The following is a 116,253-nucleotide window of genomic DNA, read 5'->3' as shown; positions in this document are numbered from 1 at the left end:
TTATTTTCTTTAAACTAAAATAATAATATTAATAAAAGTAAATTAGTATATATGGTATGTAATAGTTTCCATCGGCTAGACGATCGGACCTCTGTAATAGGCTTGCCTAATTTTAATGTTATTTGATTCTTACCATGCAACTAAAAGCTACTCGTAATAATCAAGCAATTTCCATCGGTTCATAAAGGTATACTAAGAGGGTTGGCAACTCACCTTTCATCATTTTTCTCACCACTCACTTCTAACCAATCACAGCATGTCATCTCAACTCCACCACTCACTCACCACTCATTCAAATTTCATTGGCATCCGACCACTCACTCACCACTCATTCTACAATTTTTAGTTTATTTAAACATTAAATTTCATTAAACTAAAAATATTCAAATACATAAACAATACATAATAATTCTTGGAATTAAAACAAATAAAAAAAACATACTAGAAATACTTAAAAGATATAACATAAATAATAGAAATACGACTACTCGTCATCATCGTTCGGCTGGAGGTGTGGTAAGTTTAGACCCGCTAGATGCTTTGTCAGATCATACCGGAGACGGAAATGTGTCTCCTCGTCCTGTATCTCCGGTAAGGCGTCCCGATGATGTTGTGCAGAATCACACAACTGGATCTCCTATATGAACTGGGCAAATCGCACGACCACTATCCTGAATGATCATGTTGTGCAGAATCACACACGCATACACCAAGTTCCTTATTGTACCTAGTGACCGTTGTCGAAACGGTCGATCAATGATATGCCATTTTCCTTTGAGAACACCAAATGCCCGTTCAATATCTTTGCGAGCCGCCTCTTGTGCCGTTTTGAACATTTTTTCTTTCTCGTTTGTCGGGTATTCGTACGCTTTAACAAACGTAGACCATGTAAGATATATGCCATCGACTAGATAGTAGCCACATCTATAAGTACGCCCATTTACACTGAATGGAACGTAAGGAGCAGTGCCCATACGCTCGGGGAGGAACAAGGGAGATTGTTGCAGCACATTGATGTTGTTTAAAGCACCCGGAGGACCAAAAAAGGCGTGCCAAATCCATAAATCTTGAGACGCCGTTGCTTCCAACATAATAGTGGGGTATTCATGATCACCCCTTTTGTATTGCCCCCTCCACTCCATTGGACACATCTTCCAAACAAGATGTGTACAATCCAGACTACCGATCATTCCAGGCAAGTGATGCCTTTCTTCGTGTGCTTCAAACAAACGATCGAGATCATGTGTTGTTGCTTTACGCAGATATTCGGTCTTGTAAGTGTCAACAATAGCATCACAAAAATTTTGAAGACATTCACGTGATGTTCTCCCAGCCATCTCTAAATACTCGTCGTACTCATCATACGAGTCCTGAAAATACGCGTATCTCGACTCAAGATCATGCACGATCTTTAGAAAGAGTCTTTTGTGATCACATTCGGTTATCTACCCACGAATTTCGAATCGGTTCGTGCGAACCGGAATCAGGTTCGAACGCGATCCCAATCGCCTTTGGTTCGCAAATTCAAGGTTGAAAATGACGATTTGAGAGAAGCGATTTTAACGAACCCAAAAGGGCTGGTTCGTCGAATTTCATTGGTCCAATTCGCGATCGAATAAGTGTTGATTCAGCCTGTGATTTAACTAGGGTTGTATCATCTTTTATTTGAGTTATTTAACAAACACCCCCTAAACTTGCATCCTTTAAGCTTTGATAAAAACAACACTTTACTTTATACACAGGTATCTTGTTAAGTAAATTTAAATAAATATACTTTTATATCTTTTAAGAATTAACATTATTATATATATATATATATATGTATGTATGTGTTTTTAATTTTAAAATAATTGAAGTTTTGAATATACTTTGAGATTTTTCATATTTTTTCTGTAATATGTATATATATTTTAAATTAAATTCTTTGAAGTATTAAATATACTTAGAAAATTTGGAGTATTCTATATTTGAATTTAATGTTGTATTTTAAATTTTGGTTCACCGAATCGGATCGAACCGAAGCGAACCAAAATGAGCCTACCCCTCATCGAACCGAATTCTAGGTACCTAGCGAATTGCGAACCCAAAACGCGAACCAGTTGGAACCACGAATCATGTGACTATGAACCAATGTATTATTTTTGGAGACATTCCAATCTAATTCTTTCTTTTCTCATAATCTTTTTCCATGTTAGGCATGATAAAGAACTCCAATTAGTGATCCGTTGTTAGTAGATGCTGGAATTTTCGCCGCAACAAAATAGTTGATCAATTTAAAGAGACTAACATTCCGGCTGCACACACTCATTGCACTTGGGTGAAAGACTCTCGGTATAACTGAGTATTCCGGCTTTGTAAACTGCTCCTTGCTTGCAGAGATCTTGCTTCTTGGTTTCCTTATTCCTTCATTTTATTTTTAACTCATCCTTCTTGTTCTATTGGGTCGACTGTTGATAGTATGGCAGCCTACCTTTGGTGTTAACATTTTCTGTTAAATCCTTTTATCTTGAAGTACATGCCGCTAAGATTGTAGGGGGTGTTGAGAAATGAGTTGTTATACAATCTTGGCTTTGTATGCATATGGAGCTAATCAGCTAATGATGAAGTTGCAACCGATGGTGTTTATGTGGGCCAGTTGAAAGCTTGATGGGCCAATGAATCTCATGGGTCAAAACTAATATATGGGCCTAAGGTTTATAGAAAAAAGGACGGCAACGGCTATTTCTCTCGGTTTTATATACACACTAAAATGCTGCCAAAAAAGAGGGACAGTAACATCATGTAGCCGTTTTGTGTGCATCCTCCTCAGTTTCTTATTTCTTCACATTATGAGCTTTATGTTTCTGTTTAATTTAGGATTCATGCCACTTTTAGGTATTGAATCATGTCTTGTCTATAATTCTTCTTTATTATTAATCTTAATCTCCATCTGATTGTTTAGTTGTTGTTTGGTATCTTTTGTATCTCCTTCTATAACTATTATCTATGTCTCATTTTTCATATTTTATCAAGGAGAATACGCAAGCACAAGTCGCAGTAGTATTGATGTCGTCTTGAATAACTAATACATCATCATTAAACGAGCCACTCGTATTCCTTGTGGACTATGAATTTCTATTTCTATATATACTATCTATATATACTAAACACCAACTTTGCTTTGGAAGTAAAGATGCACATAATACGATATTAATACACATATCACTTAAATTTATTTCTTTACTTCTCATAATTTTGATACATGTCTTTGAACATGAAGTACAACTTAACTTGCCATAAAAAAAATACAATGGTTAACATCTTTGTTTCTGGAGACACGGGCCAAAGGTTCTATCACCATGTCTTGTAAGGCCGGAAGGTCATTTTTTATTTTACCTAGAAACTGGAACCAACCTATCCACTTAATTTGGGTGTCATTGTCTGCCTCTCAATCTCCCTAGCTCATACATTGTGGTTGTATTCAAACTCAAAACCCGTAAAAGACGGCATTAGATGTTTGCCAACTAGATAAGTAACCGTAGATAAGTATTAGTTATATCATATATACTTTGTTAGTAATAGTTGTTTTGTAATACAGCTGGTATTAGGGTTAGTATGGTTCGATTTGAGTCGGTTTTTGACTAAAACCGAACCGCTATAATTCGGTTTTTGAAATCTAAAACCATTGGTTTTCGGCTTTTTCGACTTTTCCGGTTTTTAACCATTTGTGGGTTTGAGCCAACTTGAGCTAAAAAAGTTTAAAGTTTATATCTTATGATTATGATACAACATCGATAATTTATCCAAACAATATCTGTAACAAAAACAATACAACAATGACGTTAAATCCATTATAATAAGTTGAACAAACTTTCAATATTTATTTCAATTAACCTTCTTATATAAGTATTTATATATTTCACGTGTTGTTTCAATATGCAATTAATTGAATCGAAACGATCTTGTTGTATAGTTTCACATAGAACATATAATTAATATCGTTTAGTATACTAACAAAATCAAATATATTAACATATTTAGTGAGAATGAGTATAAAATGATATAAATTAAATACTAAACAATATATATTTTTGGTTCGGTTCAGTTTTTATGGTTCGGTTTTTCATATGAAACCAAAACCAAACCATAACATTCGGTTTTTAAAAAATCAAAACTGAAAACCATTGGTTTTTTTCGGTATTTTCAGTTTTTTGCTCACCCGTAGCTGGTATGCAAGAAAAGAAGTAGATATTGTAATTATCATTTCAAGGACGCGCAACTAGTATGCAAGAAAAGAATTAGATAACGCAATTATCATTTAAGGGACAGACATAAGCTCATATGCTGGTCTAGAGACCAATTGTAGCCGGTTTGCAATGTATTTGGTGTTCAACAACTCTGTGCGAAGGGCTATTCGATCTTGCGGTTTCTTAACCAAAAATCATATACTAAACCACCTAATTTAGATTTTTGCAACTTATTAGCATATGGCTAGCGTGAGTGAATGTTAAACAACCGATGTATGTACTCATTCCATCCTCCAAGTCTTTCAGGACTGTCATTGGCAGTGTTATCTATACTTCTATACTACTATATAAAAAGTAAACCTATATGTTGAAAGTTTGCATAAATGGAACATGCGAATCGACCAAAATATCATTAATGAATTAAATCACCATCAACCCTTAATATTAAATTACACCATTAGTCCATTATATTAGAAAATATCTCTACTAACCTCTTTAAATCAAATACTTTTACCTACACCAATAGATGTCGCCACCACCATCATCACCGGCTCACCGGTGCATTGCGCGGGTACCATGCTCGTGTTTATAAGTAATTAAGGCCAGGTGCAAACCGACCAGGGCCCAAACAGTTAGTGGGCACCCAAATATCTTTAACTCTTTGTTTATATATATGTTGGCCCAATTGTTTTTTGAAGCCCATATGTTAGAGATGCCACTTGGAGCTAGAGGTGCAAGAAAAAACCGATTAACCGAACCGAATCGATTTGTAACCGGTAACCAAAATCGGTTAATAACCGGAATAGTAAAAACCGATTATAGGTTACCAGAAACCGTAAGTTACTAACCGATTACTCTTTTCAAAACCAAAACCGATTATTAATCGGTTAACCTATAACCGGTTAATTATTCCAAATAATAACCGGTTAACCGGTTAATCACATATTATATACATATTATTAATTAAATCTATATATATATATATATATCAATATCAATCATACTATATACATACACTTATATATAATCAGAAAGATCCCACTATCAAATTATTTCATTTGCTTTCAATATATCTATACTATATATAGATTAATGCTTATTTCATCTGATTCAACATCAATTTTGGTTGTTTTTGAGATTTGGGATAACGAAATTTGTTGTGCTTAGAAAATGATGTTTATTTGGAATATAAGTTTTTTTGGAATATGGGTTTGTCGCTTAGGCTTATCGGAAATGATTGTTTTTTCACATTGTTCACCACTTTCTCAATATTATAATGGGCGGTTAAAAAAACGGTTAACCGGTTATTATTAATCAAAATCGGTTAGATAGGTTCCAGTTTTAAAACCTAGAATTATTAACCGGTACAAGTTAACCATGATCGATTAATACTGTTTCAAAAAATAACCGAAACCGATTATTAAAATTAATAACCGAAATCGGTTAACCGCTTCTTACACCTCTACTTGGAGCCATTTCTTTAAGCTGGTGATAATTTCGTCATTTAGCTTAATTTACCTATATTTGTTTTTCTTTTTTCTTCTTTTTGAACAGAATTTATTTATATATTTTAGTTTGTTTGTATTAGCTTATCATATTATATAATCTTTTTTTTATGCATAAAGGGCCCAAAATATATATTATCGGATTTGTCGCGAATGGCATTTAAAGGTTAGACACTTTTTATGTTGATATACTTTGTAATGGATGAAGCCTGAAGGGAGGATACTCAACAACATTGAAAATTTTTCTAGGTTCGGTTAGAATGCGGATAAAAATATAAGTATTAGGGTATAAAGTTAAAATTATACTCGTACATATATATGATAATGGAATTCAATTTTGTTATGAGACGCCCAATATGTCAAGGAGGCCAATATAGTTCTTTGTAATGCTTATATGGGTTCCATGGATAAATGGATACCTTATATAGTTCTCTTAATTCGAAATTATATGGGCAATGACCTAAAACCAGCGGGTAAGATACTTAGTATATATATATATATTAACAAAAAAAAAAAACATAGAGTAGTATGCGTTTGATAGTAGGTAAAAAAATTTTGATGAATGAAAAAGATTAAATTAAATGGATAAAATTAAGTAAATAAACTAGTTGAATATGAAGTTTGGAAATAAAACTAAGCAAAATCATACAAATGTGTAGAGTTTTATGCCTTTGGTTGTTTATTTGATCATTATGGGCGATGTAGTGTCGGGTTCTCTTGATTATATTGGTGTGTTTGATACATTGTTAGGGAACGGTTTTTGGGATCATAAAGAAAGTACTTATTTTGGTTGTGGTGATTCTTTTTCTTGCTCCAAGACCAAGATGTGTATTGGACAAGATTAATTCTTTGAGTTTAACTTCAGCTGGTTTAGTAGCTAGCTCTTGCACTTGCAGTTGTGTTTATTGTTGTTGCTTCGGTTGTGGCGTTTATCAAGCTAGTTATAAATAGTCTTGGTGATAATGTTATATTCTCGTAATGGTTTATTTTTGTCTCGCAGGATAGCAATTGATACATGCTTCAGAGGACAAAAGAGAGTTGATCGATGAATGTAAAATGTTCTACTATTACTTGCTGTTAAATGTTCTTAGCTTGTAATTGATTGTTCAATATCTCAGTATTGATTTTTCATCCAAACAAAAGCATTATATAACTTTAACTACATTTATAAGTTTAACGCCTGGTATCCCGACCATTATTTTGGTAACCCGACCAGATTATTAATGATAGGGAACCCGCTTTTTACTCTATCATATATACTATTATAGACATGGGGCTCATACTTTTTGATTAGGATACCAAAAAATGTGGTTGGGATACTAATATAACCTTGGCTTAGGTCACTTCATTTACCGATGATCCAACCCAATTCAAATAGTATCATGCTTGTCAAACCTATCCAACTGAAAAAAAATTGAGATTGTCACATATCACTTTTCTTTTTTCTTGGATTTTGTTTTTTCAGCTTTTGCAGCAACTCCTTTGGTTTCCAATACAAACTGACCTTTTTAACTATTAAATGTCTCACCCTTAATCATTTTCAAGGTTAAACAGTATATTCTCCAAGTTTTATGAAATTATTATATTACTGTAAATGTTAGTGTTACTTTTGAATATAAAACATTTTTAGTACAAGTTGTAATGAACTGGTATAATTTTTTTCCCCACAACCTGAGAAATCGTTTTGTGAGTAGACTAATTCGAAACTGTATTGTTTTGTGAGTTTGGGGTCACATGGCCATTCGGATGCTTATGTCATGATAGAACTCGAGGATTTATATTGAGAGGCACAATCTTTATCAATGGACTTTCATCCTTGTGATTAAAGTTTAATAATAACTGAGAACATAAAGAATCGAACACAAGATCTCTTGTTTGAAGGAATGGGGCTTTTACCCGCTATTTTTTTTTAATGAAGAGGTAGTTCTTAACATTTATAAAATTATATCTTTTTAATGTTATAAAGAATCTAAATAACGTTTTTAATTGATGATAGAATTAGGCGATGTTGTCGTTGTTCTTGATAAAATAATATAGTTTTTATTTAATGTATCATGCTAATAATCTTTACATAAGAAGAAAATAACTTTTATAGAGGATAAATCATGAGCGATTAATACTGGAGGCTTGGTTTGACACTGAAATGGTGGAATGCAAGAAACATAGTATAAGTTTATATAATGTACATCACTTCGTGCAATTATATCTGCACATCTTGAAATGTTCTTTTGAAATAAAAACCTTACAAATTTTTGGCACTAAAACTTTTACACATACATATCAAATTGTGAATTCATCGTCAACATACATACCGGGTAATAATCTTCATCACAAATTATTTTTCGTTGACATAATAACGACCTAAATTGTCATGTATATCCCACCTCAAAAAAACTAGCACTGCAAGTTATAACCGGCGGGATATATAGCAAAATATGCAAAATTGATTCTGCATTGCTTTAAAACTACTCGTACAAATTTCAGTGACAATGTACAAATCTATATAGCAAAATTGTTAGCTCTCAATTCACTTACATAACATGAACCTTTCAACCTACCAAAAGACTTATTGGCCCTACAAACTACATCTATGAGCCTCATGTCCTAGATATCTATCAATTTACAAATGGTAAAGTTGTCTAATTAACCATACCTTGCAATCATAATACCAGTCAACCTTCATGCTCCCATGAAAATGTGATCTGAGTCTGCAAATGTCAACAAGCAAGTGAGAATCCAATTACCTTATTCATGAATAGCTTGAATGCATGTAAATTGTTGTATTGATGGAAATTTGTGTGGGTACTAGAGAAAGAGATTGGGAGCTTACAATGTTAAAATACCTATAGCTTTATAAATTTGGTAATAGCTCTTCGACCTCAATCCTTGCAGAAATTGAGTTTCTCTTGATTTTGCAGCGGTTGATAGACTCAACCTCTGCTATGAATATACTATATACGGGTCTATGATCAGAGAATCGAGACTCCCCACGAACATAAGACATTTGATGGAGGCCTCTACCATACCACAATATACGGTCACACCTTCATAAGAAATATCTATAGTCAATACGATTTAAATTTTAACAAAACAAAAGATCACCACAGAAAAATTTTGAACCATCATAGTTGGCTTTTGGTTGCTATGTACAAAATATTTTAGCAAAAAATGGATAGATAACACAAAATATGTTGAATGCTATTAAGTAAATGCAAAAGAACCAGACACTTCTTGTCCCAAATCGCTCATTCTTGTTATTTTGCTGCAAAGTGTAGCATTATTTTTTTTCCCGTTCACAAATGAACAAAAGTATAAATGTCAATTATCAACTTCACGGCCATATAGCCACATGCATAATCTGAAAACGAATTCTAGTGTTTTGTATTATAGAAAGTAAATATAAACTTTTGGTGATTTTAAATGCATCCATTAATAAAATTTGTTTGGTGAACACTGGAAAAACAGGTTTTACCATGCTGGAGTTCTTTTCTTTTCTTTTGGGTGCAGATCGTCGCATGCATATCTATCCGAATTATTTGAGTATTTATACGTGGGAGGGAAATATATCCTCCCTTCATTCCATCCTTCGAATACACGTCCACTTCTTTGCTCAATTCGGAGCTACAGAACAGATGGGGAAAAAAAAGATTTATCATTCATGATAATGCTACTAAAATTTAAAAAAAAACATAAGATATGTTATGCAGACATAAAACACCAAGTGTCTATAAGAGTGATTTTACCTGGTCATTTTCCAATAAAGCTCTCCAGTTGTGTGCCTCAACTAGAGCCTTTGCAGATCGGTAAGACAAGGCAATCCGGTAATTTAAGTCACCAAGCCATATTATTCGACTGCATTCAATCAAATGGAAAACTTTAGCATCAAATGTTGTATGCATTATTATTTGAACAAAAAAGTAAGACTTGGCCTTACTCATGCTCGAGAATAGTTTGAGGAGATCTCTCATCTCTCATTCCTTGGACCCTTGGAAACCACGTTTTTCTCAGGATTTCCATCACATCGGCATTTCTTCTCAGCTCATCACCTTCCTTTTGGCCAGAATTCAAGTGACTACATATGAAGCAAAAACTTGTTTGGTGCAATGACATGCTAATTGAGATCGAACCCTGAAATTGTTCGAGAATATTACCTATCATTTTAGGTACCATGATATCGACAACAAGGGTTCAAACTGATGCTTTTATAAAAATACATAATTTGGGTATAAGCAAATGTTCGAACGTGAATTTAGTTTGAAATGAATAAAACCACCCACCCCAACAAAATACTAAAGTAAAGAATTTAGCTGCACTACTGGCAGAAAATGGTTTTACCTTGTTTCCAAGATAACCCATCAATCCTCTGCCAACGCACGAGACTTTCATGTCCCGAACATCGTCTCTAAGCTCACTCTTTACCCATATAGTGAGATAAATCCCGACCATCTGCTTGCTCGCAACCAAACAGTACCGCGAGTTCTTGCGTTGTTTACCACTCAAAGATCCACAAAATGGTGTTTCTGGTTCATATATACTATCAGGTAAATTTTCTGGCCCATCGTCTTCATCTGAATACCCAAGATTCTGCTCATAATCATTGGCCTGGTTCCAGAACACCATCCGGTCTGAGGTGCTATATCTGCGCTCGAGTTTTGGCTGAGTCAACACTCTGTCACTCTTTGAAATCCTCATGCTACGACTCAACGACTGAAAAGATTGTCGGTTCATAAAAGCTGTGCTTTTTCCTGTTTTTAACTCTTCACAATTGGAATTTAATGCCAAATTAGAATCACCGCTTGACCCCGGAAGACTGTTTAGTGTTCTTCGAATGAGTGCTAACCACTTTTTAGCTGGGCCATTGTCTTCTGTACCCAGCACATTTCCAGCATTTAAAGGGACAATTTCTTGAAACCTGTTTTTTTTTAAAAGGTGTCCAATTTAGCATAACTTCTAGGATCAAGATTAATATCAGTCTTAGATAAACTCACCCAAGAACATATATATCGGCAGGAGGCGAAGCATGCAACCAATTTTCAAGATTTAAAGAACTTGTTGGTGACTTTCCAGCCACATTCCATGTAGCTACAAAGATCCTATTGCAACATTATCAGAGTAAAAAAATTCAATTAAAATTACATCAATTATCTAGTTTAGTCGACTTTTAGGCTTATATTTTATTTCATATTATTTGTAAATCTCATTAAATTCGGGGCTTCGTTCGCCCGTCTATTAAGCCAGGATGGCATTATTTGAGTTTTTATTTTTTTATCTTTTTTTTTTGCCGAACTAGTAGAAAAAGCATTAAGACTCATTTTATGCCAAGAAGATTTATTCAAAACTAAGTTTCCTCTTTAAAACTTGTAATTTACTATCTATAAGTTCTACATCCTATAAGTAACAATTACAATAATAAATTTGTAATGGAAGTGAAGTACATGTACCATTATTAGGAAAGTAAGTAAGTTTTGAAACAAACCTATAATCATTAACATCTCTCACTTGGGCAACATATTTCTTGCCTGATCTCTCTGTACACAGCAAACAGAATGGGTAAAGATTTATGGCAGATCAAGAAAGCACTAAAAGTTGCATAAAAAAGGGTAAAATTTTGTTTTTTTTTCAACCAAAAAATGTGAAAATTAAGTAGGGTCTAAGTTGAAATGTGGTCCTAAAAAAGGTCTGAAATGGCACATCTTCTTGATGATGCACACTTCTCTTTCATAGAAATCATTATCTGAAAAGGGGTAAATTCTTTAAAGCTGTATAATTTCCACCATCAAGATTTAAGCCCACAAATAATCCAACAAAAATGTTGTGGGCCATTCTCCCTAAAAGTGGAATTTAGTTAAAAATTAAGTAAAACAAGAATAAACTATTCAAGATCACTACACAAAGATGAAAACAAATACAGTAACAAATTTGGAGCTATAACAACACTACACCGCTAGAGAAAGATACCGAGAGGTAGGATGTAGACAGTCATATCTCTACCCCATATCTCTACCCGGGGTTGTCGGGGAGAGAGACTGCTTCCAAATACCTCGTCAAACATATCTTGAGCTAATGGGCTCCAATTATCCAATAATAAAGTAATAGCAACTCAATCATGTTCCCAAAAGACAATCCAAATATTATTTTAAAAAGAAATCCCAAAATTAAGAACCCTAAAAGTGCCAAAATATAGATACCAACTAAGAACATATAAAGAAATCAAGAAATAACCTTTATAGCTGAAATCATCTGCATGGAATTCTTCAGCTTTGTTCTTGACATTAAACCATTTCTTGAGTGATTTTGACCATGAAACCTTCACAATTCATCACCATTAAACAAAAAGTTCAAAACTTTAAGCAAACTAAGAGACACGAAGAGAAAAAAAAAAGTACATTTTAAAAAAAAAGAATTGTGACTCAAACCTTGTTTTTCTTGAAGTTTTCATCTCTCATTGTTCCAAAACGTTGATATATTATAAATCCCCAAAATTAAAGGTGTATGATTATATAATGAAGGATTAAAAGGAATTGGGTCATAAAGTTTGAAACTTTTTTGATGAATGGAGACTAATGTGTATGAAATTGAGATATGTGTACACAAGAAACATAATGTAGGTACAAACAAAGGGGAAAAGAAATCTCAAGAAAATATCCAGATAAAAAATATATTGGTAGAGATAGATATATGTGTGTATATATATACACACAACAAGACAATGATGAGAGAAAAGTGTTGGTGTCAAAGTGAGGTGGGTGTTGAACAAAAAAGACCTTGTTAATGGGCATAAGAAAGAATCAAAATTTGGAGAGAATAAAGTATAGGAAAGATTTGTGTGTGTGTGTTAATGGGGGCTTGTTGTTTACTTCAAGTGTTGAAGAATTGAAATTATGTAAGAAAGTTTGACTATATAATATAATCAAAGGAAGGATGATGGCAGTCAATTATCTGATAGTATAAAGAAGACGACGATGACTAGGAGCATTTACTTGTTTGATAGATCGGTGAGTTTGCTTGTGGGTTTCCTCGAAAATTTAATTATTTATATCTGAATTAATAATAAAATCATTTATTATCTTACAAAATTATCCCCCACACATGTATTTACACCTGGACAAATAATAAGTACGAGTACTAGCTACTAGTCTTCTTTTTCTCGCAAAATTTTCAAGATCGAACATTATTGGTAAAAAAAAATTTGAAAATAGTCAAGGCGACACCTTTGTTAAATCGTATGCATCAAATTAAAGTATTTGTTTTTAGGTGACTTGAATGAAAAAAAAAAAACTAATTGTTTTACCTATTTTGTTTATCGAGATACTAATATACAAAACCAATGTTTACGATCCACAATTCCAGACCAAGGGTTATCATAGAGTCGCGAGGAAAAACGTCAAGCCATGTTAGCATAACATTAATCGAGGTAACTACATTTGTTTCCATAAAGTAGGATAGGCAAAAGTGAAATCAAAATGAGTACAAAGTACTTGTTAATACATTAGTTCGGTCAATATCAATAATAATGATCTGATATTTACTGATCAAGGATATCAATGTATTCATTCACTAATCAATTCTTAGTTACATTTAAAATACCAATATATATTTACTCTCGTATGGTCATATAGGCTCGTTATAAGTCATTATCATCACAATATATAGTTTTTTTTATATGTCTATAATAAGTTTTGAACTTATAAACTTTATTATTTTTATATGAGTCAATGTGATCACATGATGACAATACTAATGAGATGGAAATTATATTATTATATTAAATCTGTATATGTTTAGATGTTTATATAGTCTTTTAAAGAGTATTTGGTTGATGTAACGTACAAATGAGTTGTTTGATATAAAAATCATTAGAAAGAAGATAATTATTGTTGAAGTATCATGTATTACTATAACTAAAATAATTGGTTAATTATTACAAGTTTTTGAATTTTAAAAATTTTAAACTTGCACTTCAATAAATTATAAACCACAGTTTAGGCTAAAAGGAGTGAGACATATTTAAAAGTGAGGGGATATTCGTCATGTGGCGCTATGTAAGCAAGAGGATTTTTGTGGGAAAAATGGGGAGTGAAGCATAGGGGTGGAGGGGATAATGGACATGTGGCATCCATGTTTCTCCCACCAACTTTATTTTTTTTTTTACTTTTTATTTCTTTCTTTTACCTTTTTTACTCTAGAACTAATATATATAGAGAGAGAGAAAGGAGAGATTATTTGAGAACTCCTAAAAAAAAGAACTCAAGAATTCATCTACACCCTTGGATCAAAGAAAATGGATTGACAAGATTAAAAATAAAAAAACTCCTCTCAACACTAGAGGGTTATTTTCGTCAGCTCTTTTTTTTTTTCTCTCTTACTTTAATATAATTCTATCTAATTCACTAAAATACTTTTATCTCACAAACCGTAAATCGTTAGACGAAAAGAAAAGCATGGGTAGTCTTAGAATTTCATCCTCTTTCATTAGAGATACGATTCGATATCCTTTTGACGACTTTTTAAATTTCGTTTTTTTTTCCTATCACGTTCATCTTACACATGTGTAAGTTGTACTTACACATGGACAAGTTGTCACCCCTAATACATCTCGCTCTATGGTTTAGGGTTTGAAGGTCGAGGGTTAGCCGTAACCCTCGGGCTTCAAACCCTAGAGTGTGAACCCTCATCCTTTTTAGGTTTTTAGGGTTTAGATTTTCCAGGGTTTTTAGAATGTAGCGTCCCCCTCGGATTAGCAATTAAGCTTTAGGGTTTATGGTTTGAAGTTGTAGGCTAACCCTACAACTTCAAACCCTAAACCCTAAAGCGTACCATGTACCCGCTCTAGGGTTTAGGGTTTGAAGGTCCAGGGTTAGCCGACCCTCGGGCTTTAAACCCTAAACCCTAGAGTGGGAACCCTTATTCGTTTTAGGTTTTTAGGGTTTAACATTTAAGGTTTAGATTTTCCAGGGTTTTTAGAAAGTAGTTTCCCCCTCGAATTAGAAATTAAGCTTTAGGGTTTTACAATGCGTCATCATCTTTTTTGAACTTTATAAGTAACTTACCCATGTGTAGGTTGTACTTACCCATGAGCAGGTTGTATTTACGCATGGGCAGGTTATACAGCTCACTACTTCTAGGTCTTTCCTACACATGTGTAGGTTGTACTTACACATGTGTAGGATGAACGTGATGGGGGAAAAAAATGAAATTTAAAAAGTCATCAAAAGTATATCGAATCGCATCTCTAATGAAAGAGGACAAAATTTCAAGACCACCCATGCTTTTTTTTCCGTGATGTACGGTTTGTGAGATAAAAGTTTTTTAATGATTTAGATATTTTTTGATTTAATAAGAGGAGAGAGAAAGAGAGTGTTAGACAACTTTTTTAATAATGACAAACATCCCCTTCCTGATCTTGATGAATGGAGGGCTGAGATTGGTTCTCGCGTTCTTTTTTTTTTTAATGGTTCTCAAAATAATTCACCCCTATATATATATATATGTGTGTGTGTGTGTTTGTGTATTACATAAAACACATCCAAATTAAACATAATAAAACACATAAAAAAAATCCCACAAAATATAAATAAAGTCCATTACATAATTTAAACGATTCCGCCCCATACCGTTTAGTCTTTAAGACCACAAAAAAGTTAAAAAGGCATTGTGCACAAGCATGAAGCCAAATGGATTCGATTGGGCTTGGAACCATAAATCTCAAATTTTGTTCGGACCATTTCATCGATCTTTGCATATTTAGACAATAGTTTTGATAAACGATAAATGACGACATCACTTTTATTTAAGTTTCGATCTTTTCTTCTATCACAAAAATTTGTATATAAAACATTTTATCCCTTTTTTTTTTTATTAATTAATTTTTTAACTTCTAGAGTTTATAGCTGGACTTTGTGGTTGTATATTTATATCTACTAGCCAAAACTAGCTACTAATCGAACTTTTTGTTTGTATGAAAATGTTTGGAAGAAAAAATGAGGGTTGAGCCGATACATAATATAATGTTAAACAAATAAAATTCAAAATGTTAAGAAAACTATTTTTAATATATATATATATATGTAATATACTTTTTCATAAACTCTATGTTAGAACTTTTTTTTTTCTCTTCAATAGCCTCTAGACTTTGTGTTCGTTAAACAAGCTTATATGTTTGCGCTTATGAAAACCAAATTTTACAAGATCAGACTAATAAAAACTCATTTAAATTTGACGTCTAACTTTTTAAATATCATCGTAACAATATTATGATCACATATACAAATGGATTTTAGTTGCACTAAATGGCCGGGTTACTTATTTGCTAGTTCATATACGTAAATATATTTACTTTACACTTATCCATAAAATAATTTCTGACTTAATCCAGCTACATTTATGACTTATATATCAACTTATAGTTTCAAGGTTTCAGAACCTCAAACGAAATCACGACGTTGAGAAAGTTATCTAACGTGCACATATAGTTAATGTGTCCAACAAATTTGACAAAACATATTGAAACATATATATTGATCAAAATGATCTTGACGAAATTGTACAATCATTGAGAGCGCTATAAAAGGAATACGAATGTAGACAAAAGTTATACAAGACCAAACCAATTATTGACATGAGAAGTAAAGAAATTCTACTTTCGAATAAAATCAAAAGTACAACTATTTGAAATAGGAGACCTCTTTAACTTGCAATCAAATGAACGTGAGTACGTGACACATCGGCTAATAGGAAATAGCAATATAGGGCCTATACCTTTTGAAGTCTCCTATAGGCAAGCCCAAAGTAAGATACAAAACACTCAGGCGGGATCGAGTTTATACAAGCCCAAATGGTTTACAACCTTGTTTCACAAAAGTTAATATAATAAGCCCATATGTTTTATAACTTTTTTTTCTCAAAAGTTTATATAGCATTCCAAATATTTTTAACGCCTATAACGTATGAAAAACTAAAAAATTAAAAATCTTAAAAATTAAAAGTTAGGAAAAAATGAAACTCAAGCATAAATATTTTATATGTAACTAAAATACATGTAGCAGTCAAATCTTTAAAAAAACCTTTCATCACGATCAATCATATATTAATTTCCAATCTAGTTAATTAATTAAACAATTAAAAACTATTCGTGATCGTGATACACAATAAAGTTAGAGATCTTCATAAAATAAAAAGAAGCAAAGGTACAAACATTAAAGAGTGCACGTATTCTAAGTTCCACTTTATTTTATTAATAATAAAAAAAATAAAATCATTTATCCATTATCTTTCTTTTGCAGTTTGCTTTCATTTCAATTCTTTTGCCGCTCGCTCGCTTGGCATTGTCCCCTCCGTCCTTGACAACTTTACACTTCCGTTTCATATACTTAATTACTTTTACAAAAGTATAATCAAATGAAATGCTCAGTCAAAATATTAGTAAATATATGTACGTACATATATGCACACCACCTTCTTCTTATTAACATATACAGTAGTGTACATTTCTGTAAATATAATCTTTATTAATTGTATGCTAACGTACACATTTTTCTTTCCTTTTTAATGGCAACTCGATGCGTATTTTGAATTGATCCGTTTTCAATACCAGGTACTACCTCATTTTATTTTAGTCTGCATTTATACATATTCGTGATATATCGTAAACTTAATTGATTCTTACTTCTCGTTATGTTGTATATATAATGTTGGCTTGCTATGTGAATTATAGTGATCACAATGTTAGGGTACATGTATATTTATAATTTGTTTATCCGTGAACACATGAACAAAGTGTTGATATATGAATTGAAAGTTTGATACAAAAAATATATATACAATAGCAACACAAGACAAGACAAAATTGATGTATTTATTATTTGAGAGTGTAATTGTTTTTAAAGTGAAATGTTTTTGATGTTGTTGAAAAGCATTTGTTGGGAAAGGATGAATGAGAAGGCTAGTTTACTTACCTCTTTGATTGGATGTTTGGTTGGTGTTGATAAAGATTCTATAACAACAAAAGGGTCATTTTCCATTAGAAGTTGTCATTTATTGCAAGTAGGATGTCACCAAAAACCACTCTTAAGTTCCCATATAGCATTTGCTCCACTTTGAATTTATGCAAACAGTTTTGAAAGTACCACATTACTTATAAGTTATAACTTTCAAAATTATATATATATTTATGCATTATACAGACATGACTAGTTTCATAGTCTGTTGTATAATAGCTATACCGTCTGTAAATGCAATTAGTTAATATCATATATTGTATGATGATTTTGACACTTTTGATGCATCTTTGTTGTAGTGGTTGTTAGTCAGGCTTGAAGTTCCTTGGAAGAAGGCCGGAAGTTTGAGATAGTTGGAGTTCTGTATTTATGGAGAACTATGAAGTATTAGAGCAGATTGGGAAAGGCTCATTTGCTTCTGCTCTGCTCGTGAAGCATAAACGCGAAAAGAAAAGGTGAAGATTTATTGTCTGTTAATTGTTTAATTCGTCTTTTTTTTTTCACTTGCGTATGATGCAGTCCAAGTTTTTGAATATGACATGCAAAATGCTTTGTATATTGTGATATTGAGTTGATTTGATTGATGATAATTTTCCCTTATTTCAGGTATGTTTTGAAGAAAATACGACTTGCCCGACAGTCTGATAGGACCCGCAGATCTGCTGTACAGGAGGTTTCTATTCTCCCTCTAGTATTACATAATAGGATAAACCTAATTATAGTAATTAGATGTTGTCCTGATGAGCAAGTTAAGAGAAATAGTATAGTGATAGAAACTCTGCTAGCTTTAATAGACGATACTTATCTGGTAAAGACGTAAAGTGAAATATTGGATTATGGTAAAGATCTAACATCTCACTTCAAATCAAGTATGGAAACTTATCTGGTTCTCTTTGTGCAGATGGAGCTTATTTCCAAAGTGCAAAATCCTTTTATAGTAGAATACAAAGATTCATGGGTTGAAAAGGTCTGTGTGCCCTGCCTTAAAATATGATTTAGAGAAGTGTTTGTCTATTTCTCTAATATCTAAAACACACCAATGAAAGTAGAATCTTGTGAACCTAAAAAAAATATCATCAACTGTAACATTTAAATGTACAATATGCAAAGGCTGCAGCTTTCACAAGACATGTAACATATCTTAGTTCGCTTTCATGGCCTATAGGTTGCTATGTACAATCTAGAATGTTGAACTTATTCTTTCTTTCTTTCTTTCAGGGTTGCTATGTGTGTATTATTATAGCTCATTGTGAAGGAGGAGACATGTAAGCTATATTCTTCATCAGTTTAGCACCTTCCTTTTATGTTTGTGTCGATATTTTCAAGTATTTGCTTGTGTAGGGCTGAAGCAATTAAAAGAGCCGCTGGAGTTCATTTTCAAGAAGAGGTAAAACTCCTGTGATACTATCTTTTCAGGATCGATAGTCACACACACTAAAAACGCAATTACAGTTGCAAGAAACAATACATGACACTTATGGTGTTTATGTCGATGATATATGCTTAGTGAATTCTGCTTAATGCCATCTTGTTTCAATGTGCAGCAACTCTGCAAATGGCTTGTTCAGCTCTTGTCAGCCCTTGATTACTTGCATGTTAACCATATTCTCCATCGAGACGTTAAGGTTAACATTCTCGAGATAAAGTCTCAAAATAATAATGTCATTTCTGATGATTTATCTAAAATTTTATGTAACTTATTTTTTCTGTTTTCACTTCAGTGCTCGAATATATTCCTAACAAGAGATCAAGAAATTCGACTAGGTAATGATTGTCTGTACGTCTTCTACTTAAAAGCATGAAATTATGAAAGGTTTCAAGGCATGTGCACCTTATATAGCTTTATATTGACCTAAGTTTCAATGGCCACTGTCAGGTGATTTTGGTCTTGCTAAAATGTTGACTTCAGATGATCTTGCATCCTCTGTAAGTAGATTGCCTCATCAGTTGATCTGAAGGATGTTTTAAACAAGTCAAGCTTTCTGCTTACAAGTCTTTCAATATCAGGTTGTGGGAACTCCTAGTTACATGTGTCCAGAGCTTCTTGCAGATATACCTTACGGTTCTAAGTCAGATATTTGGTCTTTAGGTAAGTTCCTGATGTTTCATCTGAAGTCTGTTGTTGCTACAGGACCGAACCCCATTTAAAATCTCTCAAACCAATATCCCCTTTTAACTCTAGAACTAAGAACCATACTTAACATACCTGGTCACCAGTACCAGATAGGTCTCTATCATGTTTTGTTGGTTGGCAGTCAGGACCGACCCTGTGTTTAGTTTTTAGTTGGTTTAGTGGTTAGCTAACGCATTTGCTACACCTACTTTTCCAGGATGCTGTATATATGAAATGATGGCTTTCAAGCCTGCGTTCAGAGCATTTGTAAGTTTATCTATTGCTTGTATGATTATCTCCTCTATCTATACCAAGAACTTGCACTGCGCAACTAGCACAAAGTCTTGAGCTGTGACCTAGGAGTTTTAATAACAACACTAGTTATTTCTGGAGTTTATGTTATATCTTATGAGTTTCATAGGTGCATTGAAATCATCAGTCTTTCATTAATATAACTGACAATTTGCTATTATAATCTCGTCTTTGAGTAGGATATGCAAGCTTTAATCAACAAGATCAATAAATCTATAGTCGCTCCACTTCCAACCATGTACTCTGGTGCATTGTGAGTGTTCTAATACTTTTAGGCCTCTAACAACCCAAGACTTGGCGAATTGTGACAATATCTTCTATCGATCTGATTTACCATTTTCTTGTTCTTTTCTAGCCGTGGGCTTGTTAAGAGCATGCTGCGGAAAAACCCAGAGACAAGACCAAGTGTATGCAAAACTGACCTTTCTTTTCTTATTTTTTCATTTTTCTAACTAAACCTTAGACTTGAAGATGTTGCATTTCTTTTTTGTTTAATTCTAGGCTGCAGATTTACTAAGACATTCACATCTTCAGCCATACGTACAAAATCTTCACTTAACTTTAAACAACCCAAGACGCCATACATATCCGGTCTACAAAAAGAAAACAAGATTTGTCGAACCTGAACCTCGAATGGTTCATTCTCACAGAAATCAGCAGCAATCTTTTAGCAGTGACCGGGCCTTAAATCCTAGTATATCTGAACATGATCAAGTTTCTTTGTGCTCGGAGAATGTAGACTATCTGTCAAGATCCTTGACTAGTAAACTATCCACTGTCAGTTTGGATGAAGAGACACCAGTAGCTTCAAAGACACCGGTTGCTAGTAGAACACCAAGATTCACTCCAACAAAAACTTCTACTCCCAGAAGACAAACTATTTCACCAAAGATAACCGGACAGGGTTCAAATCATGATTTGGTATTCACTACATCATTTCACTCTCTAGTTGCATAAACAATATATCATTTGACTTTTAAAGTGAACCCGAGACAAGTTCTAATAAGAGAAGGGCAAATTGGATAAAAAGGTAACAAACTTTGGTTACCCAATATAAAATTTTGATCAAAGTTTAGTTACCTTTTTTTTTATAACAACTACCCGTAAGAAAACCACAGTTTTGATGCATATTTCTCTCATAACAATTGGGGTATATACCAGTTTTCTTTTCTAGAATAGGCTATACACGAATATTCCTGTTTTTTGACTCTTTGATTCTCACCGAGGCATGTATGATTTGTTATCAGCTCCCAGCATCTCAAACTCCAGCTGGAAGACCTTCACATACTGTCCGTAGAATCTCTGTACCAAAATCCAACACGGGTCATTCTCGTATCACCTCTCCAGATGTATCGGTCAATGCTCCACTTATCGACAAGATGACAGAGATCCCATTAGCCTCTACAGAAGAACGGTTAATCCTACCTGTCCCTAAAAGTTCACCAATATCAACCCAATATCGCTCTTCTGACACATACCCAAACAGCAGAGACCAATCAATTACAATGGACCATTGCACCATGGTCAAGATCATTGACCACACCCACAAAAGAGCAACCAGTGGTACAGTTAAAAGAACAACCGAGTGCACCACAACCGGGGTTACTTCAAGCCACCCGTTCGCAGGTTCACCAGGACAGAACCGTAAGTTTGACACATCATCCTTCCAGCAACGGGCTGAGGCCTTAGAAGGGCTGTTGGAATTCAGTGCACAGTTAATGCAGCAAGAACGGATCGAAGAATTAGCAGTTTTATTAAAACCATTTGGGCCTGAGAAGGTGTCTCCAAGAGAAACTGCCATTTGGTTGTCTAAAAGTTTCAAGGGAATTGGTGGAGATGCTCAGAATTTTTAATGATTTGCAGTTTGATTGTTTGAAAAGTGCAACTGTAAGTATCTATGAGTTGCTTGCTCATATAGGATATAAGTGGAAGGTTTTCTTTCAAGCCTGACATGATCTTGCGAATTTCAATATAATTTTGGTTTGCGAATCACATAAAAAGTTTTTTTTGTGTGTCAAACTGTCAATATGTGAAGTTTAATGTTAAAACTGTGGTTCACAGTCATACTATTTGTTGGATCCGTAGTCACATACGTGCATTCTTAAAGTACGAAAACGGAAATGGAACATCATATTAATGTGATTACGAGAAAGCTAAATTTACTTATATTTACGTTGTTGCTTGAGAAAGATTTGGGCAACAGTTTGGATAAGTTCCATCATTATAAACATGTCAATAGAGTTTTATTACTTCATAAGACATGATGAGTTACTTAAAACTTTTAGGCGTATATAAAGTAAAACTTTAAAAATATTGTGCAGATAAAAAAGCACAACAGAGGGTCTATATTGTCTTAGTCGGGTTCCCAGAACCCTCTCACCCAATAAATAGTACTATAGTAGGAAGAAAAACCTTTAGTCCGTCTAAAGACACGACAACATATTTGAAAAAAACTTTGCCCAACTTGGGTATCCCTAAATCCAAGTGTGTAACTTTCTTACCAAAAGTAAATTGTTTGTAACCTTATCATTTTTGTAGATACATAATACAAAAATAATCAAAGCATACAAGTTGAATTTTACCAAACTTACCCGCCAAAAAAATGGAAGAATTTGAAACCCTAGAATTATATGAGCTCCACTATTCTGATCTCGTTGCATTATCTTTTTTGTCTCCTTTGGATGACCAATCTTCTCCATCTTCCGAAAACATGGAATATTTGGAATCAGTAATGTATAAGATCATGAAAAACCTCGGTCCCTCCGGCCCGGGCCTACTTGCTATTAACGGAGTCCCCAATGCTTCCGAACTGCGCCAAATACTGCTTCCAATGGCTCGGAAGCTGGCCCTCCTTAACAACGAAGATCGTAAACGTGTACTCAAGGTAACGTATCTGGTAATTAGAAATTAAATGTTGCATATAATGTGTTTGATGAAATGCCTGAACCAATTATCCCTGATCATAATCACTTTATGCTAGTTAAATTTATGATATTTATAAATAAAATTGCTTTCATCACTTTAAAAATGCATATCTAAACGGACCCATTAAGGACTTTATCGGTGTCACATTTGCAGGATCATGGGTTAGGAAGTGACGTTCCGCTTAAGAACGTTGATAGAACAGTCTCCCCTTTCGCTATGCAATTAAAATACAACCGGGATTTGGATGTTGGCAGTCTTTGTAATGCAAACAGGTCAGGGATTGAAGGTTGTAGTTCGGAAATTGAGAATCTTGGGAACGTATTTAAAGAGTTGGGACATTGCATGATTGAGGTAGGTCTTCGACTGGCAAGGGTGTGTGACAAAATCATTGGTGGACATGAGTTAGAACAAAGCTTATTGGAATCATGCTCGGCTAAAGGGCGTCTTATACACTACCATTCGCTTTTAGATAACGTTATTCTGCAAGCCTTAAAGGATACGCGGTCCAAAAGCAGGACTAGTAAAAATTCTAGTGAAAAGTGCTCCGATCTGTGGCAGCAGTGGCATTATGATTATGGTGTTTTCACTGTTTTGACAGCACCGATGTTCATGTTTGCTCCTGTAATTAATGGCTGTTCCCAATCATGTGATGGGAAGGAGTGCTCTTCCCCTAGTGGACATACATATTTGCAAATATTTGATCCGAATAAGAACAGTGTTGTAATGGTAAAGGCATCTTCGGATAGTTTTATTGTTCAGGTAGGGGAATCAGGTGATATATTGTCAAAAGGGAAACTCCGTGCAACTCTTCATTCCGTTTCTAGACCTAAAAATTTGGAAAATTTGAGCAGGGAAACATTCGTTGTGTTCTTGCAGCCTGCGTGGAGCAAGACACTTACGCTCTATGATTTTGCAGTGGAAAATACGAGTTTAAATGGTGAGCATGCAAGAGTATGTAATGAGGAGAACCGGTCTCAAAAACCAAGTTCAGATATTGGTAAATTAGTCCCACCACTTTGTGATCGCTTAAAAGATGGTATGACATTTGCAGAATTTTCAAGAGAAACAACAAGACAATATTATGGAAGCACTGGGTTGCAGTCAAAGAGATAAATGATTGATAGATGGTTGCTTCAATATGTTGATTACAATGGGGTGAATTATTGTCCTTCATCCAAGTATATTTATGTTGTTGCTCACCCAAAAAAACAATATGAAATTATGAACCAGTAAAATTATGAAGATGATTCGGTTCCTGTTTAATACTTGCACATGAGAGTTTCAATTAATGGTATCAACTTCGCTTCTGGTAATCATACAAAAGGGGGTGATAAATCAAGAATCTTCTGCAGAGTTTATATCCATGTGAGTGATCTCCAAAGATTCTATGATCTCTTTGTCATGAGGATTTACTGCTTGTATTGAATGGTTAGCAGTCACAGTTCACACAACTAATGTAGTTAATGTCAGTTGAAAGTCGTATTGTTATCATGGAGTCGTTTACATGTTGTCATTGTGTGTTGTAAACAGAAACTCGGTATCAAAAAAATAGTTTGTGACTGGAATAAACGTTGCATAATGAGCCAAAAGGGGTCGGGTCAAATGGGTAATTTTTGTTATGACATGTTGACCATTTAGAAAGTCGTAACTTGTGAGCATTTGACGACATTTTGTGTACTGATGACATGTTGACCCATTTGACCTCAATTTTGCATTTGTATACATGTTGTGTGCTTAGACCGAGCGGAGTGGACGGATAAACCCCCAACCCTCGCCCTCCCTCGGCGACCGTCGCCCCCACACCACCCCCGTCGACCGACTACCCGTTCGCCCGTCTTCTCCCTCTCGCCTTTTCTTCCTCTGACCCTCACGTTGACCGAGGTGGAGTTATTGCATACCGGCTAGTTTGACCAAATTATAAAAAAAAAAAAAAATTCCCCTTTTTTTTTAAAACAAATCCTTTCCATTCCATTTCCCTTTCACATATCCCTTTCTTATTCCTTTTTTACTTTCATCTTCTTCATCTTTAACCAAAAATGTTTCCAAACAACAACCCTTTTACCCCGGGTAATCGTAGTCAACGTCCAAATAACCCAAATCAACAACCCAATATGTTAAACGACCTTAATTTACTCAATAACCCACAACTTTTTCAATTGATTCAACATATGTCTACTAATCAACAAATGGGTATGGGTACGGGTATGGGTTCGCTTATGGGTATGGGTCCGGATATGGGTATGGGTATGGGTATGGGTGGTTCGAGCCAACATGAAACTTTTGGTGGGTCGTCTAGCCAACAAAACACTCCCGGTTCATTTTTTGATCGTCAAAGGCTAGTTGAGACTCCACCACTAGATTCTCAAGATGATGATGTTGTTCAAGAGACACAACCACCCCCTCAACCATCAAAACCAAGGCGGCATAGGAAAAAAGTGGCCGGCGAAGACGAACCACGACCAAGAAATGTCATACAAACGTGGTTACCGTCGGAAGAAATGATTCTAGCTACGGCTTGGCTATCGGTGACCGAAGACCCGGAATATGGTATTTTTCTTTTTACGCATACTATTTTTTTTTATATATAAATATGCCCATTTTTTAAATAAAAAAAAATTGTTTCGGTTTTTTTTTTTAAAAAAAAAATTTGTTTCGTTTTTTTTTTTAATCTGTTTCGTTTTTTTTTTATAAAATAAAAAACTGTTTTAGTTTTATTTTTTTAAATATATTTCGGATTTTTTTAAAAAGAGAAACAGTTTTTAATTTTTTTTTTTAAAAAAACAGCCGACTTTTTTTCAAAAAAACAAACAGATTTTTATATTAAAAAAAAGTTTTTTTTTTAAAAAAAAAAAGCCGAGTTTTTTTATTATATAAAACAGTTTTTTTTTTTTTTAAAAAAAAACATACGAGTATTTTAATTAAAAAAAACAGTTTTTTTTATTTGAAATATTATTTGTGTTTTGTTTTTTGTTGTAGCAAATTATCAAAAAAATAGGGTATTTTGGTCACGAATAACCGAGACTTTGGCGACATTAGAAGAAAAGCCGATAGATTATCGTGACCCTGAAGTTGTGAGTGCAAAATGGAGGAAGATACGTCCAATTATTCAAAACTTCAACCAAATCTATACTCGAATCGGTCATGTAAGTGGGGAAAACGATTTAGATCGTGTTAGAAAGGCCAACGAAGAGTATGAAGGAACTTATCGCAAGCCATTTCCGTATTCATCAATTTGGGGCAAAATTCGGTAAATATTTTACTTTTTATTAAGTCTAATTATGTTTAATATATATATATGTATATATATATATATGTACATTTCATTTTATTATGTTTTATTATGTCTAGTATATATATGTATATATATATATTTACATTTCATTTTATTATGTTTTATTATGTCTAATATATATATGTACATTTCATTTTATTATGTTTAATTATGTCTAATCTATATATGTACATATATTACTTTTTATTATGTGTAATTATGTCTAATCTATATATGTACATATATTACTTTTTATTATGTGTAATTATGTTTTATATATATTTATATAGGTACAGTTCGAAGTTTTATCTCGTGGACAAAAGCGCTATGAGGACCAATCTCGGTGAACCCACGGCCAAAAGGTCAAAGACTTCATCATCCACCGACCCAGTGGCCAGTCAAGGGTCAGATGCTAGGGTCAACTTTGACCTTAACTCGTTTGAAGAGTTGGGTGATAATGATAATGAGTTGGGGCTTCAAGAACGGCCCATTGGTAGGGACGCATCAAAGAAAGCATCGAGAGGGGAAGCCGGGTCGAGCTCGAGAGGCAAGGGGAAAGGAAAGGGTAAGTATATGGAGACGTTTGAAGGAATTGCGAAAAAGTTGGATAAGTTGTTTGATATGAGCTCGAAGAAAATTGAGTTGAAGGAAAAGAAAGTTAAGATCATGGAAGAAGACCGCGATTGGAAGTTATTGGGTACCGACTATTCCCACCTTGAAGAGCCGGAGCGAAGCATCATGGAACGCAAAAAACAAGCGCTTCGTGAAAAATATTTGTCTTGATTAGTTTTTATATTTAATAACTTTGTTATTTTTATGAACTTTTTTATTTTTCGAACTTTGTTATTTTTCGAACTTTGTTATTTTTATGATTAACTAGTAGTAATTTTAATTATGTTTAATAAATTTGTTTATGTTTAAAATATATATATATTTCCTTTTTATTATAACAAAGTTTACAAAAAAATCAAAAATAAAATTAAATCAATTATTACCACATGCTACATGGCACAAGTCGCCCACCCCTTAAAAACCCGTCCATTTTCACCTTTTTTGAGGGGCAACTCTTTTTATTCCACATGCCACATGGCACAAGTCGCCCTCTTCTTCCCCCTCCTTCCCCCGACACCACTCCTCTTAGTCTTATGACATGTTGACCTGCAATTCTAATGACATTTTGAAAGTTTTACTGTACTTGCTTGTTTGGCTCTAAGGTAGCAAGTAAATGAACAGAAATGACTGACAAAGCAAGTTCGGGGAGAAACAACTAAACAATATGCTCTATTACATATCTAAGACACAAAATGCCACAAAGCTTTTACTTGGTGCAAAATAAATAAGAAAAAGTACCACAAAGTAAGAAAACTAAAGAACTGTTGAATATAGTATAAGGGAAACTGATCTGTACTACAGACTTTATTTAAGCTAGGTACTGCCATATTAAAAAAAGTTACATACTAAACCTTTGAATTTAATAAACATACATAACTCCTTGAATTTTACATAAACTCCCCCTGAATTTTACATAATCACCCCCTGTTTTACCTAAGATAGGTACTACATGTTTTACCTAACTTTTCCCCATAGTATAAATAAGTTATAAGTTGTTAATCAATATGCTCTATTACATATTCATGTGACCCATAAATAGTGGGACGATCATTAGCAAAGCTATGAACTAATCAATATAAATCAAATCAAAATATGTGATAAATGGCAAAAGTATTAGATCACATTAAATATCGTTGATTTGATAGATCATACCAAGGATATGCTTAACATCATTACCGAAGGGATCGAGTATTGAATGGAATCCATGAATCGACATAAGTGCGTAGCATATCCCATTATATGTGAATATCATCAAATGTCACATGAATAATTCTTGATAAAACCTACTAGAAAAGGACCATAGTTATTGCACAATGACCCCCATTGAGGTTGAGATTTGGAAGAAATGACATTTGCACATCAACACCAGTGGTTGTGGTCCTTGTAGAGGAAACAATGGAAATCCACACATCTTGTTGGCCTCTTAGCCCAAAATTAAGAATCAAGTTAGTTGCGTATGTTATCTAGTTTTCTTCTTCTTTTTTTTTTTCAAATCACAATCTTATGTTATAAGACTAGAACACTACCTATACGATGCGCGACACTAGATGGTTTCCAGAATTTTGAAATTCAAGTTAAAATCAAAATCTTATCAAAATTTCAGTCAAGATAGAGGTGACAGAGGTCGGCTTCATCTACTACCATCTTAGGACTAAGATCAGCAATGGTGGCGTAATATATGAATCTCATCGTGTTGGCTCTCCGACTAAATACTTTTGCTGTTCTAAAGGTTTTGAAAATCAAAAGAATGGTCGAATGCTGAATAAATAATTAAAGACATTTCATGTAATTTTAAAAATCCAATTAACAATAATTACCAAGTTTTTGTTTCATTTTATTACTTTTGTGGTTCTCTTGACTTCCAAGCATAAATTCAACAGTTTGTATGTAATAGATAGAAATGATTGAAAAATTAATTTCCATTATCTAAAGTTGAAATATCCAAGACCATTTACTAAATGATTTATAAGATAACATAATTTAAAGAAGGGAAAATGATTTATGATGTTAACATCATCTTTGTTGGATGATGTTGCTCTCACAAACTCACTTAAATCAAACTCTACGCATGTCAAAAAGCCCCCCATGATTTTAATAGTTTGTGAGAACAACATCATCCAACCAAAATAATGTTAACATCATCCAAGTTATCTCCTTTAAAGAAAGTATAATTTATTATAGGGGTGCTTGACATATATACATGTGAAGTTATTTAACAATTCTTAACTTAAACTAGATACTTTTCTAACTAAACTAGCACGGTATCCGCACAACGCGGCGTGGTTGTGGTGGCTACTGTTCGTGGTGGGACGGCATCAAGTAGTGTAGATAATTGATGAAAGGTGATTGATATAAAAGGTTAATGGATAAATGACTGATATTGTAATTTAATCATTAATGGTATTTTAGATAATTGTTTCATAACTTTTAAAGAGAAGGTTTTTTATTTATTAAATAGTATAAGGAAATTAGGATTAAGAAATAAAGGTATTTTTGATTAAAAAAAAAAAAGTATGTTGGATTTACTAAAATAGGAGATATCAATATGCTTTATAAAAGGGTTATAGATAGAAGTTGCAACAGTCTGCAAATGCAAACATCCCATCTAATATGGCTTGAAATGCTTAAGCACAAGAAGAGCCAGAAGGGATAACGTGGTCACCATTTTTAATGCAGTTTCACACGCATTCAAATGACTCAAGACTAAAGATTAACTAAAAGACAGAAAATCATTGACAAAACGTCAATTTCTTATAAATTCAAAATTTTCAACTGAATTTTACATTAACCAAAATCCTTATTTATACTAATCTTAATACCTTTTATATGAGAAACAAATCAATCCATACTTATCATAATAAATAAAAAGATAACTTATAAAATTAAAATATGACTTATTAAAATAAAAGATGATTAAATTAATCGCATTATAGGTTGGATCTGGTCACGAATCTCCTGCATCAATTTCACAAGTGACAGGTAATACACATCTAATCTAAGCCACTCCTAAATGGGGTCTTTGACAACTTGCTACTTATGATACAGATGTACACCTCTTTTTAGATCATTATTTTTTTTTTTTTCGACATTTAGTTTGTTTCTTAAGTAGGATCAAGAAGCAAAAGTTTTCTATTCATTGTATAGGAACATAAGCAAGGAAGCTTGTTAAAAAAATATATATATATATTTTACAAAAATGACTAGTTGGGCCTTATTAGGACATGTTTAGCTTAGAATAGTGAAATCGGTAATGTAATCCATCCTTATTTACTCATATACCAATCAACCAAACACCCCCTTAATTTTTTGGGACAATTTATCCGCCAACCACCCTTATCCTTGTATTATTAAGCCACATATTCCAAAATATTGATTTGCTATGAGTTACTCAACTGGGCACCACCACGACATCTACCTATGGCCACCGCCAATGCCAAATGAATCAACAATTGGACATAAATATAAATGCCATACACAAATATAAAAACGTGTTGTAGAGCTTGCAAAGATGAAAAATATAGCTCCAATTCTATATTTGTGTATTGTAACATTCGTTAACAGATTGCTAAAATCATATACATGCACTAACACCTATGTCTACAGTCTAAAATTCACTACTAGCTAGTTGTTTTTCTCAACCAATCAACTATCTCTTTTTTTTGGCATAGCTTTTTTATTTTTATTTTATTATTATTATTTTTTAAAGTTCTCTCCTAGCTAAAGCACTTGCGAGTTGCGAAGTCTCTATTTGTGAATTGTACTATCTTTTCCAATCTATCTATAAAGATAGATACGTAATTAAGACCAAAATCGAGATTTGTAAATCCCAATATAGTTTTACTTTTATAGAGTGAAAACAAAACCATAAATAAAGAAGCAAGTGATCGATCCACAAAAACCCAAAACTTATGCCTGAATTTGACCAAACACTTTAAAATTCCAAACCAAATTAAGGGTCAAAACACAAAGGGAATAAAGATAAGTACACTTTTTTTTTTTTGTATCTTTACTCTTTAGATCGTCGGAAGTCATGGTCCACCCTCGATCACTTTTGATTCATTCATTTTTATAGAAAACGGTGAAAGCTGATACAACAACAACAACAAAAAAATGTTCCTTTTATTCTTTTGTTTGCATTAGAAATAGAAATAAAATGACATGTAACAAAGACATCAGAGACTTTAATTTTAATCAAGTGATTTTGCATGTTAAAATGTTTTGGACTCATCATGGTACAAAAAGTAAATTTTAAGGGAGACATGATCAGAATGTCGTAGCAGCAGAGATCGGAATGATTGGTCGGCCGGTGATGTTGATAACACCAGTAGTACTGTTTAGTTTTTCTGCCACCGTGAGAATCTCATTCTCCGACCGTCGTTCCCCATTGCTGTTTGTTGCATCGTTTTCATATATGAATAAAAGAAGGGACCATTTGTAAAAGCAGCCAGTGGTGGTAATGATTTCTCTTATACATACATTTGTCATATACATGCTTCACCGAATTCTACTCACTGCAATAATCTAAACTGTACAATTTGGAGCCACTTGGAGAATAGAATAGTTTCCGAAGCATTTATTTAATTTTAACAGAAACTGTGATCGATCCATAAGAAATAGAAATATTTATTAAAGTAGTAGTATATTAATTAGCTAATGAAGTTGACTCACTTAACACATTCATCCCCGGTTTTTTTTTTTTACGGGTCTTCGAGTTTGATGTTTTAGAGTGATAAATATGTAGGTTTTTTCTTGAATTTCAATAAGACAATATTAAGTTATTAACTCCTAAAACTTTAGTAGACCTGAGTCTTATACTGGTACGGTCCATTATATAACCCAATGTTTCTGGAAATCGATTCTTGATTAACGGTTAAAATTTTTATTTTTTTTGAACGACATAAATATATATGAATCAACAATTGCTAGCAAGGTGCTAGTCGCAAAAGGTACAACTATAACTGCAAAAGAAACTAGCGTTGTACCCGCGCGATGCAGCGGGGAATAAGAAAAACACGCCGGTGGTTTGATGGTGGTTTGTGGGGCGGCGGCGATGAAAAAGAAAAAAAAATAAGCCGACGGCAGTGGATGGTGGTTTTTGGGGCGGTGGTGGATGGTGTTTATGGGGGATAGCGTACATAGAAGGTGGATTGCGGCGGTGGATGGTGGTATTTGGGGCGGTGGTGGATGGTGTTTATGGGAGGAGAAAATCAGAGAAGGGGGGAGAGAGAGAAAATCAGAAATCGGATTAACGTATGTGTGTGTAATGAGCGTGATGGAGAAAAAATATGGTAGTGTAAATTAGGAGGGCATAAAAGACATTTTAAAGGTAGAGATGTTAAAAGGGGGTGGGTAGTTTGCTTATTAATGGAGTATAGATAGACGCAAGTAAATGCTATTCTAGATATACAAGTAACACAAAGTAGAACCATTTCGGGACTTTAACTGCTAATACTCAAAAGGAATGAAAAAACGCATACCAATTACACTAAACAAGACATGAGAAAAATCCTCGTCGACAGAGGCCAAGCCACCGATTCTCACTTTGTGACGTTTTTTATGTAATCCCAAACAACCTCGAGGAGACCAACCATCATAACCATAACGATTTCAAAAACCATGTCATCATGAGTCGCACAACAAACAAAAAGGAACCGAACTTGGATCATCCAACAAATAGGGGATTCACGATTCAATCACTCTAGCAGTAACTATGCTTCCTGTCGCAGTTAGTAATCCAAAGAAAAAAAAGAAGAGAAACAATAGAATTAAAGGTATCGGAATAGCTAGCATGAGATCCATTATGGAGACCATTGTTCCTTTTCTTTCTAAATATGCCACCACCAAATGAAGCTTACGAATTCTAGAATATCTCGTTGGTAGTTAGAGATTTGGAGATCCTTGTACCAATTCACCATGTCCTTTGACGGTTAAAAATGTTATACGAGTACTTATTAACTTATATTTATTTGGTTTTGCTAATATAGAAGAATATATGCTTTTTTTAGAGTTAGAATTATACAAGTATATAGTGAAATGCAAAATATTATGTCTTGATCCGGAATATATTAATAATAAAAACTTAAATAGTTAGTTCAACTTGGTAACGGGAATACAACTTCCTTTTGGCATGATATTTGGTTTGGTCAGTCTCCTTTTCAATCTCGATACCCACGCCTATATAGTTTGGATATGTGTAAAGCTTGTATGATATCAGATCGTTTGAAAGATGGACAATGGAGAAGACATGCTAGGGGAGGAGCAATGGAAAGTGAATGGATGTCTCTTAAGTAGAGATGTGCGTGGTCCAGTTTGGTCGGTTTTTGTTAAAAATTTCAACCAAACCAATGTAAACGGTTTGACGATTTTTAAAACCAACTCGTCCAAATTGTTATGTCAAACCAAACCGACCAAAACCAATTAACCGGTTTGGTCTGGTCTGGATAAACGGTTATCATACTTTTGACATTCAATATATAAAAGTTTTTAAAAATACCAAATTGCAAATGTTTCACAAATACTTGAAACACAAAGTATTTTAAAAATAATAATTGGAAATAAATAACTGAAAATAAAATGTGTATTTTCAAACATCAACAAACTTTTGAATCTTTCTTATTAACATCAATCTTTCACAGAGTATCTTTGAAAAAGTTAAGATTAGCATTTGAATTTTTTCAAGTTAACTAATAATATATTAATTATAATTAATAATATTTAATATATATATACATATATATATATAGGGAAAAGGGAATATAAGGTTGTCCGGCACCGAAGCTTAGGTGTGGAACCCTCACATACTAATATTTTATTATTTCTTGTTTAATGAATAAATGCATGGGTCCTCATGATTTTTATGGATTAAAAAAACAATATGTGAGTGTTCCACACCTAAGCTTAGATACCCGACAGCCTTATATTCTCATCCCCCATATATATATATATATATATTAAACATACTATTAATATAATTAAATGGTTCGGCTTGGTTAAATCGGTTCGATAAAAGTCTAAAACCACTAACCAAACCATAATGGCAGTTTATGAAAAAGGCAAACCAATGGTCTAAGTTTTTGATTTTTAACCCGACCAATCCGTCCAATTATTTCGGTTTAAACGGTTTAGTCGGTTTAAACTAAACCGTGCACATCCCTACTCTTAAGGGGTGTTTGGTATGATGAAATGGAAAAAGGGAGAAAGGGAATGGGAAAGACTTTCCTTGTTTGTTTGCGAAAAAGAAAGGGAATGAGAAAGGGGAATCAATTTCATTCTCTCCATTAGAGAATAGGTGAGAATGGAAAAAAAAAAAAAAAATTTGAAGATGTTTATATGTAATAAATTGATTATTATTTAAAATTTTATTTTTTTATATATATTCATTTTCTGTGGGTACCAAACAACGGAATCCATTATCTTTCCAAATACTCATTCTCTTTCTCACTATTTTCATTCTCTATAATTCTCTCCTACCAAACACCCCCTTACAGTATTTCAAATCTTAATAATATAGTACTAAATGAAAATGATGATCGACTAGCATTGTACCCGCGCGATGCAGCGGCGGTTTGGTGGTGACGACGACGGGTGGTAGTGACAGTGGTCGTGGTGGTGACGAACTGATGGTGGTGGTGGGTGTAAGTAATTGATTTAATGCAATTGATATAAAGGGTTGTGGAGATATTTTATAAGATAATGATTAATGAATTGATGATGTAAATTAATTTATTAAGAGTAAAATTGTAATTTTACATCTAACATTTTTATGAGAGAAAAAATGATAATTATTATAATATAGTATAGATATAGATAGATATGGAACTTATTTGACTCTTCTGATTTTTATGTTAAGGAAGTTCGATCTCATATTGATGAACATTTATTACTTGTTGATCCATCCATCAATCGTTGGAATTGCCTAGTCCCGAAAAAGGTGAACATTCTCATTTCGAGAGTTTTATTAGATCGTATTATGACTCGGATAAATCTCTAGAGTAAGAGTATTGATATTCTTTCGGTTTTATGTCCTTTATGCTCGACTGCGGTTGAGACTTTTCATCATTTTTTTGCGGGTTCTAAAATTGCTGACAAACTTTGGAGATTAGTTTTTACATGACTTGGTATTCTTTATCCTATATCTACGAGTTTGGAGGATGCTTTCCAAGTTATTGATGATATGCACATAATTTCTACTAAAAAGATGTGCATTGAACGCATTATGTTTTGTACGATTTAGGTCATTTGGAAACATCGTAATGAACAAGTATTCTCACCGATACAGATCCGTTCATACTTTTTGTTTGATTTCATCGTAGCTCAATCACACATGTGGTGTACGAGTAGATGTAAAAGGATATTTGTCTCACGTGATGAGTCATTTCAAAACCTTCATAATTTCTTGTGAGCCTTTTATTGTCTCATACCATTAAGTAATTTGCTTGATGACGTTTGTTATTTAATAATATTTTGTCATTAAAAAATAAAACACTACTTCAGCATTTGTTTAAGGGTCATTTTGTGTAATAATATAATTAAGGTTAAAAAGAATCTCTTTTCCAAAGGAATTGCTCATCATAGGGTCATGTTAGTTATTAAGAAAATGAAGGATATTCACCAATGTTTAATTTACAAAACAAGAATTATAATCAGTGTTGGTAATTTACGACACTCGCCTATTAGCACAATACAACACAATCTAGTCTTAACAAGTTTTATGTTTCTGTTTCGTGTCCTAACATGTTCGGATTCATTTAGACACAAAAAAACCTATTAAATATATATATATATATATGGAAAAGAATATGAGGTTGTTAGGCACTCAAATTTGGTGCATAACAACATCATGCTCACTTTTCCATATATATATATATAGAGAGAGAGAGAGAGAAAAAAAGTGAGAAAAGTGAGTATGGAGTTGTTATGCACCTAACTTGAGTGAAAATTTCTTCACATACGAATATTTTAATATTTTGAATAAATGTGTTAACCCTCCATGATATTTATGGTTTAAAAAAAGGTATGTGAGAGATTTTTCACCCAAATTAGGTGCCTAACAACCTCATATATTAGTTATGCACCCCATATATATATATATATATGGGGGAATGGAATATGAGATTGTTAGATACCTAAGTTAGGTGAAAAACCCCTCACATATCTTTTTTTTAAACCATAAAAATCATGGGGGCCAAACATTTATTCAAAATATTAAAATATTGATATGTGAGGGGTTTTTCACCAAAGACTAGTGAACTTATAAAACTAACATTTGCATTTGTATGTTTTGACTTTTGATCTTTCTTATTACTCTTTTAGTTTATATTAAGGATTTTCTAATGACAGCCCACTAGGCTATTTTTAAGCACTAATTACATTCCTAAAATAATGCATAATTAATTTAGATTCCCTCCAATTAGTTTTTTTTGTCGTCCCTCCATTTCTTTTGCTAAAGTCAAATAAAAATAATTTTAATTGAATATTTATTCCTAATTTATCTCAAACATCTAACTATTATTTAGATCTTTATTTATCAAAACAAAAACCTATACAAACTTTACAATTCTTCCGGCTCTCCTCCGGTCATTATATATATCTTAAACTTTTGATATTTTTGCTTTTCAGTTAGTGTTTGATTATGATATACACTGATTCGTTATTTATATATTTTTGTTGATTGATTATTGAATATCTATAGCTTTGCATACATTTGATGGACTATATATTTTTGAGTTTTAAGTTCCTTGTTGATCTACTCAAGTTACGAATTAGATATATATGATTTGTTAATTGTAAATGTACACCACTATTATTTAGTATTGGTAGGTCGTTGATATATATTTACTATTATTCTGTTAATTGTTTCTAATAATATTGTTGCACATTTAGGAATTATGTTTGATTTGAACAATCTTCCAGACGATGAATACGATGAAAATATTATTGATGAAACATTGAATAATGAGCCTTTTATTGGTCAAACTTTTAGCACTTTTCAAGAGGCATTTGTTTTCTATGAAAATTATGGATTTACAGTTCGCAAAGATCGGTCTCATAAAAGAAATGATACGACAGTTAGACGTGATATTTGTTGTCATCGTGAAGGAAAGAAGCGATCAAAACTAGTTGATCTTTCTAAGAATCAACGAAATAGGGGCTCAATAAAATGTGAGTGCAATGCTCATATGCGTGTTACTTTGAAAAGAAGTTGTGATATATTTCCAGAAGAATGGCATGTTACAACTTTTGTAAAGGATCACAATCATGAATTATTGTCACCCGATGAAATGCGTTATCTTCCTGCTAACCGCATTATCACTCTAGAGGATGAACGATAAATTTTACTATATAAAGAGGTCGGGCTCAATGTTCGACAGATTATAAATGTAATGGAACTCCAAAAACAAGTGAAACATGGTGATCTTTCTTTTCAAGAAAAAGATGTTCATAATTTGTTTGCTAGAGTGAGAAGAGCACTTGAAGATAATGATGCAATGGAACTTATAAATTATATGGAGGCTTCAAAAGAAAAAAATAATAAGTTTCATTATGAATACACCGTTGATGAAGATATGAGGCTATAAAATATATTCTGGTGTCATCCTTAAAGCTTCGATTGGTATGAAAAATTTGGGGATGTAATTGTATTTGATACCACTTACAAGGTCAATGCGTATGACATGCCATGTGCACTTTTCGTTGGCATTAATAATCATGGAAAAACTGTTCTGTTTGCAAGTGCACTTCTTCGTAATGAGACTGTCAAAACATTTACGTGGTTGATGAAGGTATGTCTTTTAAAATATCTAACTTATTTATTTATTTATTTATTTATTTGTAGTATATGATTCATATTCATTTTCTTGAATTGTTATGCAGACTTTTGTGGCCATCATGAAAAAACCATCAAAAACAATCATCACTGATCAAGATCCATGGATGACTGAAGCAATTGCAACTGAAATGCCAACTACAAAACACAGCTTTTGTATATGGCATATCACTACTAAATTTAGTTGTTGGTTTGCAGCTCTTCTCCGTACTCAGTACCAAAATTGGTGTGGTGATTTCTATACACTTTATAAGATGACTTCTATAGAATAATTCGAGCATAGTTGGCCATTAATTATTTCAAAGTATAACTTGCAAAAAAACAATCATGTGCAAGGTTTATACAAGATTAGGAAGTCATGGGCTCCTGCCTATCTTCGAAATTATTTTTTTTGTGGAATGAAATCAACTAGCAGATCAGAGAGCATAAATGCTTTTATTAAACGATTTGTTTTCTCTCGCACAAGTTTGAGAGAGTTTGTTAAGCAGGTAATACCTTACAAAATACCATACTTCTTATAATTTTTATACCTTTATAAAATACTCTATTTAAGCCGCATAACTTTTTTTCTTATTTATTATTTTTAGGTTGATTTAGCCGTTGAAGAAATTGAAATTCGCGAGGCGAAAGACAAAATGTCAACTACACTTACACATGTTCCTTTAAAGACAAAATCTCCGTTGGAAGAACAGGCTTATGGAATTCTTACACCATTTGCTTTTAATAAGTTTCAAGTTGAATTTCAAAGAGCGAACCAGTATTCGATTGTACGCGTTGAAGGTAACGACTTTATTATACGATACTTTGATGGTGAAAATCATAAAAATCATCAGGTATTTTGGGATGGGCACATTGCTTTGTGTAGTTGCAAGAATTTTGAGTTTTGGGGAATACTTTGTCGTCATATAATCGGGCACTTCTTCACAAGGATTGTTTTAAGATACCACCTATATACTTCCCTTTGCGTTGGAGTCTAGATTCTTTTCAGAGTGGCAGTGCAAGGCAACCTTTATCACCAAATGTGTCATTGACTCAAACAAGTATTGCTCAAGGAATTGATTTAGAAAAAAGGTATAACGTTTAAGAGTGTTATCGGTATATTAGGTAGAGATGTTTAAATTAGTGAATATAAAAGAAAGGTAATTTAACTAGTTTAAATCATTTTTTAAGATTTAAAAAAAAGGATAAAATGCTTTATAAAATAGTATAGATATTGATATGTAGATAGTGCAATTTACGGGGCCCATCGCAATAACCAATGAAAACGAATTACGGAAAGCGAAACCCCATTTTCCAAACGGGAAAAATAGTTGACCGGGTTTAGAACCAAAAGGTACTTGACCCAACTACCCAACCGTATCCAATCCATTCCGACCCGTTTATGTCCGTACAACACACATCTTCTATAAAATGCCAAAAAATAAGACCACAAAATCCCCCCACAAACCATATATTAACAAAAAAAAAAAAAAAAAAAGGAAAAAAATCAGACACAAACCTCTTGTCTTTTACTAAAAATATATCCGAAAATGGAAACTTTACGGCAAGAACAAAGTCACGGCGGCGGTTGTGGGTTTCAGCTGCCGGAAAGTCCACGTAAGCCAATGGAGTTTCTATCAAGATCATGGAGTGCTGCCGCACTTCAAGTTTCAAAAACATTACATCCTCCGTTATCTCCATTGGTCCCAAAATTAGCTGGTGGTGATATTGGTGAAAACTCTGGTTCCGCCGTGCCGGAGAACAAGAATCGTTATTCCGGCGTGGAGACGGCGGCGGAGGAAAGTAGTAATGTGTTACTTTCCGGAAATACTTTTTCGTTTGCGTCTTCAGCTACTTCACAACTTGTACTTGAACGGATCATGTCTCAGTCCGTAAGTTACAAAAATAAATAAAATTAATTTTTTAACTTAATTTGAATGTGTGTATAGATTTAATAAAGATATTTACGAATTACATGTATGTATATGTATATAGGATATATCGCCGTTGGCATCAGGAAGGCTGTCACATAGTAGTGGACCATTAAATGGAACAACACTCACCGAAGAAACCGACACTCCGCCTATCTCTTCTCCTTCTGATGACTACGACGACGTCGTTAAGGTATATTTTTTTTCTTCTTTTGGATTATATACTTTCTTATTTTATTTTATCATCATTGGCTTAATTTATGAAATTTAGTATGGAACAGTAAAAAAAAGAAGTTAAAAGTAGTGTGAGTGAGGACACTTACTAGTTAATTAATTCAACCAAACACAACCTTTGTCTTTTAGTCTAAAAAAAATTAGATTAGATATAACTATCCTTTAATCCCAAGTATTATTTTGGGAAATTTCATTCGTAAAAGACAAACACTTGTAAAACACTTCCATCCGCCCAATTAATATCCGCAGATAGATGCTAATTCGAGATTTCGAGCCCGTTGCATGCCCGTATGTATCTCTTGGCAAATTAAAGACCCAAGTTCATATATATTACATGCATGCATGGGTCGGGCTTATGTAGTTAAAACTTTAATCATTTTTTATTTTACTAACATTTTTTAATTATTAATCGGTTTCTTTTCACGAAAGTTATCAATTCATAAGGTCACTGTAAATATAAAAAAGTATGTCGCGTTATCTAATATACGAGTATATAACATCCAATTTATAAAATTACATTTACAATAGTCAATAGATATGAATTAACTATTATTTTATATTTTTATGGGACCAAATGACTGAATGAGTATAGTGGTAATGGAGAAGAAGAAATTGAAATAATTGCCATCTGATCAAGCCTATTGTAGAAAACTCATTTGATAGAGTGGCGCCGCATGACGTCAGCACCCTCATCTGTATATATATATGCATAGGCACCTCCAATAGCCGGCAATAACTTTTTACCCCCCTTTTTTTTGGTCATCGTTTTCAACTTAGACATCCCACATTAATTTTATTTTTGAGTTTGAACTTTGTAAACAGTAAAAAAAAAAAACAACTTTATAGAACCAGAAAAGACAAAATAATACTAGAAACTAAATTTCTTAAGCTGAAACAACGCTAAGAAGAAGATTAAAATACATGACAAAATTGAAAGTAAAAAATGAAAAATTATGTTTACACACATTATTTAAATTTTACAATGGGGTAAATTACAAAGTAAAAGTTACCTCCCTAACTTGAAGTTAGAGATCTTGACCCTTTGATTAAAATCAAAGGCTATGATTCAATTCTTGTCCATTGATTATAATCCAAAGGCTACGATTTTTCAAACTTGACCCCTCAAGTTGAAAAAATCTCCATCCAGCATTTAAAGTGGGCGAGTTATAATTAGACATGTTAAAGTTACCCTAGACTCATTACACAATGTATTACTCCGTATAAATTATTTGTGCTTATTGCATATGAAAAAACTTTTGTTGTTTAGGCTAGGAGAGAGCGAGATAGAGATGGTATTAGTGTATTAATTTGTATTTAAAATGGGGAAAATGATAAATCTTTTAAAAATTAGCCTAAAAATCAACCTAAAATTATAAAAAAGTGACATATGTTATCTACTAAATCTCCTTCCTATTTTTGCCTTTTGATTTTTTCACATCTCATCATCTAATATCTAATAATTACATAGATTTTTAAGTTATTTTGTTAGGAGGGATAATTATTTCCCTTAAAATGGTGATAAGATAAAGATTATATTTCTAACTTTAAAAAAGTAACATAAAGATGAGTTGTTTAATTTTAAGGAGGAGATTGGAGAAGGAGCATCTAGTCTATAGGGATTGGTGAAAGTGTGATATATCCTTGTGTAGTTTTTTTTTCCATGTAAAAGAAAGAAAGTGGCATAAGTTCCCTTAAAGAAGCAAAGAATCTGTTGTACTTTTTCTTTCAAGGCTTTAGACCCTTCCCAAATTGAATTTGACATATCTTTGGTATCAAATCCAATGCACAACTTACAAGTCAGTTTTAATCCAGTAAAGTAACAAATGATCCGTCATACATTACTTCTGCCTTTGCCCTTTCACATTTGAAAAAAAATATCCCCTAGACAATGTACAATTGTTAATACATAATTGCAAGACATGTTGTATCCAATAACATAAAATAAGCCTTCTTTTATGACTAAATTTTATCAATGCTATCAACAAGTTTGTCATTTTTCAAAGATAAACAGTGTAGATTTTTGAATAAACCCTATGTGCCGGTTTCTTAATAATGAGGTGATAAAGGATGCAACAAATTTTGGCTGTCCAAAACATGCTTACACTATTTCGATTTGTCTTGTTTCCTTACAAGAGGTTATAGGTTCAATCTCTCTAGGTAAACTAGAGATATTGTTGTGTTTATATTGGAATATCGCCTTTAAATCCTTTCTAAATAGTACCTCTTCCGTCCTAATTTATGTATCCACTTGACAAAAACACAAAGTTCAAAGAAAATAGTAACACTATAGGTTATTTTTTGCAAAATGACTATTTCATCCTTTCTCATGTATATTTATACCCATTAGTAATATCAACAAGTAATTCACTGAAGGGATAAATGTTAGGTAACTTGTAAACCATGCACTGAAATTTGCATCTGGATCTAAATATCTATGCCATCTGGAAAAAGGCATAATAACTTCTTTTAATGACAAATAAAAAGAGAAGAAATAAATGAAGATTTTGAGAATCTTGATTAATAAAGTCTAGAAAAGACATCAGTAGTGCTTGGACAACTGTATGAGTCAAGTTTGGACTATAGAGTGTTTTTGGTCTTTCCTTCCATTTTTTTTTCTAGTTTTTTTTCTTCCTATGCAATGATAAATTCAAGTACACTTCTACTTAAAGACTCTTAATTGACTTGTATGATGACAAATATTTGTCAAAATTTAACTGCCAGATGGAGATAACATGTTTGTTCATCAGATTGTATAATATAAACTATTTCAATTATTTAATTAATAAGAGTTTGCTAATGGTACCTTTCATGACTATGTTTTAGCCTTCTATAGTCTATAGATGAATAAAACCATAAAAGGATAATCAATGAACATGAAACTTTTCTTGTTATTTAAATGGAAAGTTTTTTGTTCATAAATGGAAACCTCGACTGTAGAGAGTAAAAAAATATCTTGCAAATTACTTGACATTGTTGAAGATAGAAGTCATAGCAATTTCCATGAGAAAAAATCCATTTTGAATCCAATGTACTTCTTAATAGCTTGAAGTGAAAATCTTTTTTCATTTTTTGTTCCTGACTCATTTGCAAATAAATGGAACTAGTGTACAACTTTTAACATGTGATCTTCAGTTTTTTTTCCATAAGATGGGAGTATATAGTTTTCTGTTTTGTGAATTTTACATGCATTGAAAAAGTATTTTAACATTTTTACTTACTTTTCTTTTGGGATATGGTGTGTCTTGTTCTATTAAGATTTGTCAGCCTCTAGCCATGTTCTTACAGTAACTCTGTTGTTAATGTACACTGTGGGTGGTTTTTTCACTGTCTGTCACAGTTGGCTCTTGTCCTCTGTCTGTTCAACAGTTCTGTAACTTATTGATGGGGTCCTTCACAGTTACAAGCTACACTCCAAAATGTGTTTTCAATGTCAAATTAAATTTCATCCTTTGCAAAATAAATAAATAGTAACAAATATGCATTATATGAACCAATCATCCAAAGTTGTTCAAGGGACCAAAGTGTTTAGACATATAAAACATCATTAGTTATTAGATTACTTTAAAATTAGATTCATCATTCAATAGTCTAATACAAGTTTTACTTGAAAATTTTGGAATAAAGTGTTGGTGGGTCTAACTTAATTGATACAGACTCGTATTAACTTGCGTTTAAATTTTTTCAGGAAAAGCACACTTGTATGATTACCAAACATCTTTGTGTTTAAGATATCCATCTCAATATCAATTATCAACACGGCCGTCCCATCTTTGGCCACCTTATAATACTAGAATAAATAACCATAAAAGAAAGAAACTGCTTAATAATATATCATCCTTTATGTTTATGATAGATATTGAAACATATGTTTGAGTTGAGAAGAGATATATAAACAACCCAGAAAAGGCATTCTTACGTTTATTTAGTTTACAATAACTTCATTAAAAAGGTTTTGGCTTTCAAGATAGTATTTATATATATGTATAATGCAATATCTTATTGTTCATTGTATTTATTGGACTATTGGTCATTTATTAGGTTGACTTTCAAAAGTCAAATGTTAACTTTTATGTGAAACAAGATATAATTGATAAAGTTTACATTGTGTTGCAGTATCTTCGAGCAAACAACACCCTGCAACCCCTATTTGCCAATATGCGTAGTGGTTATGGTGCAGGGGGTAGCAGCACCCCTGCTGGAAAAACAGTTGGAAGGTGGCTAAAAGAGAGAAGAGAGAAGAAGAAAGAAGAGACCAGAGCCCACAACGCCCAACTCCACGCTGCGGTTTCTGTTGCTGGTGTGGCAGCTGCTGTGGCCACTATCGCCGCCGCCACTGCATCAGCATCTGCGTCCGGAAAAGACGAGCAAATGGCCAAAACAGACATGGCGGTAGCTTCTGCCGCCACTTTGGTTGCTGCCCAATGTGTGGAAGCTGCAGAAGCCATGGGAGCTGAACGTGAACATCTTATTGCTGCCGTCAATTCTGCTGTTAATGTCAAGTCCCATGGAGATATACTAACTCTCACAGCTGCAGCTGCCACAGGTAAAACTTCTAGACTTTCTAAATAAAAATTTCTTAAGAGGTATGATGACAACAGTTTTACATCAACAACACAAGTTTTTAAGTGAATGGTTCAAAAGTTAAAAGGGGTTATGTAAGACTATGGGCAACTTTTAAGTTTTAACCCATTTATCTTTCCCAGTTTTTCAGTTAGACCCATTTGAGATAAAACACAGCCCAATTCAACCTGTTCACTAGTAAATAGATCAAAATTGCCACATTTATTAGAAACACTTACAATCTGTGTTTGTATAGTATATTCTGCTAATGTATCAAACTTGTGCTTTTATAGCTTTACGTGGAGCAGCGACTTTGAAGGCACGGGCATTGAAGGAAGTATGGAATATAGCAGCAGTGATACCAGTTGATAGAGGAGTTAAAGTAAACAAAAACCATGGAAAGAGTAGTGGTTACTGTGAGGAGCTTCTCCCCGAAGAAAACTTTCTTGGAGTTTGTAATCAAGAACTTCTTGCTCGAGGTAGTGAGCTTCTCAAACGCACCCGTAATGGTAAAAAATCTAACCTCACTTCTCATTCAACACTTTTTACTCACAAATAGATCTCATCATTAGTCAAGAATATAATCATTGGGACATAATAATGTAGGTGATCTTCACTGGAAAATTGTATCTGTTTATATCCACCGGAGTGGTGAAGTGATGTTAAAGATGAAAAGCAAACATGTTGGCTCTACAATCACAAAAAAGAAGAAAAGTAAGTCATCTTAACTAATTAGATTATATATTAATGAATCGGTTTAGATCACACTTGCTAACGATTTGAATATTTCAGATGTGGTTTTGGAGGTTTGCAAGAATATCCCAGCTTGGCCAGGGCGACACTTGTTTGATGGCGGTGAGCAACGGAGGTACTTTGGGCTGAGGACAACTATTCGAGGAATGGTGGAGTTTGAGTGTAGGAACCAAAGAGAATATGATATGTGGACTCAAGGTGTGTCAAGACTTTTGTCAATTGTAGCTGAAAAGAAGCTTGCTCGGCTACCATAAGATAAGAGCAACTAGTTATGATTTTGGGTTAGCGAGTAATGTAAAGGACTGCAGGTGGTCGGATTTAGAATGATCCCGGGTTTAGAAAGGATATGATTATAGTTATAGGTTTGTGTTATGAAATTCTAGAATATAAGTATGGTTGGATTTTAGTAGTGATTGTGAATTGTTAAATATCATAAGCTATTTACGGTTTTAATATTATCCTCCTCCTACATCTCTTTAGATTTGTGGACATTGGAATTACATCAATTGTGGGCTTCCTTAGTGTCTACCCTTCATCTACTGAAAACAAAAAAGTAATGTGGTGTCGACGTGTAGCTATAATTGAAGTTATTTTATTGCAATAGCCATTGCTCAATGGACATGATTCAGATACCCAATTCCCATTGGATTTACCACATTGGTTGATGACAATGTTTTCCGACCCAGAAACCCGACATTTCCTGCTTTCATTTTGCAGCCAACCTAGACAAAGCAAAGATACATCAACTGTACTTCAAGTTTATTTTTGTGTTTCACAGATCAACATGACACACAATCCTGGACTTCATACCAATAAACAAGACTCGATCCTATACAAATATTAACTCGCTGAGATCTGTATTTATCTTTACACAAGCCCTTTGATGGACAGTAGTCTTCCGGTGCTGTCCGAGTGGAAATTTAATAACGTGGGATATGGCCCAAGTTGAAACAAAAGTCAAGCTATGAAACCAGTCATTTTGAACATACCTCTCATAGATCATAGTCACTTACCATTTCAGTAATTAACCCAAAATCTATAAATAATTGTTTGACAGTTTGGTGTCATGTTGACAATACAAAGTCAACTGCCGGCCACTGTCACCCCTAAATGGCTAAATACCTAATCACATGTACTAATCAACATTTATGAAGTTTATTTTTAAATTTAATTCAAACTATTTTTTTTTTCTTTTTGAAAAATCATACATCGCCACACATTGTGGTGGTACAATTTACCTCTTGCAAAAGTGCTAACTGGTGTTTTCACAAAAGACATGAACTGGGTCGCAACATTTCAATAAGCATACATAGAGAGTAAGAAAACACCTAGAAGAATATGCCATATTCTAAGGTTACAAGCATTTAAGCCTATTCTAATGTATTTAACGTGTGCACACCAAATTTTCTTGATAACATACAATATGTGCATGTGTGAATGGATTACAACAGCTATTTTCGCTTTTATCTGTCAGCGATTCTCAATAGAGTAAGCAAAGTAGTGAAAAGATTGATGATATCCAAGTATAGAGCCACAGCAGCCCAGATGTATTCGTCATATGTGTATCGCTTGATCAGATTATCAGTATCATACACAATATAGCCACAGAAGACGATAGCAGCAAGGCCAGCATATATCATCACTGAAATCTTACCCAGAGGAAAGAATATCTGCAGAATGTAAAGCGAAAAAATTAGAACACAAGGTAATATTAAAGGCAGTAAATGGTTGGGTCGGGCTGGTTAATCGCTCAAAGAGGTCATATTGGTGATGCTCATGTTGAGTTGACCCAAAACACTTCTTTGTTTAATCTGATTTACTATTTTTAAAATGAATGAGTTTCATATATAATTATAAACATCACATTATGTCTCTCTTTGTTTTTTTTTTACCAAGCATACTGTATCTCATTATGTCCCAAGTATGTATCAACAAACATATTAAGGGGAGGTAAACGAACCTGTATGATAGAGAAGACCATAAGCACCATAATGGCACCGAACAAGAAAGGACCCAGAAAATCAAAATCATAACCTCTCCTTGCAGCCCAAAAGGTGAATAGAGTGAGACTCACAACCACCACTGCCGTTAGAATAACAGCTTCCAATACGACCTTCCCTGCAAAAGGTATAGATTGTTGAGTTTTAGAATTAATGGTGTTTGGAACGGGAGTTGTCTGCGTTATAAATGGGGCCTCTACTTATTTGCAAGAAGTTGTAATCAAATCATTTCAATGTCTAATCCTGGTTAATAGAATATAAGAGTTTTGAACTTTGCAACTAGTTACATATATTGAACTTTGTTGTCCTTTGTGACATACCGTGATAACTAGATGCGAATAATAGCAATTAGCTTGTATTATATTACCGTTGCTGAGACAATTATAAGGGTTTAAGCCTTTTTTAAGTAATTATCAAACTTCCGAGCAGATGAGAAATTGGATAAAAGTTGTCTAATGTTACACATAAATGACACACTAGCTAGTGTTTGGCTACCAGTTACAAATGCATGTCCGATATCCATATAAGGTTTGGTACAAATAAAAACAGTAGACAAGCAGCCCTTTGATCATAGAAAAGTACAAGTACGGATGATGCAACACTTGTTAGCTGCTTATACAGATTATAAGCCTAACCAAGTAAAAAATCGCCAATTCCCTACTATCAGATCTCGGACCTCTGTGCATCAACGAACAAGTAACTAACTATGACCTAGCAACCAAAATAGCTAACCCCTCAAAATAAGGTGAAAAATCTTAGTATCCCATTCCTGCTATAACAAACAACAGAACCATCTCTTTATCACCAATCTACAAAATTTGAACTCCTCAAGAGGATTCAAACTTTGGACCTCTCTTGTGAAGGTTCTATTTTCTTATATTGACTATCCTATAATGTATCTCCAATAACTTGAGATTAAAACTAAAAGTTCTTGTTTCATCCACACAGCAAATACTCGAAACAAAAGGCACACACGGTCTACACGGGGTGCCTCAATCCTGTTCATTATATCAGATTTACCCTATACGTTGCTTAGGTTCTAAGTGTGATTGTAAACCCTAACTTCAAAATGTAAAGCAAGTCTCTCTAAAAACCCATAGCACGTGTGTATATATTTTCTGCTGAGTTCTATTTTCGCACAAATATTATTCGCACGCTTCACAGCAATCAGTAGTCAGAGTTTAATCCCTCAATTTCCTAACACCGATTATATATTTGTAGATACAAACTAATCAAATATAAAAAATCAAATTTCAACATACCACTAGTGAAAGCACATGACAAACCAATAGCCAAAGCAAGCGCTATCGTAAATATCCCAAGCAACACATAATTCACCGGATGCCTCTGATAATAACACGATAACGGACACAACACTGCACAGCAAACAAATACACACGAAATTAAAATTATAAAAAAAAAAAAAAAAAAAAAAACTGAAAATCTTCAAAATAAAAAATTAGATATGTAATAATTAAAATAAAAACGAAATTGATTACGTACTGATGAAAGGAGTAAAAATTATTAGAATATAGCAAGCGAAACCGCCTCTAGTAGTAGTTAAAAAGGTAACAATCGGATGATAAGAAACAACGACGGCGCCGACAGCGGCGGTGAGGAGCAGCTGAACGGCGACGATAGTGTATATTTTACGAATAAATGACCACCGGAGATCCGGTGACTCGATCATTGTCGGATATAGCAGTTCGGTTGAACCGGATTCCAAGTCGGATTTCGTTGAGAAGGTTCGATTCCACATGTTTGACATGATGAATTTGGATTGAAATGAGGGAAATCAATTGGAATGTGTTTTAAAAGGAAAATATTAACAATACTCAAGATCGTTGTGCTTAATAACTTAAGGAGGAAGATAATAAGAAGGGGTTTGGGGTTAGGTAGATATTGAGATGAAAGGAGCAGTTTTGAGATGGCGCGGGAAGTTTCTTCATCGCCCACCCTATTAAATTTCATTTTCTTTTTCTTCTACTCATTTTTTAATTTGGATTTCACATGTGTTTCGAAAGAAGGTATTACTCTACGGGCTTTAGTTCAATGGTCATTATAAACGGTTTCGCTGTGAGTGATTCTAACAGCATTTCAAAAATAAAAAAACTTTATTTATTTAAAATTAATTATTCAATTTTTATCATTTTACCTGATTTTAATAAGTAAAAACTTCATTTATCAAACGTGTATAATTTTTGTTTTATATGGCGGTAAATGATTTTTCGAAAGACATTTGGTAGATAATTATTATGGGGTGAAAAGCGTATATAAATTACAAATAAGTTTAAATATTATAAAATAAACATTTTAGTGTGAGAAAAAATCATTTAAAATATGATCATCTATATACATCTGAGCTAAATATTTATTCTACAATATTCTTTAACATAATAAAAAATGATATTATCTATTTAAATAAACCACTATTAAAATATCCTAATGGTTACAAATGTCTTAAATCATCACTTATTTTGGTTAAACCCAAACTCATTGTTTTGATAGATTGGACAATCAAAAAATCGTATCTATGTGACAGTTTATACATATTATCTATGTATATATTTGTGAGATATTTATAATATAACTAAAAGAGGGGGTTGGGGGTACACTTGGCACCCCTAATCCACTTCCTTGAGTCTAATCCTCCTTTCTTATATTTTATTTAACTAAAGTTGAAAAAAAAAAAGGTAAACTGAAATCAATATTTATATGGAGTTAATTTTCGTATGTTTCTTCGTTGGGCGGATAATTTTTGGAGTATTTTGACCGATGGAGTGACTATTCAGCTAGCAAATTTTCAAGTTGATTTCGGTATATCTATTTAATATATTTAAAATCTAATTTTCTAGCTTTGATTAATATATTTTGAAACTACCCGTCCATTGGACGGGCCTGACCACTAGTAATATTATTTAATGGGGTAGAAAAATAATTTCCATGGACCAATAGTGTCTTTATTCGTGTGCATCTTACATTTATTTTTTTGAACGGCATATTTTATCATGATTTTAAACAAACTTTTATCCTTTTTTTTCGGGTTTGAATATATATATCATTTTTCTTGTTGATATATCTGATGATTTATTTATTAAAAATTATGAGTTAGCTTTTGACTATTGGTAAATAACTAACCATGACATTAAGATAAATACTCCTAACCCTCATTCATCATTAAAAGGTGAAAAGGAGATAATGATTTTTTAAAAATGTTTTAACTTTCTAATAAAACCAAAAATATTTTGACTTTAAATTAAAATCAGAATCAAAATCTAAAAATTGCTTTTAAATTATAACTTTTAATTTTAATTCAAGGTTGAAAATCTTTAAATAAAATAAAATTGTGCATAATTTTTGCTGAACTCAATCAATAAAAAAGTACGACAATGGACATCCTTTTTGGTTTACATGGTGGCTAAATTGTCCGTAGTGCAAAGTTGAAAGTCCCAAAGACTCAAACGAGCCAAAAACACTTCTCCAGTCCACATCCACGAAATTACGAAAATAAATACTCATAATACTCCGTATATACCATCTCTCTTTGACTTTCAGAATCAAAGACCTCCAACAACCATCATGACGTCGGAGGAGCCATCGCTATCCGCCACGTCATTGCTAGATAAGCCTCTTCACCACCTAACCGAACAAGACTTTTCTCAAATCACTCGCGAACAATGCCGCCAGTACCTCAAACAAAAAGGTGTGTGTGTGTGTATTTTATAGGTGTTTTTACTGCGTGTTTGTTTTTATGTAGATTAAATTATTACTGTATCTGATTATTCTGTCGGTGCAGGTATGAGACGGCCATCGTGGAATAAATCTCAGGCGATCCAACAAGTTATTATGCTCAAAGCGTTACTTGAACCGTCGCCGGAATCCGACGCTTTTCACCGCAAATGTCACATCACTCACCGGCTACCGGAAACCGCAGCCACACGTCTAGGTCGTTATTTAAATTGTTGTTTATGCTTTTTGTATATGTATATGCATATATATACATTATTGATTATTAATATTTGATTTGGGAGTAGTTTAGTGATGATTTATTTTGGTTAAAATATAAAATGTAGGTTCAGAAAGGAAAAAGTATTGATACGGAAGCGGAAGTATTTTGATATCAATCAATTGAATCTCTTCGGTGATAATAATCCGGTTCCGTTGCGGTAACTTCATCAAGTTGTTTTGCGCCATCGCCAATGTTGTAATAAACGGTGTAGTAATGAATATCAATGAAGAATCTATTTTGTTGTTACACTTCAAATCCGTTCACTTGTATTTCCAGTGTGTCATTTTTTTCTCATTTCATAAGTTGATTTGAAGTTTTAGAGATTTAAGATGCTACCACCAGATATATTCTCCAAGAAGTGTTGGAGAGTTACAGTTCCCTGTTTTGGACAACATACTAGTCATCCAAACAATTCCATGAAACGTCCCTTCTTCCTTCGAATACTAACTGATCATGCACGCGTCATTTGTGCCGAAGACTTCACGAATGAAGCCTTCTGCATCACAAAATTAAAATGATAACATGACAATAAAAGACATTGAGTGTCATATATTATTGTTACAAGGGGCTTAAAACGATTTACCAATAACAAACATGAGTGCCGACTTTTTCCCGGTTCAAAACATCAAACATAATCCAACCCATCTTACAATTAAGTCATCACATGTACACACTTAAGTTGACTTATAAAAAAATTTTGCAAGAATATTATGACTTTACCAGCAACATTCTACACTACCTACTTTCCTTGAGCTAAGCATCAAAATCTTTTCAAAGGTGGCTTTGTATCTTGAGATTGACATCAAAATGATGACAGAATGGTAAAGGTATGCATGATTACTTTTCAGACTGAATGTTGCGTTTCCTTTTAGTATCTATAAATTTCTTTCAATGAGTACATGTATGGTTGGTTGTACACACGCTAAGACACTTATCTAGTAAATACAAACTATTAACGTTTGAAAATGTGTTCACCAACTCAACCCCTAAGGTTGTGAATCTGCCCTGTCAATTAATTTGTGGGCAAATCTCACGCCCACAGAGCACACCCTCATGGCCTCAACTGTGCAAGCTTGAAACTTTGAACCTGACCAATGACCACCACTCCATTTAAACTTTCAAGGATGTTCAACAAACCAAATATACTTTACCTTACAAGCATAACCTGCATCGATACATGTACTACTTGTAGGAGTTGTAGGCACAAGGCGGCAAGAAGATTGTTATAGACATGCACGCTTTCTTTAAAAGATGTTTTGTATTCTTGTGACTTCAGTATGTCAGAACCATCTGCAGATGCAGTTGTACCTCTCTTCAAGAAATAGTAGTTCCTAGTGAACATGTAAGATTACCAATGACTTCAGAACTGACATCCTAAATTAATTAATAGAAATAGTAGAAAAAAACGAGTACTCAGATCAAGAGGCTGGCTTTGTGGTCATAGAAAGGGATAATAATAATAATCAAAGAAACCAAATGCGAACTGCCAAAGTATAAGAAGATGATAGGAAACTAAAAACTCACATATAGGGTGATTGAGGACAGAAAAGAGCATCCTCCTTCAACTATCAATCAGCACTTTTGAGACCATTAGAGGGATCAAATTCTTGAAATCAGCATCAGTATATGTCTCATTTCCATTGATGTATCTGGTCATTGAACCTTAACTCCCAGAAATTTATCCATAACGTTCTTAAATACCTGGGCAATTTATATAATAGCTTGTTACACTATGTTTAAAAAATTAATAGTAGCTTTTTCACTATAGTTTAAACAAAAAGGAGAATCAGAAAACTTCTTAAGTCAAAGAAAGATTCAGGAAACCCATTTTAGCATATGCAACGGACTCCTGATTAAGACTAAAAAGTATATTTTGAGCCCATATTTCTGTGATGGGGAAAAACATCTAAAAATTCTGCCTCTCTTCAAACATCAAGGTGAGCAAGCAATACTAATTATGGATTTCGAATTAATGGGTTCATTTAGAGTTCAGGTGATGTATAGCGTGTGTTTCTGTGATAACTGCTTGTTTAGTAACTAGAAAGATAAAAAAAAAAAAAAAAAAAGTCAAAGCACCACGAGGCAGAAAAGAAAAAATCAAGTAAACGAAAATTAACAAGCTAAAGAGGCCCGTATAATCAAGTTTATGTTGTACCTGACATGAAAATGACTCCTTTCCGTTAAGAAGTGTATCCATTACAGCAAACTGGTCATCAAATACACTATAAAATAATCTGTAGAATTCGTTCCTGGGAGTAACAGAATCAAAATATAGTCCAAGCCCCCGTCAATAATTATTTACTAGCGTAATTGAATAATTTATTTATTGAGAGGGAGTGAGGGCGGGGAAACAAACTCTGAATGATCCAGATATATTTACCTGTCATCTTCATTATTTAGTTGATCCATCTCATCAAATTTCTGAGTAAGGACTTCGGCTCCTACTGGTGAAACCAAGTGCAGTACTAAACCCTCCAAAGTTCTTGGGAAGTGATGCTAGAAAGCACACAAGTTGAAGATAGTTAAATAGATGTGAAAGTGCAACGTATTGACCTATCGGCTATCAGTACTGGGAAAAGCCGTAATTGGCAAGGAAATGTTGACATATAGTAGATGTGATAAAATGGGCAGGTTGGGTAATAAGTTGACAGGCAAAACAGGTAATCTTAAAATTTCCTGTTGGAAAAAAATCAACAATAGGTAATTTATATGTGAGTTTAAACAAGAAGTGTTTCACGTTGGGCCGACCCACAATACTTTGAACCCAATATTTAAGAATTTTACAAACAGGGTGCCATACTATCATAATATCAATCTAACTTTATCAATAAGTTTATTTGGAGGTTTTATGTATTTCAATACATTTCAGATGACTTTTAACCTACCCATTTGCTAAATGAGTCAAAATTGCAACCTCTAACAGATAGGACGAGAATCTGGGCTCACCACCATGGCAAGAAACATTTTCTGAAGATCAAGTGGTTCAAGAATCCAGAAAATATGAGCAACTAGATCATCCTCCAGGTTATACAATTCTGAGACCACAGTTTTCTTGGACCCTGTTTTCTCCATGTCATAACTCAAATCAGTAGCATTGACACGGTCATGGACTAGAGAAACAAGTTTATGAAGAGATTCGAGAACAGAAGGCTTTAGATCTTGTAGCATGTTCCCATCATTCAACTTATCCCCGCCAGAAACCTTGATACTATGCTCATCTATGAAATAAATCATTAAGGCAATTGATTATCATCATCCGTGAAATACTTAATCAATAAGCCTTATAGATTAGCATATGTATCATGTACTAAATCAATAAGCCTTATAGATTAGCACATGTATCATGTATTACGGAATTAAATAAATTACAGATTTGTATTTTACAACTAACCTGATTGTTCATAAGGTTTGTTATGCACACTAGGAGAAGTCTTACACAGCATCTGATTCTGTCCAAATTATGAAAGTGATAAAAAACACTAGTAAGATTTCTGACACAAAGGATAGCAAATATCATACACACTTGTTCAGTGACATGATACACTCCACTGTGAGCTTATACTTGGAGGCTAATAGTAACTAGTGTAATTTTGTATAGCTCCAATTAGATTACAAAAGCTGTGTAAAGTAAAAAGCCAATAATCATCCACAGCATGCAAAATACGTAAGAGTTGAAAGAAGTATTTACCATTTCTTTGTCAGTCAGTCTTGAAGTTTTACCAGTTTGATGTAGACATGAAACAGTGGATGCATGATCAGTATCAGCCTCTGTATAATGTTCTAAACCGGCAGAAACACAAGTACAAAAGGGAATACCTTTTCAATATCCTGCGCAGATAGTATGAATCCATGTGTTCCAACATGCCAGACATCATTTCAGACCGCCACCAAAAGTTAACAGCAACAGTCAAATTTTCACTGTCAACTTGATGGAACCTGGTTAAGAGATATAACATGAGAAACAAGAAATTAATTGTAGATAAGTGGCTAAGTAAAGAATGATTAGGTGGTACATGTTCTACATAAAGTTCGCGCAAAATCGTAGGTGCTAGGTAGGTAAAGCCTGAATTATCTCATCCAAACATTTTTATATATATCAAAAACATTCCCATCACAAATAATAGTTGTCAACAAGCACTTGAGATTCATGGTCATTCATTCTTGTATTGGAAAATCCACATTTCATAAAAAATCTGAGTAACCAGAAATGAGGCAGTCACTAAAAGGTTCCTAAGCCGCTTTGTAACACAACACATTGTTATTCATCTATAAGGATACCGTTCCTTGTGTTACTCTTTTCATAATAATCAAATTAGATCTCAACTACGAGGTTTAGAATAGGAATGCATGGAAATACAAATCTTACCACCCTTCAGGAATGAAAAGTGCGTCTCCTGCATGAAGAATCACCCTTTGAGAATGCTTTTTTGAGTGTTCTGCTCTTGGATGAAGAGAAAAATCTGGTTCGTCTATGGAAATAGAGCTGGTAGAACCCAAATATATAGAATGAATACCATGACAGTTTTACTAGAAAGTGCTTTTACTTCCTAATGTAGGGGTAGAGGTGTTCATCGAATGGAACCGGATCTGATCGCACCAAACCAGGACTAAATCAGAGCCGGAACTGGAACATTGATAGTAATGAAAATGAGATACAGGCCGATCTAAACTGCTTCAGTACTGGTTTAAACCTATTTGGTCCCAAACTGAACTCTAAACTGAATAAAAATTAGATTTTTCATAACTTAACATACATACATAAAATGAGGCCATTTGAAATTCGGTACTAATTTAGTTCCAATTCCGGTCCAAGCAAAACCAAGAACTGACGTTTTACAAACTGAGAAAAAAAAAACCAAATATAACAGGTACTAGTTCAGTTCATTCCTGGTTCCGTTCTTTGGTTTTCTTCAGATGCACTTATTTTTACCTGTCCTATTTAGAGAAGTATAAGAGAATGTATACCTGTGGTTTGATGCCTCACCATACAAAGGCATCGGATATAAGAAAGGACATGATGAAGGGGGCCACAGATCAACTGAACGACATAGTTTTAGCAGACAAGAAACAGAAAAAAAAATAAAAAGTTAGTGTATCATCTATGCTTCACACTCTTACACATGTTTAGGCAAAAGAAGTTGCAAATCACTATTTTTTAAAATAAAGATCTATGACCACAGTGAAAGAAATACATGTGCCTAAGCATCAAAAAGTACATCATCTAGTTTACTGATACAGTGAAAATAATTTTCCCAGTGATGTAAGAGCTGAAGATCCCCCGTGAAAATCTAATTGTTTGGCACACATTTGCATATACACTTTTTGGCATTAATATTTAACAAATGTACACCTTGTTTGCTGCCAGAAACCACGCATAGAAGGTTATGGTGCGGGTCATAGTGAGTGCTTGATCTTGTTTGAGCACCATTCATCCATAGATTGATAGAAGCCAAGGTCTTTGTCTCCAGAAATGGGGGCTACACGTATTGAATAAGTGTAGCAAGAAAGTCAAAAAAAGAGAGGAGATATATAGTAGCAAGATTGCAAGGGAAATAAGAGAAGATGATCTTGCAACCATTGTGCACATACCGTCTGAATGTCTTCTATAAGACTTCCTAATTGAACCTTCTCTTCTTTCTCGTTATTCATAATTGGTACCTGTATCAGTGCACACATTCTGAATATTATGTAGATACACAAACACTACCGAGTTAATTAGTACAAGGAGGTCCAACATCTTCACTTAGATGGTATCAATACATTTTTGAGATTGCTAGATGTACAAAAAGAGGTTAGTCGGGCGTGTTGACTAATGAATCAAAGGGGGTTCGGGTCACATCATTAATTTGATATGGGTTGTGTCCATCACAACACTTTCTTGCCCAAACTTATAGGACTTTTAACATATGATGACAGGTATGCCTCTCCGTTTACCCTGTTTGACAAAGTATTATGGGTGCTTGGTTGGAGATTTTAAGGTATAAGGAATGGCAATGGTAATGATTAACTATGCTTGTTATCCTACTATGCAATGCTCCATTACCCATTAGTGGCTAATTCTCCATTTCCCAATAAATTGGGGGTAATCAAAATTCAACTTCCTATGTAGGCAAATTATGTTTATTTCTTCTTACGTAATTAATATTATTAATTAATTATTGGTATTACATATTTATTAATATTATATGTTTTATATATGTGTAAATACATACAACTTACATTACATAGTATTACAAACCATGCAACATTAATATAAAGGAATACTTTGATCACATTACTTAGTAAGTTAGTTAGTATTCCCATTATGTTTCCCATTTCCATTACTATATTAAACCAAGTATCCCCTTAGTCTTATCTCATTAGCAGAAATACTTTGAAAATGAAATATCAACCTGTGCTAAATAAATTTGTTCAAGCGTATTCCCAGCTAATAGATCATCTTGTTCGGTATAAGTGCTAGGTGGCAAAAGCTTCTCTGTACTTGAGCAAGAAGCGTGACTTTCTTTGCTCTGCAAAGAATTGCAATATCCAATAAAGGCAGAAAAGGGTAACTGGACCTAGTGAAGGAAAGATATGACTGCAGTAAGTGGCCTCCAATGCATAACTTTCATATAAAACAACACGTAAAACTGATCAAGAAAAATACCATCTCATGGTTTCTGATATCACCGTAAAAGACTGGAGCAGATTTGGACAACATAACTTCCACCGTTGACGACCCTGCAAGTTCCTGTGTATCGGTTCACATATAAAGAGAAATGGTAAATATGAACTGATATTCAATCACATGTTAATGTGATAAATAGAATAAGCATGTCAAATACTGATTTGGAATATGAATGATAGATGCAGAACTGTAATAAAAGCTATCAACGTCCACTTTTCTACATAAGGTGCTGTTGTAGAAAGAGACAAGACATAGTTGAGGATATTATATATGGCGAAATAAAAGTAGAGACTTGCTAAGCACTTTGATACAGATTGATGTGTATCATGTGGTTCAATGATGGTTTCATGTAATGTTACATCGTCAACCCACATCCAATTAACAACGGACTGCACATGTCAACACTCAGCAGGAATTGTCGTATTACAGATCATCCATATTTGGTCCTTCCCACACCCATAGTGTGGCCACCATTAAGCATTAACCAAAAATATTCTTGCTACATATGGAATAGTAGTATAGTACTATAGTCAACCACATTTTTTCAAGACCAAAAATACATATGTTCAAATGAATAAGACCAATTGTTGTAATATCATAGCGAGCTCTTTGACCTGATATTGAGTGGGTAATTGCAATAATATTCAAGATATCAAGTAAAAGCAACTTGGTTGGATCAGTGGTAAACACCCTGGCATCTGGAGACAGAGGTCAAGGGTTCGATCCTCATCCCATGTAAAGGTTGTAGGGCCTTTTCTACCATTTAGGTAGAAAATGGAAGCAGCCTCTCTACTAAGGTAGAGGTAAGGTCTGTCTACATCTTAACCTCCCCATACACCATCGAGGTATTGGGGCTCAAAACCCGTGGAAGGCGGCACTGAGCAATTTCTTTCTTTCTTTATTCAAGCTATCAAGTGACAAGTACCATCCACAAATATGCATGGATTTTGTGGCTTCACAGTGGATCCTATCTATATCTATAGATTATAATTAAACCCTGGTTAAACTTAAACCCTAAATACCTACGGTGAAGTATTCAATTAGATTATAATTTGATAATTGATAAATAAATAATTACTTGAATGAAACAGAAACTAGAGAGATGAAAATGGACCTGTAAGTAATCGAGACCGCCAGTTGACGGATTCCACTTACTGAAAGCCTTCCAATCATTAACGCATTTATGAAATACCTGCAGGTAATTAACATTAACCAAAATCAATGAGAAATACAAATTGAGTTTGGTGAATTAAAATTAGATTAGTATGTGTAGCTACAGCAGGAACGTTTTTAGGTTCAATTTGTGAAGTGAATTCTTTGGCTGATGGAATTGCGTCCATTTTGGTAACTCGAAGACCATCTTGTTCTTCCATCGTTTGCTTACGTGGAAAACGGGAGGTTTTGTATTTTGGCTTAAATAGAAGTCGGATGTGTTTTAACGACAACCGCGGCTTAAAGCTTTATTGTTGTTGGTTGTGGAAGACAGAAATTTTGAGTTTTTGACTGGTGCTGCCTGGTGGTAGGGGTAAAAAAACATTATATATATATATATATATATTTTATTATTGCGTTGATTTATGGTGGTATGTTCTTGAGTTTTGTTTTAAAAGGAAAGAAAAAGATTGTAAAGGATTTTAAAAATATCTGGGTTCTTGAGTTTTATTTAAAGGAAGAAGAGAAAATAAGGGAAAAGATTTGGAAGGAGAATTCTATAGAATTTGTTAAAGATATTTTCCTCCCACTTTTGAGATGATTTGGAAGGAAGGAAACTCCACCCCTTCTCTTCTATTCATCCCTCTTCTCTTCTTTCCCTTTCCTTTACATATAAACTCGATAACATATGAGGCTCGATCCATGCTAAAAGGCTCGATCATATGAGGAAAACTCTTAACAGTCAACTCAAAGGCAAAATAACGTATTAGGAGAAAAACTTGCACTTTAAAAGTTGAACCCGAGTCCCCAAATCTAAGCCTCATGGGGAGACTTTCATACATATTTGTTATCAATCAAAACTATGATAAGGCATGTGATCAATGACAAAACCCAAATATTCAGGGTATGCCAAATATCTTATTAAATAATAACAAGTGTCAAAATATTAAATATTATACTAAAATATGAAACTCTTCCAATAGGAAATTTCATTTCAGTTGCACATAACGGTTTGACAAATCATTAGAATAATCAAAGACTGTGTCAAAACTAATAATGTTAACAATATCACCCTCAATATAAATAATCAATCTATCAGCAAGAAAGTTGTCACCTATTTTATTAGGTTATCGGTTCTTTACCATCTTCATAACTGAAAATGCGCGCTCAATAGATGCAGTAGAACTAAAATACTTAAAAGAAGACGAACCAGGCTCTCAACAAGATGATTGAGAGATTTTTTCTTGTGTCTACCAAACCCATAAGATTCACAATGCTTCAATTGAAATTCCAACATATCAAATTCTTGTTGAGTAAAATCAAGAGAATAATATTTTTTTTTGCAAACTTGCAAATAGAATCTAGATTAAAAGATATATACTATTATCTTGGATTCAAAGCACAACTAAGTTTCAAAAGGTCCACAATTTTTTCATTAAACCAGAAGTCGATCTCTTGTGATTTATATTCAACTATTTCATTGAAGATGTCAAAATGGTAATGATGATTAAAAGTAACGTGAACCATCATAGTGCTTCTCCCTTCACAATTAGGTTCATTGAAATATGAAATATTAACATCACGTTTCTTAACATGGTTAAGAAAAAAGTTCCATTGGTTATTTCTAAGGGTTTTAACCAGCTTTCTTGCATGAGAGACCATTTCGATTACATTTACAATGTCTTGATATTTTTGTTGAAAAGCTTAACATAAAACATTAGTGAAGCCAAAAATTTATTTTTTCATATGTAAAATGAATACAAACTAAAAAAATGTCAATTTTTTCAATCCACTACTAGTCCCATCTCTTGTTTTATAGTTGGAACCTTTTTATTTATTTTTTATGTTTTCCAACACGGGAGCTTCAACTTGTGTTTCTAGCATGTTTTAAATTACCAATGATAAAAGTTTGATGTAAACGGTTTTACTTCCATTAAATAAAAAACGTAAAAACCGTTTAATAGAGTATAACCCGAATAGAATAAAATAATATATCGTTAACAATAAAATAAGAATATGTAATTTTTTCCCTCTTTTTATAAATTCAAAGGACCATTTATGTAACTTACTTCAACTAAGAGAAAAAAGAAAAGTTTATACAGAATTAGGACGAGAAACAAGGCGGGGAATTGCCGTCCGAAAATATTCGTAATTTAGAATTAGAATAGAAAGTTATTAGGGCACCGAAACACAAACAAATAAAATTAAAATGAAATAAATCTAAAAAGATTTATATACACAGTACATATAAGATGTATCAAAATTTTTGAGAAAATTAAGGCCATTTTGATTCAGTGATTTATTTCCGGGGAAATAAATTTGTAATCAGCACAAATTTGAATTGAAATATCATCATTATCATATTGATTCTATTATCATCCTCATCTGATCGATCACTTCACTTCAATATACATATATTTATATCTATATATTTAGATATACTGGATATAAGATAGAATGACATGAGGGAGGCAGGGGGTTAATATGTGCGGGGAATGAGAGGGTGTGATTGATGAATTATTAATAAATTAATAGAAAAGAGGGGGAGGATGAAATGGATAAGATTGCTTAAAGACTTGAAAGAGAAGGTAGGATTATCAGCAGCATCACCACCTCCTGCAACATCTGCAGCTGCTACTGCCACTTCTGCTTTCTTGTCGTTATCGACATCATCGTCGTCTTACGTCGACAAAAATAGTTACAATGCTACTTCTTCTTCTACGTATAACGACCCGTCGTCTAGGTTAGTTATTATTACTATCATTCACATTCATCAGCACTTCTTTATCATGTTGTTAGGTGTATCGGTGTATGAATGATCACTTTAATAGCTTATTTGCGTTGCGATATCTGGCCTAGCTTATTTACAGGCTTTGAAGTGTTTGGCCTAGCTTATATGTAGTATAATAAAGCTTAAGTCACAACTTTGGATCTTATTGATAAGACATAGGGCAAGTTTGGAAAGAGCTTTTTGGGAGCTTTAGCTTTTAATTTTGAGCAATATTATTGGGTTAAAAGCTTTGTTTGATGCAACTAGCTTTAGCTTTTATATGAAAGAAAAAGCTTTAAATGAAATGCTACTTGAAGGAGCGTTTCAGGAGCTTTTAGTTTGGATGAAGCTTTTAATTTTTAAAGATTACACAAATACCTCTTGAAGTTGCCGCTACAACTACTATACCAAACATCTCTATAAAATAAAGCTCTAGCTAACAACTTTACTTAAAAGCTACAGCTTGTAACTCCAACTAAAAGCTACAGCTACTTTTGCCAAACATACCCATAAGCTTAGGTTTTTTTCTATAAGTTTGACCGAAAACACCCTAAAGAATTGGGTGTGCTTCCCCATTACAATTAAACTTATAATTTTATCTAAATTGTAGTAACATTAATAATAATTATTGTAAACGGCCAGCATATCCATGCTTCACCTTTTACCCTCATTTTTTATGGTTTATTTACCTGGTTGAAAGCAGAGAAAAATATGAACTGGAATTGGACTTTAAGAGATCTTGGGAAGAGTTTCGAATATCGACTGCAGAAAAGGTCAGCAAATGTTACAAGCGTAATTGATTTTGTTAGTTATTTCTAAGTTGCTTCCTGATTATAGTTGCTGGTTTCTGTTTATCTGAGCAGGAAAAGGAAAAAGCCTTGAATTCTACTATTGATGTTTTCTGCAGATTAGTAAAGCAGCATTCTAATGTAGCACAATTAATTTCCATGTATGAAATCAACTACCCTTGTTGTCTTATAATGCACTCATATTACTTATCCTCTTTACATATTTCATTTTATAATCATTGATTTTGTTCATAATAAGTTATATTGTTCAAGCCGGCACGTGTATATGCCTAAGTTGTCAATTTTGCAATGATAAAACTTTAACTTGTGACGGGAATATTGTAAAGATACCTATAGTTGAGGATTGTGCTATTGTTCAAAATATCTTCTAAAATGGGTGACCGGTGTGACTTTATAGTAACTTTCATCATGTCCTCTGAATAAACCTCTAAGCAAAATTAGTTGGGAACTTAGTATGCTGAACCTTATTTACTTGATGAAAAAGTAAGAACAGGGAAGTGATCTAATCTGAAAGTAATTTTACTGATATTTCTTAATTTCCTATGCAATATATATTATAAAAGATTGTAAGACCTAAGCTGCTATCATTTGACACACTTATATGTTGTGGCACTCACTTCAAATGAAGCGTGTTAAACTCGATCTTATAGCTTAAATATACATTGATTATTTATAAGGACATTACTATGAGAGTGTTCATCGTATTTGAGTCTTTGAAGCTATTATATTGTTCTTTGAGCAAAAGTTAACCTTGGCAAGTTTGATCCACAGGCTAGTAGAGACGCACATATTTTCTTTTGTTGTGGGTAGAGCATTTGTCACAGATATCAAAAAGTTAAAAGGTAGCAGCAAAACAAGATCTTTGGAGATTGAAACTGTGATCGGTTTTTTCTCTGAGGTTACAGAGGTTTACTTCTTTTTCTTTCATTTCTTTGGACTTGGTTTTTACATGTACACGCATTTATATTCATACCTTCACAGGATGGGGTTCAAGTTGGCTCAAATTTACTACAGGCAGTTTCATTCCTTGTTTCTGGGGTACTTCTTTAAGTTTTAAAATAAGATAATTTTGAGTTATTTTCTTTTGGTTCCCAAGTGGCAAATATGCGGCTAATCATTTTATATGGGAAGTGATATTCGTACCACCATTTTTTATACATGTACCACAATGTACAAGTTGTATAGATGACTGTACAAACTAATGATGCACAGTTGTGGTACATCCATCAAAAGAAGTGGTACGAATATCACTTCCCATTTATATTCCCACATGGACTAAGTTAAGTTGTTTTGTTATCTTTACCTTAATATTGAATATTTATACATTGTTTGTAGGCTGTTGATAAACAATCTCTCCTTGATTCCGGGATCATGTCTTGTCTCGTTCATATTCTTAATGCTCTTTTGGTTTCTGATGGAAAAAATATGAAGCAGAACATCATCACTGTTGAAGAGGAACCCGAAGTAACAGAGAATGTAGCTCCAAATCGGCGGCTTGAGGTACGAACCAGAAGTTCTTTGTATTTTCGTATGGCAACCATAGTTTATATTTAGTTCCTGTAGAGTGCTAATAAGGATCGTAGGAAATAACAATAATCTTTGTAGAGCAATCACAAAGAAAGATAATGCAGTAGAATAGAAGGATGTAAGAAATTAAGTATTGTAAAAGAACTTGATTTTAAATTTACTTTCTTATTTGTTGTTAAATAAATGCTATGATTTGAATCTAATGTCTTTTTAAGTAAAACAAATAGATGAGGGGTTATAGGATATATTCGTAATATTGCTTTTTCCTTGAAGGTAGAGGGCATCATTCTTCATATAATGAAAGCATTGGCAAGCCATCCTGCAGCTGCACAGAGTTTGATTGAAGACAATTCTCTCGAGCTACTCTTTGAGATGGTTGCCAATGGGTCTTTGGTCTTATTTTCAAGGTACAAGGAAGGTCTTGTCCCCTTGCACACCATTCAGCTTCATAGGCATGCAATGCAGGTGATGTTTGAACCTCTAAATGAATGTCGCTGCTTCCAACTCAGCATTTAAGCATACTCATCATCATAATAAATTTACTATATTATTAAACTAATATATTTTTGGTGCCCTTTACTTATCCAGGTACTAGGTCTTCTTCTTGGTAATGACAATGGGAGCACTGCCGATTACATAAGAAAACACCAGCTGGTGATCATCACTTTCTGCCATTTCTATTGAATTGGGTTATCGGTTATAAAAGTTTTTTGAATTGGGTTATTCAACATATCTGAACAAATACCAATGGGTTTTTGGTTTTAATGTTTGATAGTTCTGTTGGTCACGTGCAGATAAAAGTGCTGTTAATGGCTGTTAAGGGCTTTGATTCTGAATCTGGAGACTCTGTGTATACTGTGGGAATTGTGGACTTGTTGCTTGAATGTGTTGAATTGTCATATAAACCTGGTAAGTAGTTTATTAATGTCCTTTTGGCTTGACCACTGATTGTTGCAAGTAGGAAATCCAGATGGTGCTGGGTCTGCTGACAGCTAGTTGTGGCAAGATGGGTGGGTCAGAGAGACTGGTTGAGGGGTCAAAATGGGTCTGGTTATTACAAGTATTTATAAAGTATGGTTGAAACAGTCTGTGTTAGGTTGACTTGCAAACACTTTTTTTTTATCCACTTTATGTTTTTTCTCTATAAATAGTTGGGGATCTAATAATTACTAGAAAAGCAATATAATTACTAGAAAAGCAATATTGTTCAATAATAATCTAGAGCTATGAAAAAAACAATTTGGGATGTATGCATTAAAATTAGACGTTGTGTAATTGTTAACCCTCTTGACCGTTTAGCTATTTCATCAACCTGTTTGAGATCAAAATACAACCCTGATTAACCTCTTTGTATTAAATTTTCATTATTCTGAGATTATTGTGAGGCTAACTGAACCATACTGCTGAGTTGTAGAGGCTGGTGGTATCAGACTCCGGGAAGACATTCATAATGCTCACGGATACCAATATCTCATTCAGTTCACATTAGTTCTTTCCGAACAAAATTCTGAATCAGAACTGTCAAAGTCAACTAATGAAGGGGACACACAGGCTGAAAAAGGATCCCTATCACCCACACTTTTTAGATTGCTTGATGTTCTTGTTAATTTATCTCAAGCGGGTTCTACAAATGCAACAGGATCCCCTGGATCAAAGGGTTCAAGAAATCACGTAAATCCGGCTAGCAGGCCATGTGACCGGTTTGGTAACTATGCTTGGGAGAATGACACTCACAAAGTTAAGGACCTAGAAGCTGTCCAAATGCTGCAAGACATCTTTTTAAAAACAGATAGCAGAGAGCTGCAAAGTGAAGTCCTCAATAGATTATTCAAGATATTCTCAAGTCATCTTGAAAATTATTTGCTGTGTCAGCAGTTGCGAATTGTTCCATTATTGATCCTCAATATGGGTGGCTTCCCGACTTCTTTGCAAGAGATTATTCTTAAGATCCTTGAGTATGCTGTGACTGTTGTAAATTGTATACCTGAACAAGAGTTGCTTTCACTTTGCTGTTTGTTGCAACAATCAATAACATCTGAGTTGAAATGCACTATCCTGACATTTTTTGTAAAGTTGGTGTCGTTTGATCTACAGTACAAAAAGTTCTTAAGAGAAGTTGGTGTACTGGAGGTTTTATTGGATGATCTCAAGCATCATAAGTTTCTTGTGGGCCCAGAGCAGCATGAAGGTAAGAGAGGTGAGGTGGAAAGAAAGGGTAGCCCGAATGGTTTCCAGAAACATCTGGACAGTGGAGATGTGATCCTATCATCTCCTAAACTCTTGGAGTCTGGCCCTGGAAAGTTCCCTCTTTTTGACAATGACAGGACAATTCCAGTTGCTTGGGACTGTTTGGTTTCGTTATTGAGAAAAGCAGAATTTAATCAAGTGACATTCCGTCTGGCTGATGGAGTAAGTACTACTCTTCCTTATTTGGCGTCTGATGTTCACCGCCCTGGCGCCCTCCGTGTATTATCTTGCTTAATCATTGAGGATTCTGCACAGGTAATATATACCATATACATACATATATACACACATACATATAGATAGAGGAGCGATCAATCTTAAAATTATAAGTCAACACTTTTATCTTATATCACACTCAAGTATCACCATTTGTGTTCAATAACAGTGTGAAGCATCGAAGTCCAAGACATGACACTGTAATAAATGCATCTGCAATAAATCAATGCATCTACTTTTTCTTTACAAATATAAAAATCTTCGTTCATGCATCCTGGTTTATGTGCATCTTTGGGATAAGAAATATGTCAGTTTTGTGAACTTGTTGGTTTACATGATTGATATTTAAAGTTTTGAGTGTTCTTGCCATTCTTATTTTAAGGAGTGTTTTTATAGGAATACTATGCTGTACACACACACAACATTGCTCTTTCTTGCAGTTTGCCTTAAGTTTTAAATTAAGCACCATATGTTTGTTTTTGTGTTGGTTGTGTTTCAAAGCAGCATTATCCCTTCATATATGTTCGATTATGGATTAGTATTAGTACTGTTCATAGTGGGTTTGGATTTGGTGTACTCAACTCCGTCCATAGGCTATGAACTTTCATGTCTAAAGTTTGCGTAATTTTTATAAGTGACCAAATTTGAAATCTTTATTAGGCTCATCCAGATGAGTTGGGTTTGCTAATTGAAGTTTCAAAGAGTGGAATGGTGCTAAGCACTTTAGGATCTCTATACAAGCTTCCAGATGATGCAAAATGTGATATTTTTGGAGCCATTTGGCGCATTTTAGGAGCCAGCAGTTCTGCTCAGAGAGTGTTCGGTGAAGCCACTGGGTTTTCCCTTATCCTAACAACACTCCAGAGTTTCCACGGGGATAAAGGGGAAGTTGGTCAATCCTCACTAACAGTTTGCATGAAACTCTTTACACATATTATGCGTTTGATTACGGCTGGCGTGTGCAACAATGCTGCTAATAGAGTTAAGTTACATGCGATTATATCTTCACATACTTTCTGTGATCTTTTATCCGAGTCTGGATTGATTTGTGTGGAGTGGGAAAAGCAAGTCACACAGTTGCTGTTTGAACTTTCTCTCGAAATGGTACTTCCACCGTCCTTCATTGCAGAAACTACTGAACCATCAGATGATATTGATGATGTCTGTATTTTCCAGATAGTCATGCCATCAGCTTTATTTCTTCCTCATAAGCAGTACATATATAATGCTGGTGCAGTGAGGGTTCTCATCCATTTGTTGTTGCTTTTTAGTCCAAAACTTCAGCTTGAGCTCCTAAATCTTATTGAAGAACTTGCTCGTGCTGGCTCATTTAACCAGGAAAGCCTTACATCTGCAGGTATTGTTTTACAAGTTTCTGAGACATGTACTTGTAGGAGCAGCTAGTATCTGATCTTGCTATTTGTTCTTTGGTTAGGTTGTGTGGAACTTCTTCTTGAGACAATATATCCCTTCCTTTCTGGTTCATCCTCTCTACTTTTTTGTGCTTTAAGGATCATTGAAGTACTTGGGGTTTATAGGTAAAGTTCTATTCAATTCCAGAAATCAATTCATGTTTGCAATCTTTAATGGACTCAATGAAATAAAAGAACGGTCGGTTTCATTAGAATGAATGTAACTGTTAATTTTATCTGAGATGATGGATCACTCCTGACGGAATGTGATTTCTCTTTTGGGTCGAATTTCACTCATGGGTCAATGGGTTATTGTAGTATAACCCAGTTTTATCCATGTAATATTCAATAATGCAAAGCTTACTGAAAGTTTGCATAACTTTGATTAGCTTGCTTTTTTTTTTTCTTTTTTTTAAGAAACGGCTTTGGCCTAGAGGTGTTATGGTGGCCCAACAACCAAGAGGTTGTGGATTCTAGGCTTCAAGCCCAAGTTGGGACTTGGGACATAAGTTTATAAAAGGTGTGTTAGAATTCCTTTGCTAAAACGGTGTGTTAGTACTTGTGGTTCAAAAAAGCTTATCTTTTGATTTGAAGGAAATATAATATATACATTAATACCATAATATTTACATAACATGTCCATCACCTATGGTATCTGTAAGCTCTAAATACCAAGATAAAGCACAAGGGAGTTTCTTTATATTGATTGTATGATACTATGATTAAACAGGTTACACAGGTATCTTCTAGACTAATACTAATTACAATTGAGTACATCTAGTAGAAGACAATTTGATCAAAAGGATTAATTTTACTTTTTTGTTTTCTCTAACAACCTGAAATGTATCCCTTTTATTGCTATAATCTTATTTGAGGTTTTATATAATAAGCTTTTATTTTGGTTAATTTGTGCAGAGAATATTCAGTAACTACTAACTACTATTAAGTAGCATAAAGTAGAGAGATAATAATATTTTATTTTTGTAATAATAATAGAAATAAGTATTGATATATGAACAAAACATGATATTATAATGTAATGACTTCATTACATTACCTTTCTTGTTCTATTGACCCGTCCATTCTATTTGGTTACCTTGCCATTTCAGAAAACCAAAAAGATCATGTGCCACAACTATAAATCACTATAAACATGTTCCGTGTCAATAATCATCACATACTTTGGTCAGGTCACACTCACAATTCAAATTCATCATTTGTTTTTGCATATATGAATTAGCCGGGGGTTTTTTGGAAGCAATCTGTTTAACTTTGGTGCGGTATGAATGGCTACGTTTTACCTCCATCATACACCGCGTATCTGTGGGATTGGGTATCGTTGCTGTTATTGTGTATATGCATAGATTGACTGATATTTCTGAACATCAGGGTACTTAACGTTTTTTTATTTCTGCATGTATTTTTTGGTTGTAGGTTGTCATCAGCCGAATTGCGTGTAATTATAAGATATACTTTGCAAGTAAGACTCATGAAATCTGGTCATACTCTTGTTGATATGATGGAGAGGTTTACATCTTTAGAGAACATTCCTCTTGCACCCTTTGTAGAGATGGATATGAGTAAGTCTGGGCATGCTTCTATCCAAGTATCATTGGGTGATAGGTCTTGGCCCCCTGCTGCTGGCTATTCGTTCATTTGTTGGTTTCAGTACCAAAATTTCTTAAAATCAAATGGCACAGCATCTCCACATAATATGCGCATATTTTCTGTTGGTGCTATGGATGATGGAAATAGCAATACATTATATGCGGAAATTAATCTTCGGGAAGATGGAACTTTGACCCTATCAACCAGCAATTCATCTTCGTTATCTTTTTCTGGGTTAGATTTAGATGAATACAGGTGGCATCATCTTGCTGTAGTGCATAGCAAACCAAATGCCTTAGCTGGATTATTTCAATCAAGTGTTTCTTATGTTTACTTTAATGGAAAACTTAAACACACTGGCAGATTAGGATATTCTCCTTCCCCTACTGGGAAATCTCTGCAGGTAACCATTGGGACGCCGGATAATAGTGCAAGGGTCAATGACTTATCGTGGAAAATCCGGTCTTGCTATTTATTTGAAGAAGTATTGCCACCCGGTTCTATTTGGTTTATGTATATTCTGGGGAGAGGGTATACTGGTCTTTTCCAAGACACCAACCTTTTGCAGTTTGTTCCAAATCAAGCTTGTGGTGGTGGAAGTATGGACATTTTATCTTCCCTTGAAGCTGATTTGGCATATGCTTCTAATGCACAGAGGCCCGAGAATGCAAAAAAGCAAGGAAACTCTAAGACAGATCGTAGTGGTGTTGTTTGGGACTTTGAAAGATTAGGGAATCTCGCATTACAGCTTTGTGGACGAAAGCTAATATTTGCATTAGATGGAACATCTACTGATGTTTCTAAGTCTTCCGGAACTATGTCAATGCTCAATTTAGTGGATCCGTTGTCAGCGGTCGCTTCACCACTTGGAGGTATGTTATATATATAGATGTATTTATAACCTAAATTTATCATCTTTACTTTCTCCAAATAATTTGTTTTTTATTGCTAGATAGTGGTGGGCAATATGAGCAGGTTGGTAATGGGTCAAAATGGGTGCAGGATGGAAGAGGTTATATTTAATATGGGTCAAAAGGGTCATGCTGTTTTTGGTTGACCCACAAACACTTCACTAAGTATTTAATGACTTATTTTTGAATGATATAATGTAGGAGGTTGTATTAGTTATGATTACAACAATAATATCATAACAATAATGATCTCAATTTTAAATAATATAATGTAGGAGGTTGTATTAAATAAGACTTTAGGGGACTTTTAACTTGTTTGGCCCATTTGACCTGTTCCCTTCCCTCAATTGCCTGTTTTTTTTATGACTCACTTAAATAAAACACAACCGAAATTGACCTATTCCTAAACTAATGGGTGGAAGTTGCCACTTATGTTATTCGTCATCTTTTTCTTTTCTCTGTACGTGTTCTTCGAAATCATATGAACTTTCATTTTTCTACTTTCTGGGAGCTGCATATTCGATGTTTTGACTAATGGTATCTTTCTTCAGGTATACCACGCCTTGGACGTCTTCATGGGGATATTTATGTTTGTAAACATTCTATCATAGGTGAAACCATGCGACCCATTGGTGGACTGGCCATGGTCCTAGCCCTGGTTGAAGCAGCTGAAACTAGAGACATGCTACACATGGCACTGACACTGCTCGCTTGTGCACTCCGCCAAAATCCACAAAATATTAGGGACATGCAATCATGTAGAGGATATCACTTGCTAGCTCTCCTACTGCAACCTAAAATGTCAATATTTGATATGCAATCTCTGGAGATCTTTTTTCAAATTGCTGCTTGTGAGGCTTTGCTCCCTGGACCAAAAAAGTTTGAAAAGACTAATAACAATTTGCCACCTGTTAAAGCAACACAAGAAACCAGCTTTGAGGAGCTTTCTATGTTAAAGTTTCATGATGAAGTTTCTTCTGCTGGTTCACATGGAGATATGGATGATTCTTCTGTAAATAAAGATGCTTTCAGTCATATCTCAGAACTAGATAATGTTGACTTACTAACAGAGACATCAAACTGCATTGTTCTCTCAAATGCAGATATGGTTGAACACGTGCTATTGGACTGGACTGTTTGGGTTGCAGCATCAGTTCCAATACAAATCACTCTTTTGGGATTTCTTGAAAATCTAGTTTCAATGCATTGGTACCGAAACCATAATCTTTCAGTTTTGCGTAAGATAAACCTTATTCAACATCTACTCGGAACATTACACCGGGGTGATGTTGAAGTTCCTGTCCTAGAAAAACTAGTTGTGTTGCTGGGTGTTATTTTGGATGACGGCTATATTATCTCTGAACTAGAACACGTTGTTAGGTTTGTTATCATGACCTTTGACCCCCCAGAACCAACATCTAAGAGTCAGATACTTAGAGAATCAATCAGAAAGCACATCATTGTTAGAAATATGATTCTTGAGAAGCTAATCGATATATTAGTGACCATTGAATCAGAAGATCTGATTGAGCAGTGGCATAAGATTGTCTCATCCAAATTAATAACTTACTTTTTGGATGAAGCGGTTCATCCTACGAGTATGAGATGGGTCATGACTCTCCTTGGTGTGTGTCTTACCTCTTCTTCTACTTTTTCTTTAAAATTTCGCACGAGTGGAGGGTATCAAGGGCTGATGAGAGTGCTTCCTGGTTTCTATGACTCACCTGATATATATTACATTCTATTCTGTCTAATATTCGGGAAGCCCGTTTATCCGAGATTACCTGAAGTTCGTTTGTTGGACTTTCATGCCCTTATGCCTAGTGATGGAAGTCAAAGGGAGTTAAAGTTTTTGGAACTGTTGGATTCTGTTATTGCTATGGCGAAATCAACATTTGACAGGGTGTCTATTCAGACAATGATTGCCTATGAAAGTGGTGACTTAAATCAAGTTGGTGCTGGGCTTGTGGCTGAGCTTTTGGGTGAAACTACAGAGATGACTGGAGAGCTTCAGGGTGAAGCTCTGATGCACAAAACTTATGCCGCTCGTCTCATGGGTGGAGATGCTTCAGCCCCAGCTGCTGCAACCTCCGTTCTTAGGTTCATGGTTGATCTTGCCAAAATGTGTCCTCCATTTTCTGCTGTCTGCAGACGAGCCGAGTTTTTGGAGAACTGTGTGGATCTTTATTTCTCTTGTGTCAGGTTCTACCTCTTTACTTTTCTTGGCTTATACTTGTATTAGAGGTGGTAGAATGGGCAGGTCCGCGGGTTGGATAACGTTATGTAGTTAAAGTTCGGTTCATGTCAGAATGCATAATTTTGTTTGGGTTAAAACGAGTAGGGTGGATGCAGCGGGACACTTATCTGCCCAAAATATGTTCTAGTGGATAGTTGTGTTAAATACGACCATCTTCAAGGTGGCCTAGTGGTAAGGCGAAGAGATCTGGGTTTTAAACTCCCTAAAATCATCTTAGGATGGGCAAAGAAGAGGCTGGAAACAGCGACAGGAATATTGCCCCTTACACCAGAGCCATAGGCTCGACCCTCCCCAGGTAGCTTGAACAGGGATCACTCTCAGTTTACCTGTTTTAAGTTGATTTAGGTGGTTTCATGCGTTAAAATACACTTAGGTGACTTTCACCCACACACCCCATTTGATCCGTTTTGTACCTTTTATTGCTCTTAGGCCGGAGCCAACGCCCCGTCGACGGTCTCTTCGACCAACTCGTCGACGGGGACTAGGTTGGCAGCAGCTTCGTCGATGGCCTTCCAAATTCTCCCCTTCGATGGGTCGAAGCTTGTGGACGGAGGTGGTGGCTTGTGTGTGGGGTTCAAACTTTTGTTATTTTTTAAAAAAAAATTTTTTTGTTTCATATATATATATAGTATATGAGTCTATGTATATATATATAGTTTGCAGGTTCTCCAAAAATGGAGATTGGGGAAGACAAAAGTTTTTTACTTTTGGCCCCTTTATTTTCAATGTTTTTCATGTAAGGTCCCTGCAGCTTTCAACTTCTTGTTTTTCTTCATTTGTTTTTGTTTTTCAAATTGTGAATATTGTTTTCTTCATCTGATTATTCAAAAAATATTGTTTTTCATAAGTTTCATATATTTTGTTATTAATGTAATGTGAAATGATTTATTTTTATATAAGTAAAATTGAGGAAGAGATGAGGAAGAGGTGAGGAAGAGGTAGGGTTGGTAGTGAGTGAGGAAGAGGTGATTTAGGAGAGAGAAAAGCTGATGTGGCAGTGAGGAAGAGAAAGGATGGTGTCTTGGGTTGGCAGAGGCCTTATTAGAGATGAAATATAACTTGAGTTCCATGCATTAGTAAATGTCAATGGGCTGTAATCGCCACCTCTAATTTGGTTCAATTTATCATTTTGAAAGGTTATGGTGGAGACTGCGTAACTATAGTGATTGTATAGTTGCCGAGTTTTACACATCGTTTGTTTATGTTTATAGGTCAGCTCACGCTGTGGAAATGGCAAAAAAGTTATCTGTTAAGTCAGGAGACAAAAATATCAATGATTATGACGATAATGCGAGTTCTTACAATAGCTTGCCTGTTGAGCAGGAACAATGTGCTAAAACCTCCATAAGTCTAGGAAGTTCTCCACCAGCTCATGCAAGTGCAAGTTCTGGAGATATTCCCGCTGCCAAAAGCAATTCGGATGAATGTAAAGAAAATATCATAACAGCATCCCCAGAGGATCTACACAGGTCCAGCAGTAAAGATTTAAGTTCCCTCGATCTCAAAGCCACTCCAGAGCCCGCTCACCAAATGAGTACACTGAGTTCCTCATCGTTAAGTATATTTGATTCTCCATTTTTATCTGAGAAACCTACTGGGGTCCAGCAAACACCTTCGTCTCAAATTCCTGCAACTACTATAACTGAATCTAAACCAAAGTTAGCTGCATCTCCTTCCATGGTATCTTCAGTATCGATTTCAATGTCTGAATTTGATACAGCTTCAGACTCAAAACGCCCTCCCGTAATACCAAGCACAACGGACCCAATATTCACAATTAACCCTAGGATGCTTCTACACGCAGATGATTCTGGTTATGGAGGTGGTCCATGTTCAGCAGGAGCAACTGCTATATTAGATTTCATGGCTGAAGTTCTTTCTGATTTTGTAACTGACCAGATGAAAGCTGCACCCATTATTGAGAACATTCTGGAAAGTGTTCCCTTGTATGTTGATGCTGAGTCTGTGTTAGCTTTTCAGGGTTTGTGCCTTGGTAGACTTATGAACTTTCTAGAAAGACGGATCTTGAGAGATGATGAGGAAGATGAAAAGAAACTAGATAAAACCCGTTGGTCATCGAATTTAGATGCATTGTGTTATATGATAGTGGATCGTGTATATATGGGTGCTTATTCCCAGCCTGTTGCTGTACTGAAAACTCTGGAATTCTTGTTGTCTATATTACAGTTGGCAAATAAAGACGGTAGAATTGAACAAGCAGCGCCTCCTGGCAAAGGGCTTCTTTTGATTGGGAGAGCAAAACAACTTGATTCTTATATACTTTCTTTGTGTAGAAACGTGAATCGCATTATCATGTACTGCTTTCTTCCTTCATTCTTGATCTCCATTGGAGAAGATGAACTTCTTTCACGTCTCAGTTTTGAGCCTAAAAAGAGATATGTCTTTAATGGGTCTGAAGAGGCTGGCATGATTGATATATGCGCGGTGCTACAAGTACTCGTTGCTCATAAAAGAATAATATTCTGCCCTAGTAATCTCGACAATGACTTAAACTGTTGTTTGTGTATCAACTTAATATCTCTTTTACATGATCAGAGGCAGAATGCACAGAATTTAGCAGTTGAGATCCTCAAGCATCTTATGTTATACCGAAAAACTGCACTAGAGGATCTTCTAGTCTCTAAATCAAACCAAGAGCCGGTTTTGGATGCGTTTCATGGCGGTTTTGACAAACTTGTTACTGAAAGTTTGCAATCTTTCTATGAATGGCTTCACAAATCTGAAGCTCTTGTGAATAAAACATTGGAACAGTGTGCTGCTGTTACATGGGTTCAGTTTATTTCTGGGTCGGTAAAGTTCCCGAGTGTTCGAATTAAAAGTATGGATGGTCGCCGTAAAAAAGAGATTGGTAAAAAGTTAAAGGATTTGAGAAAGTTTGACCAAAGATATTGGGAGCAGATTAAAGAACGGAGAATTGCTTTGGATGTGGTTCGTGATCATATGTCTACTGAATTAAGAGTTATTCGTCAAGATAAATATGGATGGGTGCTTCATGCTGAAAGTGAGTGGCAAACACATCTTCAACAACTTATGCATGAAAGGGGTATATTCCCGTTACCCAAATCGCTTTCATTTGAAGAGCCCGAATGGCAGCTTTGCCCAATTGAAGGCCCATATAGGACACGTAAAAAGATTGAGCGTTGCAAACTGAAGATTGACACAATTGAAACCATTTTAAATGTCGAGTTTAATGGTCAGGAATTATCGGGGGAAAGAAATGAAGTGGACCACATTAATTCCAATTACGGGTTTGATACTTTCTCAAATCCATTACCATATGATGAGTTGCATGATGATTCGGACGGTGGTAAAGATGTGGCTTCCACAAAGATCGGGTGGAATGATGACAAGGATAGTAGTATTTTTGAGCCGAGTGGTAATTTCGCTGCAGAATTTAGTGTCAAATCAAGCACCACAGTAGCAGCACCGAAAGCAGAGAGCATAATAGAAAACTCTGATATTGTTTCACTGAGACGTTATGCTTTGGTTAGGTCTGATAACTTTAGAGTGACCGAGGACAAAATCGAGAAGGAGTTAAGTGACAGTGGGGACTACTTAATTAGACCTTATCTGGAACGTAATGAAAAAATAAAGTTCAAATACAATTGTGAAAGAGTTGTGAGTCTTGATAAACATGATGGAATCTTTTTAATAGGAGAACTCTGTCTATACGTCATAGAGAATTTTTATGTTGATGATGCGGGGTACATATGTGAGAAAAAGTGTGAAGATGATCTCTCTGTCATTGATCAAGCTTTAGGTGTAAAGAAAGATGTCTCTTTAAGCATGGGCTCCCAGTCAAAGTCAACCGCATCTTGGGCGGTGAATCCTAAAACATACACCGGGGGAAGGGCATGGGGCTACAGTAGTGGTGCATGGGGTAAGGAAAATGCCATTAATATCAGCAATGTACCTCATTTATGGCGAATGTGGAAGCTTAATAGTGTACATGAACTTTTGAAGCGGGATTATCAGCTGCGCCCTGTTGCTATTGAAGTATTCAGCATGGATGGATGTAACGATCTTCTGGTGTTCCATAAGAAGGAGAGGGAAGAAATTTTCAGAAATCTGCTGGCAATGAATCTTCCACGGAACAGCATGTATGTTTTAAGTCCATATTGATTTCACTTTTTGTTTGTTACTTACAGTTGCTTTCTAGGGATATCTTTGGTGCTTAAGAAGCTGGTACACATTCCTGTGGATAGATAGCATCTTTTAGAGGGGGTAAAGTGGGGTGGGCAGGTTGGTTAACGTGTCAAAACGAGTGATTTTGGTATTTGATCCAATAAAACATATTCATTTTATAAAGATTTTTGAAGTAATTAAAAGATTTCAGAGGTTTTATGCATTAACGTTACACTTTGAGAGACATTTAAGCCTCTCCCTTTTTCCCAAATATTATTGGTCTGACGTGTCACTGATAAAACATAACTTGTGATTGTTGCCGTAGTGCCCTTCGTCAAAGTTATTCTTCAAGCAGTCTTGATTGTGCAGTGAATAATGGTAATATCTTTTCATTCGTATTCTTGTCTTTCTGCTTGTAATTTAGCAGGTTTTTGGACCCCACAATCTCGGGATCGCTGAAACAAGAAAGCACTTTCAAGCTTACGGCTACACCTTTTTCCAAGAGGTGGCAAACTGGAGAAATAAGCAATTTCCAGTACCTGATGCACCTCAACACACTTGCAGGTCGTGGGTACAGTGATCTTACTCAGTATCCAGTCTTTCCTTGGATTTTGTCGGATTATGAGAGTGAAAATTTGGACTTCACCAGACCAGAGACTTTCCGTAAACTTGACAAGCCCATGGGCTGTCAAACAAAAGAAGGAGAACTGGAATTCAGGAAAAGGTTGGTCTGATCTGTACATTTTTCTGCTTATCCGATTTTTAGTACTATGGATATAACAGGTCAATTTGGGTTATGGTTGAAACAGGCCACTTTCATAATGTATCAAAATAGACCGAGCCAGTGTGCATGACCCAGATTGTTTTTAGTCCTTTTCATTAATTTTTCTTCAATTATGGTTGCAAAAACGTATTATCACAGTGATGTTTAAAATCTTTTTATAAAAACAATTTAAAAGGTTGCTAGCATATTTATTTATTTTGACTATGAGTGACTTTTGGCCTGTTTTTCATCTCAAATTCTTTTTCTTATCTATTCTGTTTCATTGATAGGTTTGACAGCTGGGATGATCCAGAGATTCCCAAGTTTCATTATGGTTCTCATTATTCTAGTGCTGGAATTGTCCTATTCTATCTTATACGGTTACCACCATTAAGTTCAGAAAATCGAAAGCTGCAGGGTGGGCAGTTTGATCATGCAGACCGTCTTTTCACCAATATACGTGATACGTGGTTAAGTGCTGCTGGAAAAGGCAACACTTCAGATGTAAAGGAACTTGTCCCGGAATTTTTTTATATGCCAGAGTTCTTGGAGAACCGGTTTGACCTTGACCTCGGAGAGAAACAATCAGGAGAAAAGGTCTGTTGAGGTTCAAACATTTTATAAAGTTGACCCTCTTAGATTTCTTTATGTCCATTTTACTTTTATACTTGTGTTCTTTGATAAAACAAAACCTTTATTGTAAGATTTATGATATATCCTCGTAAAGTATCCTTCTACCATTCCTTCTAACAACATAATGGTGACATATGGCAAAAGCAATAAATGAGACGAAGAGATAATAATAAGGGGATTACACATGTCATGATATGGTGGTATTAAGAGGATTATTAGGAGTATATATCATATTCATTGTTGTAAAGGTAGCAATTTTTAACCTTTTACCTAGCTGATTAATTTATATGCTTTATGGCTAAAGGCTTGACTTAGAAAATATTGTTAAGTGAACGAGTCATATGGGTAGTGTTTTAAATGCATGCAACCTTTTATTATCTTTTCACTCAAATATTTGGATTAATATCTTAAGGGAGTTATAATTTTTTGATCACATTTAATAGGTTACTTATATATAAGATTTCAAGGAAAAGGGAACAATATAATCAGCTTCTCGTCGTTGTTCAACCCGTCCATATTGTCCATTTTGAATCAATATGTGCTGTCACTTGAGATTATTAAGGTCACCTATGTAACATTTAAAATTTGACATCATTGACTGCTTTCTCAGGTTGGTGATGTTGTATTGCCACCTTGGGCCAAAGGTAGTACTAGAGAGTTCATCAGGAAGCATAGGGAAGCTCTGGAATCTGATTATGTGTCAGAGAATTTGCATCATTGGATAGATCTTATCTTTGGATATAAACAGCGAGGGAAGGTCAGTGTCAATGATCCTTATATTCAGTTCATGCTTTTGCACTTTACAGTTAGAGCTGCCATATTCTGTTCATTGGCGGTGTCAATGTTCCTTATATAGTTATATTCAGTTCATGCTTTTGCACTTTAGAGTTTAGAGTTGCCATATCTTGTTCATGTTATTTTATCCAGATTATGTTTTATCTTTAATGGGTCAAATGGTAATATATAAAATTAGCTTAAAAGGAAAAAGGTTAAATGGGGCATCAGGTTGATAGTCACCCTCGAGTTCATTTATTCAAAAAACTAGGGCTTTTCTGGGAAGAGGGAGGAAGAGAGGAGATAAAAAGGACTATTTGTGTGTTATATGAGGTGTGTAGTATGTGCTCTGTGTGTTTTCTGTAGTTTATGTATGATGGTAAAAAAGGGGAAGATTTGGTTGTGGGGCAGTTGCGATCATGGCGAGGGATACTCTAAAAGCTTACATCATATCTATTTTATTTTTTAGACCGTTACCTTAAATTGTGAGGTCTACAAGATAGATGCTTTATACAATAGTATAGATTCTGTTCTTACTGAAGTAGTAGGATTTTTGTAGTCATATCAGGCACACTAATTATCTAGGGACCAAGTGTTTCAGGTTTGCAAAGCATGGCTGTATGGCTTGACCTGTTTGACCCATACAAATTACTAGTTTTGACTTGAACCCGTTATCCAACTGGCGCGACCTTAATTTCGTTACCTGTAATATTATCTGTTTGCAATACTGAAATTCTCGATTTGACAGGCTGCTGAAGAAGCCGTGAATGTTTTCTACTACTATACATACGAGGGGAGTGTTGACATAGATGCAGTTGCTGATCCTGCAATGAAAGCAGCGATTCTTGCTCAAATTAATCACTTTGGGCAAACACCTAGACAACTATTTCTAAAGCCTCATGCCAAAAGGAGAATTGATCGGAAGCTTCCCCTTAATCCACTCAAATTCGCTGCACGTCTTATCCCTCATGAAACCCGCAAAATTTCATCTTCTGTAACACAAATTGTTACCATCAATGACAAGATTTTATTGGCAGGAGCAAACAACTTGATTAAGCCAACAACCTACACCAAATATGTTGCATGGGGCTTCCCTGATCGTAGCCTTAGATTCATGACATATGATCAAGATAGACTCCTGTCGACCCATGAGAACCTTCATTGTGGCCATCAAATCCAGTGTGCCAGTTCTAGCCATGATGGTCAACTTCTGGTCACTGGTGCAGATGACGGGATGGTTTGTGTGTGGCGGATAGGCAACTATGGAGGTCCCCGTGCACCACGAAAATTGTATTTAAAACAAACACTTTGTGCTCACACGGCAAAAATCACATGTCTTTATGTTTGCCAACCTTACATGATGATCATCAGTGGGTCAGATGACTGCACTGTCATCATATGGGATCTTAGCTCGTTGGTTTTTGTTCGACAACTTCCTGAATTCCCATTTCCAGTTTCAGCCATTCTAGTGAATGATTTGACGGGTGAAATTGTGACGGCTGCTGGTGTTTTGCTAGCAGTTTGGAGTGTAAATGGAGACTGTCTCTCGGTTGTCAACACTTCCCAGCTTCCTTCTGATTATGTATTGTCTGTGACGACTGGTACGTTTTCCGACTGGCTGGAAACAAACTGGTACATATCAGGTCACCAGAGCGGAGCTATCAAAGTATGGCAAATGGTTCACGGTTCTTCTGAAATCTCTCAAACTTACAAGCATCCTGCAGCTGTGCATTGTGGGTTGGGGCTTGGGGGTAAAGAACCAGAGTACAAATTGGTTCTTCACAAGGTGCTTAAAGGCCATAAACATGCGGTCACTGCACTTCATCTTTCAGGTGACTTGAAGTTATTGCTGAGTGGTGATGCTGGTGGGAATTTGGTTTCATGGACATTGCCTGATGACATATTAAGAAATTCTGTTAAGTGGGGGTGACGCACGGGTAACTGAGATGGGATCTTCTGTTTCCAGTGAAAAAACCCAAATGGGTCGTCTCCATCCTCTATAAAGAGGACATGAGACTTCGTGACTAGTCAAAGTCAATATAATACGAAAAGTATTGCCCGAGGACTTGGAAAGAGATGAACAATGGAGAAGACGTAGCCAAGACGGGTGCAGGTGGGTGAAATCTTGATGCAAGTGCATGTTGGGTGGGGCTTGACCTGGAGTGGTGGCATATTGTGATTTTTAAACCTTGTGCTGAACCAAAGAGATGTCATCGAGGATAATTTTGTACATTGATGTGGTTGAATGGGAGGGGAGCTTCGGGTTTGTAGTGTTCCGGGTGGATTGGTGCATGCGCAGTCGGGTTCGGGGATGTTGTTTGTTATAGTTGTACAGATCCAAACTGAAATGTGATGTATCAAGTGGTGTTTTAAAGGGCTGTACAAATAATCTTGCTGAGCGAATTCACGTCATACTTGTTTAGAGAATATATTTTACCAGAGAAGGTCACCCCAACCTATTTAAGGGAAGTGCCAAAAGGGGTTCAATATCAGATGTTAGCTATTAACTATGAAGGGATATCATTCAATAAAAAAACAACAAATATGTAAGCAAACCAGATGATCATTAATAGTGAAGAATATTGACAGTGGTGTATAGATGTGATCATTACATCTGATATACATATACATTATCTATATGTAAGTAGATGTGTACATTAGTAACACCTAACAAAGTAACAAGGCTATACTTTTAAGCAATTTCTCATCGGTTGAAAATGTGTTGTTTTACATAATTAATTAGTAGCAAATGAATATTTAAATAACTCATTTATTGAATTGTGGTTAGATTGATATACAAACTCATATTAAACTGTGATATGATATAGAAAGTATTCATTATGTGTATAACTGTACAAGTGTATTGAGTATCGACTATTGAATGTGCTGGATATCAATAGATGGGCAAATGAGGCTTAGTCTGAGCCCGGTCGTTGGGCTAGCCCAAACTAGCCCGAAGAAAACTCACCCAAAAGAGGCCCTTAGTCCGATCAGGTTTTCTTTGGTCCAAATATCAGTTGTTTTTTTTTGTTTTGAACTGCAAAGTTAGTATTTAGCATTCGAGACATCACAGTGACATCCAATTGGGCAGTATGCGATGCTCGAATCACGCATGCCTGAGATGAAACCCAGGACTCTCGAACCACCCCCCCCCCCCCCCCCTCTCTTAATAATCCACCCCTATAAATGTAGGAAGTGAGATTCGAACCCTAGTGAATTTCCCTAAGGTCAAATATCAGTTAAATACTGGTCCTAAATCTGCCACGAAATAAGTCAAGCATGGCTCCACCTGACCTGGTCTTTCGCCCAGTTAAAGTCTGAAATGGTCCAAAATGTAGCCTGACCAGAAAATGCACTATGATATGTCGTCAAAGCCAACACAGCATTATATAGATAAGCTTGAACTAAATCAAAATGCTAGCAAAAACTTGCATGCGCATAACATCTTGAAAAACATATGAAAGCCTAAATGGGTGTCAATGTCTGGTCCAGAAATAGTTGCAAAGGGGAAATGGTGTCATGTTTTTAAACCAATTATATTTGCCATCTGAAAAAACGATATGAAAAAATATATATAGAGCCATGTCATCGACACATTTACAACTGCATCCGATTTCTAGGATACAATGACCTAATTGGAACAAGACAACTTATGACTGAGAAATACAAAAAGTTTGTTGAATGAATCAAAATATACATGAAATTTAGACAAAAAACCTATTTCTTTAAGCACAAACTGTTTTTGTGAAATTTTCAACCAAAAGGTACGCAATCATTAAAGCAATACTTCAGAATTATCAGTTTATCACCATCAAACCCATTATCATTCTATTCCTGAATGAATAATTGAATAAAGTTAGAGATATGTCACTAACTTTTTGTTTCTCCATAAACTCAAGTGAAACATTCATTCCCTGTATAGATTAACCTTACAAAAATCATTCGTAAGAATAAAAACAAGAGGATACAACCCAAATACACATTGATGTGTACACCACCTTAAAAAGGCATCTAAAACAAATCCAACTACAAAAAATCTATAAGGGGTAAAACCGACAAAAATGAAATCACGACTATGATTAATGATTGCCACAAAAAGATATGCACCAGTCCCTAAAACTTTAATATGCTCCCAAAGCAACACCCGGTTTTATCTTCCATGGTAGTTCTAAACAATGAATCACAATGGGGAAAATTATGTCTTTTCCTAACCACTTTAGCTCGAAATCCCACAGTAAAAAACTGCTCTTTAAAGCGTGGTCGATCAAAACAAAGACTCTGAAAGATCAGTGATTGTACCACAAATGAATCTATTTTCATCAGCTGAAAAGGCAGTGAAGAAAAAGAATCTAAGCTCAACCTGCTATTCAATATTTCCGAAAGAAATGTATCAGAATTACAAGGGGTGAGGCGAACTAAAAGTAAATGTAAAACCTTTTACAAGAGGTATCATTTCAAGGACATAAATTGCATAGACCCCACTTTACAGTTGCATATAGGACATCGTAAAAAAAAATGTGATATTCATATGTACACCAGCGTATAGCCGATTTAATTAGTCAATATTCTTCCAGGTATGTTCACCACTTATAAATATGGGAGAACTCAGGTGTTGAATTTGATGCTTATTATAAAGCATAATTGCAAAATTCCATGTGGTTTACGTTTCATTTATTTAATGAACCCCTATTAAAACATACACTAAAAGCCCATTGATCTACTTTTCTGGTGTGTTGAGGTGTGCTGCCTACAGTAATGAATAACATAAATTTTAAGAGGTGTTCATTATCAATGGAGTTTGGGGTTTGTTTAGGATCTATATTATGAGGACAATAGAGGAACAACAGAACTGCTGCGAGATACTAAATCAATATTTCTGAATATGTTGCACGTTTCGGATATTACCAAACTTCTTTTCCTTTTAGCAACAATGAAAACCGATTAAGTCGAGAATTACCTGCATATTGTGTATCATTGCTGGACTTGTCGATGTATTTGAAGTATCCAGTCAACGTAACTACCCATACCACCAACCTGTTCCTCAACCAGATTCGAGAGTAAGAAGAAACCTTCCCGAGGCTGTTCACCTTGCCTCACAAGATGACATAAAGGATAATATGATGCATCAGCCCCTCTAAGTTTCTTTAGAATCTGCATCAGCTTTCTTGACATTTCATTGTCAAGTTCAACAAGACTTGCCTAAATTTCAAAATGGTAATTAAAATCAGTAGAATTCATATAGAGAGAGCTTAGCAACTGAAAATTAATTTATTATAGTTGAGGAAAACTTCTATGTTAGTTTTGTAAGGCTATTATTCACAGATGTTCACATATTAGTCCCCAAAGGATTCATCTACAACCTCTTGGCAACAAATATTAATTTTCTACAAGAGAGGGAGTAAAATAGCACATTTAATGAACAATGAATTAGCTGGTCATTATTATAACTTTTGAGGATATGGCCGATCAACATGACATATTGACATCTTATAACAATTAGATTAACTATATATAATTAGCTGAGATCAACATTTTCCAATATACATACCACCCACCCCGATGACAATCAGATATGTTTTAAGAGGTCCATATTAGCTGAACAATATAAGCAGTGAATAGTCCATTGGTCATTGAGAAATGATAATAGGAAAGTATACTGAATTCACCTTAATAACAATCTAAATTTTTTAATAAAAAGATTATAGAGGTTTTATGCATTAAAAAGTGGAACCTTTGGGTGACTTTTGACTTTTTTCTTTAAGGGTTTTTGTACCTGTTTGGCCCATTAGATATGAGACATAACCTAAACAAACCCAGTTATAAGCAGATGGATAGAAACGGAGAAACCGCAATCTCTTTAGAGGGGTACATGAAGGATCATACCCTTGAAAAGTCTGTAGCAAGATCCTCCCCAACTAAATTTCTGGATATATCAGGGGAAAGCATTTGTCCGAACCACACTACTAAACGGAAACCATCATCGTATACGAAAACCCCTCTAGAATCTAAGCTCTCTGTAGCAAGTGGCAACCTTTTACAAACCTTCTCAAAGTCATCAGTCTGCATAGATGACTGCAAAACCAATAGCGTTCAAGTAACTTCTGAGATCATATATATATATAGCATAAAAAGAAAACGGATATAGTGTGAATAAAGTGGGTTTACCTTCACAAGGTACTCGTCTACACGTAACAAGCTAGGATACAAAAGCTTTAACATCTTCTTAACAGGCAAAGCCATCATGGTGAAACCAGCCGCACAGCGCTCATCAAGCTGTGAATCAGCATAACCACCACGAAGTGCTGTTGACTTACAAAGAGCCAACCCATATAGGCATAGGTATTTCAATGATTCTGGGTAGATCATTCTGGTTCCCACACGGTGCTGCACCGCGTGGAGATTACGGTATTCTTTAAGGGCTTTGACAATTCTCAGTTGAAGACTATTACGAGTCTCTTCTAGTTTGTAGTTCAGAGATTTTTCAATCGCTACAAATAATAGGAATGCATATTACAAATAACAATCAATATGGGAAATATAGAAAACTAGAAATACTTTTCTTATACAGGGAAAGAAATACTTTACCTAATCTACCAAGCAAAGAAACAATGGCACCAGTATCTGCCTGGCGGTACATCTCTCCTAAATCAGAAACCACTGATGCTGCAGCAGTGTGTACTCTAATTCGTCTTTCACCCGAAGATGACGTGTGTCTTTTTAATGTTAAGTTTTCATGAAAATCAATCAAAAACCAATTGGATTATCGAGAATTACGTGCATAAGCATGTGCCTACCCAACTAAGCAATTAAACAGCTATATCGTTATTTTTAATTTTCAGGCTGAACTACAAATACGAAAATAAAACCACCAAGAATGAATATGTGTGTGTGTGTAATAAGGCTGTGTGCATGTGGGATGGTTATTTGGGTAACTGCTGTGCCTTCTCAAGCAAAAAGCTGTTTCTTTTGGTAATTATAAGAAGTGGCACAACGCACAACATACAGTAAAGAAACATCACATCAAATGGGCTAGTAAATCGAGTAAAACTCAAGAACACAAAGAGCTGATTAAAAAAAGGAAACTTCTCAAAAGAAGTGAAGGATACAATAAAGCAACTTGAAAGTACACAATTTGAGTAGTGAGCAACGTCTCTTCAAGTGCAAACTGCATTGCATAAGCTTTGTCACAGTCCACAGCCGGAAGTGCTAATAGATCGGTAGATCTCAACATAAAATTCCCATGATAGGAAGTGAAACGCACCCCTGGAGAAACAATTAGAAAAAATAAAATTTCTTGTGCAATATTAAACCCAACATTATAAGACTAGCAGGTTTGTAGTCTTGGGATAATATAAGACTAACCTTTTCCACATCTGATACGCATCACAGCTTCCCAAGCAGTTTCTCTAGTGAGGTCCCTAGCTAACTCATGTCTCAACTTCTCTTTGTGGATGGCAGAATGAAAGCTTGGATAGTAATAAACTTGACCACCTGTGTATTTTGCCAAAGTACCTAAATGGAAGACAGTAAAAGTATAGCTCAACCAAATGACATATTACATATATAAAGCTTTAAAATGCCCAAAACTAAAGACATGACATAAACCTAATAAAAGGAAGAAAATTCCATAAAGTAAAAGAAGAACACATGTATTCAGTCATAATAAACATCATTTTTCAGAACGGCTTGGGTCTGAAAGAATAAAGTTCGTGATCAATACAAACCTAGCGAGGCTATATCAGTGTACTTATCACTGAATGCATAGACGTTCACTGCAACCTGGTACTTCGTAAAATCAGCAGCCATCTGTTTATAAAACGCGTCTTCTGCTTGCCTTAAAGCATTTTCTTTATCTGAACCATATACACGAATATCATCCCCTCGCAACCTTAACCGACCGACGCCAAGTGATGGAAGAGTACTTTGGAAAATTAACAATTTCCCTCCCAGTTGGCTCTGCATTAATTGAAGACACTAATGTCAATGATGAATCAATAATGGTATAATACACAATCAACCACTTCCAATAGCCAGCTAAATATCAAAGGTAGAAAAATGGGAAAGTTGACTAACGGGTCAAATTGGGTTCAAATCGAAGTGGGGCATTTTTTACCAGGTTGGTTTGACCCACAAACTTTAGTCCAAATTTTAAGATTATATATAAACTTTGATACGGTAACTATGATTACAGAAAAATTTTATTTAAAGAACAAAAAAATTCTGGAGACTGTATGCAATAGGGAAAAAAAAAACTTTGGGTAGTACACCCTCTGACCTACGTATCCCATTTGACAAGACTCCCTTTTACTTTATCTTTCATTTGATCATTTGAAATGAACACATCCAAAATGCACATGCTTAACTGGTTGAAATTGCCACTACTAGATAAATGCCATTTCACGATAACCAACATCAGAAGAAGCATTGCATAAGACAAGCACGCTTGTGATAGCCAATATAATGCCACAGATTATATTTATAAGCGGTGGAAAGTTAAATGAACCAACCATAACCATAAAAGCTGCTTTGAGGGCTGGCCCAAAAGCAGATTCCACATTCTCATTGTCTTGAAACATAGAAGGCAAGCTATCCAGAAAGGCATCCACCACAGTTCTAGATTCTGACAAGTTGACAAGGAGATCATCTGGCAAGGGAATAAATATATCATCCAAATCAGACACCACCATCATTTGAGGCTGCGTCAAAGACGACTGGCAATCCAAAAAAGATAAATTGTTCAACATAAGTTAAGCAATATGTTAGAGAAATGATAGCATGTTTTACAGCCAGTAAATTTCTAAATCACTTACCTTCATATTGTAAAAATGAATTGTGCTGTCAAAAGTAATGAACCCAATCTGGGTTCTGGTGCTGCCTGGCAATTTATCCAAACAAGATTTGATAGTATGTGCAATCACCTATAAAATCAAAGAGAGAGCAATTAAAACAAAGCCAAAGGTTATTGAGCAGATATACAACCACTTCGAGATGTAAATCAGGTTAACAACAAATAAAAACGGGTATCAAATGTGTCACCATATCACATAATTCTGCGCACTTCGTACCTATAGTACGCCTTACCCAGAATGAAAAACCCATGCATAAACTAGTTAGTATTTATTAGCTTCATATGTTAATCCAGATAAGCTATTAGAGTACATACATGTAAGGATTACAAAAGGTATGATATGCCAAGGCAATATTGCCAGAGAAGGATACCTCAAGCATTCCGCTTTTAACCGAATATACTGATACGTCGATCAGGAAAAAGTACAATGGTGGCATTGGTGGCCGCACCATGTACTCAGCTGGAGCAACAAATTCCACACAACCCTTCGTAAGCTCGGGACGTTGATCTAGATCAACCCTTTTTCCAGTGGCATCCAACTGAGCGAAATAATCAGCTTGCACTGTACATCAAGATAAATATTGTTTAGAATGAATACAAAGCTGCCAGCTGCAAGATTCCAATAGAAAAAGTAAAAATCTTTTTTCTCAAGAGTGTGGAGGAAGAAACACCGATAGTGATAGTGATTATCAAGATTATAAGCATAATTGATAATACCGAGAGTAAAGACGACTGAAACCAAATATTATTTTTATGAACACAGTCGATGGAAAGTGGAACAGTCACTAAAACAGAAAGCATGCCCATTAAACCCGTATAGGAACCCTCAATCATGCAACAGTGCTTTTATATAATATCATTTTTAAGACTCGAATTCTACACATAATATAGAGACACTATAGATATAGTTACAGCCTCAAGGAAATTACTTTTAAGTTTTTGATTTCCATCTGCAAAACATATACAGTACTCTTCAAAATAAACCATACGAATAAGAAGTAGGGACAAACTTAAAGCTTCTTAGAAACCTCAACAAACAAAAGGGAACTTTATGTGATCATATATCGTTAGAGGAGTTATGCTAAAGCTGACACTTACGGTGGTGGAAAAGTGAAAAAAAGTTGATATAAGATTTGCAATAAACTTAAACTTCAAAGCATTACCATCATTGAGCATGGCACATATATTGCATCGCCACTTTCTTCCACCATCAGTAAAAGTCACATATGGGTTCACATATGTACGACATCTTCTACAACGCACAATGCCCGTTGTGGCAAAATTTACTATTGGGACTTCCTCCTGAAAAAGCAGTTCAGATAGGCATCAAATTATTATTCAAGGTAAAACAAGCATTTTATCCTAAAGTGCTTGGTCCAAATGTCTTGTTGAACCTAAAGTGTATATTTAGAGTCATTGCGCTGATTATATAGATGCTTACCCCTTCAGGAGATTCTGCCAGTGGACAAACAACTGCTCCAAGAGGCAAATGCCACCTTGAAACTAGGGACTGAGAGCTTGGTATGGCACTAGTAGTAAGCCGTAAATATCTGGAATTGCAATTCATGGGATACTGTTGAGCAAAAGAGCTTGGTTCTACATCACCATCCAGTGGTCTTGGCAACGCTTTAGCATCAAGGCCAGCATCAAAAGATCCTGGGGCAGACCCGATAGAAAGTGAGTTGAAGTCTTCAACCAATCCTGACATACCTGTTGGCGGTGAGGAGCCTCCAACATACGTTCCTAAAGGAGATGCTATGGGTGGAGCCGGTCCATAAGCACTTTGATGAGAGGTAAAGGAGCCTGATGTGGTTGGTGGAGCATAACCTCCTTGATAAGAAACAGGCACAGCTGGATACCCAGGGAAAGCAGATGATGAAGGAGCCCGTACAGCAGCAGGATGAGGTGGCCCAATCGAAGGTTGTGGTTGCTGCATACTTGAATTGGAAGAAAAGTATCGTGAATCTACTGACTGAGGACCGTTATTGCTAGAAGGCACAGTGTTCACGCTTGGAGGTGGAGAACCGATAGACATTGGTGGTATTTGTGGTTGTCGGTTCTGAAAATTTGACATGGGTGGACCCTGAGTTGCAGGAGGAGGTCTCATAGTTGGAGGAAATACAGGCTGTCCAACAGGAGAAGTGCGTGGTGGCGGTGCTTGAGCTGTTGATGGGAACGACGGCGTTGGGAAGCGTTGGAAAGGTCCACCGGTTGGCGGGCCATAAGAAGCAGCAGGCCTAGCTGCTTGCATGGGTCTAAAACCAGGAAGCTCTGGTCCAGCCACAGGCCCAGAAGGGAAAGATGGAGGTGCACTCGGGGGAGCAGGAACTGCAGTCGGATTAGGGACTGATGTCGGCCTGAAAGCAGAAGCCTGCATTCCAACGACAGGACGAGACGATGAAAAAGGTGAGCTGCTTTGAGGAGGGGCAAAGGGAGCAGCTTGCCTTGGATAATCATTAGCTTGATTGGGATTTTCAGTCCCCATGCCTCACTTTACTGCTATTAATGCTTGTATAAATAATCTGCAAAACTACATCATTATTAAAAGCCAAAGAAATATTCACAAAATTCATACCAATACCACTAATTAGTAACCTTATATACAAATAAACTTTCTTCTAATTCGAGACGGTCTGCCCACCCTTGGCTCCGATACAATGTGACCTAATTCAAACAGTGTATGTGTACATACATATTTTAACAGTTAAAAAAATGTATTATGAGCGAGTACATAATTAAGGTTAGAAAAAAGTAATAATAATAATAATAATGCATATCTACATCTACATATACTAGTGTATCAGAATAGTGGTCAATTACCTAATGCTCATCATCACTAAAACCTAAATTAATTATTCATAAATTATAGGCAATTGGATATATATGTATATGTGTCTGTGTGTGTGTATATATTCGAGTAGAAACAGGTAATGAATCACGTTATGAAACGGGCACGCGCACACACACACACACACAAATATATATATATATATATATTGTACCTGATCGGTGAGATCTAAGGGAAGATCGCCGGAAAATAACGGAGATCGGGGGAGTGTGAAGTGAATGGTGATTTGGACTTTCGAACCAAAAATTCTCCGTCTCAAAGTTATTATTATTATTTAGTTTAATTTAATTTACTAACAAGGTACCAAAATTGATTCATTACTAATGGGGTGTAACTCAATTTAGTCTACATTATTTTTCTTTTTAGGCGTACACTAGAAATAAACACTTGCGCGTTGTTGCGGAGCTTTTATAGTAACGTTGTCGCAGATTATATTACACAATTTGCGGCGAGACTCAAGTAGATTATCTTTTCAGATGACAATGTTTTGGTACAAATTTGATAAAGTCACCAACAAACATTTATTTGACATTGTAACAATAAAGTATTTTATTGATAGGCTAAAATGTAAAAGATAAAAACTTTAGGGGGTTAAAAGGTAAAGATGTAAAAGTTGATGGGCTAAACTGTAAAAGGAAAAAACTTTGGGGGTTAAAAAGTAAAAAGAAAACTTTAGGGAGTTAAAATGTAAAGTAGTAAAAGGTGATGGGCTTAAATGTAAAAGGTAAAATCTTTAAGGGGTTAAAAGGTTTAGTTCAAAGTTGCATGTATGTGTAGTTGTACCATGTGCATAGAAACTTGTAAAAAACCAATTGGTTTTTAGTATATATATAAATATGTGACTTATCCTTTTTTTTTATCTATTTTTTTTATTAAAACACTATATTTTTTTTTAAAAGTGTGGATCATTTGCTCGCAACAGGGGATCTCACTTAAATTATATTAACCGGATCCACGCTAGAGAGCCTCGTCACCCTCAATACCTAGTAACATCTCCAGGACTCAAATCTGCTTCACTGGAGGACTTTATTGTGAAATTCCCTCAAATGTCCTTCCCATGTCTCAAACTTGAGACCTCCAGCAATCTAGCATGTAAAGCTGGTGCTCAACCACTAAGCTATAATGGAAAGTACATAATTGCACGTTATCATTTATCTGTTTTACTTTTTTATTTTTTAAACTCTAAATGGATAAAATTTGGCTACCAGATAACCTAATATCAAATAACAACTCGTACATCCACTAACACACACGGTGTTGAATATCCCAAACCCACCATTTAATTACATTCTGGGATAAAATTTATAAAATCTCCATCAACTAAATCTTTTTCGAGATTGACATGCCAAAAGAACGAAAGAAACATGTAACACCCTAATGATATGTATACCATTTTGAATTAATAAAGTTTAAACCAACCATCATTTTCATCCTTACTTAATGTCACATTAGTCTTAAAGTCAACTTTCATTTATTGTAGCAACATGTATTGGTGTTATAGTCCTATCAATATGAACAGTGATATTCGTACCACACTTTATGATAGATCTACCATAATGTTGTTTTAATAACTTATATAATGTGTTGTATATGTTGTATATTATGGTAAATGTATTAAAAAGTATGGTACGAATATAACTACTCTATCCATGTAGTAACAAGTAATACATGAATTGGTTTCAATAGTAATTTCATATCTAGTAAAGCTACTTTTGTTTAATCTGAAAGTTCTCTTTTCATAATGATTATTAAGTTTAATAATTTTTCAAATGACAATTTTAGGCCTAGTTAATTTATGAGCTTAATAGGCTTTTATATTATGGTATAACTATTTAATTTTTCAAAAATATTTAACCTAGTTTATTTAAGAGATTCATACTTTATTTGTATTATGATAAAGCTATTAAGCTCGCTTGGAATGTTTGCACAAACTAATTTGTGTTATGATTAGCATGAACTTGTATATGGTTGATATAATGATTGATATGTCTTGTTTTATCTGCATGATTTGTTTAAAAGTGTTTATAATAAAAATAGTTAACTGATTGAATAGCAACAACTAGTTTAACTAAAGGTTAACTGGTTTATAAAACACCGGTTTAGTTTATATGAAAATTTTGGAGGTTTTTATTAAAAAAACATTTTTAATAAGAGAGTCCAAATAACCCTTATGATGAAATTAATGGGAAAATCGAAAAGTGAAAATAAAAAATACAAATGAAACACTATGGGTATCCCAACCACACTTTTTGGTATTCCAACCAAAAAGTGTGAGCCCCATGTCTATAATGGTATATATGATGAGAGTAAAAAGCGGGCCCCTGTTATTAATAATCTGATCGGGTTACCAAAATTATGGTTGGGATACCAGGCGCCAAATGAAAAGAGGCAAATTAATGGAAAAAAGTTAAAAAACTAATGAAGATGGACGCATTAATTAACAGGCCACATACCCCGACCACGGAATATTCTGTAACCCGACCACCCCTCTTTAGGAGCGACAGTCGCTCCTAAAGGGTAGACCCATTAATTGCTCGCGGATACCTATGCATATACCCGCTGACCCGCTGACCCGTCAATCCCCTCTTTAGGAGCGACGGTCGCTCCTAAAGGGGTGAATTAAACCCCCTCTTTAGGAGCGACGGTCGCTCCTAAAGGGTGCCTCGAATAAATAAAAACCGATCGATCCCCCCTTCTTCTTCATCAGTTTCTCCATACTCCTACTCCATATTTTCCGACCCCCGCTTTTCTCTTCTCCTTTCCAACCGATCCAACCCCTCTCTCCCCCATATTTTCCGGCCAAGATATTCGGTGAGGCTTTAGGAGCGACCCGTCGTTACCTCTTTCGTAAACCCCAACCGATCCAACCCCCCTCTCCCCCATATTTTCCGGCCAAGGTATTCCGGTGAGGCTTTAGGAGCGACCCACTTTTTCAGTGAGGCTTTAGGAGTGACCCGTCGTTATCCCTTTCCGAACGTCGAAGTAAGTTTTAATTTTTTTTTTTTTATTTTGTATCTATTAATTTGCTATATACTATATGTATTAGTTTGATGTTATTCTTTTTATGCATAAATGTATTAGGATCGATCTTATATGCCCATAGATTTAACGTATTGTTGTTGTTGTGTTGTTGTTGTTGTTCTTGTTGTTGTTGTTGTTTTTGTTATGTAAAAATGTTTGTAAAAAAGTGTAAATAATATAAAATGTAAAAAAAGTGTATTACATAGTATATAAAAAATATATTTAAAAAAAGTTTATAAAAGTTTGTACTAGAAAATGTTTGTATTAGAAAATATAAAAATGTATAAATAAAAAAGGTATTAAAACATAAGTATAAAAAGATATTAAAACATATATTGAAAAAGTAGTAGTACAAAAGTCATATAAAAAATTAAGTTAAAAAAAGTTGTTAAAAAAGTTGATATAAAAAGTATTATAATACGTGTATTATTTATGTAGATATAAGAAAAATGCTAGGAAAATGTATAAGTAAAAAAGGTATTAAAACATAAGTATAAAAAGATATTAAAACATATATTGAAAAAGTAGTAGTACAAAAGACATATAAAAAATTAAGTTAAAAAAAAGTTGTTAAAAAAGTTGATATAAAAAGTATTATAATACGTGTATTATTTATGTAGATATAAGAAAAATGCTAGGAAAATGTATAAGTAAAAAAGGTATTAAAACATAAGTATAAAAAGATATTAAAACATATATTGAAAAAGTAGTAGTACAAAAGTCATATAAAAAATTAAGTTAAAAAAAAGTTGTTAAAAAAGTTGATATAAAAAGTATTATAATACGTGTATTATTTATGTAGATATAAGAAAAATGCTAGGAAAATGTATAAGTAAAAAGGTATTAAAACATAAGTATAAAAAGATATTAAAACATATATTGAAAAAGTAGTAGTACAAAAGTCATATAAAAAATTAAGTTAAAAAAAAGTTGTTAAAAAAGTTGATATAAAAAGTATTATAATACGTGTATTATTTATGTAGATATAAGAAAAATGCTAGGAAAATGTATAAGTAAAAAAGGTATTAAAACATAAGTATAAAAGATATTAAAACATATATTGAAAAATAGTAGTACAAAAGTCATATAAAAAATTAAGTTAAAAAAGTTGTTAAAAAAGTTGATATAAAAAGTATTATAATACGTGTATTATTTATGTAGATATAAGAAAAATGCTAGGAGCTCACGGCGGCGACGGCGATGGGAGGGATCCGCACCGATCGTGGTGGAAGAAAATATCAGGCTGCAAAAACAGCGGTAAGAAAATTGACTTTACATTAAATTTAGTTATGCATTGAAATAATTTTATTCTTATCGTTTAAAGTAACTTATTTATGTTATTGTTACTTATTGGTTTTGTAGGCTCGAAGAAAACACCACCACCACCAAGAGGGGCAGCCAAAAATCTAAAACTTGAGGCTGCCTTGAAGAAAAATGGAGGCCCGTTACCCATGTACTTCGACTACAAATCAAAGACCTTTCAGTCGATCGGGGACTACGGGGCTATGTACAAATCTTTGTTAGGCTCGTTGATCGGAGATGTCCCCCAGTACTACGAGTCATGGGACGATGTGCCTGAGTCTATGAGGGACCATATCTTGGAGGAAGTACAGGTTAGAATATGTTTCTTTTTATATTTTTTTTACTTAATATGTTTTTCAATGATAACCCTGAAAATGCTAACTTGTATTTGTAAACAACGTAGCGCTATTTTGCGATGGACCAGTACTTAGAGCTTGATGAGGACGACCCCACCCGGAAGGCAGCAAAACTGGCTTTCCGTGCTGATGCAGCTAGCATATATAGGCAGAGAAAGTCAAAATTCAAATCTCAGCATTTTACAGCACGGGGGGTGTAGGCTCAGCAGATACCCTGCAGACAGCACCGCCAACTGGTATGGACCCGGAAGAGTGGGGAAAACTATTGAGTTTCTATACGAGGGATGACCGAGTGAAGCGGGCCGAGACAAACAAGACAAACCGGTCCAAACAGGCGGTGGGGACTCAGGGTCGGCGATCTATTTCTCTTGCCCACGATCGGGCGTTGGTACGTTTGGTTTTAACAAAAGTATACAATTGTTGTGTTTTTTAAATGCTAATTATTTGACTTGTTTGCAGGCCAAGCACCATAACGAAAAGAAGGAGGGGCCACCCCCCACGTGGGAGTCGACTTGGGCGGCAACCCACAGACTACAACCTCCGGAAGTTGCGGTATATACATAACTTTAAGTTAAATTACTTTTAATTACTGCTCCATTTATTAAACTTACCTTACTATTTATATGCAGTCCCGTCTGGAAGCTGTGCAGCAGAGACATTCACAGGATCCTGCACCGACACCTCCAACGCAGTTGTTCCCGGAAGCGTTTGGATCGCGATCCGGACATCAGCGCGGACTAGGGAGGATTCTCAGGGGTTTCGGATCCCATGATTTCCCTGGTGAGTTGCCGCAACCACATTATGGACCTCCGGAAGGATCCTCCTCCGGCCCCTCTGCATCCTATTCTGGCCCCTCTGCATCCCAACCTTCCGGCTACCATGTTGACTTGAACCACCCTGGTGATGACTATTTCGACCCCCGCCAGTTATGGGGTGGGAGATCGGCGCATTTTGGACCTCCATCAGGGGATTTTGGTAGCTTCTCGGATATGAGTGGATTTTTTAGTGGGACAGGCTCTGTATCCGGACCAGGTGTGGGTGATGATAATGCCGGTGAGGACGACGACGATTCCGATGATTAGACTTTTTTTGTTTGTACGAAATAGGGACATTTTTATAAATACAGTTTGTTATGTACATTTTTATTATTTGTGTTTGATATGGACTTTTTTATTATTTGTGTACTTTTTGTTTATAATGATGCTGGACTATCTGGTTTGCAAAAATTTAACACCCCAAATTTCGTAGTATTAATATATTATTATAAGAAATATACCAAGTAAAAACATGATAAAGTTATGAAGTAACACCCCAAGTTTCCTTTAATAAAAAAAAAGGAGAAAAAAACGGGTAAAACAAAAACAAATAACTTTATTACAATCCTAATCAGATGAGTCCACTGTTCCCATATAGATGGGAGGAGGTTTAGTTGCATCTATATATCTATTGTAGGCTAACTGGCGGTGTCCGTACAAATCTTTCCATTTGCTCACGGGAGGCCTTACACGATCCTGTACCCAATATGCGATCTCCGGGGCCATCGGGTAGTCACCTTCCAACTGCACCATGATATAGTGACCGTGACCCTGTACTAATGCTATTGATATGGGCTCTGTCCTAGGCATCTCATCAGGACCATAGGTAAATGGGAACGAAGTCCAACTGGCGGCAGTAGATAAACAGTTAATTACTATACCCATCCTGTTGGACAACAACATAGTCCCCATAGTCATGTGCATCCAGTAGGCAGTTGGTCTAAACACCCCTACATAAGACCGCGATAACCCCTCAAAAAAGCTCGCTTCAACCTGTCCCCATCTTGTTAGTTCATCGTAGAATTGTTTGTTATTTTCATACTCGGCCAACATATGTAGTCGGATCCACTCGTAACCTTCGTTTTCATCGTATCCCAATGCAACAGCAAGTGCCCTGAATCCACAGTTGCCATCACCCCTGACATTAATAATCCCCTTGACGTATGGTCTAAATACATTCGGTATGTCGTCAAGGTAACCCTTTATACCCGTCGTCTGCAGTGGGCTAGTGTTAGGTGGTGGTACTGGTAGAGCAGCCAATTGCTGCTCAGCTGATATGGGAGATATTGGTGATGGTGCTGGTGCTGCTGGCATCGGAGGTGATGGTGCTGGTGGCATCGAAGGTTGTGTGGACGTATTGAAAAAATCAAAGTACGATGATGGTGCAGCTGGCATCGTAGTGCTAGGACCTGCAGGAAAATAAGTATCGGCACTGAAGAACTGATCCATTAAGCCTGTTGGTGCTGTTGGTGGCACAGGATAGTACGCGGGTTCGGCTGCGCCGAACAACTGATCTAAGAATGGGGTTTCGGTTGTAGGCTCATTACTCGGCCCTGCTGTTGAATATTGTGACGATCGGATCAAGTCATCAATATATCCACGGGTGTCCTCCCGTAAATCGGTGTCAGGCTCCGCGAAACGTGACTGCGTGGGCACATGCTCACTGTGTCTCGCCGGATGAAAGTCTCTGTAGCATGAGCCTGAGTCTGGTGCGGTATCCGGATTTTTAGGTGTGGTCACGTGCACGGACCTTGACTTTTTCAACTTTGGTGGTGGTGGCATCGGAGGTGATACGTTCAAGTCTGGCATCTGCAATGAATGAATGAATAATTAAGTTAGATGATAGTATTTAACAAGTAATAATTTGCTAGACTATAATAATATACCTTTTTCTTTGACCCAACAGGTCTACCACGTGTTTTCTTTTGGACCTCTGGATCCTTGATTTTGGACCGACCCGGATAGATGAGGTCCTTTATTTTGGACATCAAGCTTTTCCTTTGTTTTATGGGTTGTCGTTCCAAGACAGCAGTAACCTCGCCACAAAAGGCCTCAACAGGCTCGTCATCATCCGAGTCTTTGTTCACATTTCCAGGCAGGCAGGTGGACTGGGTTATATCGAGCCTGCACCAAAATGCATCTATCTCATATTCTTGTACACGCCTTCCTGCAGGAATAAAAATATTACATTAAGTATTTTTAAGTAAAATGGACCATTTGTATCTGAATGAACTGTACTTACGTTCCTGCATGTATGTTAGAAGTCGACAACTACATGGCAAGCCACAACTAGCCCATACCGTACACCCGCACTTTGACACGTCCCCTTTTACTGTATTTTTCAATCGATCAATTTCGTCAACCATAATTTGCAAGGCTACATGGGAGGCTTTACCGAGCAAATCCTTTAAACAGGGATAGTTGTGTTTATTTTGATTGTACTGCCTGCAATGTTCCAGTGACCCCTTTATTTCGGTGTATTGCCCGCTGACAACAGAGTTAACACATTCAACGATTCTGTGGAACGTAAGCCGCTTTTGATGCATAACTGACTTCAGCAAAGAATGCTCGCTTTCAACCCTGTTGGTAGTGTAGTTACGATAGTTGCGGTGTTGGTCGACCCAACATGACACAAATAACTCCTTGTACGAGGCAAGCCACTGTATTTGTAGATACTTATAAAGATCTGCAGGAAAATAAAAAGTGATTTAGCTACATGGTTACATCGTAAGCGTTATCATAAAAACAGTATGGGGACGGGATGTATATACTTGGTTTATCTGCCAAGAATACTTTTAGCCGCTGCTCATTCTCTGCGTATTCCTTAACCGTGATTGAGTTTACGAGTTGATCCCACCGGTGTCTAAACAAACCATAATCTTTTTTTGACCTAAACGATGGGTTGGCATGTAACTCAATATTCCTCCAAATGTGTATTCTACACAGTATCAGCTTCATTTCCGGCATCACATCCTTAACCGCTTTCATGAGGGCCAGATCCCGATCAGTGAGTGCCACACGCACGACGAGGCCTTCTTCGAGCGTCGACCTCAAGCACTGTAACACCCATGTGTATGTCGCATGTTGCTCATTTTCAATAAGTGCGTGCGCAATGCTGAATGTCTTGCCAGTTGGAGTGACACCCACAATCTCAACAAGCGGCATGTTGTAAACGTTGGTTTTATACGTGGCGTCTATTTCAATGATCCAAGGAAATGCACGCCATATGTCAAGTGATGTAGGATGTACGAAAAAGAGATTGGTCAAACATCCGGTTTTGCTATCCGTCGTGTACTGATACGTGTACTGATGGTCAGATAGTAATTGGAGCATGATCTGCAACGGGTAAACAACCAAAGTATAAGGAATTCGTATTTTTTAAAAAAAATAAACATATAGTTATATGATCCACATGCAGGTATGTTTCTTATTTCACCTGCATTCGAGTTTCCCCTCGTTGTTGGGCGTGCTTTAGCCGGTGTTGCCGCAGGTAGTTAGAAATGTCTTGTGAACGGGTCAAGATACCGGGAAATGCATCCTTCAATTGGTCCCTTATGCTATTTGGCCCTAAACCTAGCAACGCCTTTTCGTCCACAAATTCTTTTTGAACATCGGTTAGTCGTCTTGCGTACGCAATACCTTCCAAATTACAAGCTGATGGATGGTTATGTCGGTGATCTATAACTTCAACCCACCAACTATGGTCCTTTGTCAGACGGCCTACCAATTTGAATGGACAGTCAATTTTGGTACTCCCTTTGGGTGCCCCGGTTGACCGCTTATCTTTTTTTCCACCACGGTTGCAAATAAGGACCACCTTTTTAACTTCTCCGCCTTTTGTGACATTTGATCTTCGTGTTACTAACACATAACCAAGCTCCTTTGCCGTTCTTTGAGCCCAGTCTACCAAATCTATGTGTGTGTCAAACACCTGAAATATTTTATACACTTTTTCTTAATACACTTTTTATGCACTTTTTTATAATACATTTTTTTTTAATACACTATTTTATATACTTTTTTATAATCCACTTTCTTATACACTTTTTTATAATACACTTTTTATACACTTTTTTATAATACACTTTTTTGTACACCTTTTTTTTAACAATCTTTTAATAGCTTTTGTTAATCTACATTTTTACGTACATTTTTTAATATGTTTTTATAAACAATTTTTTATCCGTAGTTTTAATAATTAGTTTTCTTACATACTTTTATAGCAATATTTTATACACTTTTTCTTAATACACTTTTTATGCACTTTTTTATAATACATTTTTTTTAATACACTATTTTATATACTTTTTTATAATCCACTTTCTTATACACTTTTTTATAATACACTTTTTATACACTTTTTATAATACACTTTTTTGTACACCTTTTTTTTAACAATCTTTTAATAGCTTTTGTTAATCTACATTTTTACGTACATTTTTTAATATGTTTTTATAAACAATTTTTTATCCGTAGTTTTAATAATTAGTTTTCTTACATACTTTTATAGCAATATTTTATACACTTTTTCTTAATACACTTTTTATGCACTTTTTTATAATACATTTTTTTTTAATACACTATTTTATATACTTTTTTATAATCCACTTTCTTATACACTTTTTTATAATACACTTTTTATACACTTTTTTATAATACACTTTTTTGTACACCTTTTTTTTAACAATCTTTTAATAGCTTTTGTTAATCTACATTTTTACGTACATTTTTTAATATGTTTTTATAAACAATTTTTTATCCGTAGTTTTAATAATTAGTTTTCTTACATACTTTTATAGCAATATTTTATACACTTTTTCTTAATACACTTTTTATGCACTTTTTTATAATACATTTTTTTTTAATACACTATTTTATATACTTTTTTATAATCCACTTTCTTATACACTTTTTTATAATACACTTTTTATACACTTTTTTATAATACACTTTTTTGTACACCTTTTTTTTAACAATCTTTTAATAGCTTTTGTTAATCTACATTTTTACGTACATTTTTTAATATGTTTTTATAAACAATTTTTTATCCGTAGTTTTAATAATTAGTTTTCTTACATACTTTTATAGCAATATTTTATACACTTTTTCTTAATACACTTTTTATGCACTTTTTTATAATACATTTTTTTTAATACACTATTTTATATACTTTTTTATAATCCACTTTCTTATACACTTTTTTATAATACACTTTTTATACACTTTTTTATAATACACTTTTTTGTACACCTTTTTTTTAACAATCTTTTAATAGCTTTTGTTAATCTACATTTTTACGTACATTTTTTAATATGTTTTTATAAACAATTTTTTATCCGTAGTTTTAATAATTAGTTTTCTTACATACTTTTATAGCAATATTTTATACACTTTTTCTTAATACACTTTTTATGCACTTTTTTATAATACATTTTTTTTAATACACTATTTTATATACTTTTTTATAATCCACTTTCTTATACACTTTTTTATAATACAAAAATGAAAAGGTTGGATTATATACATACCTCCTTGGTATAAAAAACATCGTGATCGTAATCAAATTCATCACGGACATCTGGGGATTCAAATTCGTCATCGGGCTCTTCGTACACAAACTCTTCATTTACACCTTCCGGCGCATTTGGATTTAAGAAAATTTCCTCCAAGCAATCCATCTAAAATAATAAAAACACTTAACAGTAATAAATGAAAACGAATAAATCAAAATGAATGAATATAAAACCAATCGAATATCAAACGATTGAATATCAAAATGGAAATGTTGCTCCAAGAATGAATATGAAACGAGATGTTATAAAGGATGAATCGTCACGGGGAAACAGTAATAAATGAAAACGAATAAATCAAAATGAATGAATATAAAACCAATCGAATATCAAAACGATTGAATATCAAAATGAAAATGTTGCTCCAAGAATGAATATGAAACGAGATGTTATAAAGGATGAATCGTCACGGGGAAACAGAAACATTGCTGCACAATTCGTACCCACCCACCCTTTTGGAGCGACTGTCGCTCCTAAAGGGTGGGTGGGTACGAATCGTACAGTAATGTTGTCGTATGCTGTCGCCCGTTGTCGTATCCTACTACCCCTTTAGGAGCGACTGTCGCTCCAAAAGGGATGGTCGGGTTACATGAGGGGTGGTCGGCCTACACGTCCCCTTAATTAAAAATGAAAAAAAAAGTAAAAAAGTGACAAGTTATGTGATAACTCATCAGTGATAACGGACTAAAATTGTAATTTGCCCTATGAAAAAAGAAAACAGAAAAATAGAAAATAAATATCATTTTGTCTGGTTTGCAGAAATTTCATCACCACATGATTTCTGTAATCTAGCCAACAGTCTTAGCCTGTTCTATATTTCACTTGTCACTACACGGTTTACTTCTCCAACATCTACCACACCACACTCCATACCACAACTTTATCAATGGTGATTTGAGCTAACTGGTAAGCCCTGTTTCTTCAATTTGTCAAAAACTCTAATCTCTTTCATTCTGCATGCAATAATTTTGAACTGAAATGCTTGAAAGATTACATTTTTAATCAATTTCCCATCTAGGTTATTCTCAAAGTCTTGAATTTCCTTAATATAAACTCAAAATCACTAATTTTTCTATCTGGGTATTGCTAAATTTTAGTAGTTAGTGAGTTACAAGTTGTATGTGTTTTTGATATATTTTTTTTTGGGGGTTTAACTAGCAATAATGGCTTCTTCAATGTTATATGGAGCTGAGAATCTTGCAATAATAAGAGGAAGAGTAGGCCCAAATGGGTTAGGGTCTAATGGGTCAGATTTGTGTGGTAGAAAGTTTTCCCCCAAAATCAATTTGGTTTGTCGGAATCCGATACTGAAAGGTGGAAGTAGAGCCTTGATTGTGCCTAAGTGTAGTATGTCTGTACCAAGGCCAGCTTCACAGCCTAGGTTCATACAACACAAAAAAGAGGCATTTTGGTTTTATAGGTTTTTGTCGATTGTGTATGATCATGTGATAAACCCGGGTCATTGGACCGAAGATATGAGAGATGAAGCATTGGAACCGGCTGATCTTTATAGCCCGCATATGGTGGTGGTGGATGTTGGTGGTGGTACAGGGTTCACTACTTTAGGTATTGTGAAACATGTTCATGCTAAGAATGTTACGATTTTGGATCAATCGCCACATCAGCTTGCGAAAGCGAAGCAAAAGGAACCGTTGAAAGAATGCAAGTTCATTGAGGGTGATGCTGAGGATCTTCCTTTTAAAACTGATTATGCTGATCGATATATATCTGCTGGAAGGTATGTTATTTCAAAACTGTTGTTCTTGTGTTTTCCAGTATTTGCATTCATTATATGTTACATTTTAGATCGAATGATTGATTTCACTAACTATTGTTCTTGCAGACTATTTACGTCTTTTTTGTTTTTGTTTTTTTTTGTTTTTAATTTTATTTTCTTCATTTCCACAAGAATGCTGATTACAGCAGTTATGACTCATTTTAGATGTGTCAATTAAAGTTATTATATGTAACACCTATGCCGTGAGGCTCTTTCAGTTCACAAAGCTCCATTTTGTAGTATTCTTGATTATAATGAGCAATTCCTACTCTTATGGATAAATAGATCAATTAGGTTCTATTTTTGTTGTAACAGGTCAAGTGGTGAAGTGTGCGTGTGAGAGTTGCTAATAGACTATAAAATACCTTAATATGTTAAACAAAGACATTAATATGCAATGTGTTTGCATTCTTTCATCCTTTATTCATTTCATGGCCCCGTCCCAATCATCTTCATGGCATGTAAACGCGACCAACCCATAATATATGTGCGACTCTCATGTTAAAAAGACAACAAACAGTGTCAGAATGCCAGATTTGTGGCAAAAGGTTGGTAACTGATAACCCAAACTGGCCAATAATCGGCTGCCTATCCATAGTGTGGGGGGTATACCTGACTTGCTCAACCGTTGAGGCTATGGGCACATTTGGGCTTGAACCCAAGGCTTCTGCTATTTGTGGCAAAGATGCCCCCACCTATTACCAAATGAGCTACATGCCATTGGTATGTCAAAATGCTATATGACAATAGTACATAGAATCTTATTTTTTGACCTTTTTAAACTTGTTCTGTTTCCAGTAAAAAAGATGAAACTTTGTAAGAATATATGACTTACCTGATTTGTGCATATATTCTTGCAGCATTGAGTACTGGCCGGACCCGCAACGAGGCATTAAAGAAGCATACAGGGTCCTAAAGATAGGAGGGAAGGCATGTTTAATCGGGCCTGTGTATCCGACATATTGGTTATCTCGTTTCTTTGCAGACATGTGGATGCTCTTTCCAAAGGAGGAAGAGTACATTGAGTGGTTTGAAAAGGCTGGATTCAAAGATGTCAAGATCAAAAGAATTGGCCCAAAATGGTATCGTGGGGTGCGTCGCCATGGTTTGATCATGGGCTGCTCTGTTACTGGAGTGAAACCTGCATCAGGGGATTCACCATTGCAGGTAACGTATTCGTATCTTGTAGCCATCACTTAAGTCTGTTTATCACTTTATCTTTCCTCAACGGGAATTCGTTTTCCTCCAATTGTCTATATATATGGCATATTGCACGCAAAAGGAACGTATTTTCAGCCGATTTGTATCTTAGGGAACATACTTTTAAAGTCAACCTTTAAGAGCCTATTTATAAGTTTAAAATTCGACAAGGCACCTGGGTCCTGGTTACGTGGTAAAGGTTATATACTTGTACCTGAAAAAGGGGCCCTTATTTGATCATAAACTTGTAACATATGCTCAAGATTGATTCCGGAAATACGTTTCTTAAAAATAAAATTTGACTTCAAGGACAATTCTTTTATTTTATGTGCTATATGCCCTACATTGTGAACCAAATGTCGTCAAACTTGAGACTTTGGAGGGACTAAAGACCTAAAAATGGCAAACACACACACACACAGGCCTAAATCTCTGTTCTTATATTTTTGAAAATCTGGCCCTTGGTTTACTGTTGTTTTGAACTGGTCATTTAACAATGCCAAGTGAAGAGTTAATGTGCATTACTGAACCAACCCTTCTTTCACAAGAATGACCTTTTGTTTTCATTTCTGTCTATTATATTCACAGTTTACCAAAAAACTCAAAACAATCGATTATCTGATTTTTACGAATTCAAATAAAAGAACACCAACACTTTATCTTTACAGAGTGTATCATTGTATCTGTTTATCTGATTCTGATGATTCAACATCACATAAACACTTTCAAATCATATACAAACACCCCTTAAGATCTTGATATCTACATGTTTTCTTATTTTTGTAAGCACGATCTTACAACTATACCATTGCCTTCAGTTATCTTTTGGGTTCTAAGAATGCTTTTTCTCATTGTTTATTGGCTTTCTGTATTGTTATGTGCCACAGCTTGGTCCCAAAGTAGAGGATATTGAGAAGCCAGTGAACCCATTCGTGTTCCTTGCACGTTTTCTCATCGGTGCACTGGCTGGAGTTTACTACGTCCTGGTTCCTGTTTACATGTGGCTCAAGGACCAAATAGTTCCAAAAGGTCAACCGATCTGAGAGATGGTTACAGTTTTTCTTTAATAGTTTGTAACGGATGATGTGTCCTTTTGATTTCAACAATGGTGTGTGAACACTTGTTAGAATTCAATAATTTCTTTTTTGAAGTATTTGACCAGTATGTTACTTGATTAAAGTAAAACATAAATGTTGTGTGTTCGCTTCAAGCATTGTGGTTGGGGCGAGCTGGTACTGCTCGTTCATGTAAAGATTGTGTACAAATTGGGATAATCTGTAGATATGATCTTGTTGGAAGCAGATGAACCTAAGTTTCAAAATGCATATATATTCACCTATTTTCTCATTGTATGGTGAACTTGTTAAGAGGCATTTAATAGATGGTTACCAAGGCTAAAGTTATTTTTGGCGTATATGTCTATAATATTTCTGTAGTAAAAGTCAATCTAACTGTTACAGATTATAACACCCCATGAGTGCCTTCAACTTGCTTAGGTGGAACTAGTACTAAAGTAGCACCATAGGGTGGGTGACCCTTGGTAAGTACTCACATGTTAGGGCTACTCTAACATATTGAATGAACTGTAACCCAAATATATTTTAATGTTGGCTTTTGTTATGTGATATTGTATTATTGTTCAATGTTGTTGCAATACACAGTATCTCGTATTCTCATATATACAAATACATATATTTAGTATACAGGATATATAATTATATGTTAAATAAGTTCTATGCTAAATTAACAGGTATCTAAGATTCCATTGATTTCTTAGCCTTCAAACAGCAATGAATCCATCTATATCTTATGGACTTTGGTGTCTCCGTTTTCATCCAATGCAAACAAATGAACAACTCATATCCTGATAGATATATTGCCCATCTCTTGTCTTGCTATTCAAATTTTCTTTTTTACCCCTTCTCACTTACCATATCGACATTCCGATCACATACCACATAGGGGCATTTTGGTAGATCAACATGTCCGAAACATTGCATATATACATGTACTAAACAATATTCATACTTCTAATCACGTCATTATTATTATTATTATTCTCTAATATTCAAAGAATAATAATATGCCATTCATCCTTCCATCAAACCTTATTCCTAATGATATTATCCCAGAATGGATCAACAGAGGCGACAACGCATGGCAACTAACGGCGGCCACAATGGTTGGCCTCCAAAGTGTCCCGGGTCTAATCATATTGTATGGTAGCATTGTCAAAAAGAAATGGGCCGTGAACTCGTGTTTCATGGCACTTTTTGCCTTTGCAGCGGTCTTGGTGTGTTGGGTTGGTTGGGGTTACCAGATGTCCTTTGGTTCAGAGAAATTTTTACCTTTTGTTGGACGACCGGGTGTTGCATCACTAAGGGCTAGTTATCTAGTCGAAAGAGCTTTTACCGGAAAGTTTCCCAATGCAACAATGATCTTCTTTCAATTTGTTTTTGCTGCTATCACATTGATCTTGATAGCCGGTGCTTTATTGGGGCGAATGAATTTCTATGCTTGGATGGTGTTTGTTCCAGTTTGGCTAACGTGCTCATATACTGTGGGCGCCTATAGCATATGGTGTCCTGATGGTTGGCTATCCCAAAAGGGTATCATTGATTATTCTGGTGGTTATGTTATTCATCTTTCTTCTGGAGTTGCTGGTTTCACCGCGGCTTATTGGGTAACCAAGTAATTTCATCATCAGTTTGTCATTTTTACAAAATGAAAATTTTTTAGAACACTTTTTTTTTTAAATTAATATGGTGATAGGTTGGACCGAGGGAAAGTAAAGATCGGGAAAGGTTTCCGCCCAACAACATACTATTGATGCTTTTAGGGGCGGGTATATTATGGATGGGATGGACAGGGTTTAATGGAGGTGATCCATACATGGCTAGTAAGGATGCTTCGCTCGCTGTCCTTAACACACATGTGTGTGCAGCCATGAGCTTGTTAACATGGCTCTTGCTCGATATCTATTTCTTTGAAATGCCTTCCGTTATTGGTGCTACCCAAGGCATGATCACTGGCTTAGTATGCATCACCCCAGCTGCTGGTAAGATATATAAGTGGTTATAACAAAAATATATAATGTGCTTATTTTTGACCTGTTTACTCTTGAATGGATCGCTTTGGTTATGTTTTATTACTAAGGGGCTTAAATCTGTAACATTAACTTAAAGAAACAATTTACATACAAATGGGTCAAATAGGATTGAACAAGTCACATATGACCCATATCATACTTTTCAAAAATCAACATCTTAAATCACAGTTTTCAGTTTGTGTCAACCCGACCAGACCCATAATGAATAAACTGATGTTGTATTTGACTCGTTACCGATTCATCCCATTTTGAGGCCTCTACAAAATACTGACTCATATATGAAAAACAAAAGTTTCAGATTCTAAATAGATGTAATGAACAGGAGTGGTGCAAGGTTGGGCAGCAATTATAATGGGACTATTATCTGGTAGCCTACCGTGGTTCACAATGATGGTGTTACACAAGAGAGTCTCACTACTAAAAGAAATTGATGACACGATGGCGGTGTTCCACACCCATGCAGTGGCGGGGTCTCTAGGTGGCATCCTAACAGGTTTCTTTGCCGAGCCAGGGCTAAGTCGTATTTTCTATGACACAACAACAGACACGTGGAAAAAATACACAGGACTCGCTCATGGTTTCAAAACAGGAAATGTGAAGGGTGGGTTACACCAAATGGGCATCCAATTGCTAGGAATATTATTTGTTGTAGTGTGGAACATTGTAATTACAAGTTTGATCTGTTTAGCAATTAGACTCATCATCCCTCTTAGATTAAGTGAAAAAGAGTTGGAGCTCGGGGATGAGGAAGTGCACGGGGAAAGTGCGTATGCTTTGTGGGGCGATGGGGAGAAATTCCTTGAGACTTCAAAACTTACTTCGGGTCATGGGTGTGATGAGTTTTCGGTAAAGGAGGGAAGTAATCTACGATAACTCTTTAATCGCAGTTGAAGTTTGTATATCCGAAACAATACTATTGTAACAAATTTATATATATAGAAGCTGTAGTGAAACTTGTATAAAAGAATGTGAAATTGTGTGTCAGGCTGAAATAAATAGAAAGTTACATTGTGTCCATTGCATCTCACATATATATAGAAATGGTGTGACATATTTGTTTCCCTTCTTTATTGCTCCATACATTGTTTGACAAATTGGGCAAAATGTCATTGTTTGGCAAATTTGGTTCCTTTTGGTCTTCATATAGCATCAGTTTTTTTTTTAGGGAATTAGGCTAGCTCATGCAGCTTGTATCATGCTTATGTTTCACATCACCTGCATGATACACACCCACAACAAAGACATAATAAACAACACGTACACTCGCCAAACTTAGACAACGCCGCAAATATGGGCAGGGTTGGAATAACTTACATAGTTTGTAGCATGGTTGTTTTAATGCAGGGTCATCTTGTAGTGCTGGAGGTTCGTCGCCAAATATATACTCACAACTCATATCATCAAAATCTGCAAATCAGTTTGTGTGTATTGCATTACATGAATTTGAAATGAGTGCATTTTCCTGCTATAAATCGATTTCTAGTTTGTATGCTGTTCTGCATTGCGTATATTAGTGTCTGCTTACTTGGAACCATGTTGACTGGGATGCCTAAAGTGTTCTTCATAAACTCTTGTGTTGGTATCTTGCACATATTGGTGCACATTCCTGCGCAATTACTCGTCTCTAGAAACCTGAATTTGATTTTTAGACTATGACATTGGGCTTATATTGTAGACTTGTACACAAAATCAAATTGTAAAGACGAGAAGTACCTGCATTTCTTTATGTAGACAACATTTTTCTCTTTAATCCCTTCAACCTCAGACTCTCTTACCTTTAGTTCAAAAATCAAGTTCATATGAACAGTACTTAAGATCATTAAGACATACAAAGTACAATAGCATATGTAAATAATATTGCTTATACAACTCTGTTTGCATATATCCTTCTATCAAGTTTTAGTAGCAGTCAGTGACCGAGTCAATACGGGGGCAAAAAAGTAAGTTAGTTAAATGGCCCGTAACAGGTTTTGGGCATGTGTAGATCATCTTCATACTATGTATGCAATTCTGATTAATTTCTATCAAAACTAGAAGCACGCACAATGCACATGAATCGGTAAATCTTAATTAGGACCTACCTCGCATGGACCAAGGAGCCAACGGAAGAAGAAAGAGGTGAATGCTGCACATGACTCACTTGTAAACTTTGAAGGAGGTAAAAACTTTTTAAACTGCTTAATTAGTACAATATCAAAGAGTTAAAACTTCTTTTTTTTGCCATGTTTGTAACCATGACTGCATATATATAAAATGCATGTGTTATACAAATTCTGCTCTGTACGTATATACAGTATAACTTAGATGCATGTCAATTCATAGAGATTATTTTTTATTGAAATTTATGCTTTATAACTTGAGATATTCTCTGTAAAGTAATGCCTACATAGAACATGCCAGGATAACCCAAATTAAATAAATTTTTTGGTGTATATATCAATCTCATGTAGATTGTTTCTCTTATATAGAGAACTAACCCCCAATCACTGGAAAATATTATGATCAGTATAATTAATTAATGATAATCATTTTAGACAGATGTACATGAGTACCCTTTAATTAAAAGGACGCTTAAAACAAAGATAGATAGCGTAAAGAGATCGATGAACTTGCCAGGGTAATGAAAGGCCTAGGAATAGCATTCAAGAGAACATTCACAATAAGTTGGCGTTGGTGGATCAGATCAAAGTTTTGAAACACTGCTCGAGATGCCATCACCAGACTCTCATACCCGATTTCCTCATTTCTCATCCCTGCGCATGCATTTTCTCATGACAACAAATTAAATTATTTTTAACAAAACAAAACCAGATCGATCTGACAAACTGATCAATCATCATACCGGCCAGTTTGTAACAAAGCTAGCTAATTTATGCCTTATTCAACTACATATCTATTAGATAAAATGATTAAAAATTGTCAAATATAAATTTAAGAGTACGTCTTGAGTTTAATCTTAATTACATGATATAAATTTTTTTTGTCTCGAGTTTAAATCTTAAATATGTTTTTGTTTTTTTTTTTAATTTGAAAAACATGGATATTGTTATCCTACTTCGAACTAGATGACTCAGGACTTTTGAAAACCCCCATTAATTCATCTTAAAAAATGTAGATAGTGAGAATCAAACATATGTGGATGCTCTCTAACCCATTGTCATATTTTTTTTGTATATATAAATATTATAAAAAGTGATGGTAAAAAGAGAAAATTTAATGTAATTATATACGCACCCGATGTATTTTGCAAGGCTTGAGATACGTAATTGATGGCTAAACGATCGAACCAGTTGTCCTTATAGACAATCTTTGTTGTTGTCGTCACATTATTATTGCTACAATTACTGACGACCCTATTCTTCTTCTTCTTCTTCTTTATCGTCATCATCATAGCGTAAGTAGATTTTAGTGGTTTGTATGCCACTAGAACGGGTGATGAACAACTACTACTATATTCAGGCCAATAATTAATCTTTGTTGAAACAACGAAGTTTGTGATTTTCATACTGCCTGAAATTGATATAATCATGGTTTCCAGCATAGCTTATGATAAAGTTTTCAAAGTTAGGGAAGATCGATACGACATATGGGCTATATAGCTTGTCATGTGTTTGTGTGTGTGTGTATTAATATTGATAATAGACACAAAAGGGATCGAGGTCACTCCTTACAATTAAGAATATCATATCGTATCGTACATTATGTTCGTTAAATATATATCTAACTTTTTAACTCGACCTACCATTAAAAAGAAGACTCTACGTACCTAATCATCTATTCATGCATTTGTTTTTTTAGCTTTTTATGTAGTATGAGTATACAAGTAGAATTTAGTGTTAAAATTAAAATGTATTAACTACATATAGTCCATAATAACATGCATTATTGATAAACTTCGTATATATAAGTCTGTAAATTTAACTTTGATATAGTAGTGTTATTATATATATATATATATATATAGGTTGACAATCAAATAAGAACAATTTTAAAATAAGAACGGTGAGAACACTTAAAAAACATCATTTTGATGCATTAAAAGTCCATAAAACTAACATAGTGCTTAAGTAATTATCATTATTTAAGTGTTTAACAACACATTTATCCGTTAAAATCGAAAAAATCACGTTTTTTTGTGGATGCATTATTTTGAAGAATATGCATCCAAGATGGATGCACAAAACAAAAAACATGATTTTCTTGATTTTGACAGGCCAATGTGTTGTTATACACTTAAATAATGATAATTAGTTAAGCACTATGTTAGTTTTATGGACTTTTAATGCATCAAAATGATGTTTTTTAAATGTTCTCACCGTTCTTATTTTAAAACTGTTCTCACAGTCGATCGATAAACTAAATACTTACAAATTATTAACGTGACAACTTAATTATGACTTATGAGGTTGTTATTATTATGTATATAAAGGGATACATATATATGATCCAGTATTAGTTATATTTAACAGTTGTATAAACACACTAAATTCATTTAATTAAAGTTGGATACATATGATGAGATTTTTAAAATTATATATTTGAAACATTTCAAACCATTTAAACTACAAATATAATTAGTAGGATGATGAGTTCAAAAAATGAACTCAGGATGACCATCCCCTCCACTAACTGTATTTACTTGCTTATAGTTTAGTCACAGTCATATCGTACTCGATGGGATGATCGAAAGTACGTTATGAGTTAGTTGGCTATCAATTTGTGCATAAAGTACTAGCATTCAAGTTCCATATTTGTATAATGCTATCCAGCTTTTCGGAGATGGGATTTTTCCATAAATTAAGTACACATGAATTAGTGGGACCAAAAGTTTGTATAAAAATTGTTACAAAATTGTTATAAACTTATTGTTATTAGTTATTTAAATTTTTATCATTAATTTTTATAATAAATTGACGTTTAAAATAAATAAATAAAATATATAATAAAATTGGGAGGAATAGGCAATTCTTGGTGACCAGAGAAGAATAGATAAGCACTCCATGCATCCACCCCTAAGGGGAAAGAGAGTGGTCACCTATCCTCCCCCAACACTAACCAATCAAAATTTTACACCTCAATTTTCCTCAATCTTTCCTTATCTTTCTCAAATCACTGGCGGCACTTTCCTCTATCTTTTTCATTTATTTTTAATAATATTTTCTAAACTATATAAACTAAAACAAATATATATATAAATACAATCAATAATATGAAGATTAAAGGACAGGAACTTATATGTAATTAACTTAAATAAATAATTAGGTTATAGGGATTGATATGTAAATAAACAAATAATTTATAGGGACTAATATGTAAATAACAATAAATGAAAATGTTATAACAAATCGGCTGGCTTTCTTCTTCATGATATATATATACATAATATATATATATATATATATTCTCCATTGATTTATAATTAAAAATAAAAAAAACATCCAACCAATCAACCATGTCCTTTCTCTCTCTCTCTCTCTCCTCTCTCCTTCTCCCCCCATCGGTGAACAACCCCGAAAATCCTCTTCTCTCCCCCACGGGGAACCGCCGGCGACGGTGTACCCGCGTGGGCCCGCTAGCGGGTAACTCAAACCCCGCAACCACCCCCTTCCCCCTTAGTCAATATGAATAACGTACGTCCCATGATTAATTAATTAATTTTACTGCAATTTGAGAACTACGATGTCTTTTCTATATAAAGTTAGTGAGTTATCTTGAGAACTCACAAATAAAAAAGAACACGAAAACAATTTTGGACTATACATTTTCACTTCTTTTCTCTCTCTTCAATTAAAAATTATAATTCATTCAAATCATTCAAAATGTTTTATCTCACAAACCGTAAATCGTTATATGCAAAAAAAGGTTGGATAGTTTTAAAATTTCGTCATCTTTCATTAGAGATGTGACTCAATATACTTTTGACGACCTTTTAAATTTCGTTTTGTTTTTGATACTTACACATAACCTACACATGTGTAGGTTAAAACGAAAATTGTGATTCGGAACGGACTTAGTTCCTAAGGAAAATCATAAAGGGTAACTGGTGGGGGTGATAGGTCATTGAGGGTGATAGATCACAGTGTGATAGGTCATACATGGTGATAGGTCATTGTGGTCATCGGTGATGGCCTGATGGGTGATCTACCTAACGGGCTCAGCCCTTAGCCGCTATGGCTCTACCGTGGACTGACGGGTTTCGCCTTTGGCCACCGTGGCTCCACCATGGATTGATGGGCTCCATACTTGACCTTCATTGTTGTGTACAAATGATCATTTACTAATTTACATGTGAAAACAAAGATCCTACATATGTGTAAATACACATGTACAAGAGGAAGAAACGAAAATTAAAAAGTAGTTAAAATTATATCTAGTTGCATTTCTAATGAAAGATGACGAAATTTTAAGATTATCCATCTTTTTTTTTTCATCTCACGATTTACGGTTAACGAGATAAAATATATTGAATGATACAGATGAGTTTTCATTATTTATTAAAGAGAGAAAAAAAATAAAAAAGAATGTGTTATTCAAAATGGTTCTTATTCTTTTTTATTAAAAAGTTTCTTAAATAAGTAAATAACTTTTTCTCATGAAGGTATAGACTAAAGATGATCCTTTTGAGCTAACCTCGTGTGTTCCAAGAAAGATTTGTTGTCGACTTAGCTTAAACGTCGCAATAAGACAAAAGAAAAGACATCACCGACTAAACAATACCCTATAAAATTACTCTGTACTAACTAAGCTACAGGATAGAATAACTCGTGAGCAAGATGACAAGTCTATGGATAATCTATTAAATTATCAATTAATAATTTTTGGTAACAATAGAAATAGCCCCCGATCAATTATAGTTAATTTTTTGTTATTAGTTAATTAGTTACCCTTCCTGCCTTCCATATCTATACATATTTTTAAGAACGACCATATTCAATATTTTCTTCCTTTGTGGCTTTTGAGTCTTCTATATCTATATCTATAATCTTTTATAAAAAGGATTGAGATTAAGAAATTAAACAAAAAATTTCTTTCCAAAATACCCCTTCATAAAACATAAAACCCTTATATACTTCTCTTTCTCCAATTCCCTCTAATCATTACACACTCTTATCGACCTAGCTTCTATCACCCTCCGTTGTCGCCCCCCTTCTCCACTGCCTCCCGCGATATCCACCACCGCCTGTCTTTCTCACTTTCTAGCCGCTGCAACGCGCGGGCACTATGCTCGTATCTATAAAACATATTGACTAATCTTATTTTAAGAAATTCAACACTTTTTTACAACTAAAATATCCTTATTTCTTAATCATAATTCTTCTATACACCTAATCTATATTTTTATACTATTTAATAAATAAAACAACCTTCTCTTTAAAAGTTATATATAGAGAAATTTTCTTAAATACCATTAATGATTAAATTACAATATCAGTCATTTATCCAAAATATCTTCATTAACCTTTTACATCAATTATCTACACCACTTGACACCGCCTCCACCACTAACAATCACCCCAACCACGACACTGTTATCGTCACAACCACAGCCGCATTGCACGGGTACCGTGCAGGTAAAGAAAAATCAGAAGGAAATTTTCTTTTTAGTTTTGGTGAGGACGGTCATCGAGAAATTGTTGGTCAAACAAAAAGATCAACTCCCCAGTTGTTGTTGTTGTTGTTTTGTCTTTTAGCGGCTTTTAAAGAGGACCTATTGTCCACCATAAAAGTTTTTGTCATATTTGTTTTTTTATGACAGTGTGAATTGTCATAACAAAACTAATACAACCCTAAAGATAGATCTCATTTGCCATCTTGTCACTGGTAACCAATTGTAATCCACATCTTCGTTCCCATTCTCGTCCCACCCCTGTCTGAGATTTAATTAGTTGCATCCCCAATTCCCCATAGCACATCCTAATTGGTGTATTAGGGATCCCCATAGGACAATAGGGAATATCGTATTTGCAAAGTGTAAGTTCACTTAATTATATAAACTTAATACATATACTACTCTTTATGTACAAGCTAACCAAAAGAATGTCATTTCCATTATAATGTGTTTATATAAGTTTAGGTGAAATTGAAAATCTTAGCATAAAGTCTTAGGAAATAATTTAAGTTGTACTAGTTATGTATATATACCAATGTTTTAAATACCGGTAAATACCGGCCGGTATTACCGGTATCGGAGACCACGTCGGTATTTTAAGTCTGGTATTTTTCCGGTATTTTCACTATTCAATACCGGCCGGTATTTCTGGTAT

At 34.8% G+C, this 116,253-nt stretch overlaps 16 protein-coding genes and 1 pseudogene across 22 annotated transcripts; 10 read left to right on the top strand and 7 right to left on the bottom strand.

Moving 5' to 3' along the window:
- Window positions 1-620: 620 nt before the first annotated feature.
- Window positions 621-1,337, bottom strand: LOC122592095 (protein ALP1-like). The gene has a single exon (XM_043764300.1). The coding sequence runs from the start codon at window positions 1,335-1,337 to the stop codon at window positions 621-623; it is 717 nt and encodes a 238-aa protein (XP_043620235.1).
- A 6,818-nt stretch (window positions 1,338-8,155) lies between these two features.
- On the bottom strand, window positions 8,156-12,213 carry LOC122593017 (type IV inositol polyphosphate 5-phosphatase 7-like). Its single transcript, XM_043765354.1, has 10 exons — window positions 12,148-12,213; window positions 11,954-12,038; window positions 11,208-11,259; window positions 10,720-10,824; window positions 10,067-10,643; window positions 9,666-9,859; window positions 9,475-9,583; window positions 9,204-9,352; window positions 8,562-8,775; window positions 8,156-8,439 (listed from the first exon to the last, which is right to left on the bottom strand). The coding sequence occupies exons 1-9, from the start codon at window positions 12,175-12,177 to the stop codon at window positions 8,583-8,585; spliced, it is 1,494 nt and encodes a 497-aa protein (XP_043621289.1). The 5' UTR covers window positions 12,178-12,213; the 3' UTR covers window positions 8,156-8,439; window positions 8,562-8,582.
- A 5,811-nt stretch (window positions 12,214-18,024) lies between these two features.
- Window positions 18,025-22,107, top strand: LOC122593019 (serine/threonine-protein kinase Nek6-like). The gene is made up of 14 exons (XM_043765356.1): window positions 18,025-18,182; window positions 18,334-18,400; window positions 18,629-18,694; window positions 18,946-18,992; window positions 19,069-19,114; window positions 19,272-19,352; window positions 19,449-19,491; window positions 19,604-19,653; window positions 19,735-19,816; window positions 20,058-20,107; window positions 20,332-20,405; window positions 20,508-20,559; window positions 20,654-21,073; window positions 21,400-22,107. Exons 1-14 carry the CDS (start codon window positions 18,097-18,099, stop codon window positions 22,003-22,005), a joined length of 1,770 nt encoding a protein of 589 aa, XP_043621291.1. The 5' UTR covers window positions 18,025-18,096; the 3' UTR covers window positions 22,006-22,107.
- A 476-nt stretch (window positions 22,108-22,583) lies between these two features.
- Window positions 22,584-24,656, top strand: LOC122593018. Its single transcript, XM_043765355.1, has 2 exons — window positions 22,584-23,036; window positions 23,231-24,656. Exons 1-2 carry the CDS (start codon window positions 22,755-22,757, stop codon window positions 24,188-24,190), a joined length of 1,242 nt encoding a protein of 413 aa, XP_043621290.1. The 5' UTR covers window positions 22,584-22,754; the 3' UTR covers window positions 24,191-24,656.
- Window positions 24,657-25,263: 607 nt separating this feature from the next.
- Window positions 25,264-27,131, top strand: LOC122592094 (glutathione S-transferase T3-like). The gene is made up of 3 exons (XM_043764299.1): window positions 25,264-25,624; window positions 26,054-26,324; window positions 26,639-27,131. Exons 1-3 carry the CDS (start codon window positions 25,264-25,266, stop codon window positions 27,129-27,131), a joined length of 1,125 nt encoding a protein of 374 aa, XP_043620234.1.
- A 9,716-nt stretch (window positions 27,132-36,847) lies between these two features.
- Window positions 36,848-38,869, top strand: LOC122592092 (annotated as a pseudogene).
- A 347-nt stretch (window positions 38,870-39,216) lies between these two features.
- Window positions 39,217-45,700, top strand: LOC122591242 (VAN3-binding protein). Its single transcript, XM_043763476.1, has 6 exons — window positions 39,217-39,656; window positions 39,760-39,888; window positions 44,043-44,472; window positions 44,783-44,998; window positions 45,096-45,203; window positions 45,282-45,700. The coding sequence occupies exons 1-6, from the start codon at window positions 39,315-39,317 to the stop codon at window positions 45,494-45,496; spliced, it is 1,440 nt and encodes a 479-aa protein (XP_043619411.1). The 5' UTR covers window positions 39,217-39,314; the 3' UTR covers window positions 45,497-45,700.
- A 691-nt stretch (window positions 45,701-46,391) lies between these two features.
- Window positions 46,392-49,244, bottom strand: LOC122591243 (protein LIFEGUARD 2-like). Its single transcript, XM_043763477.1, has 4 exons — window positions 48,746-49,244; window positions 48,505-48,618; window positions 47,203-47,360; window positions 46,392-46,912 (listed from the first exon to the last, which is right to left on the bottom strand). The coding sequence occupies exons 1-4, from the start codon at window positions 49,008-49,010 to the stop codon at window positions 46,706-46,708; spliced, it is 744 nt and encodes a 247-aa protein (XP_043619412.1). The 5' UTR covers window positions 49,011-49,244; the 3' UTR covers window positions 46,392-46,705.
- A 1,425-nt stretch (window positions 49,245-50,669) lies between these two features.
- On the top strand, window positions 50,670-51,506 carry LOC122591244 (protein TIFY 4B-like). The gene is made up of 3 exons (XM_043763478.1): window positions 50,670-50,945; window positions 51,039-51,188; window positions 51,316-51,506. The coding sequence occupies exons 1-3, from the start codon at window positions 50,822-50,824 to the stop codon at window positions 51,336-51,338; spliced, it is 297 nt and encodes a 98-aa protein (XP_043619413.1). The 5' UTR covers window positions 50,670-50,821; the 3' UTR covers window positions 51,339-51,506.
- A 586-nt stretch (window positions 51,507-52,092) lies between these two features.
- On the bottom strand, window positions 52,093-59,417 carry LOC122591240 (tRNA wybutosine-synthesizing protein 5). 2 transcript variants are annotated; one of them, XM_043763474.1, is made up of 16 exons: window positions 59,196-59,417; window positions 59,033-59,110; window positions 57,898-57,981; window positions 57,644-57,808; window positions 56,841-56,909; window positions 56,602-56,728; window positions 56,217-56,289; window positions 55,618-55,734; window positions 55,068-55,187; window positions 54,940-54,958; window positions 54,643-54,700; window positions 54,198-54,469; window positions 53,632-53,747; window positions 53,407-53,500; window positions 52,776-52,952; window positions 52,093-52,582 (listed from the first exon to the last, which is right to left on the bottom strand). In XM_043763474.1, exons 1-15 carry the CDS (start codon window positions 59,289-59,291, stop codon window positions 52,905-52,907), a joined length of 1,536 nt encoding a protein of 511 aa, XP_043619409.1. In that variant the 5' UTR covers window positions 59,292-59,417; the 3' UTR covers window positions 52,093-52,582; window positions 52,776-52,904. The 2 variants fall into 2 exon arrangements, with proteins under 2 accessions (XP_043619409.1, XP_043619410.1); XM_043763475.1 differs by lacking the exons at window positions 52,093-52,582; window positions 52,776-52,952; window positions 53,407-53,500 and having other exon boundaries at window positions 54,137-54,469.
- Window positions 59,418-61,619: 2,202 nt separating this feature from the next.
- Window positions 61,620-81,861, top strand: LOC122590753 (protein SPIRRIG-like). Of its 3 annotated transcripts, none has more exons than XM_043762927.1 (19): window positions 61,620-61,804; window positions 62,541-62,613; window positions 62,704-62,789; window positions 63,421-63,556; window positions 63,631-63,687; window positions 63,985-64,149; window positions 64,450-64,641; window positions 64,765-64,830; window positions 64,971-65,085; window positions 65,591-66,678; window positions 67,300-67,996; window positions 68,075-68,177; window positions 69,486-70,531; window positions 71,122-72,772; window positions 74,039-76,948; window positions 77,401-77,697; window positions 78,027-78,333; window positions 78,980-79,126; window positions 79,892-81,861. In XM_043762927.1, the coding sequence occupies exons 1-19, from the start codon at window positions 61,620-61,622 to the stop codon at window positions 81,071-81,073; spliced, it is 10,503 nt and encodes a 3,500-aa protein (XP_043618862.1). In that variant the 3' UTR covers window positions 81,074-81,861. The 3 variants fall into 3 exon arrangements, with proteins under 3 accessions (XP_043618862.1, XP_043618861.1, XP_043618860.1); XM_043762926.1 differs by having other exon boundaries at window positions 61,620-61,813; window positions 62,544-62,613; XM_043762925.1 differs by having other exon boundaries at window positions 61,620-61,813.
- A 1,157-nt stretch (window positions 81,862-83,018) lies between these two features.
- Window positions 83,019-91,106, bottom strand: LOC122592473 (protein transport protein Sec24-like At3g07100). 3 transcript variants are annotated; one of them, XM_043764711.1, is made up of 14 exons: window positions 90,994-91,106; window positions 89,433-90,513; window positions 89,155-89,293; window positions 88,363-88,553; window positions 87,954-88,061; window positions 87,651-87,854; window positions 86,868-87,099; window positions 86,506-86,655; window positions 86,250-86,406; window positions 85,729-85,856; window positions 85,309-85,631; window positions 85,027-85,215; window positions 84,101-84,342; window positions 83,019-83,506 (listed from the first exon to the last, which is right to left on the bottom strand). In XM_043764711.1, exons 2-13 carry the CDS (start codon window positions 90,474-90,476, stop codon window positions 84,115-84,117), a joined length of 3,093 nt encoding a protein of 1,030 aa, XP_043620646.1. In that variant the 5' UTR covers window positions 90,477-90,513; window positions 90,994-91,106; the 3' UTR covers window positions 83,019-83,506; window positions 84,101-84,114. The 3 variants fall into 3 exon arrangements, with proteins under 3 accessions (XP_043620646.1, XP_043620644.1, XP_043620647.1); XM_043764709.1 differs by having other exon boundaries at window positions 83,019-83,503; XM_043764712.1 differs by having other exon boundaries at window positions 83,019-83,466.
- A 3,926-nt stretch (window positions 91,107-95,032) lies between these two features.
- On the top strand, window positions 95,033-95,718 carry LOC122592091. The gene is made up of 3 exons (XM_043764298.1): window positions 95,033-95,117; window positions 95,223-95,473; window positions 95,566-95,718. Exons 1-3 carry the CDS (start codon window positions 95,033-95,035, stop codon window positions 95,716-95,718), a joined length of 489 nt encoding a protein of 162 aa, XP_043620233.1.
- A 3,455-nt stretch (window positions 95,719-99,173) lies between these two features.
- LOC122592090 (protein FAR1-RELATED SEQUENCE 5-like) lies at window positions 99,174-102,021 on the bottom strand. Its single transcript, XM_043764297.1, has 4 exons — window positions 101,862-102,021; window positions 99,770-100,264; window positions 99,276-99,669; window positions 99,174-99,223 (listed from the first exon to the last, which is right to left on the bottom strand). Exons 1-4 carry the CDS (start codon window positions 102,009-102,011, stop codon window positions 99,174-99,176), a joined length of 1,089 nt encoding a protein of 362 aa, XP_043620232.1. The 5' UTR covers window positions 102,012-102,021.
- A 673-nt stretch (window positions 102,022-102,694) lies between these two features.
- Window positions 102,695-106,033, top strand: LOC122590943 (2-methyl-6-phytyl-1,4-hydroquinone methyltransferase, chloroplastic-like). Its single transcript, XM_043763118.1, has 4 exons — window positions 102,695-102,809; window positions 103,062-103,641; window positions 104,541-104,847; window positions 105,768-106,033. Exons 2-4 carry the CDS (start codon window positions 103,067-103,069, stop codon window positions 105,921-105,923), a joined length of 1,038 nt encoding a protein of 345 aa, XP_043619053.1. The 5' UTR covers window positions 102,695-102,809; window positions 103,062-103,066; the 3' UTR covers window positions 105,924-106,033.
- A 930-nt stretch (window positions 106,034-106,963) lies between these two features.
- LOC122593664 (ammonium transporter 2 member 5-like) lies at window positions 106,964-109,029 on the top strand. Its single transcript, XM_043766098.1, has 3 exons — window positions 106,964-107,563; window positions 107,653-107,938; window positions 108,312-109,029. The coding sequence occupies exons 1-3, from the start codon at window positions 106,964-106,966 to the stop codon at window positions 108,860-108,862; spliced, it is 1,437 nt and encodes a 478-aa protein (XP_043622033.1). The 3' UTR covers window positions 108,863-109,029.
- On the bottom strand, window positions 108,954-111,611 carry LOC122593662 (beta-carotene isomerase D27, chloroplastic-like). 2 transcript variants are annotated; one of them, XM_043766096.1, is made up of 7 exons: window positions 111,224-111,607; window positions 110,603-110,742; window positions 110,071-110,163; window positions 109,703-109,764; window positions 109,515-109,621; window positions 109,304-109,396; window positions 108,954-109,204 (listed from the first exon to the last, which is right to left on the bottom strand). In XM_043766096.1, the coding sequence occupies exons 1-7, from the start codon at window positions 111,528-111,530 to the stop codon at window positions 109,164-109,166; spliced, it is 843 nt and encodes a 280-aa protein (XP_043622031.1). In that variant the 5' UTR covers window positions 111,531-111,607; the 3' UTR covers window positions 108,954-109,163. The 2 variants fall into 2 exon arrangements, with proteins under 2 accessions (XP_043622031.1, XP_043622032.1); XM_043766097.1 differs by lacking the exon at window positions 110,071-110,163 and having other exon boundaries at window positions 111,224-111,611.
- Window positions 111,612-116,253: the final 4,642 nt, after the last annotated feature.

This window comes from Erigeron canadensis, chromosome 3, assembly GCF_010389155.1.
Source record: "Erigeron canadensis isolate Cc75 chromosome 3, C_canadensis_v1, whole genome shotgun sequence".
Lineage (NCBI taxonomy): Eukaryota > Viridiplantae > Streptophyta > Magnoliopsida > Asterales > Asteraceae > Erigeron > Erigeron canadensis.
This window is presented reverse-complemented; position numbering and strand designations above follow the sequence as displayed.

Bases quoted from the DNA above. Each gene is read 5' to 3' on its own strand.
- LOC122592095 (XM_043764300.1), bottom strand. From the start codon at position 1,337: ATGGCTGGGAGAACATCACGTGAATGTCTTCAAAATTTTTGTGATGCT.
- LOC122593017 (XM_043765354.1), bottom strand. From the start codon at position 12,177: ATGAGAGATGAAAACTTCAAGAAAAACAAG. The intron at 11,260-11,953 runs GTTATTTCTTGA...TGCTGTGTACAG, and splicing joins AGATGATTTCAGCTATAAAG to AGAGATCAGGCAAGAAATAT. The intron at 10,825-11,207 runs GTTTGTTTCAAA...ATGTTGCAATAG, and splicing joins AGAGATGTTAATGATTATAG to GATCTTTGTAGCTACATGGA.
- LOC122593019 (XM_043765356.1), top strand. From the start codon at position 18,097: ATGGAGAACTATGAAGTATTAGAGCAGATTGGGAAAGGCTCATTTGCT. The intron at 18,401-18,628 runs GTTTCTATTCTC...CTCTTTGTGCAG, and splicing joins GCAGATCTGCTGTACAGGAG to ATGGAGCTTATTTCCAAAGT. The intron at 18,993-19,068 runs GTAAGCTATATT...TTGCTTGTGTAG, and splicing joins CATTGTGAAGGAGGAGACAT to GGCTGAAGCAATTAAAAGAG.
- LOC122593018 (XM_043765355.1), top strand. From the start codon at position 22,755: ATGGAAGAATTTGAAACCCTAGAATTATATGAGCTCCACTATTCTGAT. The intron at 23,037-23,230 runs GTAACGTATCTG...TCACATTTGCAG, and splicing joins ATCGTAAACGTGTACTCAAG to GATCATGGGTTAGGAAGTGA.
- LOC122592094 (XM_043764299.1), top strand. From the start codon at position 25,264: ATGGGTATGGGTACGGGTATGGGTTCGCTTATGGGTATGGGTCCGGAT. The intron at 25,625-26,053 runs GTATTTTTCTTT...TTTTTGTTGTAG, and splicing joins GACCGAAGACCCGGAATATG to CAAATTATCAAAAAAATAGG. The intron at 26,325-26,638 runs GTAAATATTTTA...ATATTTATATAG, and splicing joins TCAATTTGGGGCAAAATTCG to GTACAGTTCGAAGTTTTATC.
- LOC122591242 (XM_043763476.1), top strand. From the start codon at position 39,315: ATGGAAACTTTACGGCAAGAACAAAGTCACGGCGGCGGTTGTGGGTTT. The intron at 39,657-39,759 runs GTAAGTTACAAA...ATATGTATATAG, and splicing joins AACGGATCATGTCTCAGTCC to GATATATCGCCGTTGGCATC. The intron at 45,204-45,281 runs GTAAGTCATCTT...TGAATATTTCAG, and splicing joins AATCACAAAAAAGAAGAAAA to ATGTGGTTTTGGAGGTTTGC.
- LOC122591243 (XM_043763477.1), bottom strand. From the start codon at position 49,010: ATGTCAAACATGTGGAATCGAACCTTCTCAACGAAATCCGACTTGGAA. The intron at 47,361-48,504 runs GTATGTTGAAAT...TACCTTTTGCAG, and splicing joins GTCATGTGCTTTCACTAGTG to GGAAGGTCGTATTGGAAGCT. The intron at 46,913-47,202 runs GTTCGTTTACCT...TACATTCTGCAG, and splicing joins TGGTCTTCTCTATCATACAG to ATATTCTTTCCTCTGGGTAA.
- LOC122591244 (XM_043763478.1), top strand. From the start codon at position 50,822: ATGACGTCGGAGGAGCCATCGCTATCCGCCACGTCATTGCTAGATAAG. The intron at 50,946-51,038 runs GTGTGTGTGTGT...CTGTCGGTGCAG, and splicing joins CCAGTACCTCAAACAAAAAG to GTATGAGACGGCCATCGTGG. The intron at 51,189-51,315 runs GTCGTTATTTAA...TATAAAATGTAG, and splicing joins AACCGCAGCCACACGTCTAG to GTTCAGAAAGGAAAAAGTAT.
- LOC122591240 (XM_043763474.1), bottom strand. From the start codon at position 59,291: ATGGAAGAACAAGATGGTCTTCGAGTTACCAAAATGGACGCAATTCCA. The intron at 59,111-59,195 runs GTAGCTACACAT...AATTACCTGCAG, and splicing joins AACCTAAAAACGTTCCTGCT to GTATTTCATAAATGCGTTAA. The intron at 55,735-56,216 runs GTATACATTCTC...GGGTTCTACCAG, and splicing joins GGTGAGGCATCAAACCACAG to CTCTATTTCCATAGACGAAC.
- LOC122590753 (XM_043762925.1), top strand. From the start codon at position 61,620: ATGAAATGGATAAGATTGCTTAAAGACTTGAAAGAGAAGGTAGGATTA. The intron at 66,679-67,299 runs GTAATATATACC...AATCTTTATTAG, and splicing joins TCATTGAGGATTCTGCACAG to GCTCATCCAGATGAGTTGGG. The intron at 77,698-78,026 runs GTTGGTCTGATC...TTTCATTGATAG, and splicing joins GAACTGGAATTCAGGAAAAG to GTTTGACAGCTGGGATGATC.
- LOC122592473 (XM_043764711.1), bottom strand. From the start codon at position 90,476: ATGGGGACTGAAAATCCCAATCAAGCTAATGATTATCCAAGGCAAGCT. The intron at 88,554-89,154 runs GTAATGCTTTGA...CTTGATGTACAG, and splicing joins ATGTGCCATGCTCAATGATG to TGCAAGCTGATTATTTCGCT. The intron at 87,100-87,650 runs GTTGGTTCATTT...CAATTAATGCAG, and splicing joins AAGCAGCTTTTATGGTTATG to AGCCAACTGGGAGGGAAATT.
- LOC122592091 (XM_043764298.1), top strand. From the start codon at position 95,033: ATGCTAGGAGCTCACGGCGGCGACGGCGATGGGAGGGATCCGCACCGA. The intron at 95,118-95,222 runs GTAAGAAAATTG...TTGGTTTTGTAG, and splicing joins ATCAGGCTGCAAAAACAGCG to GCTCGAAGAAAACACCACCA. The intron at 95,474-95,565 runs GTTAGAATATGT...TAAACAACGTAG, and splicing joins ATATCTTGGAGGAAGTACAG to CGCTATTTTGCGATGGACCA.
- LOC122592090 (XM_043764297.1), bottom strand. From the start codon at position 102,011: ATGGATTGCTTGGAGGAAATTTTCTTAAATCCAAATGCGCCGGAAGGT. The intron at 100,265-101,861 runs GTATGTATATAA...AAAATATTTCAG, and splicing joins ATGTTTTTTATACCAAGGAG to GTGTTTGACACACACATAGA. The intron at 99,670-99,769 runs GTGAAATAAGAA...TACCCGTTGCAG, and splicing joins GAGGGGAAACTCGAATGCAG to ATCATGCTCCAATTACTATC.
- LOC122590943 (XM_043763118.1), top strand. From the start codon at position 103,067: ATGGCTTCTTCAATGTTATATGGAGCTGAGAATCTTGCAATAATAAGA. The intron at 103,642-104,540 runs GTATGTTATTTC...ATATTCTTGCAG, and splicing joins CGATATATATCTGCTGGAAG to CATTGAGTACTGGCCGGACC. The intron at 104,848-105,767 runs GTAACGTATTCG...TATGTGCCACAG, and splicing joins CAGGGGATTCACCATTGCAG to CTTGGTCCCAAAGTAGAGGA.
- LOC122593664 (XM_043766098.1), top strand. From the start codon at position 106,964: ATGCCATTCATCCTTCCATCAAACCTTATTCCTAATGATATTATCCCA. The intron at 107,564-107,652 runs GTAACCAAGTAA...ATATGGTGATAG, and splicing joins GTTTCACCGCGGCTTATTGG to GTTGGACCGAGGGAAAGTAA. The intron at 107,939-108,311 runs GTAAGATATATA...TGTAATGAACAG, and splicing joins ATGCATCACCCCAGCTGCTG to GAGTGGTGCAAGGTTGGGCA.
- LOC122593662 (XM_043766096.1), bottom strand. From the start codon at position 111,530: ATGCTGGAAACCATGATTATATCAATTTCAGGCAGTATGAAAATCACA. The intron at 110,164-110,602 runs GCAAGTTCATCG...CTAATTAAGCAG, and splicing joins CTAGGCCTTTCATTACCCTG to TTTAAAAAGTTTTTACCTCC. The intron at 109,397-109,514 runs GTAAGCAGACAC...ACTGATTTGCAG, and splicing joins CCCAGTCAACATGGTTCCAA to ATTTTGATGATATGAGTTGT.